This window comes from Harpia harpyja, chromosome 3, assembly GCF_026419915.1.
Source record: "Harpia harpyja isolate bHarHar1 chromosome 3, bHarHar1 primary haplotype, whole genome shotgun sequence".
Lineage (NCBI taxonomy): Eukaryota > Metazoa > Chordata > Aves > Accipitriformes > Accipitridae > Harpia > Harpia harpyja.
In genome coordinates this window covers 57,939,121-58,061,016 of record NC_068942.1, presented here as the reverse complement: position 1 = coordinate 58,061,016, position 121,896 = coordinate 57,939,121, and the positions used below count along the sequence as shown (strand labels likewise).

The window sequence follows — 121,896 nt, the reverse complement described above, 5'->3', positions numbered from 1 at the left end:
TCGCCGAGGCCCTCCACACCGAAGTTTCTCTCGGCGGGAGCTGTGCTGAACGGCGAGCGAAGACGGCCGGTCCCGGTGGTCCCCTCGCCAGCGCGTGCTGGTCCGTCGTGCTGCTACACGTGTAAAACGGGGCCGATCGGAAAATGTCAACCAGGAACGAGCTGAAACTTTCTACTCCGCCCTGCGGCCGCGAATCCTGCGGCGGGGTTAGCTGGGGAAATACCTAGTGAGCTCTCTCTTCCCCGTCAGGCGGTCGGGGAAGCGCCGGGTGGCGCAGAGGGGCCGGCAGGACAGGGGCGGAGCGCGGATGGGGCCCCCCCCCCCAGGTGAGCCCGGCATCGCCCGCCCGCCCCTCGCTCCGCCGGGGGGGCGCCGCCGCCGCCCGGCGGCGGCGCCCCCCCGGCGGAGCGAGGGGCGGGCAGCTGCCGCTCGGCGGCCCCCTCCGCCATGGAGAGCGGGATGCCGCTGTCTGGCAGGCAGCAAGCGCTGATCCGGGAGAGCTGGCAGCGGGTGAGCGGCAGCCCCGTACAGCACGGCCTCGTCCTTTTCGGCAGGTGAGCGGGGCGGTAGGGAGGGGGATACGGCCACCGGTAGCCCAGCCCCGCCGCCCGCCCGGACGGAGCCGGGGAAGGACGGGGTCCGCTTCTCGGAGGGAAGCGCTTCCCTTCGCTTGGCGGTTCCCCGCCCTCTCTCCTCTCCCCGGGGCTGGCGGTCGGCGGGAGCAGCGCGGGGCTGAAGCCCCTCCACCGCGAAGCCGCGGCTGCCGCGGGGCAGCGGCGGGGGGAAGGCCTTTCCCAGCCTCCGGGAGCGAGAACTTTGTTGCGGGGAGACGGAGGGTGAGGGAGAGGGGCAGCGGGCAGGTCTTGTGCGTTTCTGCCCGCCGATCCGCCGTCTCGTCACCGTTACTTCTGCTGTCTGAAGTCTCTGGGGAGCGTATCGAAGGGACCTCCTCATTGCCCCTGACACGGCACTCTGCAGCCCCAGGCGAAGGTCTAAGGGCAGAGGAAACGGTGTGCCGCGGGCAGCGGCTGAAACCCAACTCCTTGCCTCTCCTAGACAGATTAATGTCTCGATTATGTGAAGAGAAGAAGGGACAAATTTATGGAAAGTCATTTCAAAAGGACGGTTGGAGAGTTGACAATCGGCTTCGGGAGCAGGGCAGGAGCCAAACCTTGCAGAGCAGCAGCAATGTTTGGGAGTTTTAGCGGAGGGGAGAGGCATGCGGTAGTTTAATGTGCAGGATGAGGGGAAGAGAGACGGTCTTGCCTGAATTCCCTGTGGGCTCCATGGACAGCATCAGCCTGTTAGATCTGCCTGGGTGGCTGCATATGTGCCTGGCATACACTGGCAGGGAGGATGAGGGGGGAAAAAATGGGAGCTGGTAATGGTGTGGGAGAGTGGGGCATTACCTGAGTTTGTACGTGCCCCCCTTGCTCAAGTAGGAAAGCCAGCTGCTGGAGCTTGCAGGCTTTCCCTGGATTTGGGAGCTTTGGGGCTCAAGGGGATTGTGAAGCGGGAATGGGAAGAGTTGAGACAACAACCAAGACTTTGGGAAGAAGGGCCAAGCCAGGAGGAACTCTGGTGAGCTGGGACTGGTCCTCAGGTGCCATAAACACATGTCTGAGAGCTGGGGCTGTGGGCTAGGGAAACAGAGACTTTTTCGACTATAGGTAACCTGGATTGCCCCAAAATAAGACTTTTCAGAACCTCTGGGTCCTTTACAGGTGGGGAGGGATCAGTAGGTAGGAAGGGAGGCAGAGGGAGGCCTGCGGGTGTGCTACTGATGGGGTTGTTCCTGGGGTGAGCAGGACCCTAAATAAAGCTGAGTTAGTGAGAAGATGGGGGTTTCTCTCTTGCTGTTGCAGGTTGTTTGACTTGGACCCTGACCTGTTGCCCCTTTTCCAGTACAACTGCAAGCAGTTTGCCAGCCCTCAGGAGTGCCTCTCCACCCCCGAGTTCCTGGATCACATCAGGAAGGTGAGAGAGGGGCTGTGGCATGGCCGGAGCGCAGCCCCCCCCCCCAGTGGAGGTGGAAGCCCTTAGGCAATGGCTTGGGACTGTGGGGTGCCTGACTGGGGAATGCATGGGAAGTCCCCTCCTGCGATGGTAACTGCAGGGGGTTTACTCGTGCTAGCAGAAGGTGCTATTGCCAGGGCAAAGTGCCTTACAACAGTGGGGAAGGGATGAGGATGCGGGTTGCGGTGGGTAAGAAGCACCATCCTGATTTCCGTGCCCTCATCTGAGAGCGGATTGCCTCTTGTAAAGGTTGGAAGCCCCCTTCTTCTACTGCGGAAGTGCTTCAGTGAGCTCGCTTCTGTCCAGACAAGGACTGAAGCCCTTTGCTTGGCCACATGCTGACTGAGAGGTGGCACAGAGCTGGGCAGTGGGCCAGGCTCCATGGACTCGCTGCTGTGGAGAGGCTTTTGGTGCGGTTGTAGAGCCCAAAGGCCCACCGCATCTCTTGGATAACCTCTGGGGGAGTGCTGTGATACCCATTTGCCTCCCCCCGAAACAGGGAGAGGAGCAATGCTGATGTCACCTGGAGGAGCTCATGCATGGACAGAACTATACCCAGTGCAGCAAAGATGCTTTGCTGAGCCCTAAATAGCGGCCACACTGGGGCAGAGCACAGCCTCGGCTTGCAGATGCCTTCATAAACTGTCTGGCTCCATCTTTAAACCAGTTTGGTGCCTCACTTGCCTGTCTTTATTCCTCATAAGAGGCTGTTTCAGGACTGTGCTCCTCTGATAGCTGCAAGCTTTTTTCTTATTTTCCAGCCTCTGTTTATTGGCAAAGTTAAGTCCATTTTTACTTCTGCTATTATTGCCCTGAGCTGAAATAGCTCTTTGCTCTTGTTGGAGATAATTTTCCTGTTGAAATTATAGAGCGCAATTCTATCACCTCTTGGCTTTGCCAAGCTAACCATGCCCTGGTTTTAATCTCTTCTAATTTGGTGTGTCTGTTCCCTTCATCCCTCTTTAACCCTTCTCTCTCCTGTTTCCATTTGACTCTTCGTGCTGCTGGGAGACCACGGTGGTATGTGCTTTACCAAACCAGGTCTCTTGGCTGTACTATCCACCCCATCTCCTCCTCGGCTGATCTTAGAATTGGAGTTGCCTTATTCACAATTGCACCTTCTTGGCAACTTCTAGTTGGAATCTCTAGTCCTGGCAACTTCCAGGGCTCCCCTGCAGTTGTCCTGGGGTCCTAAGAGCTGTAATGACTGCATCAGTGTTAGAGCTTACCGCATCACTGCTCTGCTATAAGGCTGAGCAGTTTACTGCCTCTGGGACAGGGAGGTCAGCAGTGCTGCTTGCTCTGGCACTTCTGGCAGTGTCCCATAGAAAGATGTGGTGTATGCTGCTGCCAGCATACCTCACTGATGTGACACACGGATCACAGCAGAGTGAAGGAAAGCTCAGAGGGCATCTGCTGGGCTGGGAGGTGGTCAGGCTAAGAAGGGTGAAGTACAGGGGTCAGACTCTTTGTTCCTCTGGGAGGGCAGCAGAGCCTTGCTGCTAATGCCATTCTGCCTCTGTGCTCCTGCAGGTGATGCTGGTGATCGATGCTGCTGTGAGCCACCTGGAGAACTTGTCCTGCCTGGAAGAGTATCTCTGCAACCTCGGCAAGAAGCACCAGGCAGTTGGGGTGAAGGTGGAGTCTTTCTCGGTGAGGCGTCCTCTCTTGTCCCACTGTGGCTGTGTTTGTGCAGCTGTGCCTGCAGCCCTCGGCTGACCCCATCCCTCTGCGCCCACCTGCTGGGTTCAGCTGGCTGGAGAGAAAGCTGGTGGCTCAGGGCAGCCCCCGAGCTGCAGATACCTGCATAGTGACGTTGGCTCAATCAGGGAAACCCTTGAGCTCTCCTCATTTTCTGCCCTCCCCCAGTAAGCCCAGGGAGAAAGGACAGAGGGGAGCAAGGCATTTCCCCCTTTTGAGGAGCACCATGGTTTGGGGCACTGCAGTCTCTCCTGCGACACAGGGCTGCAGGCTCAGACTTTGCCCTGGGCCCTGGTTCTCTGCATCAAATTATCTGGCCAAATCTCACTGCACCTGGGAAAGGGAGCATTCACTCTCTCTGTGTCTGCACTGGGTTGGGGTTGCTGCACCTCAGCCTCTGCTTCCTCCATGGCAGTAGGACAGGAGCATCCTCCATATTAAATCCTTGCTTACTCCTCTCCTGCCATCAAGCATGGAGAGAAATGCTGGATTACGCAGCAGGGAAAGGCAGGTTGAAGGAAAGATTTCTAACCAACGCATGGCTCCCTCCTGGTACTGCTAGCTTTGGTCCTCTTCAGAGGGAGGAGGGTCCCCTTTGCTTGGGGTAGTGATCCCCACCAGCCCTGTGCTCAGTGTGTGGGTGCTCCTGGATGGGGTTGCTTGCAGCTCCATGAGCAGCAGTGCCCTGTGGAGAGACCTGAGAGGTGGTGAGGCGTGCCCTCAGCATCCAGTCTGGGGTCTGGCCCACTCTCCTGGCATCAGGGCATTGCTCAGCTCTGCTGATCTGCTGCTATGCCAGGGGATGGGACCGGCTACCCGAATCTGGGAGCCACAGAAGATGGACGTGTACCTTTCTCCTGGCGTTACATGCGTGGTGTCAGCCCTTGCTCCCTGCCTGCGCTCCCTACTCACCCAGGGTGTGGGGTAAGGGCCAGCAGAGGGCAGGGAAAAGCATGGGCTGGTTCTGGGCCCCCTCTGAGCAGCCAGGGATGGGGTGGCCTGGTCCTGTTGGTGGATGAGGAGCAGCTGCCCTGCAATAGGAGAAGTCCAAAAAGGCAGTGAAGCAAGAGATGGGGCTGTGTGTCATCACCCGGTGCTGAGCTTGACACCTCCCTGTTTGGTTTGCAGACTGTCGGCGAGTCCTTGCTGTACATGCTGGAGAAATGCCTTGGCGCTGCCTTCACCCCAGATGTGCAGGAGGCTTGGAGCAAACTCTACGGTGCTGTGGTGAAGGCCATGCAACGCGGCTGGGAGACCCTCCCAGAAGGGGACTAGATCCTGCCAGCCATCCCCGTCCCTGACCACGCAGCAGTCCTGGGCAGAAGGAGCACTCATGCCACGCTCTCTGCCTCTCTCCACCTCTGTCTTTCTCTGTGCGCCAGCCCATCGCTGTTTCCTTCAGTCACGTGTGCTTCGGGGCTCTCCCAGTGATTCTGCCTTGCTTTGGCATGACCATGTCTCTGCCTTTGCTAAGGGCTGGCAGGGTACATCTCTGCAGCGAAGCCTAGGAGTGCCACAGCACAGGAACACCGCCCTGCCCCAAGTTCCATCGGGCTACCTGGAGCACCAACACCCATGTACCTACTCTGGTTTTTAGCTGGCTCGTCTTCCCTCCTCTTGCTACCCACCCTAGTTAGATCACAGCTAGCGTAGGCCTCTTGGGCTTATTTGCCCAAGATCCTATTTGCCATGCTCAAGACCCGCCAGGTCTGGCACTGCTCACTCCTGCACTGCTGTGCCTGGTTCAGCTGTGGCAATGGCAGGTTTGGCTCCCTCCAGGGGCAGGGGCAGCAGAGGTGGGAGCTGGCCGTGCTGTGTGGCCGTCCTCCCCAAACCTTGCAGGGAGATTTTCCCCCTCTCCCTTTACCAACACGTCACAACCGGATGGTTAATCCTGGTGCTCTCTTCTGCCTTGCCTCTCCCCTGGATAGGATCCATGGCTTTTCCTCGTGTCAGGTGGGCCACAACTCAGTGTGTTTCCTAGGGATGCTTCAGGCAGCGGGGTCACGTTAATCCCAAGGTGAGGCTGCTTTTAGCAGGTGTGGGCTGCCAGCTGAAAGTCTCGTGTTGGTTGGGCTGGTTGGTTTAACCTCAGAGCCAGCTGAAATGCAGCAGCAGTGGTGGCTCTTTACTGCTTTGTGTTAAGGAGAATAAAGTAAATACAAGGAAAAGAAGTCTTAAAATAAAAATGAAGGTTGCAATCATGTCATGGCAACAGTTTCCAGAAATCATTCTGGCTCTTGGCCAGAGGAAGCAGAGCTGGAATTTCTCTGCTGATGCTGTCAGGACCTGGAGCGCTTTCTAGCTGCACACAGTGCCCATCTGCAGAGCTCCTCACCCTTTAGTAATCCCTCCCAGCCATACTTGAGACACAGCCGCTTTGGAGCAGAGTGAGGCACCCACTTAGGTACGTGCAGCAGTGCTGTGTCAGGACAGGAGTGAGAAGACAGCTTCTGCTGGAAGAAATCCCAGGAAATGGCTGAGAGGCAGCACCTGAGGGCTCTGGGGGGAGCTGAACATGAGCACTTTGAAGAAGAGTTCATCTTTGTGGGGAAGTTGCTGTGGGACAGGCAGAACCGTGTTTCCAGCCATCACTAGCCCCAGGGTAAGGACATGGAGCAAGTATTCAGTTACAGGCAGCGCCCTTTTTTGCTGCTCCTTCAGGGCAGGAGGAGCCCAGCGTTGAGGGCTGAGATGGTCCTGTTCTAGAGACACATTCCTCCTATACTCAGACGTCCTCCACTCTGGGGCAGGAGAGGGCTGCCCGCTCCTCGCAGCTGCAGCTGAGGTCTCTCAGTCCCATGCCACGGAGGGGATGATGGGGTGCCCTGTGAGCTGGGGGTCTGCTTCCCTGCCACCAGGCCTGGTGGTGGCCATGGGCTTCCAGCAAGCAAGGAACCCTCCAGCGGTGTTTGGGAGGGGAGCTGAGAGGTATTGTCAACAGGCAGTGAACATCCGCATTTAGGATGCTCCCATTTAGGTCCTTCCTGTGGCACCAGGCTCTGCTCCTGCAGCCCTGCCGCATGGTGTTGTGCATTCTGGCCCATGGGTCTCTCCATCAGCTGTCAAGTGAGGTCCTCCCCATTCTCGTGCCAAGCAGTGAGGGATGGAGGAGCCGGGGCTGGGGGGAGGGGCTAGCTGTTACGGCACAGGATGGGGTAGGAGGGTTTGGGAATGGGGACGTCCTCTTTGCAACCCTGTTCTGGGGCATCAGCCTTCAGCATCACAGGGGGGACCTTCTGGCAGTGTGTGACAAGTAGACAGCTATGTGATGGGTGTGGTGTGGGTGTTACTGCCCCAAACCATTCCTGCTCCCTCTAGCTTTCCCAGCTCCTTGACTTCTCCTCTTCTGTACCACGTTTTGTGTAACTCCCAAGAGAACTGAACTAGTCTGTGTGCCTCTTATACCCAGCTGTACTGTTTAATAAAGAGCAACAGTGAGTCTTGGCCCTTTTTGTTGCCTTATGTTTATTTTAATATAAAAGGCCCAAGCAAGCCAAAAAAAAACCACCGTTGACAGAGGGAGCATTACTGGTTTCTTATTGGCTCCAGGTGTGGAGATATTGGTCACTGGGAGTGCTTGTGTAGTCCAGCTCGACTGACGTGAGAGGGCATGCAGCACCAATGTCTGTTGGGAGCTTTTGTGCACTGTAATTGAATGGGCGAGCAGCAGAGGGGCTGGCAAAGGTGTCCTGCTGCTGATTGCTCGTTACCTTCCAAATTTAACGACCTCTAATGGAATTAGCGTTTTAAGCAATCAGCCTAAAAATCCCTTTTCTGTTGTTCAGTTGTTGCTTTTGTTCTTTGAGATAGCATAGGCTCAGCGGCTGCTGGTCACCCGCTGCTGGTTGCCTGCAGCAGCAGGGCATGGCCTCGCAGCAAAGTCCTGCCCGGCTCCATGCAGCATCCATCCTGCCAGCAGCCCTGCCCCAGGGAGCAGCTGGTGGGGATGCAGGAGGTCCTGTCTCCCCCTTCCTGGGGCAGGTTCTAGCTGTGACACAGTGAGTTTCCAGCCCTGGGAGCGTTGGGCACTTGGCACTGAAGAAGGATGGTCCCTAGAGCGGGGAAGCCAGCTCAGGGTCTGTAATAGCATCTCCTGAGGGCTGGAAATCCAGCCCTGCCACAGAAGAGCATGGTGAGCATCCCGGGAAAACCGCGCTGCTCTGCCTTGGGCAATGTTTAGGATGGGGCATGTTCTGTAGGGTAATGTGCAACGGGCTGCGAAGGGTGAGGAGAGCAGCAGACGTCTGACGCAAATAAATGCTCCCTGTGGTTCATTGCTGAAATAAATTTTCCAGCTCTTCCTGGCCTGGAGCACAGCTGCCAGCCTCAGGGCTGGCAGTGGGAGCCCAACCGCAGCACTGCAGGGAAGGGTCAGCGTGGCACCCCCCAGCAGCACCTCCATCTTCGACCCCCTGCGCCGAGCTTTGCCACGGCTCCCACAAACCGCCCCTTTGCCTTGGCTGCTGCCCGGCAGGGATGCTCCCAGCACTGCCCGCCACCAGCTGATGCAGTAGGAGACGCCATGCAATTGCTTGGCCCCGACTGTGAGGGACTTTTGTATGCGCAGGCTGTAATCAGGCGGGCGGGTTTCTGATGGCTGGAGTGGTGGAGGCACAGCGTGATGAGGCTTACACAAGCTTGTTAGGCTGTAATGAGCTTCCCCTGCAAGGACCAGGAGAGCCGCCAGCTGGGGAGGGCAATTACAGCCCTTGCTCACAGCCAGGGCTCCTGCCTCAGCTCCCTGGCACCAGCAAGGCCCTGCATTTAGCCTGTTTCCCACTAATTACAAACCGTGGGGGGGGGTCTGTGGGGGTGTGTGATGAGGGGAGTGGGTTTTTAAATTTTCCAGTTTTTCACCCAAAGGGAGGTCCTCCTTGTGCCATAAGCCAGGCTGGCCAGGCAGGGTTTGCCCCCTGGGAGCCGTGGAGGGGCTGGCCAGAGGGACCTGCTGAAACCAGACACAGCTCAGTCAAGTAGGAATTTGGGTATAAAGACTGTGTTTTGGGAGGGAGGAGGGGAGCAAAAGAGCACTGTCTGCTAAAAACCTAGAGTAAGGTTCCCAAAATGGTGTTCACCCCCTTCCCTGGGACTTGCTGGTGGGCAGTTCAGCTTTGGGAACATCTGCTCCATCCCCAGATGGGATGGGTCCCTCCGCTCCTTGCTGTGGTCCCGGAGGAGCTCCAGGCCACCATCCTGCTCCTGCCAGGCAGTGTGTGCCCCTTTTTGGTGGTGTCCTGAGCCAGCGGGGCGAGCACTGGCAGAGGATGGGCAGGGGAGGCACATGCCTGTCCCAGGGCTGCACCCCTTCCCCAATGCTGGGGACAGTGCCAAAGGCTGTGCCAGCCTTTCCAAAGGGACACAACAGAGCGCTCCCCTGCTCTCGCACCTTTGCTGCATCTGCCCACTCACTTAGGCTTGCTTTTGTGGGGACCATGGTGGGTGGCAAGGTGCCTGGAGGTGGGGAGGTAGCCAAATGGTCTCCTTGCCACTGAAGTTTCTGCAGGATATCCCCAAGAAGGGTCAAAAGCAGCCCGCAGGTGGGGAAAGGGGCTGGAGTATTTTCACAGGCTCCAGTGGCAAGGGTCCCCCCACTCCTGGCACCGGGCAGAATGCATGAGGGTGACAACACCAGGCAGCGGCTGGGTGAAGTAATTTTATTCAAGGCACGGTCATAGCAATAAATCACGAGAAGGTACAGACCTCTGGCACATTCCTACAGCGGGGCAGCCAAGGGCAATTGGACCAGCAGCCCGAGCTCCCGAGGACGTGGTGCTGCTCGCAGGCACTTGCTTCCACCTGGAGAGAGGCCACCAGCATCCCCCGGCTCCAGCCGGGGCTGCCCCTGGAGCAGACAGTGAGGGCAGCGGCTGAACTGTGGGCAGCCCTGTGGGTACCTGGGCAGGGAGCCGTGAGCCCCCCAGGGTGCTTTTTGGGGTTGGGAGGAAGCGGCTGAGCTCAAAGGCCCCCCGAGGCAACCACTTGGCAGCTAGCATGCCGCAGCCATCACCCCAGCATGCAGGAACATGGGTGGGATGGGGACCACAGCGCTGCCAGGCAGCTGAGCCGAGACCCACCAAGCCCCACAGGGATGTCCCAGGGCCCACTTGAGTCCAACAGAGACCCACAGCTCGCTGCTGGGCTGCCTTTTAACCCCCCCCCAGGACTGGAACAACCATGCAGCACCAGTAATGCTGAGCGGTGCCATGGCCGAGCGTCTGCCTTCACACAGCAGCACTCCCCATGCTGGCAGCCTTAGTGCCAGCAGAGCTGCGTTGTCGTCCCTTCCCTCCCTGGATGGCCCCGGGATGGCGGCTAGAATTGCTCTGAAGCCAGCAGGAAAATCAGGAGCAGGAAAATTAGAGGAAAATCAGCCCCGAGGCCAAAGCAGGGCCAAGCGAGGAATCAGCATACCCAGGCGGGCTAGCCTGGTGGGAGAGGGGCCGAGTAGGGCGAGGATCTGCACTCATCTCCAGGGGCCTCCACGGCTGCTGCGGATGAGCTGGAAAACCCCGGATGCTGCCCAGGCAGGAGCCGGCGCATTTATACTGATCACAGCAGGACTCACACTTGGGAGGTGGTGCGGCTGCTGGGGGAGCATCCCATGGCTGCGACTTGTGGGTGAGGGCAGGATGCTGTGGACCAGTACCCGGAGGCCGGGGTCCTGCCAGCACTGCCCTCCCCGTTTCTGTTGCAAAAGGATGGAGCCATGCAGGGTCCCACGGCCAGCCCCATGGAGAGCATGAGGGGGGATACTGCTGGGTGAGGCGGGATGACGCAGAGCTGCCTTCACAGCCATTAAACACACTCATCCCTTGATCTCCCGCTCCTGCCCGTGGACTCAAGGGTGCAGGCATGGTGCAGTGGCAGCGGAGGGATGGAGTGGGAGGGTGGGGAAGGGCTGGGCTTGCGTTTTGATGACTGCCTCAGGGCAGGGCTGCTGGTGCTCAGGCAGACATGGGAGCAGCCCTGAGCACTCACCTCCCACCAAAGCACACAGGTCTCAGCAGTCCCTGCTTTAACCGGCAAAGCCTTGGGGGAGGCAGCGGGGACGGGCAGAACCTGCACAGCCGGCACCAGGGGAGGCAGCGGGACGGCTGCCGCGAGCAGGGGTGGGAAGCGAGGGTTAGGGGTGGCCGTCCCCTGCCACTGAGGACCCATGGGACAGCGTGGTGGCAGGCACATTCATCTGAGCTGTCTGGGCTGCTTCCCCCTCACGGAGGGGCCAGGGCCTCCCTCCTGCCCCCAAAAGCATGGCCTCTCAGAGAGACCCTCTCCCCACACCACTGCATCCCTTCTTCCCCATGATGGGCTGGAAGAGGCAGGTGGGGATGCGGGAACAGGGGGGGAGGCTGAGCCGGTCCAGGCAGCAGGAGGGACCAGCAGAGCCTCCCGCCACCTCCCATGCAATGGGGTCTCCCCCTCACATCAGTCCTGTCGTCCCCCCGCCCCATCAGCGAGGTGGCCCCCACCAGTGCTGGGAAGGCTCCCTCCTGCCCCCCGGCACGTCCTCTGCTCTCGGCACAGCTGGTCCTTGCCCCAGCGACAGGGGTGCTCACTGGTAGCGGGCCTGGCTCTCCATCACAGGGCCGCTCCTGTACTCGCCCTCCACTGTCTCCAGCTCTGTCTCGAAACTCTGCAGCCCCCCGTCCTCCCCGTCCTCCGCTGGCTCCAGGTGGTTGCCCATGGTGCCGTAGGACTGGTGCGCCGGGGAGGCCGCTGGCGTCAGGCTCAGCTCGGGCTCCTGCAGGACGGTGGCCACGAAGAGCTGCCCCGGGGGGCGGTGGGGGGTCAGGACCCAGGGGAGCAAGGAGGGGTGGCCACGGCAAGGCTGGGGAGGGGTACTCACGTTGGAGTTGGGGGTGGAGGAAACACTGCTCCGCTCCACATCATTGAAGGTGCCCTCAGACTGGTCAGACATCTGGGGAGAGGGGGGCCGGGAGGAAACGACGGTTTGGGAGTCCCCAGCCGATGCCGGGGGCCAGCCAGGCACCACCTGACTCATCACAGCAAACGCACCCCAGAGAGGGAAGGAGGGGATGCAGCGGGGCAAGGGAACAGGACAGGCGGCTGCCTGCACTCACCTGGTAGCTGGAGGGTTTCCGCGGCTGCAGCTTCTTCAGGCAGAGGCCAAAGAAGGAGAAGACAATGCAGGAGAGGAGGACCACAAAGGTGAAGAGGGTGACAGGGCGGGTGGGACCTAGAGCACAGAGACACTGGGGCAGCACATGAGCCTCCAAGGACCTGCTGCATGTCCAGCTGAGCCCCAGGCTGGTGCCTGCTTTGGGTCTTACAAGCTCTCAACCCCCTTCCCAAAACACTAGCCGACAGCCTCCTCATCTGCCAGGTCTCCAACACACCTTCCCCCTTCCCCCCCTCTGTGCCATGCCTAATTCAGGGGTTGACACCGGTGGCTTATCCCCCCAAGCATTAGATGTGACCCTCAGCAGTGGCAGGGGAAGTCCCAAGCTCTCCCTACCGAGGCGCAGGACGGAGAAGAAGAGCAGCCAGAACATGCAGAGGATGGGGGCCACCACAACCTGGCTGATGGCGGCGACGTGGAGGCGCTGGTTCAGCTTGGTAGGGATGTACACATAGTAAATGTTGTACCGGTCAACCATGTGCTTGAGCAGCATGTAGAGCAACCCTGGTGGGAGGAGAGGGGCCATTTGTGGTGGGAGGACAACAGGGACAGCCAGGTCGAAGGGACAGCAGGGCAGGCCCAGGGGATGATGCCCAAGGGTGCCCTCCCGTACCATGCGGGAAGCTTGTGCTCCCACGCCGCTGCTGGTGGCTGGGATAGGCTGTTCTTGGCATGGCCGGGGGCAGTGGGACCATGGGCATGGGATCATACTCACCGAAGGGGACGATGATGGGGCAGGTGATGCTGTATGTCATGACAACGGAGAAGATGCAGCAGGTCCAGGCATACTCCAGTCCAAACTGGAACTGGTAGGCTTGGCTCTGGGGCACAACCAAAGTGTCATTACTGCCTCTGCCACTGCAAAGGCTGCACTTGCCTTTGCACCCTGGCCGACACGACTGCCTCGCCCCATTAGCCCCCACAAGGCCTGAAGAAGTCTCCACAAGCCTCCCCATAGGACTGGGACGGCCTGAGTTTCCAGCGAGCACGTCCCTGCTGTGCTGGGGGTCGTATAGGCTCAGAGGTGACCAGGGCCACATACCCGCTTGACGTGGAGCCGCTCGGGCTCGGACTTGGCAAAGCAGAGGCGGGCGGTGTAGACAAGGAGGCCCGGGATGCGCAGCAGCTCCATGGCCGTCCCAATCAAGCTGGAGGTGACCACATAGTTGACGAAGAAAGCGCCGTTGTCTGGGAGGAAAACACACCTGCCCCACGGACGCAGAAGGTGAGAGGATGCTTGGGCAGGCAGCTAGGAGAGCTGGCAGGGGCTGGCGTTGGGTGCTCCTGCTTGCCCGGGAGGTTTGGGAGCTCCCTGTTACTCACTGGAACTTGATATCGGCCTCGTCCAGAAAGTGGGTGTCAAAGAGCCAGCGGAAAAAAAGGTCCAGGCTGGAAGGGGGAGAAGAGGAGCAGCTCAGAAAGAGGGGCAGCTGCAGAGCAACATGGGGGCACCCAGTGGGTGGGTGCTTCCCCCTGCCCTGAGTGGGCAAGACCCTCTGGACCCTACACCACCAGAGCAGACCCTTCTGCCACATGGGACCACTGTGGCATGGGTGCTCCCCTCCCAGATGGTCAGGATTGCCATAACTGGAGCTACACAGATACCTGACCTGCTCCTTTCAGGGTCTGCTGAACGGATGACCCCAAGCAGGGCATCACCAGCACCCTCAGGTCAGCCGAGGCAGCCTGGCAAGCTGATCCACTCCCCCCGTCTGCTGCAGGGAAGCTTTCTGTCCATGACCATCTGGGAGCAGCTCAGCATGGCTAAAGAGCGAGTGTTTTCCTCCCCACAGACAGCCATGGTTCAGTGGCAGTGGGCCTTTAGCCCTTTGGCTTGTGGGAGGCAAGGGGCCCGGGTGCAACTGCAGCTGCCGGGGAGCAGGGAGGGCAGCACGGCAGCATGGTCCGTACCTGCTCAGCCCCAGCGAGGGCAGAATGATGACCATGAACACTAGGAAGAAGAAGCACTTGTGCATGGTGAGCTGATTTTCACTCGACCTGCGGAGAGGGAAGGCAAGAGGAGAACGTTGCACTTTTCCAAGGCAGAGCAGCCAGTGGGGAAAGGCTGGGCTGGGTCTCGCTCTTCACCAAGGAGCTACTCCCAGCCCCAGGAAGTCACGTGCATTTGATCTATGCATCTCCTAGGGCCTTGCAAAGCCTCTCCCAGGCTAGGGGTAGTGACCATGAGGAATCTGTTGTAGTGAAAGCTCTTGTCCTCCCAGCCTCTCACCTCCTTCATCCCTACACTCTCCTACCATCCCTTCTGGTGTAGGTGCCCAACAAGAGGCAGCTGGGTATCTACAAGAGGTTCAGGAGCCCCTGTTTCCCCAGGAGAAGGAAGGGAGGTGGTGACAAAGCTCCTGCAAGGACTCAGCAGACCAGGCACAGGGGTTGAAGCCAGTGGAGGGTCAAGACAGAGAGCACATTGTAGGAGCTAGGCAGAGCTTACTCTGCTAGGAGACTTCAAGCATCCTGAACCCATGCCTCCACCTTGGAGGGCTGGGAGCACAGCTGGGATGTGCTGCCCGAGTCAGGGCCACGGCCCTGTTGCTGCCAGTCCACCATCACACCATCCCTTTCACAAACTTCTTCAGACCCATCTTAAAACCAGCTCTACGTGCCTTTGTCAGCAGCCTGGAAGCGTTCAGGGCTATGGCAAGGAAATGGCTCCTTTGGGCACGGACTTGGGGCTCTTTCCATGGAGGGCAACACCCATGGGGCTCTGTGGGGGTCTGCCGCTGCACTGCCTGCCTCCCTGCAGGTTGGGTCCCATGACTCCTACTGAGGTTCCTCCCAACTACCACAGCCCTGGGGTAGCTCGGGGGCCAGCCCCATTACCTCGTCCAGTGCGACTCAAAGAATGCCGAGTAGTAGACAAGGAAAGGCAGGAAGACGGAGAAGGCCCAGAGCAGCAGTGTGGGGAAGAACTGGGTGATGATGGGGTTCTGCAGGAGGAGAGATGCCAGACACCCCCTCAGGAGCCTGCTGGAGCTCAGCCATGCTGGAGGCAGCTCCCCGGGCCTCCTGGCACAGGATGGTGTCTGCAACAGGTGGGCTGGGGCACCCCTTTCCTGAGAAGGGGCATTTGTTTCAGGAGATAAGAGCTTGAGGCCAGCCAAAGGCACCACGGGCATGCTCTGAGCCCCAGTGTCTGCCCAACAGCTCGCAGGTCAATAAGCAGGAAGGAGACGCACTGCTAGCAGCTCCTAAAAGCTCCTGGAGCTCTTCCCACCCCTCTCCTCTTGCATGGACACCAACCTGCCCTCCCCCATGGACACCAGCACCAAAGCTCAGGTTTGCACAGGTGCCCCAGGGCTCTGCCACTGGAAACAACAAGAAGGGGATGGATGGCAAGCAGGGGCATGACCAATCCTTGTCTTTCATCAACACCCATCCCAGTGATGGCTTGTCTTCTTGGCCTAGTGTAGAGCCAGTGCCCTCCCCCTGTCATGGACAAACCTGGAAATGGAGACCCTTTGGGAAAGCTGGCACAGGGCCCCAGTGACTACCTTGAGGCTCTCCACAGGGTGTGTCACGTTGAACATGTCCATAGTGTTGACAATGATGGCTGGTGTGGTGAGGAAGAAGAGAAGGACGAAGAGGCAGATATTAAGGAGGATGAATCGCACCCACCAGGATGTGCCACGGACCGATAAATTCTCCCTGTGAGAGGAAAGCACGACTCGGACATGGTGTGGAGGAAAAGCCATGTGTCCGGGGCCTCCCAGCCTGGCTCCCCGAAGCTCTGCCTCCCATACCCGCACCAACCATCCTGGCAGCCATTGCTCTGAGCCCACCCTCGCCCCCTCCCCGCACTGCTGCGCTGACACCTGCAGAGCCCCCAGGACCAGAGAATGGCCACACGGGGGTCTGTACCACCAGGAGGCTTTGGAGTCAGGCTGGAGAAACAGGAGCCTGGCCATCACCCCAAACCTCACCTGGCCGAGCCCGGCCACCCGTGAGGTGATCAGCCCAGTCACCCCTGCTGACTTCTGCTACAGCCACAGGAGGGATTGTCAGCCCTTGCCACCCTGGGAAAACACCCTATAGATACGGCCACAGGTTCCCTACAGATACATGGGCTCCCTATAGCAATGGGCATGGGCTCCCTATAGGTAGGGGCACAGGTTCCCCCCGGCTGCTCGCCCCGCTTCCTCCCTCCCTCCCTCCCACCACGGGTTTCACCAGATGATATCGCTGGGTGCAGGGGCATAGCGAACGCCCCAGTGGTGTGACTTGACCACGGTGGTGACAGAGGACTGCTGGGGGTGCTTGCGGCAGTGGATGTGGCTGTAGTCCTTCAAAATCCTGTGGGAGGAGGGAGCCAGGGGTCAGGTCTAGACCAAGGGCTCAGGACCACCCCCACACTTCTTGTGAGACCCCTCCCACAGCCCAACAGAACAGCCATCTCTGCAGATGGCAGAGGCACAGAGACGACAGACCCATCGCCTGGCTGGAGGACATCCCCGTGCCCGTTGCATGAAGGGCACTCACACAGCCGTCATCCGCTCGTCCTGGAAGGTGACAAAGGCCATGTCAAGCCGCTTGAGTGTGATGCGGTTGCGCTCAGCATTGAACTCATCCGTGAGCTTCTCCTCCAGCTCCCCGTAGTACTGCTCGGCGTCCACCTGCAGGAGCAGCCGGGGCTCTGCTGCGCTCGGCGGGCTGAGGCACAGGCAAGCTGCCATGCTCTGCCTTGCCCGCGGTGGGGATGTGCTGCCTGCAGCCCTGCCTGCACCCTCCTACCTGCTCAAAGCCACAGAAGCGGCAGCAGAAGATACGGGCACAGGGGTGGGTTTTGATCATGATCTTCCCCTCTTTCTGCGCCTTGGTGGTGAAGTAAAGCCGCCCCTTCATTGCCTTGCGCCTGCCGGGAAGCCAATAGGTGCGAGGGTCATTCGGGCAGCGGCAGACAGACAGACTGGGTCCCTCGACACAGTGGGCAGGAGCAGTACACCCACCCACAGAGGCAACGGGGACCTGCACACACTCACCTCTCCGCATCCAGCTTCATCAGCTTGCGCACATCAAAGCAGAACTGGACATTGGTGACGGTGCAGCTGGGATAAGCCTCGCTGTGGGCACAGGGACACGGTGGCACCAGGAGCTGGGGGACGGGGACAGCCCCTGCCACCTGCCTGCCAGCTGCCCAGCGAGGCTGCGGCGCACCACTACTCACTGGAAATGCTTGATGATAAGGGAAGGGTCTGTGATCTCTTTGGGGATGTGGGTAACCATCAGTGTCCGGGCGACCTGGGGGAGGAGAAGGGGCAGAGTGGGGTGGGTGGGCAGGGGATCTGTGGGACGTCTTGCTGCCACCCTGCTCGCCCAGCCGCTGGGAAGGCAGAAGCAAGTCAGGGCACTGACTGCCACCCCGGAGGCTGGTCAGCACAGACCTCCTCAATGCCCACTCCCAGACCCCAGGGGCATAGCCGGACACTGCCACCTCCCAGACAGATGGACACAACAGAGCTTCAGTCTCAAGAGACAAGGCAGCAGGAGAGAGAGGTATGCCTCCAGGCTGCCAGGTTTTCTCCAGAAGCTGAAGAAAGCCAGCCATATCTTTCCCTGCCTGCCCTGTCCCAGGCTGTTTCTAAAGCTCTCCCTACCTACTGGGACCATCCTTTCCACAAAGCACAAAGTTGTCCATTAGCACTGAACAAGGCAGGCTTGGAGGAGGAGTGGTTGCTCACCTTCTCATTCTCTCGGTATTCCAGGTGGACGGAGTGGTGAGCCATGCAGAGGATGGTGAGGATGAAATAGATGAGGGCGAAGATGCTGTGCAGCCACAGCAGACGGTCCCTGGAGGAGGGGAAGAGGGGATGAGTGAGCGCTGCTGTGGGTGCGTGGCATGCAGACCAGCCTGGTGCTCAGTATCTCATCCGTGGCCACCCCCACCGCCCAGCGGGACCTCCCTGAGCCAGCTGCCAGACCCCCACCCCAGGGACAAGAGGGGCAGCATCCAGGGTGGTGGCTGAAATGATACTACAGAAATGAGGCCGCCCAGCCCCCCGAGAGCACTTCTGCCAGCAGTGGGGTGCAGCGAGCAGTGCCAGGCACCACCACTGTGCTCGCGTGTGGTGCAGACAGACACGGGAGCTACCACCAGCAGCGTGCTCCTCACATGCACCTGTCCCTGGCATGGGGCTGTGTTAGGCACCATGTCTGGGTGCTCCCAGCAGTGCCCACCACAGCAGCAGCACCCACAGCCCCCCAGGATGCGGGAGCCACGTACTGCGTCGGGATGTTGGCGATGGTTGTCCGGCCGAAGTGGGTGGGATTGTGTCCTGCAGGGGAAGAGGAGAAGCAGGAGGTTAAGGGCACCTCGGGCACGTCCATGTTTGCAGCATTAGTGGCTCCGGTCTTTGCTCCCTCCTTTTCCATCTCCCAGGTGCCCACCAAGCCCCCGCTGCCCTGAAGCTCCCCGCCTCTTTTGTTCCTCTGTCCCACAGCTGATGGTGGGTTCCTGTTCACGTGGGGCGTCCTGACAGAGGGCTGCTTCTGCCCTCTGTCCCAGTGGCAGGGTACTCACCCCGAGGCTGGGGAAGCATGCACCACACTCCTGAGCCATCCCATGACTGAGGAAGCACCTACCCAGGAGGTCCCCTGAGAAGTTGACAGGCAGGATGACAGCCACGGAGAGCACGCAGACCAGCATCAGCAGGACCAGGAGGTGCCGCTGGAAGGAGAGGTAGGTGGTGGCATCGATCCCACACTTGCTCTGAATCTCCTCGTCCCTGGGGGAGAGACGGGAGGAGGTGAGCGCTGGTGGTGCCGTCCCACCACCTCCCACCCTGGGGACACTGGCTGCTCCGGCCTCACACAACCCACACCAACTCATGGCATCCTGCCTGTGGCACGTGGGATTTGGGCACAGAGGGAATGAGGGACACAAGCAGCTCTCAGGCTGCCATCCCATTACAGGGCCGGCTCCTACCAGAAGAGGTTGAAACCCTTTTCTCTGGGACAAGATCCAGGGGCCAGGAGGAAACGCAGAGGTGAGCTCTCTGCTCTCTCTCTGAGGGGGGATGTTTTAAGAGGGCTCTCCTCTGCTGCTGGTCCCAGCAGCTCTGGGTGATGGGCCACCACCTGTGGCCACCGGCTCCCCAGGGGTGGGCAGTGGTGGGGCATGGCCATGATGCCGAGGACACACACTTACTTCATCTGGTAGATGGAAATGAGCCAGGAGCAGAATCCCTGGAAGGGAAGAGAGTCAGGATGAGCCAGGGGCAACCACCCCCACCTCCCTGGTGAGGAGCCGGGGCACGACATGCGCTGGGGACACATGTGGAGGCGGTGCGGTGCCTGGGGCCGGGGGGCTGAGCAAATGGAGGCAGTGCCCAAGGCAGCCCGGCGATGCTCAGCCCAGTGGCTTGTCCACAGCGGTGGCAAAGGCAGCTGCCTCGGGAGGAGTGGGAAACACGGGGCTTCTCTGTAACACAGGCTCCTGGCTTCCAGCAGCTCCCCACTCTGCCCCTTCCCTGACAGTCCCTAACATGCAATGTGCTTTTTTGACCACTAACGAGCGCTGAGCTGGCACTGCTGTAGGGTAAGCGCTTGTGTAATAGCTCGTTCCCTGTCACTGCATATGCAGTATTAGGGTTTTTCTGCCCTACGCATTATTTTTCATTTTACCGACACCAGAGTTCATGCAAGTTGAAGGTCCCTCTGCAGTCCTCCCGGCCATGGTTGCACCGAATAACACTCAGCTATCCGGCCCCTCCTCTTCACCCCTTTCCGGAGGGTTTATGCTGACCTAGGATGGGAGGGACCCCAGGCAGCCCCCTGTGGTACTCCCTTACCCTCCTCCGTGAGAGCTGGCAGCTTCCTCCTCCTCTACATCACCCGGCTTTACCCATGCTAGGACCTTCCCTCCTATGCCACAGCTCAGCTTCATCTGACTACCGCAGCAGGCGGCTTTGGAGGCGCAGACATCCCTGCACCCCTGCAACAGCTCCATGGAGGCTGGACACCCCCTTAGCACAGCTGGGCTGATTCCTCTCCTATGCCCCGTGGTGGGGCTCTGCTCTGGAGAACCATGTCTAGAAGGTTGTCCATGCAGACCCCAAGCTCCCTGGGCTGTAATTTCTTGGGTTTTCCAGAAACCCTTTGGAAAAAACAGCATTTATCAGCTGATTTCCAACTCTCTAGGATCCCCATGTGCAGGAGAGAGGTTGCACACTGCAGTCAATAGCTTGGCTATTCGTCTCAGGGTGTGAGAAATCCTGTGCCTGCTCCTGGGAATTTGTGATAATAATGGGAATTTGTCAGGCTGCTTTTATTGCAAACTCATCCTCCAACCCCGCTGCTGGAGGGATGCTCTGGTGCTTCCCCACAGAGAAGGGCTCCTGGGCAGGAATTTGGTCAAGCTCCTCCTCACTGGATACAGGCACCAAAACTTTATTTAGCTCTCCTGCCACATTCTCGCCTTCTCCAGCAAGTGTTCTCTATCTTCAACATCTATCAGTCCTACAAACCCTCTGGCAGGTTTCCCGCTCCTGATGTGTGAAGAAAAATCCAGTACTTGCTTTTATGCTCACTACAAATTTCTCCTTAAAAGCACTCTTCTCCCCACCTAGTGTATTTTACATCTAACCTGGCAGAGTTTAGATTTTCCTGATTTGGGAACAGCTTGACTTTTAAAAGGATGTCTTCTTACTTCTAATAATCTCCCTTAATCTGCTCTTTAGCCATGCTGGCTTTCCCTGCGGTCTTTCTCACTTATTTTTTGATGAGCAATATACGTTTGCCCAGAGCATCCGCTATTGAGCCTTTAAACAGGCCTCCTGCCACCCGCAAGGATTTTGATTCTTTACCTTTCCTGCCTAGTTTTTTTTTAATAAGTCATGTCATTTTTTCATAGTCACACCAGGGACTGATTTTTGAGCTTTTGCTGCCAAAACCCAGAAAGAGATAGCAAAACATGTCCATCTGTGTTTGTTTCCAGCAAAGCCTACTTTGTGCCTGGTGTGGTAGAGAGAAACAAAAGATGACTTTAAAACCCCCGCAACCCACCATGCCAGCAGAGGTGGAGGTGCAATCCAGGGGACTCTGTCCTGACAGGACCAGAAAGGTCCCTGCAGGTGTGCAGCGAGGCTCTGGCCATGTATCCGACTAGGTCCCCGCAGCTGGCAGGGAAGGCCATGCAGCTGGGAGGTGCTCACCCTGGCAGAAGCATCCCCTCCAAGCTGCTGCTCAAGGTAGATGCCTCAGAACAAGCCAGGACAAAGAAATCCTCCAGCTTTCCCAGGAACATCCAGCTGCTAAAGGGTGTTAAGCAGGAAACGCTGCACTGGGGGGGGGTTAATTTCTCCCATTTAACTTCTGACCTGGGCTTCTGGTGAAGAGCAGGGCGGGCTGGGCCAGGACAAGCCCAGCCTGAGCTCCCGCTGCCACAGCCACCAGCACTCACCACGTCCTTGTTGTCGGCATCCAGGGGGCTGCTCTCCGATGGGGACTTCTCCTTCTCGCTCTGCTCTCCATAGAAAAGCGACGTCAAACTTTGCAGTGAGGGGTGGAGCGGAGGGGTGAGGCAGGAAAGAAGCAGCAGATGGGAGAGTATGAGCATCCTCGGAGAAGCTTCTCCTAGGAGAGCAGTCTGGAAAATACCTCCCCTCTCCCCGCACCCTGCACTGGGGCTGGACCAGTGACTACTGCTGGGCTCAGGGCAGGGGCTGCATCTTGCTGCCTCCACACCAACAAGTCCCCGCAGCTTCTCTGTGGCCCTGGCCCACATTGCGGTGGCTCATGGCGAATTGGCCTTAGCTCCAGGACAAGGGACTGCTGAAACAGATTTTTTTCTATTCCACTGGTGTCAGCCCTCTCAAATGGTATTGCAGTAAAAAGGAATGTAATCAGAGCTTGCATTTTAAGTCTTGATTGCCTCTTTGATCTCCCTGGTGAAGGGAAACATCGCCTGTCCATTGCCAGACTCAGCTCCAGAGCCCGAGGCCAAGATGAGCTGGAGACGGGAGAAGGCAGGAGAGAGCCTTTTACAGAGTTTGCTCCTGCGGGCTGCCTAGCCTTGCAGAGACCCCTCCTGTGTGCACCCACTTGCACAAAGAGAGATGCTTTGCTGTCCTGGGCACGCCATGCTCTGGCAGGCAGGCAGCTGTGGGCAGCACAGCCCGCCTGGAAATCTGGTCTGGGCTCTACTTTCACCAGGACACTGGTATTTTTTGTGGGATTCTGCACCTAGCCCAAAAGATGGGCCAGGCAAGCCACCTTGGTGACATGAGGAACAGTTATTGCTGTGTGCCTCCCTCCTCCTACTCATTCCGAGAGAGTGGCAGGGGGAGGGGCAGAGGCTCAGTCCCCACTTGAAAGCAGCTCTTGGGCCTCTGTCCTTCCCAGGACAGTGCTCTCCCTGGCACCGAGAGCACCATCACCAGATGGTGCCTGCAAGAGGAAATCAAAGCTGGCCTGGCCTTTCCCTCTCCCTGCAGCAGATGGTGCCTGTGCCTCCATGGGCAAGGGCAGCCAGGCCATTCCCAGCGGGAAGGAGGGACAAGAAAACCTGCTGAGCTTCTCCGTGGGGCACTCTGCAGTGCCGGCCCTCCTGCCAGCCCTCTTGGAGAGGCTAGAGTCATCATCCGCGGTGGCCTCGCATCCTCCTCACCTATCATTGTCCATCAGCAGTGCCAGGCGCCCATAGTCCCAAGCTGCTTTCCGAAGGCAGGAGAAGACCAAGAGGAGAAGCTGGAAGAAGAGGGAAGAGGAGAGGTGAAGGGTTTGCCACAGGGTCTTGCCCTGTGGGGTCTCCTCACATGCCTCCTTTCTGTTTTCTCACTCGTGAGCCCAAGCTCGTGCAAAACTCTTGCCTCAAGCCAAACTGCTCCCACTCTGTGATCTCGCCACTGCTGCCCAAGTGCCACCTGCTGCCCACCATCGTGTGGGCAAAGCTCGTGGTCCCCTGCACTCACCCTCGTTCCTCCAAATTAGCCAGGTGCACCAGCGCGCAAGCTGCACTCATGTGTGGCTGTCAGCACACCCGTAACACACGCACCCACCCCCCGTCCCGCCACACTCACAGCCGGTCTCTGACAGCACAGCCGGGGGCTGCGGTGCCCGTAGGCATGGCACCCTCCTGGCCCGCTCACCAGCCAGAGGATGAAGTTGATGGCGAGCACGGTGGGCACGCCACCGAACGGCAGCCCTTCCAGGACGGTGCTGCGGGAGCGGGCGCTGAAGCATTGCTCCTCTGTGCTGTTCACCAGGGCGTCCAGGAAGCTGAGCATGTCCAGAGAGGTGGGGCCGGCACCGTCAGGTGCTGGCTCCACCGAGTACACGCTCTCCATTGGTGCCGTCGTGGGGCCTCAGCCTGCGACACAAGGGCAGGGGTAAGGATGGAGAAGCCTTTGCCTGAAAAGGGGCCGTGGCTCTTTCAGGTCCTCCAGCGAGGTCCAAGGAGCTCACTAAGCACACGGAGGGGAGAGGACTGACTGGTGACTTTGGAGTTTCCCCAGTCCCAGTCTCTCCCAGGCAGGGGCTGTGGGACACAGGGTGGGGGGTGTTGCTGAAGAGATCTCGTAGCTACCTCATACCCCTTCCCCACCCCATTAAACCCCATGCTATTTGGTTGGCTCCATCATACCTGAGACAGGTCTCTCACCAGCTCTGCCCCTCAGTCCTGGAAGCTGGGTTGAGTCATGGCCACCCTGGTGTGGTCAGCAGACAGGAACAAGAGGCCAAAGCATTTGCTTGAATTTCTGAGAGTAAGAGCAATGATGACGTTAACAACTGGGCTGCTGGGGCTACGCTGGCTTCGCTCCCCACAGCCAGATATCTACTGCATGTGGAACATCTCTAAGCCCTCCCTTCCCCAGCATCGTGACCTGTGTGACTCAGGAGTCATGGGACCTCCCTTCTATCTTTCCACCAGAGCAGAATTGCTCCTTACAAGGTATCTTGATGTCTTCAGAAGAATCGGCTTCTCAAAACCCTAAATGCCAGGCTTCCCTCCGCTTCCCCAGGAGCTGATACCGCAGGCTACAGTCCTCACTGGTAGGAAATACTTAAAGGCCATTAATGGCCAAGACTATGGCTTGTTTCCAAAACCTTTCCTACTGCCATGTTTTAGGTAGGAGAGGATCCTCTCCAAACCTGCAGTGCCTGGGACCCCTGGGAACAAGCACCCTACAGCAGCCAGCACGGCTGTTATTCATGGGGATGCCACAGATTTGCGTGCCAAGACAGTGCTGAACGGCTGCCGCGCTCACCAGAAGGACAGGAGGAGAGGGAACCAGCACAGCAAACACTAACAAACACAGGGTGGGGACAACAGGGCCAGAGTCTCTTCTCCTCATGTACCTGCCATGCCTCCGTGCCTTGGAGCTCCCCCAGCACCTTTAGTCAGCTGTTCCTGGTGCCTGGAGAGCTGTGTGGCCTTCAAAGGAGGACAACTATGACCATAGTGAGACCAACCACATCGCCAGGGTGACAGGCACCCTGGGACAGTGGGGTTCTTCAGGGTGCTCTCATGATGGTCCATTAATAGGTTGTTGAGGGGTTTTCAAAATGGCAACCAGGTTGGGTCCCTAACATCTCTTCCGAAAGGCCCCGACTTAGGATGTCTAGTACTTTCTAGGTAGATAAACCTAGAGGGCTGAAGACCCTGCTTAGGGGAAGATTGAGGTTGCCGGTGTGTGTGTGAACAGATAGACAAAGAAGCATTGTCTCTGGACGCCTTGAGCAACGAAATATAAAGTTGGCCGGGTCCAGAGCAAGGGCTTTTATCAGATGACCTCCAAGTGGGCCCTTCCAACTGCAGTTATTCTACGTCCCTGTTCTTGGGGACTTGTGCTCCTGACAAGAACACCTTCTGGCCTGCCTGAAGTTTATAAGGAATTATACGAGTGCCTTGCCTTGCAAACATGCTGAGCACAGTACATCGTAACCAGTATATTGTGGCCAGTGCAAAGGCCATGTGAAACCTCAGCATGCTTATTAACACGCACTCCTGTGAGCTTTGTATTCAAGCCACTGGGCATTCACTCCTCTTCCTCCTTTTTATGTATATTCCAGCCACAACTGGGACCCTCCTGCAGTGCCTGCAGTCACCCAGCGACAGCTGATCGCTGCTGCAGAATGTTCACAGCCTGCATGGGCAGGACAGAGGAAGAGGAGCAGGAGCCATGGTCCAATTAAGTAATGGAGGAAGGTGCAAACAAAGACAGCCAGCACCTCCAGGAACCTGGAGATGCAAAGTGTTTATGGCAGTTTTTCCCATCAAGACCAAACAGGATCAACTCTTCTTCAACACCAAAGGCAACCTGATTGAGAGGTCCTTGGGGAGCACAGAGAGAGCATGGACAAAATACCTTGGCTTAGAAAGGGGATCTTCCTGAGCTCTACATGGATTTGCTTTTGTTGGGAAACATTTACTTCTGCTCTGTCAGTGTGACAGATGGGAGACTACAGTAGCATGTGGTTTTATGTGCACTGCTGTAGCCTCAGCCTCTCTCAGACCGTGCAGCTTCCTGCTTGAGATTAGTCCTGTCCTAAAGCTTCTGAGGAGCCCAGACACCCCCTACCCTGTGGCTGAGCAGACCGGGTAGGATGGGAGTACTGGGACAGGAACTGACAGAGGTTACACATCTGAGACACTGACTCTCTTTGACCTCCTCTTTCAGGGAAAGGAAAGACTGAAGAAGAGGGAGGTTTTCAAACACAAAAGTTGATTAAAAAAAAAAAAGGCTCTGACAGCCTGACAAATGCAATCAGGTGGACACCAGGGATTCCCAAGGGATTTTCAACCCAAGCTCTCAAGAGGGTTGAAGAACTTAAGAACTCTTCTTGGTGCCTGCAGTTTCCAAATTAAACAGAGAGAGATGGTGACTTGCTGTTTTATTTCTGAAGCATAAATTCCAGCCTAAAGAGAAATCTCCACTGGAAGCCAAAGAGTGGCTGGGATGCATGGACCAAGGCTATGAGCCCAGCAGAGCCTGAGGCTCACCCCACTCCAGGGTTAGGCTGGCATCTGGTTACCTGCATAGATGCCTTGAAGGGATGTCAGAAGCCACTGAACTACAGGCATCAAGATCCCCATGACACACAGACCCATGGCAGTCCCCGTGCATATGGTGCAGTGTCACCTGGGGCATGGGCTTCAGTGTCTGCTACAGATCTGTCCATGCTGCCTACAGCATCTTCAGTTCTCCTCAGGTGTCCCTAGCCATATATATATTGATCTAGCCAGCCCGTGGTGTCCGGAGACATCATAGCTCAAGCTGGGACAGCTGACCCTTAGTGTGGCTCCCAAAAGAACTGCCAGGTCACCTAAGATATGCTGATACTGCTCCAAAGGGCATCCCAGTAGACTTCGGGCTGAAGTACCATCCCTGCAGCCAGGTATGAAGTGAGGGATGGGCTGGCAAAGCCTCCCTGTAGTGTCCTCAGTCATGGTCTGCCTCCCAGCCAGGGTTGGGAGTCCTGTACTTTGAGGCCCAGCATGGTCCCATTGGGATAACAACCCCTGAAGAGGAAACTCCAACAAGGGGAGACCCGTAGGAAATGAGTGGGCCACTCTGGCAAGCAGCAGCTGTTTGCCCTGGACCGCCTGCCTCCTGCTTGCCGCCAGGCGGCTGGGGAACCACCTGGGCCACTGGGACCTCTGGTCGGGGTCAGCCCTTTCCTATGGAGATGCTCTCAATCTGTTCTCCCTATGTGCATGTCTCCCTCCCTCCCCTCCTCCTGTAAGCAGCAGAGCCATCGCCATCTGGCATTGTCAGCTGCTAAATAATTCATTGCCTTTTTGTTAACAAGGAGAGTGTGTCTCTGACCGAGGGAGCTGTTGGACCTTCAGCAAACAAACAAGGAGACTCTTAGCAACCTCCAAGTCCCTTCTCCGCCACCACCACTCCAATACCCAGCAGTAAGATCCTGCAGCTTGTTTCTAGGCACCGTCTTCACGCTCGTAGGAGGAACATCCTGCCAGAGGATGGCAGCGTGAGGGGGATTTTCACAGGGATTGGTACGGATTGTCTTTCCCTACCAACTCCTTGTTGCTGTCCCCTTCCCCCAGTAGCAGATATTTTGCTCCTGGTGGCCAAAAGCAATGGGTTTCTCCTGGAGATGGTGCTAGTACCTCCTGCTCCAAGCTCTCCTGCCCACAAGCCTCCCAAATGCAAGCCTTCACCCACCCAGCATTGCTGTTTCAATGCCAGACTCATACTGCACAGAGCAATTTCAGGAGCAGAGGCCACCTGAAGCCACCTGTGCAGCTCTGTCCCCTCTCTCAGGCACCTCCAACTCCGTTGCCCAAAGGGGCCATCACGTCATGCTCAGGTCTGTAACGCAGCCCTTGTGGCATACCACAGCTCCTCTGAAGCTGATCTCAAGCTCATTCTCCTGCCTTTTCTCTGGTCCTTTCACCCTCAGATACCCATGGAAACCCACCTCCAAATACCCAAACCAGTACTTTTCTAGACCGTTTGTTCCAGCTGATCTCACCTTTTATGGTGCTGCTCTTAGAAAAGCTTATGCAAATTATATAGCTGCAGCGTTACCATTAAAATAACCATTGGGAACAACCAGCTAAAAGTAAATCATGTAAATGTTCTAGGAACAGCACATGCAGCAGAAACTGTAAGAGGAGATTTCTGCTCATGTGCACCAGGAACAGCTTGAACTCAGACCTGTAGGACATGTTCAACCTCCCTCCAACTGGAGGAGAAACCTTACTTGGTATACAGAGTGAGAGATCACACAGACACTGTAGGTCAGACTTAAAGTCACTGTTAAAACACCTAAGCTAAATTTTCACACCAGACTATGAGATAATTCAGCATTTTGCAATACTCTGGTGACAGCACTGTGATCGTATCTTAAAGGTCCAAACAAACCCCACAGCATCACCAGACCAGTTCCTGTTCCCCGCTACACCACTGCCATTGTGCTTTTCCCAATCTTTAAGGGCCAGAGGAGGAAGTATTGTTGTGAATAACAGAGCTAGGTGGGTACCTTCACCTCCAGAAGGTGTTGGGAGAGCTTCCCGTTAGCTGTGTATGAGGCAGTGCCTCCAGATGCCAACGACGGACAGGCGTCCCTCGGCGCAGCTGCTGTCCTGGAGAAGTGACAGCAAGTGGCAAGTCAAGAAACACAGGAGTGGATAGGGTTGCGGCTTGGAAAAATGAAGCCATAACATAGAGACAGAAACTGCAATACTTGGTCTACCCAATCTAGGTCTTACTTAGAGGAAAGATGCTAAAATAGGGTCAGAAAACAAGTAGAGCAGTAGAGAAAGGCAATCCTTCTTTCTCCTCTTTGTGACAGCTGTGAATGGACAGTGAACCTATGAGCATTGCCATTGAAAGTGATTTGCTAGATAATTTCTACGAAGCATTTCCAGTGTGTAAGGTTTGCCTTGAATATTCAGTGCCCTGTTTGTTTTGTTGATACACCAGCATATGCTTCTCCTCTCCAGTTGGGTGGGCACTAATCCAGAGAATCAGATTTCCAATTAAAAATAAGGCATGTCTTTTATGCGAATGCAATTTTTCAAAATTTATCTTTCCCTTGAAGCACCCTGCCAGCAAACTCATTTACTAGGGGATTCACAGACAGCTGGAGTAGCAAAACACCAAAACAAAGTCTTGGGAGTGCTCAGATGACTAAGCGGGCCTTCTCAGTATGCCTGCGCTCACCCAGCCTCAGCGTCCTGCTCTGGCAGGGAAGGGATTACTCATTTCGGCTGGCAGGTGGGCAGCTAGGGCACAGGGCTGCTGATGGAGCTGCCTGTGGCCATGCGAAGCCAGCAGAAAAGCCAGGCTGAGCAGCCAGACCGTGTCTCCTAGAAAGCAAGCATCCCAGCTACCTGACTGCCTCCGCATCCTTCTTCCTTCACAAGATGTGGCCAGGCTGCGTGAGGGGAAAACGACGACCACTGTAATGGGAAGATCAGGTTCGTGCTCTGGTGTGTCCAGGACTGGGCAGGGAGGAGAACCTTCAGTGTCCCACCTCGTGGGACTGCAGTGACTGACCTTGTGGGACTGCAGTGACGGGGAGGCCAGGAAACCCAAGTCACTGCCACTGACTCAGCACGACTAACAAATGACCTTGGGCTGGGAAAAGGCTCATCAACACCCTGTGCTGAGCTCAGCACACACACCGTCAGAGGCAGTTTTGGCACCAAAGGCCATGGTGACCTCTCTGTCCCTGTAGCTCGGTGCACGGAAGAACAGGCACACCACAGGCCATATCCATTCCTGAGGGGGACCAGCACAGAGGGGATGGGACCACAGACACGGCCCTCCAAAACCCTGTGGGGGTCTAAGGCATTTCTCCCTGGCTCTCCCTTCACCCTTCCCTCTTAGAGTCATGGCCTGCAGGTCCAAAAAGCAAAGAGAGAGTCAGGATGCTGGTGGCCTGTGGGGCAAGCGGGTGTGGGGCAGCAGCATCCCTGGACAAGGCTCTTTGCACCACCTTCAGCATCTTCAGGGCAGGAGCCTGCACAGAAGACCAACCCCACCGTGACACTGCCTACCTCCCCGGGGCTGTGACCCACAGAGAGTGGAGCCAGATCCCGCTGGGGAGCCAAGGCGCTGGATGAGATTGGTAGCACCAAGACTGACACTGGTGTGAATGCTGTGCCCACACCCTGCTAAGGCCACAGCACAGACAACCCACCAGCAGAAGACCCCGTCCCATCACAAGTAGGACAGCAGCTCCCTCACATGGGAAATACACCAGCCTGTCCCGTTAGCCTGCCAGAAACCAGATGCATCTTCCAAACAAGGAGAACCACATAACGGGTGGCAACCTGGCCGGTGGGCTATGGAGGCTGAGATCAGTAAGGTTTGGAGGCAAAGGATCACTCTGCAGCAACTGATGACTCCTAAAAGGTATAAAACACCTGCTCAAAGACTAGCTTTGTCATTGCCAATGAAGATATGATTAGCCAGGGAGGTCAGGAGGACTTGGCAGCTGGTGTCCCTTGTCCTCATATCACCCACAAATGACCACAGGTGCTGGGGTGGTCATGAGGATGGTGGGTATGCATGTGGGAGTGAGTGGGATCAATGAGAAAATGACTGTGAGCGCATGGCTGAGTAAAATAAACCTGCTTAAAGATGGTGGAAATAAACATAACCTTCTCCACCCATAAGCTCTAGCACTGCTCTCCCATGGAGGGGCATGAATGCCCTCCAGGCTCACTGCCAGCCAGGGCAGGATGATGGGGGGGACCGGTTGGCCCATGAGCCCACCCAGGCCCTGGGGATGCAAACCCCCACAGCCAGCCCCTTCCCCTCAGCGGTCAGCCTGCCTTCGGCACCGCTGCTCCCGTCCCCAATGTTTCATGTGTCCTCCCAGCCCTCTGGGAACTTCCCACAGAAAGGGATGGTGGGGACGCACAGGAACCCACTGTGAGGGACCACATGGGCAGCAGGATGAGGGAAGAGGCGTCTGTTCCTGGGACAGAAAATGTGTGTCCTCCTCCCCACTCTCCTCTCCTCACCCAGCACTCCCAACCTGCCCTGCCAACACTGACCATCTAAACAACATAACCCACCAGGAAGGTGAGACTGTGACCCCATTTTGAGGAGCCAAGCAAGTTTTTCTGCTCTCAGGAGTGGCAGGTTGCCACCACCTTTGGGAAACCTTGTGCAGGGTCATGCTGCCCCAGGGACTCAACTGAAACCAATACTGCATTTGAGAGCAAAACCCTCCCCTGCCACGTCCCCCTGCAGTGGCTGCCACATCGCTCCCAGCTCCTTGCCCTCCCCTCCTTCCCCAGCACTGCCGTGCAGACCCGGGGTGGCCACATTTTGGCATTGGGACAGACTAAGATCCATGTATGAGGTTTTTGAATGAGAAGGCGTACCAGCCCCCAGCCTCCAGCGGGGCTCTCTGCAGGACGACGTTTGTGGCCTTCCTCTGCAGTAGAGCAGCCACCTGCACAAGGCCCTTCTCCTGGAGGGATGCTGTGGAACAAGCAGGGCAGCACTGATTCACTGCAAAGCTCCTCAGCATGAGAATAAAGCCAAACCTCGGGCAACCGAGAGCAAACGGTGCTTACAGCGAGCTCTACAGCCAGGGAGGTTTGTTTGGGTCGGCGCGTGGGAGACACTGTGCACAGAGCAGCTCTTCTCCAGCGCATCCGCCACTCATGTGCGAGCCAGCGGCTGCTAGAGCCAGCGCACAGCAATTGGGAAGGAAGAACCGGAGCAGAGTTTATTCGTTCCACCTCCAGCCCTTTTTGCCACATTTGACTAAGCTGCCACTGCAGGCTGGCTCTAACCTATGTTTGGTTTGTATTTCAATAACCCCCTGTGCACACAGCGTGCTTAGCTCCTCACACCGCACTTTGTGTGTGCAAAGCACCGAGCAAATGTGAGCTAATTGGGCTGCAAGCTCCCAATGGCAGGGGTCCATCGCTCATTCTGCATCATGCACCCTTGCTTTCTGATAACGCTTAAATCAATGCTCCTCAGCACAAAGGATTACCCGGGCCAGGCCCAGCCCAAGCACAGGGCAGGGAGCTGCCTGGCTGCTAGTGGGCAATGACAGAGAGCAGAGAGCCAGGAAAGGTGGCTTATAATAAAGGTGGGGACAGACTTTTTAACAGGGCCTGTAGTGACAGGATAAGGGGTAATGGTTTTAAACTAAAAGAGGGTAGATTCAGACTAGATACAAGGAAGAAGTTTTTTTATGATGAAGGTGGTGAAACATGGGAACAAGTGGCCCAGAGAGGTGGTAGATGCCCCATCCCTGGAAACATTCAAGGTCAGGTTGGATGGGGCTCTGAGCAGCCTGATCTAATTGAAGATGTCCCTGCTTATTGCAGGGGGGTTGGATCAGGTGACCTTTAAAGGTCCCCTCCTTCAGCATCTTCAGGGCAGGAGCCTGCACAGAAGACCCAAACTTTTCTATGATTCTGTGAAAAAGCCAGGCTGACTGCAGGGGACAAAGACCTAGGTGGCTCACAAGTGGGAAAGAGGCAGGGAGTCACCCCAGGGTTCTCAGTTAACATATATGCCTGGACACACACGCCTGGACACACACATGCATTCAGGAAAACAGTATTTCAGGAAAACAGTAAAGAGACCCCCTCCTCTAAAGAGGAGGTCCCTGCTAGGAGCTGGGATGCTGAATGCTGTTCACAGTCCCCAGAGCAACCCCCACGCTTGCAATTAATTAACAAAGATACGTGCAGATGGGGACAACTCCTAGCCCCTGCTGCCTGCGTGACTGAGGGCCACCACAGCAGCTGGCCCTAAGGAAGGGCTTGGGCTTCCCCGCAAAGGGTACCCCTGGGTTGCTTATCGCCTGCCAGCTCCAGGACCACAGCATGCTGTGCCCACGCACAGCCAGCCCGGCAGCAGCAGCTCCCATTTGGCATCGAAGGCCAAGGCAGGCACCTCTCAGCAAGGCTGCGACAGCAGTGGGACGTCAGACATTTACAGGCAGATTGCTTCTTCCTCAACTCAGGTAACCATGCTCAAACTGAGGAGGATTTTAAGGCCTCTGTGAAGGAAAGTGCCACCTCTGCTGGGAAAAACACTCTCTTGTGGAAACCTATATGGAAACCAGGAACAGCTGTGCCACGGTCGGGAGCCAGCCCAAAGCTGTCCCTGCGGGTCACGGGCATCTTTCACAGTGCCACAAGGTGCCAGGAGCATTGTGGTCCCTGGAGGTAGGGGAAAAGGCAGTTCTTTCCTCCCCAAGTCCCTTCCGCTGTTTGGGGAGCAGGGAGCTGTGGGAGGTGGAGATGAGAGTGAGAGATTTATCTGCTGCCTTTTATAAAGCCACCTGCTGCAGAGAGACTCAGCCATGGGAGCAGCCAGCACAGCTACACCATCACCAGTGAATGGAGGGAACCTCACCCCAGGGCAGACGGAGAAGAAGACTGGCAAGGAGAGGACTTGGGCTGTGCATGAGGGGGACGCAGACTGGGAAGCCCAATACCACACTGCTTGGACCGGGCAGCTCCGGTGGCTTTGCACCCCAGTGTCCTCCCCAGCCAGGATGGCATGGTGCGCTTGGGAATGGCAGGGACCTCACCGCTGAGCTGGTGGAGAAAGCAGACGCATTTCAAGTCCCCTGCGTGGTTGCTCTCAGCTGCTGAGCTCCAGCCAGCCCTCCTCGCAGCTGATGCCCGCAAGCCTGCTGTGCAATGGGGGATGAGTGCGGGCACATGGTAGGCTAGCAGGGGTCTGGCACCCATGCTGCTGGGCCCAGCTCTGCTCTACTCCAGCCTGCTGCTGCCTGATACGGACCCGGGGGCACCCTGCCACTGAGCACCCTCATTCCACAGCCTCCCAGGGGCCAGTATAAGTTGGGCAGCATCATGCTTATCCCATTGATCCCCTTCTCCTTGGGCCACCTGTGCAGCTCCCTCCACACTGCTCTGGGGGAGGCCTTGGCACCGGGCTGCTGCCAGCCTCCCCCTCTTCGCTCCTCCCCAGCTTCGAGCAGCCACGTCCCCCACAGCTGATTCTGCAGCAAGAGCAAAGAAACACTCCTGCCCTGCCCAGCTCCCCTCTCTGCAAGCACAAAAGCTTCTTCTTGAGAGCAGTGGGTTACAACACTAGATATATATACACACGCACACACGTAAAATACAATTTTAGAGCATCAGCAGAGCTAGAACATTTCTATCGCCTGTGCTCAGTGCCAGGAGCAGAGCGAGGTTTGGGCTACAGCAGGAGCCCACAAGCACACCATTTGCCAATCCTGGCCTCGACAAGGCTTTCCTCCCACCTCTGCCCAGCTTCCGAGCAGATTTGGGTAACACCAGACAACCGTCATGAATCACACCGCCCTGGGAGCATGGGAGCTGGCAGCTCAGCAAAGGCTCCTGCACCAGCGGGTTGCACAAGCGAGGATGGCCCTGACAGCCGCTGTGCTAGCCACGTCCAGCCATGCCGGAGGGATTAGCTCTCAGCATACCAGTTTGAGTCAATAGCGCATCAAAGGGAAGGGGAAGCCTTTGATGGTGAACACAGGGGCCTGCAACAGGAGGACAAAGAGAGAAGGTGCTCCCAAAGGCGTGACTCGGCCACCTCCATCCCCTGGAGACGTATCCATAGGGGACCCTCCAAATCGCCACCTATCCCCCAGCGTGCAAGCAAATTTGGTCCTTGAAAAGGAGGAGGGAAGAGACTGAACCCTTCTCACGGTCTCAACACCAGATTGCACTGCCTTTGCCTGGGCCGTGGGCCAACCGCCTGCCCTCCCACCAAATCCTGCCCCCGTGCAGGGCCAGCCCACTCTGCTTTTCGCTGGGGCAGCGGAGGGAGCACACAGTCGGTCTCCATCGCTTGCTGGGGCACATATCCAGCCGCCTCTGCAGCCCACGCAGCCTTTGGGGGAGATCAGAGGAAAGCTGCTGCTGCTGCGGCCAGGAAGGGAGACAGCTCTCCCAGGTGCACGTGGAGCTGCAGACACGCGGCTCTGCAAAGCACCGACTGTTCCAGCCTCCTCCCGGCACAACGGGCGCTCACGCACGCTGACAAGACAGCTCATCCCCATCGCTCCCATTGCCTCCAGGGAATTCCCCTTGCCCAGGAGACCTGAGCACAGCCTCAGCCATGTACCTGCTGCAGGGCAGAGCAGAGCCAAGCAGAGCAGAGCAGACAGCCCATCACACCCACCAGCCTGCTCTTGTCTCCTCCCTGGAGGGGACCTGGGGAGTCAAATGGCCCTGAAGCATCAGAGATAAGAGAGAAATCACGGGGCTGTTGGGACGAGCACATCAGTGCATCCAAGCCAGCAGGAGCGGGGACAAGATGCATGACAAGGACTGGGGTTCAGGATCCCCCCCTGACACACACCTACCGCAGGTGGGTGGCCCAGCACACGGGGGTGAGCAGGGCACAGACAGCACTCAGCCTCTGCTGTGCCAGTGCCGCAGGCTGGCACTGCCCGCACCCACCGCGCTGCCTTCCTACCCAGCTCTGGCTGTGCCCACAGGTCAGCACCTGCCCACAGCCAGCGCAAAGGGCATCGGGAGTGATGGATGTGATGGAAGAAAACACAAGAAATGGTTTCTTTCCCTTCAGGCAGACAAGGAAGTGTCACATCTGGACATGTACAGCAGCCAGGCTGGGAAAGGGACAAGGCATGGGGATCAGAGAAGCCGTGGGACGGTAGGCGCAGCATCGCCCAGAGGACGTGGTGAGACAGATGGCAGATTTGGCAGCAGGGTGGTCATGGAGTGACCCACAAGCTCCTCCTGCTGCAAGAGCAGGCAACACAACACTGCGTAGGGGCTGTCGGCCCTGCCTGGTAGGTTTGCGGGGGGTCACATCCTTTCAAACACACCACATCCAATAGCCAGCATCAGAGATGCTCCGTGGGCAAGTCAGCCTTGGAAAAAGGCTATCTGGGATCAGGGGGAAAAATGGGAAAAAAGACCAGGATGGCAAGTTTTAGGGGCAGGGAGGCAGAGATATTGTCCCTGGTTTCTCTGCACAAGCCTGCCTTTCCTGCACACAGGGCCACACAGCCAGGCTGGAGCTCGGGGAAGGGCTGGCAGCCCCTGCACCCCTCTGCCCACCCTGCCAGCCATGCAGGGTGCCCAGGCAGCCACCCCCTGCCCTCCACAGCATCACCGCTCTCGTGGAAGAGAAAAGGAAAGGAAATTAAACATGAGATGCTGCAGCAGATGGCTGCAAAAGGAGCCTCCCCAGGCCTGTGCCCCCTTGTCGTTCCATGGTGCTTTGGGCACAGCAGCATCAGCACCAGGAATAGAGCCAGCGTAAGAGATCTGGGGGCCCAGGCAGGGAGCAGTGTCCCAGCAACAGCCACTGCAAGCCTCTCCACAGCCCAGTAACTATTGAGGCCCTGCCACAATTAGCAGGAATCAGACAAGCTCTGTGTCCGTTTTGGGAGAGATGCTCGGGGATGCAGCATTGATATGGAGTGGTTTTCACAGTGGCTGGCTGTCCTGGCCCAGCCCCAGCCCAGGTCCCTGCCTTCCGCCTGGTTTTGGATATGCTGTTCTCCCTGCCTGCATCCCCACCCAGCACATCCCAAACCTGCCACCGTGAACGCTGCTCTTGCCTGGCTGGGCTGGCCCTGCAGCGAGCGCCCTGAGATCCAGTACTCGGCCTCTGCAGCACCAGCAAGGCATTTACTAAATAAGCCAGGGTCTCCACCACCTCACCCGCTACATGTTGATGTAAGGGGCAGTTTGGTGCACACTGTGCTGCATAGCTGCCATCCCTGCTCTGGGAAGCATCTCCTCACCTGGAAACACAAAGAGTCTCCAGCCAATTTGAGAAACCCAAGGTGAGAGTGCATGAGACCTCAGCACCGCCACCACCTCCCAGCCTGGCTCCCTGTGGCAACCAGCGCTTCCAGTAAAGCATGGGCACGTCCCACCCTGAAACACCCCTCTGCTTCACCAGTGCCAGCACCGCACCTGCACTTCATAAGAGACAAAAAGCCATGCAACCGCAGATGCTGCAGAAGCTCTGGCTCATCCCGACATCCCTGTGCTGACCACAGCCCCAGCAGGGTGAGCAGAGCTCTGCACCCACAGCCAAACCTTCCTCCAGAGCAGCAGGGATCAGTATGTACGTGATGCTGAATCCCACACTGTTGCCCCTTCCCTAGGGATAGGACCACCTGCAGGACACACCGGTCTCCAAATCCTGCCCGGCTGCTTTCTATGCTCCTCCTGGGAGCACAGCTCTGTCGCAGGGCACATGGGTGTCATGCTGGAGGGAGGGGACCAAAAAAGGACCAAAAGCCAGCTGTGAAGAGCCACAGGAGGGCACTGGGAAGGCTCCTCCTAATGCTCACCATGGCATGGAGAGACCCTGTGCTAAATGAGCTGCAGGACCAGCCCAAACCCCAAGAGCAGGCTTCAGCGATGCCACTGGCACTGTGCAGAGCACCAGGCTGGCCACGCACACAGGCATGGCCGCAAAACCCAGCTACCCGGATTAGCTCTGTTCAATGAGGGAGCGAGATACCGTCCTGCTGACACAAATGCCCTCCCCGATTCCCACCTCTCAACCAAGATGAGCTCCAGGGAACGGAGAACTTTCCCCAGCATGTTCAGGGAGCAGGCAGCCAGCCTGCAGCACCAAGAGCAGGATCAGACCCGAAGCTCAGCAGGTCCCATCACACACCTGTGCACACCTTCTCCTGCCCCAGGTGATGGGGATGGGGAGGACACAGTGCTGGCCAAGGCAGGCTCCCACGGGCAGCCGGGGAGGTGGAGGGACACACCCGAGCATTGCTCCCAGCTGGGACTTTTAAGGCTACAGATGTACAGAAACTTATTCTGCCCCCAGGATATTTTCCACAAAAAATCCCAAGCCCAAAGAAAATGTAGAACAAAATCCCTTCTGTGCTGAAACCAACTGCAACATGCCTTTCACAAGGGCCAGAAATTCACCTCCTCGTTATGGAGGGAAAGAAACCCTTGAAGTTTGACTCTGTGCAGGGACTGTCCAAATAAACAGTCGGTCCCTCAGACACAGCTACTGGGGTGAAAGAATCCTGAAACCTAATGATTACCCCGGAACACACACAAAGCTGTAGTTGTGATAGTGTACGTACATACCCAAGACAAGGCTTAGGGCATGGTCATAGTTTCTGTAAGTCCAGTTACTAAAGATTTGCATAGCTAGGTTTATCCAGCCCAGTGTGTAGGATATCAGAGGACTGTATGTGCAGAAACATCCATCCCCTGACTTTCCTGCAATGACTGAACTAACCTGAAAGTCTTTAAAATGCACCATTCTCAGGAGGTGGCCCAGCCACTGCAGCTGTTATTAGCAGTATTCACTTTGCTGGGGTTTTTTTTGTTTCTGAACAAGGAAGAATTTGATGAAATTTCATGGAAGAAAACACAAGAAATTAAAAACTCAGATGAAAGAAAATTAAACTTGATGAAAACCTCCCAACAGAAAAATCCAATGAAACTGCCTGATGAGAAGATTAGCAGCAGTGTAGTATGAAAGGAAAAAGCAATAAAGAGGACTTGGAACCAGAACAAATAAAAGAATTATGACTTTTGGAAACATATACCTGACTTAAAAGTAATCAGATTTTGTCTGAACTAAAAACTTTTTAATTTAAAAGACAGCCAATTTAAAACTGGAAGTTCTAACAACATACATGCTAAGACCTCAAATCACTCTCATCAGTAAAAAACAAGTCAGTAGAAATTCATGCAGTATGTCCTTGCTGCCAGATCCGCTCAGTGGCTGAGCACCTGGAGCTAAAGCCTGATGAACTGCAAAAGTGGCTCTGACAGCAGCAACCTCTTTGAAAGCAGAGGGAAAAAAGATGTTTCAATTAATTTAGTACACTGATTAGTTTAGTCAAAGTTCAGAAAATTACTGCAGGTTAACGCAGGAAAGCCTGGTTCCTTTTCCAAGCTCAGCGAAGATTAAGTGTGAGAGGATACTCTCCACTAGTTCTGAATTCTTAAAAGACAGAAATATTCAGGTTATATCACTGGTTATATTTTACATCTCCTATAATAAAATTCTGTTGCTATAATCCAGAAGTACCTTGACAGGCTTGAGAGGTGGGCCCGTGTGAACCTCCTGAAGTTCAACAAGGCCAAGTGCAAGGTCCTGCACATGGGTTGGGGCAATCCCAAGCACAAACACAAGCTGGGCAATGAGTGGATTGAGAGCAGCCCTGTGGAGAAGGACTTGAGGGTGTTGGTTGACGAGAAGCTCAACATGACCCAGCAATGTGTGTTTGCAGCCCAGAAAGCCAACCATATCCTGGGCTGCATCAAAAGAAATATGACCAACAGGCCAAGGGAGGTGGTTCTCCCCCTCTACTCTGCTCTCGTGAGACCCCACCTGGAGTACTGTGTTCAACTCTGGGGCCCCCAACATAAGAAGGACATGGACCTGTTGGAGCAGGTCCAGAGGAAGGCCACGAAGATTATCACAGGGCTGGAACACCTCTCCTATGAGGGCAGGCTGAGAGAGTTGGGGTTGTTCAGCCTGGAGAAGAGAAGGCTCTGGGAAGACCTTATAGCAGCCTTCCAGTACCTAAAGGGGGCCTACAAGAAAGCTGGAGAGGGACTTTTTACAAGGGCATGTAGTGATAGGAGAAGGGCTAATGGCTTTAAACTGAAAGAGGGTAGAGTTAGATTAGATATAAGGAAGAAATTCTTTACTGTGGGGGTGGTGAGGCACTGGAACAGGTTGCCCAGAGAGGTTGTGGATGCCCCATCCCTGGAAGTGTTCAAGGCCAGGATGGATGGGGCTTTGAGCAACCTGGTCTAGTGGAAGGTGTCCCTGCCCATGGCAGGGGCGTTGGAACTAGATGATCTTTAAGGTCCCTTCCAGCCCACACCATTCTACAATTCTGTGATTCTATAACATAGTATTACAGTAATACAATATAGTATAGTAATATAGTATTGTTAAATTCATTACATATACAAATAATGCTTTCATAAAATTATTCTTTTTTCTTTTGTGGACTCATACATTTTAAGCAGTTTTACTTAACCAACTAGAAACCAGTTTTTAAATGCTTGCTTTCTGCATTTTGAATTGGATTTCATTTTCCACAGAAATACAGCTGGACCAAGTTTATAATAAATAATGAAGTGATATCTAATAAAGAAATGTGTCACTCACCATTTTCTAATGCAAGAAATATAGACATTAAGAATCTAAATAACATTACACTGTAAACCCACTCACTTAAGCATGGTGCAGCCTCCTGCTCAGTCCTAAGCATCACAACATACTCATCACTGAGAATCAACTTGTCCTTAGGAAAAGAGCAAAAGTGTACAAACACCAAACAAAGTGCAGATCAAACTTATTCTGAAGTCTACGAAGTTTGGTTTGGCTTTCTGCCATTTTTGCCATTATACTTCCCTTCCACATAGTTCTGCCATCCATGACCTCTCCCTGAGAAAAGCAGCCCAAACCCACAAGGAATGGTGCAAGCCCCCAGCCTGGAGCCTGCAAGCCCTGGGAGCCTCTTACTGGTGTAGAGACCTCCAGACTGCTGCTTGCAGGTTCAGGGGAGCTAGGCAAACCTCCAAACTTCTGGTCATTTCGCTAATGCTGCCATGGTGACCAAATTTGTCAGAAGATAGGACAAATAATCACAGAAGCGTTGAGGCTGAAGGGAGATCATCTAGTGCAGCCTTCCTTCTCAAAGCAGGGTCAGCTACAGGAGGTTGCTCAGGGCCATGTCCAGGCAGGTTTTGAATATCTCCAAGGATGGAGACTCTGCTCCAAGCCAGAGCCATGCTGAGAAGACCATCCCAACCTGCTGTTGCAGCCAGGTCCTCCAGCCAGGTATGTCCCAAGTCCCAGGCTACTGGGGGCTGTCCCAGCGCCAGCTGGGATCCTAGCTGCTCTGGTGCCCTGTGGCCCATAGTCAGCCACTTCCAAGCCTCACAAGTCACCCCTCAGCTTGCCCGCCCTCACGCAACATCTCAGCACCTCAGCCTGTGCCACCTCCCTGGTGTGTCATCCTAGCGTGGGTCATCTTTCTGCATGGGCAGCGCAGCAAGGGGACTGCTCCAGCAGGGTCACCTTGGCCTGGCCAACGCAGGGTCCCCAGGCCTCGTCTCAGGGTACCATGGGCTCACATTGGGCCACAGCTGGGAGCTGCTCCTGAGCTATCCTTCCAAACCTGAGGTTTGCCCTAACTCCCCCATCTCTACCTTCTCTTCTTCTCCCCTAACCCATCCAACGCAGCACATCAAGGGGCTCATTGTCTCAATCTCCATCAACTCCTGCCCCAGCTGCCTCCTACCACCAACTCCCAGCTAACAATAAAATGCTCCCCAGTGAAGCAGGGTCAGAGCCCCTTTCTCTCTCTGTTAGGAGCAACTCAAAATTACATGATGACATATTTTTCCACCTCTCACAACCTGCCTTTTAGCACTTGGGGGTGCAGTGGAGCTTGGCTCACTCAGATCCTGCCTTCCACTCAGCTCATCCACAATCTGCAGATGACAAGACACAAGACATCGGTACTCAGGGTAGGGGAATCGGGTCACCCAAAGCTTTCACATACTCCCACTGAACAGGAGCACTGAGCCTCTCTGCTCTGGCACTCCATTTTAAACACATCTTTATTTGAGATCAAACTATGACAGCCCCTCCTTGGTCAATATGGTACCCACAGCTTCTCATGGGGACTCTGCTAGGAACTACACAACAGATCTCGGTGTTGAAATGCTTCCGTACTGTGGCATTCATGCTCCCCAGAGGCTGGGCAACATTACAGTAATTTCAATTAGGAAAGCGATTTCTCAGCCAAAGAGGTTTTCTCTGCAGCCCTTAGCATGGCTGCAGCTCTTATGCCAACACAGTCATCCACTAAGAGAGGGCTGTACCGGGGGACAGGCAAGGCAGGGCAGTGCTGGGGCTTAGGTAACCACCAAGATGAGTCATAAAAAGCAAACCTGGTGAGGAGGTGTGAGATCGAGCGATGGCTGAACCACCAGAGAGGTGAGGGTGACACAGGGACCAGGGCAGTGGGCTGGGAGAGGGGAGCCCATGCCCCCTGTCTGGCTACTCCACCCCACCTCCCCCTGCCTCTGCAGAGAGGTCCTGCGGGACCCACCGTGCCCAGTCTCACACATTAACCAGCAACAATAGTGGCCTGGGCGATGGGAAGGGCTGTGCACAGCTACCTGGCAGGGGCTGTCCCATTGTTGCTGTAATGGAGTGAGCAAACTGCTGCCATTGTCCCCACCTAATAACAAGGTGTGATCACAGCCTAATTACCAGTCCCAGCAACATTTGAAGCAATAACTTCAAGCCAGCTTTTAAAAGATGTTTAGGCATCTTTAAGTGCAGGTAGATGCCAAGTGGGACCCTCAAAAACTCTAAGACCTCTCGTAGTTGAGGGATCCAATAGCTGGTTAAGGACTGAATGTCTTTAAGCCATAGCTGAAGGAAATTGGGACTGGAGCTGCTTCTCCCGAAATCAGCTCAAAGCCAACCTGGTTTTGCTCTGAGCACAGTGCATCAGCAATGCAATGTTTTCTTCAAACTTAGGGCTAAATACACAAAACATATTTACAGCAATTAAAGTAAGCAAGAAGAGCTGTTTCACCAAATGCAGAACTGACAATGGTAGAAGGCTTTGTTGTTTATAAGACTCACGGAGGAGTCAGCATTTGCGCAGCACACTGATGTTTCCCTAAGAGTTTAGGTGACTGATTAGTTTAATATCAATTCAATTCACTTGTGGGTGTTAGAAACATTTCTCCCTTTCCTTCCTGCTTTAGGAAAGCTCTCGCAGTCTGTTAGGACAGGAGTATTTCCTGCAAAGAATATTTTAAAGCAGTGACACTCCTCCTTTTACAACTCTGCAGATGTAGGCTCTGAAGCTGTGCTGAAATCTGCCTTACTTTCCCTTGGGCCAGAAGTCTCTGAGTGGAAGGAGGAGAGTATTTACCTGCAAGAGCCTAGGCACACCCCTGACCAGCATGCCCAGCAAGCACTGCTATTTCTGTCCCCATTTGCAGGACCACCCTATGCCTACCATTGTCAGCAGCCACCAAACCAGGGATGAACTAGTTAACCTCAGGGTAAGCTTTGGAGAAGAGCAGCTACAGAGCGATTCAAGGGTTATAATGAAAAAAAATAAAAGAGCTGAAAGGCATTCAGATGGAGTGGCAGGAGACAGGATGCTGCCATGGGAAGAAGGCAAAGGTTTAAGCTTACAAGGAAGCCGGAAAAGCCCGTATGTGCTATGGAGTCAGAGGCTGCAGGGGTGCCAGCAGCCTCCCTGCTTTTATTTATTACTTATTTGTTTGCCAATGGCTGTTTGCCAGGCTACTTAAGACAAATCCTTCCTGAAAGAGCTGCTTCTGCTTCCCTCTCCATCTGCTGCCCAGCCCTGACCACCACTTTGCAGGGTAGCAGGGAAGGCAGCGAGGCCAAGGTTCAGGTCTGGTCTCAGGGCCAGTCCTTCTGTCTTCTGCTTTTTCCACAATTTCTCCCCTCTCCCTTCTGAACAAATACTGCAGACCACTTCAACAGCACCTTTTATCCCAAATGGCACATTTTTCCCTCTCTCTGCTGCTCAGACAGGCAGCCTGACCTGTCACACAGCATTGCAAAACCCCAACATGGGGCAAGGTGCTTTCTCATGCCTTGTTTGCCCACCCAGTTTTGCCCTCACCTCCTGCTCCCCCTGAACTCTCTGAAAGGGGAGAAGGCAGGCATGTACATCAGTCCTGGAGATGGTGGCTAAACAGTTAAGAGGAAAAAGATGTTCATGCAGAAATAACATCCGCCAGCCAGACAAAGGTCTCTGCCTCTTTCTGCTGGATAACACCCATTCTGTTCAGGAGGTTTCTGAATTGCAAACCCACCGTGCAGCACTGCTGCTGCTAGAGAGGATGGGGAAGCAAGCGACGGAGAAGGCAGGGCCTTGATCCGTGGACAAATCTGGACAAAGTCATAAATTGGGGGAGAGCGGCTTGGCCAGAGCATTAGATCATCCTGACCCGACAGCCCTTTCAGAGTCATCAGTCTCTCAGAGCTGGAGGGAGAAACGGGGAGAGCTCCCCTCCCCTCTCCCCTGCTAGCACGAAGCGTTTCTAACACCGTCAGGTGTGCCTCCCGGAAGGAGGATTCTGTGGCCAGGATGACGTGGGGACCGAGCACAAGCCATGGCATGACACAGCGGTGGGATGACATTTTATCTCGCATCAGAGGACAGCAGCGCAGGCCAGCACAGATCTACTGGGAAAGAACACCGAGGGGCTGGGGCTTGCTCCCTGCTTCTGCCGCTTACTCAGGCACCTCGCTGGGCCTCAGCCACCCATCAGACAGGTGGAGACAAGCATTAGTTAAAGCCACTTTGGTACGTGGTCCAGAACGAGGGCAGGAAAAGAGCTCTGACCAGAGCTAGGTACCCAGAAATCTCCCACGACAACAAACCAAACCCGTCCCTGCATCCCGGACCTGCAGAGTCGCCCTCGCGAGCTATATATACCCGGGTGCTGCCCAAGGCGGTGCTGGCACACCCGCCCGGGGGGTCGCGCAAGTTGCCGTGAGCATCCCCCCGCGCCGTCCCAACGCCGGGCCCACCCGGGAGGCGCAGCTCAGCACGGAGGGGCCGGCATTAGCCCCACGCGCGGCGCGGCTTCCTCCCCACCCCAAACACCCGCCACGGCAGGACGCCCCCCCGCCCCGTCCTGCACCCCGGGCGCCCCCCCGGTCACCCCTCGCTTGAGCCCCCCCGCCCGCTGCCGCGGCAGGCGCCGGCCGACCCCTGCAGCCCGGACCGCGGCTGCCGCCCCGCCGCCGCCTCCCGTGCCGGACTGACCTGCTGGCGGGGGGGGTCCCGGTGCCGGTCCCGCTCCCGGTCCCGCTCCGCTCCGGGCCCCGCGCCCGCCGCCTCCCGCCTCCCCTCCCCGCGCCCCCCCCGCGCCGCCCGGCCGCGGGCTGCCCGGCCCCGGCAGGGGAAGGGGAAAGGGAAGGGGAAGGGGCAAGGGAAGGGGAACGGGCCGGGGCCGCCGCCGCTCCGCCCCCCCGCCCGCCCCGCTGCGGCGGAGAGGCCGCGGTCCCCGGGCTGCTCCCCCCGCCTCACCGATGCTCGGGCGCCGAGGCCTGCGCCGCCGGCCGCGGGGCCGAAAAGCGGCCGGAGCTCCGGGCTCCACGGGGGGAGCCGCCTCCCGGCCCGAAGAGGGGGCGGGCAGCACCCCCCTCCCCTCCCCTGCGCCGCGCTGCCTACCGTTCGCCCTGCGGCATCCGTGAGGGGAGGAGGCGGGCGGGGGGGCAGTGGCCGGCGGCTCCGCGGCGGCCCCGGCGACTCCGGTTCTCGGTACGGGGAGCAGGCGGGGAGCTGCCGGCAGAGCGGCTGGCTGTGGGGTCTGCGCGTCTCCGGCTATTTCTGGGTCTGAGGCTGTGCCCGCCGCGTCAGCCTCCCCGAGCAGCTGCTGCGGCGCTCGGGCTCCTCGGGGCGGCTGCCCGGGCGTGTGCCACAGCGGGAGTGGGGAACGGGCCTCCGGGGCAGGCAGCCGGCGCGGTGGGGTCACACGGAGGGGTCAGCCCCCCAACACGGCAGCAGGCGCAGGTGGAGGGGTGCATTTGCGACCTCAGCAGCATTTGCAAAACCTCTCCTGTTGATGCGGCGTCGCTCAGTTGCTTGGCAGAGGTGGTACCTAAGAAACTTCCTGGGGGTCTTGTTTCTGCAGAGCAGCCATGCCTTCCTGCCATCAGGAGTGACCAGCAGGTGGGACAGGGACCTGAGCCGCCAAGGTGCAAAGGGGCTTTGAGAGCCTGGTTTTCCTTAAGCATCCCACTGTGCTCCCCATATGTCCAACCCATGAGGATGCAGGCAGCGCACGCCGTGCTGGAGAAACGGCCAGCAGCACACCCAGGGGTGCAGTACTGGGTGTCTTGCCCGGCCACCGCCACTCCCAACCGATGATCAGGGACACACCTGCAACCAGGGAACAGCCACCAGAATGTGACTGCAGGAGTCCCACTGACATCCCGAGTGCTTCATTGCTACCGCCTCATATGGAGGGCCTGGGGGTCCCACATCTGTGGCTTCTCCAGATGCTGAGTAAACAGTGTTGCTCTGCAGCATCCTCTGAAGGCTCATTTGGGCTCAATTCATCTCTTTCGGGCTGAAGAAGCACAATCCAGTGGCTGGCTAAGCCCCTGCCATTTAAAGGACCTTCCAGTCTGACAAGCACAGCTGTGAAAGTCACCAGGAGAAGCATCTGGGAACCAAACCATGTAATGAGCTGCCAGCCAAGAACTTCACCTCATACTGCAAGTGGAAATAGGCTGGCACAGCTCAGTCCATGAGGAACCAGGGGGTGAAAACCAGGTGTCTCCCATACTGTCTTTCCTTCTTTTTCAGGCTCCCCAAGGCTGAGATAGCACTCAGCTGATTTCTGCTCTGCTGGAGCATGATGCAGAGCACAGGTGGGCTACAACACGACGCCTTTTGATAAAACTTTACTATAAATGAGACCTTTATGCCCAGCTGGTGACTTCTAGGAGCTACCATAGCCCAAACAACACATGCCTAAAACTTTAGGGAACAGCGGAACAAAAAAAGATTTCCAAATCTCTTTCACTGCCACTTCCTTCAGCCCCAGTAATATGTATGACGTGGAGAAGTCATGCAGCTTGGCCCCTCACTCCAGACAAGCCAGCGCCAGTCCTACACCATCACTGAGGCTTGGAGACCTTGACTGCTGCCTTGCAGCAGGTGACGCTGCCTGCCTCAGGAGAGAGCAGAAAGGATTGTGCCAGCTTAGTACAACATATGCTCTGCAAACGCTGAGCAATGGGGGCTTGTGGGAGAAACAAATCTGTGAGGATTTTCTAAAATGCCTTGTGATTGTGATCTGCCACTGGGTCCCCAATATTCGATACCCTACTTCTCAGCAAGTGCAGACTCTGTTTTTCATAAGCCATGGCTTCTCTGATCTGAACTGGAAACCAATATGCTCCATCACTTAAACTGGCAAATGCTGCTGGGAAATCTTGACTTCTGAGCAGAGCTGGCAACCTTGCTCCTGGTGAGCTGCTCCAGTCCCAAGGGAGTAAACACCCGCTCCTCCTCCCTTGGTCCACCAAGACATCAGGGATCACACAAAGCTGGGCAAACCGACCCCGTGCGTAAGCCATTCTCTGGAGATACTTGTTTCTTCTGACTCTGGCCGAGACTGTGCCTAGCTGAAATAGAGACTAGACTAATAAACCAAAAGGGAAACACAGAGGAGTCCAAACAAGGAGAAAAACTCCTTCATTTTCTGTTATGTATTGGGCCTCAGTGGCCATGACGTTGGCTCAAGAGCCTTACAGGTACAGTCTTACAAGGGCTCAGGCATCCCATGGTTTTTAAGTCCCTCCCCGTGCCTGGGAAGCACAAGCAGCATGTGGCTCAGCCTTCAGCTCTGCATGCAGAGGAGCCTGTTATCTCCTTCCCGTGCTGCTTATAACCCTGCAGCAGTGTGAGAGAGATGTGGAGCCGCAGCCAGAGGCAGCAGGAGGATGAGGCACAGGGAGCTGCTTCGCAGTTGGAGCTGTAGCACTGCATCCTGCTGGCTCTATGATGCTCCCAATTGTAATTCCTCTTTTCTGTCACTTACAGCTTTAATATTTAAGCTGAATTTCTCCAGGCAGGCTCAGGGACTCGAGCTCAGTTTGGCTAGACATATTTCAGGCAAGATGGTGCAACTGTTCCTGAGAACGATGTCTGAAGAAAAAGACTATTTTGCCCATGTTTAAAAAAAAGGCTGGTGGTTTTTCCTTGGGCAGTTCCAGTGTTTCTGAGCTTCGGAGCCAAACACTGGCAAAGTGTGGCCTTTAGCTGGGGGTGTGCCTTTGAATACCCCTGTGGAGGTGGTGTATGTCCCTGGAAAACTGCAGTTTGCCCAGGCCGGGGGCAGACTTGAAGGTTGCAGGAATGAAAATACCCTTTAGTCCCCGCTCCCTGCTCCTGGAGCCGACGAGACTGTGTCTGTGCCCCTGGCTGGCAGCCCAGCCTGGCACGGCATGGCGCTTCCAGGATGTCCCCATGCCAGCTGCTCCCCACCAGGATGGGCCAGCTGGGGTGCAGCAAGCACAGCCTGCGAGCTCTCAGCCAGGGCTTGCCTGTAGGCAACCATCGAAGAGAGCCCTCACCTCCCTAGTGCAGGAGTGGGAGCCAGCGTGGGGCTTCACGGGGCTGTGTGGTGCGGGCAGACCTGGACATGGCACCTGGGAAGCGGGGCTGCAAAAGGGCAAAGGCACAAAATGGCTGGTGCGGGCATAGCACAGCCCTGGATGCGGCCCCAGACTTTCTTATCTGCAAACTGCTTCCAGGACAGAATTACTTGGTTCCTTGGAGGATTTTTTCCTCATCACTACATTATGCTCCTGCTTCAAAAGCAGGAATGAATTTCTTCTCATCCCTGGGACAAGTGGGGGATTATCCCCCGGGTAGAGATGGAAACTCACACCCGAGGAGGTTAAAGTTGTGCTCCCCCAGCGATGCTGGGCGGTTTCCCCTGCGGTTGGCAGGGCACAGCACTGCAGTCCTTCTCTGCTAACTTCAGCTCCAGGCGTGGGCCCTCACCATTTCTTCCAGCTGGACTCCAGGGCACCGAGGTAAACGAAATCCGGGCAATTTAGTGACAGCGTAAGGGACGTGGCAGTGAAGCACCCCGCCTCGCACAGCCGCGGGGACGGCGGCCGCAGAGAGGCTGCTCCCCAGGCCAGCGTTAGCCACCTTCTCCCGAGACCTGCCTGCCTCCTTCCCGAAATACCTCCTGCCTGCCGTAACTAAGGAAACGGGGCTCCTGCAGGCAGCAGCTTCTCGCAGCGTGCACCGCTGCTGGCTCCCCGGAGCGCAGGGGAGCCGCGGGCACCAGCCCCATCCACAGCCCGGCCAGGGGCCTCCGGGCTGCCCCACAGCCCGCTCCCAGAGCCCAAAGGCAGGGCAGCACCTTCCCCAGACACCCCCTGAAATCCGGGGCGGAGCCGGCCGCGACAGACCCGCACCCCCCTGCGCGGGGGAGGGCTCCGCGCCCTTCACTGGGGTCTGCCCGGGGGGGACCCCCGACCCCAAGCAAGATGCTTCTCCCCACAGGAGACCATGGGACTCGCGCTTTGCAAAAGTAGAGGCTGGAAGAGCTGCAGCAGAAGCTGAGCTGCCATCACACCAGCCACCTCAATTCCGTTAATTAAAAAAGTTAATTTTTTAATTTTCAAGTGCTCACCCTGGACCTTTGCAGGGGTCCTCGAAGGCAGCTTGCCACTGGGAATAGCAGAGAAACTGGGGCCGCAGCTGCTAAGCTGGGAAATCGTCTCTCCCCCATGCCGGCTCCCTTGTAGTTTGGTGTCTGCATGCTTGTAATTTAAAATCTGCTTCAAACATCACCCACCACCCAGGCTGCATGACCTGGCGCTAATCAGTTACATTAAAATATGCCAGTTGGCTCTTCCCAATTGCCAGTCAGGTGGGATAGTGTGGCTCAGCACTCGCAGGAACGGGATTTCTCTGTGGCTCCAGATCTCAGGTTTTTGGCTGGTGTGGGGAAGCAAGTTGTTCCCACGGTGCTGCGCAGCCACTGCCAGCCCTGCTCCAAAAGGCACGGTGGCTGGGCCCTCAGCACAGGCAGCTCAAGCTGTCCAAGCCAGCAATGCAGCTTAAACCCAACTGCTCATCTCAACAAATACCACCCCCAGCCCTCCTGGCTGTCAGGCACTGCTGCCTCCAGCAGTGCCTCTGTGCATGCTCCCACCCGCTCCTGCACCGCTGCAAGCGACTGGTGCAGTTTCTTGCTCAGGGCTTTCCTCTCTTCACCCCAGCATCCTGCTGCTAACCAAATGTTCTTCCACTTCTCCCTCCCCAGATTCTGCCTTTTGCAACATGGAGCACTTTGCTTACCCCCTTGAAGAAGGACCCATTGGAGATCTTCTAGACCTGCAGACTTGCACCTGATAATGCCAAGCCAGCTTTTGTGCATCAAACATCTTTGCATTACTTTGCAAACAGCTAGTCTGCATTTCCCCAGAGGTCAGTCTCACCGCCCGCCTACCCTGTCAAGGACAGACACTCTGACCTGGCCCCGTGTCTGCTCGGAAAGCCCAGGGTGTGCTGGGCTGCTTCCCTGTGGTTTGGAAATGCACGCAGATAGGAGCACAGGTCTATTCACTCTGCGGAAAATACATTTCCCTCTCTTATGCACACCCGTGTGAGACAGAAACAAAAGAAATACGTGGTTACATGGAACTTGAAGTGGAGGTCATGGATCACAGTCAAATCTTTCCTGCAAATCCCATGGAAATGACCCTTCTGCATCAGAAGGTGCAACTGCTAATTCCTGACAGACGAGAAGATGATCCAGGCTGAGCACTTGACCTTCTGAAGCAGGAAATGGCATTTGCAATGATGCTTTGAGCAATGAAAGATTGATTGGAGAGATACCGGAGAAAAGTGATGGTAGTTTTAATGAGAATGTCAGTGGATTATGGGGGAAGGATGTAAGCTGACAGGCTGAGTCAGGAGAGCCAGCGAGGAAGATGCACATCATGTAATGAACCATATTACCATTCTGGCCCAATGCAGGGCTCTGCGTGCAGGCTGTGCCTCTGCCCACATGCTTGGCCTTCCTGGGAGCAAACGCTCAATGCACTGATGTTCTCCCCGGCTAAAATAGTTGCCAGCAGTGCAGCTAGCTAATGCATGGTGGTGCAATCCTTTATGAAAGTCATTAACTCTAAATAGGCTGTCTCATATACAAAACATTCAACAAAAACATCTTTGCTCGTTGGCCTTTCCTCCATGTACAGAATAGCATCAGAATGAAAAAAAGACCAGAAGGAAAGAAAAAGAAAGGGCTCTCCTAGATCAGAAGAGGGATCTGTGTAGACTAGCATTCTGTTTCTGGAAGCGGCTGGTAGCAAACACCTTAAGAAGAGCATAAGAACAGAGCGGGAGGACAATGCTCCTGCAGTGTCCTCTCCCACTCACCAGCACGAGGCTTCCTGCACCAGCAAATACATCATTCTCGAAAGAGATGCAGCAGCCATATAAAATGTGGGCATTCACAACACCTTGCAGCAAGGTGTTCGCCAGATAAGCCATATGTTGTGTGAAGAGCACGACATCTCCTCGTGGCTCTTCTGACCCACTTACCAGCTACTTTCACCCACTTCTCAGCCTGGAACATGCAGTGAACGTTTGAGCCTAGTCATCAGCAAATAATTATTTATTAATTTCCCTGCTCATGCTGCTGGCTTTACCTATAGGTTTACTGCATGTATAATTTAGCATCTTCAACTTCATTCATCATGATCTTTGCACCTCCTTTCTCCTCCCCTCCTTTCCACATGCACTGAAATGAAGCTACCACTCAGGTGAGGCAATATGGGGTTTATCAGGCTGGAGTTACACCAGGGAGGAGCTGGGAACACTCAACTGAACTGAAACTAGAAGGGAAATGTGAGTGAATGACATGCTATTAATGGCTAATAATGCTACCCCATGACAAAAGCAGAGTCCTGAAACACTGGTGGTCACTGATGATCATGGCCCTGCTTCTGGTCCCTCATCCAGCCTCCCAGGTAGCTCAGCAACTGGCAGCTCTGCCACTGCTTCAGGACACCTCCAAGAGCCCCAGAGAGAGGTCTAGCACCCTGAGACGAGGCAGATGCAGCGGCTCATTTGCTCCCTGTTGGTGACCAATGTAATATGTGGTGTAACAAACAAGGAGAAAGCACTGGAGCTCCTGAGCAAAAGCTTGGAGAACTCCTGGAGCACATTTAGCCATGTTGCAACAGAGCATGAATCACTGCAGCAGGTGAGATTCACACCTGATGCAGCTTTTATCCTCCTGCAGTGAGGACTGCAGACCTCATCAGTGGCAATTTGGGGAGCTGTGGGTGGGGGATGCTGCTCTGCAGGTGGATCTTGCTGTTGGTGAAAGCGCTGCCCTCCCAAGGGAGAACACAGTCGTGGGGCTGGGGGCTCCCCAGCAGAGCTGGAGAGGGAAGCAGGGCAGAGGTCTCTCTTGGGTCGTGACAGCAGGCTCCCATCTCACATCCACAAATGTCCTCAACCTGCTTGACTCCTGAACCATGATGGTGGCAGCTCCATGCTGTGGGTGACCCAGGGAAGAGATGTGTAAACTGGCCGCTTGTGGCCCCCAGCCCCCCCCCCCCCCGCAGCACTGCTGCACCCTGCACTGCCCCCATCTCAAAGCAGGGCTCCCACTCTCCTACCCCTTCCGTATCTTCAGCCTCCACTGAAAACTCTCTCCACCCCACACCATTTGCCCCACTATTGCCTTTTGTGTGCCATGAGGGACGGAGAGTTGGGCCCAGAAGAGCTGACTGTTGCAGGATGTATGCTCCGTGCGCGTCACTGGCTGGTGCCTCCCGACTGTCCCAGACAGGGCAGCGTCTCAGCGGTCTGCTTAGGTGAGCAGGGGGCTGTGGGCCAAGCAAGCTCCCTGAGCTCTGCAACCCAGTGGGCTGACAATACAGCACCATGGCATCACATACAATGTGTGGTACAGGCCTGGTTATACCCACTGACCTACACCTCTTGCTCAGCTGATTCATTCCCCACGGTGCAGTTCCTAGCACTTTGCCCAGTTTGTGTTAGCCTCTGACAAGATGGCATTTTTGATAAGAAGCGGGTTGGAGCCAGCCGAACCTTCAGGTTGTTTGTCTTGGCCGTGCAAGCAGGTACGGTAGGAAAAGTCAGTTGCGCTGGAGTGAGTTTAGTGGCCTTGTGCCGATTTCCTCCCTGTGCAGCCCCTTCATTTGCTACTCCTTCCCCAGGGGCCAGGTGATGAAGGCTTTGGGGAGGTGACTCCGTCCCACCCCGGCAGGGAGGGTGGGATCGCTGCTTCCCTTTACCTTGGTCACTGCTCCACTGCCTTCAGGCGCTTCTCTGGTAAGGGAGAGCATAGGAAGGGGTCATCACGCTTGCCTGAAGACGACCCTCTTTGCCTGTGCCTGCGTCTTCCCGCGGGAGTTGCCCAATGACGGCTGACGGCCGGGCCTCTCTCCCCGACCCGCAGGGCCCTTCAGCCGCCCAGGGGAGGATCTGCCTGGGGCGGGGGGGGGAGCACCATGGCTACCCGGGTAGGAGCGGTTATTGCAAGGGGCTCGGCCGGGCTTTCCGGGGTGGGACTGCGGGCAGGGCTGCGCCCCCCGCCCGCCGCCGCTCCCGGCGGGCTCCCAGCGCCACCTGCCGCCTCGGCCGGGCATCCCCGGCGCCGGTGCCGGGGGGGGTGCTCTCCTGTCCTCGTGTGCCAGCCCATCCCCAGCACCCCCGGGGGCCGTTCCGCAGGAGGTGACAGGCTCACCCGTCATAGGCGGACCTGCGGCTCTTCCTCGACTGCGAAGGTGCCGGAGAGGGGCCAGCGGCGGCCCTGGAAAACCGGGGCGGGGGCGGTAGCTGGGTGCCCGGGGAGGTCCGACGAGAAGTGCCGGGGTTGGGAGGGTGCTTGGGAAGCCGGTGCCTCCTGCACAAAGGCCCTCTCATCCCGGCGATCACGCCAGCCCCTCTGCTGGCTCTTTCTGACCCCGACCACCCTTGTTCTTTCCAGGTTTTGCATCACACCGAAGGCCCCTCCATCCCCACAGCGTCATCTCTTCCGCTCCCGTTTCCCAGTTCCTTTCAGTCCTGCCCTCGGCACTGTGCCAAGGCCCCTCCTGCCCGAGCCCTCCCCAGGGCTTCCCCTGGCCCCGGTCCCCTCAGAGCCCCCAAAGTGGCCATGCCCCTGCTCCCCACTGCACGGCAGCTGCTCCGCTCCCTGGGCACAGCCTGCCCGCTGCCCCCTCCAGCTCTGTGGGGCAGCCCCCTTTCCCCAGCTGTGAGTGAAGCAGATCCTGGCTTCTGCTTCTGGTTTAATCCAGTTTTTGGAAACCCGGGTACTAGCTGTGCTTACCCCAAATCCACCAGACGGGAATCTGAGGGAAGCGAGTGAAGACAAGTCTGGAGAAAGTCCAAGGCTCACTGCTGTGGGACTCCTCCTTTATATTTATTCCTCATTTTTCTGTTTCCTCCCATAACTCTTCACTGGGTCTTCAGAGGTGAATAATTCACCTCCCTCCTTCCTGTTTACACTGCGGTCCTCTGTAGTCATCTTCTGCAGTTCTCCACTGCGGAGGGCCACTGCTTCTCCACTGCAGTACTCTGCTGGGTTTTCCTCATTCAGTCACTGCCCCTGCGAGGAGGAGGGAGAGTAAGGCCGAAGGTGCCATCCCCACAGCAGACGCCACACCGGCTCTGTAGGCCCTGGACCACCATTGGCCTTTGGAGATGCCCAGAAGCTTGGCGATAAGGGAAATCACCATCTGACAGGAGCATGACCTTTCTTCAGGCAAACTGATGTGTGGTTGCCCTTGATACGGTGCCATCAGGCCAACCTTGGGCTTAATCAAAGCAGTGATGAGGGCTTCATTTGTTTGATACCAAATCCATCAGGTAGTTCCTGGAAACTGGCAAACAGCTACCTATGATCAAATCGCGGCTTTCTTTTCCATCAGTCAAGAAACGGAAGTAGCATCTCAATTATTTTTCCTTGGCTCATTTAGGGAGATGATATTACTGAATGAAGGTTTACCCTTCAGCCCTGCCCAGGCCAGAAGGGGTATTGGCCTCAGGGGCCTGGTGTTTGCTCCCAACATCTGTAGGGATATCTCAGCCCCCTGCCCCGGCACAAAGAAAGAGTTGCCTCCCCTGGGAGTCCAGGCCACATGGGGGCTGGAAACAGGTAAACATGGGGCTGCCTCCAGCCTCCTCAGGGGAGGGCCTGATTCTGCCTCTCATCCTCTTCCTGAACAGGGCTTTGAATTTCTTTTTTTAGAGCAAATTCCACCCCAGGAAAAGATGCTGTTCATCACCAGCAGGGACAGAGAGCTGCCCAGAGGACGTCCTGGCTGGTGATGGGGCTGAACAGATGTCTAGCTTGGGGCTGCACAGAAAGAACCTTGACCTGCTCAGGGATCAGTGTGGGAATCCACTCCACGTGAGCACCCAACTGGCAGGGATAACGGCCCTTCTTCTGCACCAAGTCCAGGGCTTAAACTTGTGCTCAGAAAGTTAAGTGCCTGGGCTCTAGCTCCTCCTAAACCTGCCAGAGTTTGAGCCCAGCATCTTTCATACCAAACTACCTGATGGGATGGGATGGGACTGGCTCCTTCAATGGAGCTGGGCAACCATGTGTAAGGCATGTGGGGACAGAGAAGAGCAAGAAGCAAGATGGTGTTTGACTTGGCATTGGGTGGCTGGAGGCCTGGTCTCTGCTCCAAGTGCTGCTGGTGCATTTTATGTAATGAATCATAAATGGAAACTGCACCCACTGGGGTGGGTGGAAATGAAGCAGGCGGAATCTGGCCTCTGTGCAGCAAACAACTAGTCAGTTAAAATCATTGCCACCTGCAGTGTGGCTGGGGTAGTGGTTGTGTGCAGTGCATCTAGTGCACTAGTGGATAGCTAGCGTTTTTGCAGAGCCAAAGTAATTTAAGAACTGCTCTTACAGACCCACTGGAGGAACACCTTGATGGCAGGGGCAGCAGCCGTGTGATGGCGGGGAGAGAGATTGCTTCTCCCAGTGCACTGCTGCGGCAGGGAGGAGGATTAATCCAAGTCTATTTTCTGGAATTGATTTAACACTGTGTTCATTTATCTGCAGCTCCTGCTGAAACATTTCATATTTCAGATCTGATTTCACTGTTTCCAAGGCTGAAAGGCTTCTCTAGGGAGCAGCAGTTCTGCAAGAGAACAACAAGTAGGAGCCCTAGGGAAGCAGCAAAAGGGAAGGAATATTTTATCTTTAGTAACTGGTCATTTCCATTTCGGAGGCAGTGAAAGAAGAACCATCTGGTGGGTGCTGAATATTCACTATGTAAACAGTAACTCGGTTATGAATATGTGCATGTGTTATTGTTATTTATTATTTATAGGATTCCCTAGGTGTGCATGACACTTCAGAAGCAGAAAGGAAGACCAGGGCTCTTGCACCTTGATGTGCCCAATATAAATTTGACACAGAGCTCAACGGCAACAAAGCATGGCAGATGAGGGCTGGGGGTGGGGAGGAAGATGCCACCCCTGTGACAAAGGGCAGTGTACAACTTCTGGAGCAGTAGCTGCTCCTGCTGACAGCAGATTGCTTCAGATGACCACCCTCACATATTCATGCCCATCACTCTGGGTTTTAATCCTCCCCTGCAATAAACAACATTTACATTTATCATTTTAATTCTCTGCTTCTTAAGAGCTCTGCTCCAGCAGTGTCCTGCCTGGAAATGATGCAGAACAAAAGGAACCTCGGTCCAATACCTTTCCTCACTGTGGTATTCACCTGGGGGTGATGGGACTGCTCAGTTGGCTTGAGCTTTATGGCTCAGGAGCTTCAAATCAGTCAGCTGAAACAAAAAGAGACATTTTATTGTGCACTTCTCCTGCTAGCCAAAGTATCTTGAAAGCAAGGAGAAGAGTCCCATCAAATCCCAGGATGATACCTTGTTGTCAGAGTATAATGTCTGATACTGAAGCCTGCCGGGGATGATGGGAATTTGAGAGCACACAGACACCCGCATAGGATGCTCAGAGCTCTGCAGGAAGAAATGCCTGTAGTACTTCTCCCTTCTCTTGTCCTTCCTTTTCTTTTCACTGCTTGAGCTTTTTTCCTATGGAGGTATTTGCCACAGCATTCAGCCATTCCTCTGGTGCCGAGCCAGTATTGTGGGCAGGGTTTGATGAGGGGGACAGCCATAGGCACTGAAAGGGAAGGATCTTGGGTCCCTTAGGGAGAGACTCCCCACACTGTTATGGGGACAGGGCTCAGGGGCACCTGCAGGGCCAGGGGGATGGCGGAGTGGGTGCACCACAGTCAGGGACAACAGCCCTGGCCTGAGCTCAGGCCCATATGTGCCTTCCCTCCTGCAACATTCCCTTCCCACTTATAATTAACATTTTCTCTTCCTGCTGTTACTCTCTGACACACTGAACTTTACTTGACGGCACAAGTTTGTTTCCTCACACCACCAGCAAGCAGCAAATGAGTCAAATGTCGATTTTTGCGACAGCTTTCCTAACACAGCAGGGCATGCCATAAATTGTGACTTAGTGCTCATTTCAAACAGGCCTGGTGCTTTGTTGCATGGGCCAGCTAGAAGAGCCCAGGGCATCATCAACGACGCGATATCCCAACTCCTTGGAAACACGTTGCCCGTTGGTCTTTCTCCTCTGCTCCCAAAAAGATATTTAGTTGTTTATATGACTCCAAGAATGAGGGAGATGATAGGCTAGGAAGGTCAGGGAGACACGTAAGGACTTTCACACAGGATGAGGCAATGTTAGTGACTGCTCTGATTTTTTGTGGCAAGAGCTCTATATTCCTTGTAGAGCACCTGTAAACAGCTGGTATCCTGCAGTCGCAGGACTCCCCCTGTTAGTCATCACCAACATCAGAGGAATGTATCCATCGTGGCAACTCCTTGGTTGCAGGAGGAGCAGTCCCAGGTAGCCAGCACCAACTCAGGCAAAGCACAGAAAAGCAAATCAGCTAATGTTTTGCAGGATGGCCTTCCTTGCACCCTAGGCATCAAGCCCTGTTTTTAAAAAATACGGTGAGTTGGAAGACCCCTAAGACACATTTTAGAAAGCAACCAGTTTTTTCCTTGTCTAAATATACCCTTGGTGCTCACACTACTGGGGCTGCACCTCAGTCTTGGACTTTCTGGCAGAAATGACAACAGCCTGGACTGTGCAGTGGGTTGCTATTCGGATGTTCAGAAGGTGGGTTTTGTTCAATAGACATAAAACATCTTTTACAGCCTACTCAATAACTCATTTTTCATTTGGAGGCAACTGACCCTTTGTCAAGAAACCTTTCATTCTGTCTTCTGAAGTGCTGGAAATCCATTTGCTAAAGAACATTGTCACAGGGAAAGGTGGAGAACAAGCCCTTTTGAGGAGTGGGGTTCTAGGTGCATTTTTTTTTCCCCTCAGTTCCATTTCTTCTCTTCATTCACATGGCTTATTGACCTGAAAATGTCTCTCAAGTACAAAGATACAGCAAGCCATGGATATGTCGTTAGGTGGCAGATTATTTACTCATTTACTTTAGAACTGTCTGGATTAGTTTTCAATGTATGCCACTATCTGAATCGTAACATGTCCCTGCATAAATACATTGTACACCAAGCATTACCTCCTAGCTTAGTTTTACGCTGAATGATAAGCTGGGAGATTTGTAATGAGAAAACAGCAGCTGTATCAGCCTGGGGAAGGCTTGGCACACTGAGGCAGGAGGTTTGGCTGTATAAAATCCCTCTCTTTCCCAACACTGTCCTTGAAGGAAGGAGAAGGGGAGGGCAGGTGAAGATTGGCCAGATGGGAGCTGAAAAAAAGGTTCAGTAGCTTAAGTCATAAATTCAAATACAGCACACGCTTGACAGTGTGCTAAAGTCATGGCCATCTGTCAACCATTTAGTTACCATCTCTTCCCTTGTTAATAAGTGTCCTCCTCACTGAAACCCCCAGCACAACTGATACAGCACAACCGGCAATCTACATCAAAATGATTAAAAGCCGGCTACATGAAACGACGCTGTCAGTCTGTCTGACCTCAGTGCTGGGTGCCCCTCAGCTCTCAGGTACTTGAACAACAGAAACAATACCCCAGATCCTTCAGTCTTCCTTTCAGAGGTTTCCAAAACACAACCCAAGAGGAAAGACTGAAGGAATAGGGTGGCTTCTTCTAGAGAATACGTGGTAGCTACTTTCAAGTGTGTAAAAGACTGCAGAGAGGAAAGGATTCATCTTTCTCTGTATCCGCTGGGCATGAGATAAGGGCTAAGGCCTTAGACTGCTGCAAGGGAGTGTCAAGTTAGGCATGAGGAAATACTCTGAAAGGATAACAATGAACTGAATGGATTGCCTGGGGGTGGTGGAGAATCTCCATCACCAGAGATCTTCAGGACATGATCAGACTCTTGTCTGCAAGGGATAGGTATACTTGGGGCAAGGATACAGAGGAACTGGGAAAGATGGTTGAGTTGGCCTCTGAAGGTCATTTCTCACTATAAGAGCTTAGCATTAGATTTCTGTTTCGGGAAGATCAGGTCCATCCCAGCAACCTCAGTAGTATAACCCAGAGCTGAATAAGGAAAGGACTGATCTCCTTTTCCCCCTCGGTGTTCATGTCTCCACCTAGGCAGATTTGAATCTGGTCAGCATAAAGGCACACAGCTCTGCTGCCATCCATGCTGTATTTGTTTCATTGCTAAACTGAAGACACCAGGCCTCGCCTGCTACTTTTTGTGGCCATGCAACTTTACCTAACCAAACAGGAAACCTCTCCAGACATTGTGGACATTCAAATTTTGAAAACTGGAAAAAGGAAAAAAAAAAACCACAAAAACTTCATAAGGCTTGTATTTAAGTGATAACTTAAGGCAAGCAGCACTGGGTTTACCACAGAGAGCATTCATTTCTTCCAAACTATCACAGCAAATAACAGAGATTAACTCACTCATTTCAGAGAAAAATCACCATCAGACTGTGTCTTGGATGCTAAACTAATGGGGCTGTCTGAGGCAATGCACATTTTGAGTTGGAAGAAATTATACATAATCTGGGATGCAATTTAAAGCGAGACCTTGAAAGGTGTTGAACAGGCTGTATCAGAGCATGGCATCGACTGGAACTGTATTTTATTCTGCTTAAAACATCTGAACACATGGAACTAGGAGATCCGGGGGCCAAGCTGTCATCTGCCAGTCATCATCAAGTGTAGCCCAGGTTATTGAAGTAGGAGATGAAAACACCAGCTGGCTGACAACTGTATAGATTATGCCAGTGGCTTCCCACCCCACTTGCTAAAGGGACATATTGGGAAAGGGTCCATACCAGAGAAAGCCCTTCTACACAACTGGCCAGCATGGGAGAGTGGAGTGGCGACACTCAGCGACATCAAGGCTGGAGTGAGAGAGAGGGACTGGCTGCGGTATGCTGTGCTAATTTCTGGAGAACATCTGCACAGTAGGTAATAACAACAATAGATTGCTCTTACAGTTGTTCCTCATGCCCATCTGTCAAGGTCTTCCAGAGAAAGGCACATAGCATAATCCCTACCCTATTCAAAAGACAGGAAAACCTTGACACATGGGTGATTTACCTATGGTTGAAAAGCAGGATGGGAAATACTCCATCTCCTGGGTCACTACCAGACTCTGTTCAGGGAAACTCTATCTCTCCAGAGAAGGAAAAGGGACATAATATTTCTGAATGCCACACATCCAAGTTCTCTTGTGATGATGATTTTACAGCAGGAGAAAATAAAATTTCTGCAGTAAATATTGTTTCTTTTTAATGCTTGCTCATTATTCACTTACTCCCTGTGCTAATCTCCCTATTTATCCATCTCTCTCTTATATACACATGCACGTGCATAGGCAAATTCATCCCCAGACAACTTCTCCCCCATCCTGCCAACAGCTCATCATATCAACACAGCAACACTGAAAGAGGAATTTTTTCTACTATATTCTAAAATATGAAGCCAGTATTTTGACAGTGACAAATCATAAGCATCAATTTGCAGGAGCATTTTAATGAGAATTGGGGGGATAATCTGCTTCACCATTCTTCCCTTCCCTTCCCTTCCCTTCCCTTCCCTTCCCTTCCCTTCCCTTCCCTTCCCTTCCCTTCCCTTCCCTTCCCTTCCCTTCCCTTCCCTTCCTTCCCTTCCCTTCCCTCTCCTTCCCTCTCCTTCCCTCTCCTTCCCTCTCCTTCCCTCTCCTTCCCTCTCCTTCCCTCTCCTTCCCTCTCCTCTCCTCTCCTCTCCTCTCCTCTCCTCTCCTCTCCTCTCCTCTCCTCTCCTCTCCTCTCCTCTCCTCTCCTCTCCTCTCCTCTCCTCTCCTCTCCTCTCCTTTCCTCTCCTTTCCTCTCCTTTCCTTTCCTTTCCTTTCCTTTCCTTTCCTTTCCTTTCCTTTCCTTTCCTTTCCTTTCCTTTCCTTTCCTTTCCTTTCCTTTCCTTTCCTTTCCTTTCCTTTCCTTTCCTTTCCTTTCCTTTCCTTTCCTTTCCTTTCCTTTCCTTTCCTTTCCTTTCCTTTCCTTTCCTTTCCTTTCCTTTCCTTTCCTTTTCCTTTCCTTTCCTTTCCTTTCCTTTCCTTTCCTTCCCTTCCCTTCCCTTCCCTTCCCTTCCCTTCCCTTCCCTTCCCTTCCCTTCCCTTCCCTTCCCTTCCCTTCCCTTCCTCTTTCCCTTCCTCTTCCCCTTCCCCTTCTCTTCCCCTTCCCTTTCTCTTCCCCTTCCCTTTCTCTTCCCCTTCCCCTTCTCTTCCTCTTCCCCTTCTCTTCCTCTTCCCCTTCCCTTTCCTTTACTATTCCTTCCTTCCTTCCTTTCTTCCCCTTTGGCTACAGCTTGTGCTGCTCCCTACGCAGGCAGGATTAATGTCTTTCATGAGATGCAGTCCCTTCAGTCAGGAGTCTTTCATGACATGAAAAGGTTTCTCTGTAATTTTTTTTATTATTATTATTTTGATGTAAGCTGTTAAAACATGGAGAAAACACTGTCTTATTATTTAAAGATAAAATCCAGGCTGGGTCACGTATCTCTATTGCAAGGCTCAGTCTACTTCAAATTGATGAGTTGAGGGAATATTGGAGGATTTTTATTCTCAGTAGTCGTGACAGGAGAATGAGGGAGGTGGGAGTGAAAGCTAGATGGGTTCTGAGCAGCTTTCCCTCCAGTTCTGCCAAAGGTGTCTCTTAGTTGTTCGTCACTGCAGATCCAGTGCCTACAGGCTTGGTTTACACTTGCTTTTATTATTGCCACTGTTTTTCTCAGAAATGTTGAATCATGAACGTTATCTGGGAGAAAAAAGTTATTTCTGATAAAGAACCCTTGCACACTCGCTTGCTGTCACCACCCTCCGTGCTAGTGCACGTGCAGGAGACAAATGCAGCCACTCTCCCCTCCAGGCCGCTCTCCCAAGAAACTGAGACATGAAGCACACTTTAATTTTGCTCTGAACCTTCAGGCAAAGGGAGAGTTTCTTTTGGAGAAGCAAAGTCTGTGCTGAGGGGCTGGCCAGTAAGCCTAAGACCTAAGATTAGGTTAAACCCGTCTTTCTTTGACTTTTGATCAGCGCAGAGTTTGACTGTCTCCAGGGGCAAAGCTGCAGCCCAGCAGCCGCCTTCTCTCCCCTTCTCCTGTCATGAGTGGTGGGAGAGAGGGATGCTTTTCCTCAGAGCTGGGAGGGTGCAGCACGTAGGTGTGTAGCAGAGTGAGAGGCTGTGCACAGCGCCTGTGTAGACAGTACAAGGACTGCGTGGGTGGGCAGGGGGGGTGGGGTGAGGGTGTGCAGCTCTCAGAGGGCAAACACACGTCTGCAAAGCTTCTGCCAGCATGTCATACTGCCCAGGCACCACCTGCCCAGCTCAAAGCCTTTCCTAGCTACCTGCTGTTGTGCAAAGGTGCCCTGCAAACCCGGGGAGGCTTTGAACCTGCAGAGACTCTCCCCCAGATTTTCCCTTGCCTCAGATGCTGGTTCCAACAGGGGCAGCTTTGGGGCGGCAGGGAGACACGCTGAAGCCTCACCTTGCCCCCCTCACCCACATAGTGGGAAGGAAGGATGCTCTGCGGGCTGGAGAGGGCAGGACGTCCCTTCCCGCCGCCTGCTCTCCCCGTGGGACTTGTCAGGACCTCGGAGCCCCAAGCACACCCTTCTCCTCCCCGGGGCCCCGGGTGATGCTCGGGGGGAGGCGGAGGGACCCGTCGGCCGTGCGGGTGGTGCTGAAGGGACAGCTCCGGGGCTGACGGGCCGGGCGGGGCCGGGGCCGGGGCCGGGGCAGGGACACGGGCGGGGACTCGGGCAGTGGGAGCCGACAGAGTGGACAGAGTCGGGGGAGGGAGAGGACCGGGCAAGAACAGGACTGGGGAGGGAGATAGAGACAGGTGGGGAGAGGGACAAGAGAGGACAAGGGCTGAAAAGCGCAGGGACAGAGAGAGAGAGACAGGGGAGGAGACGGACAGAGACATACGGGGCAGGCACGGGGCGGGGGGGACGGGACAGAGACAAGGCCGAACCGAGCGGGACAGCAAAAGGGCAGGAGGGGAGAGGGAGGGCGGGCGCTGGGCTGTGCTCCGGCTCGGCTGCCGGGGGGCTCTCGGCATGGCCGGGGGCGGCCGCCGCGCAGGCTGGTAGCGGCGGCTCCGCCGGCGCCAGACACGCCGGTAACCGGGCGGCACCCCTCCGCGCCCGGGGACAAGGGGACTGCAAGGTGGCGGCGTGCAGCCCCCCAGCGCCGCGGGGCCGAGGCGGGCCCGACCCCCCGGGCCGCCGGGGCTTCGCAGACACCGCGGCGCTGGGGAGCCCCTGGGGCTGCCGGCGAGGGGGTGCTCGGGGTGCCGGGGCACCCACACCGCCACCCGGCTAGCTCTCCGCTGCGGTCGGTCCCCCGGGCTTTCCCGTGCCCTGGAGATGCAGGCTGAGCCCCGGGGCCGGGGGTGCCGGGGCCGGGGGTGCCCGCCCGGTCGGCGGGGATACGCCGTGCCCGGCCGGAGCCGCGGCTGCGGCTGCGGGGCCGCCCCGGCTCGTTAGCCCAGCGCCGCAGGTTGCATCCGGACAGCACTTGACCAGCTGTTTTGTGCATTTTCTAATTTCGTGCCGAGCAGGGCAGCGGTCATAGAGGTAATCTGTAGATCCGTGGCTTTAAAGGATAAATTAGAGCATTGGATTTGATCCGTATTGCAGTGGATTAGAGCAACCTCTCCCCCCTCCCCTTCTCCTCCCCCCCCCCCTTCAATTCACTCCCCCCTCCTCCAGCACCACCTTTTTTCCTCTCATGCAATACCAAAACTGACCCTGCCTGGCAGAGGGACTCTGCTAGGCGAGCAGAGGGGTGCCCACATCGCTGGAACACCGCGGGAGCCGGCTCTCCCCTCCAGCTCCGCAGCCCCTCCGGGGCATAGCTGCTGCAAGTTCCCCGGAGGCAGACGCCGGGGCCGGGGTGCCTCCTCCGGGCGGCGAGGAGCGGTTGCTGCCCACGGGCTCTCCCTTTGCCCCGGCCCGACAGGGGCCGTGGGGCGGCGGCGAGGGAGAGCGGCCCCCGGAGGGCTTTTCCCGGAGGCAGCGGGGCCGGGACCCGGCAGGAAATGGAAGGATGAAGTGTGCAGCCGAAGCGGTGATGTTCCTTCTCTCCTTGCTTTCCCCTGCAGGAACGTAATCCGCAATGCTAGTTCTCAGGTTGCTCAATGTTATCGCTCCAGCCTACTTCTTGTGCATCTCCCTAGTGACCTTCGTCCTCCAGATCTTTCTCTTCATCCCCAGCATGTTCAGAGACCATTCCACCACCCCACTCTTCTCTCCTGCTCTGCTGCATGGGGCCCTCTTCCTCTTCCTCTCAGCTAATGCCCTGGGCAACTACGTTCTTGTGATCCAGAGCTCCCCTGAGGACTTGGGCAAGGGCTTAAACTTGGGTGAAGGAGCCGAAGTGGTGGCAGACTGGCTGGATGGAAGCAGGTCCCCTGGCTCAGCCTTGCCCAGCACTCACTTCTGTAGACTGTGTGCCAGAGTCACCCAGAGGCATGACCACCACTGTTTCTTCACAGGGAACTGCATCGGGAGCAGGAACATGCGAAACTTCATTATGTTCTGCCTCTACACCTCCTTGGCTTGCCTCGACTCCCTGGTGGCAGGCATGGCTTACATTTCTGCTGCACTCTCCATGTCCTTTGCGAATCCGCTGGCCTTCCTCACTCTTCTGCCTCACTCCATCAGCCAGTTCTTCTCAGGTAAGGACTCCTTCCTCGGAGATGAGGACTGTCTTCCTCCTCCAGGGTTCTCGCCGTTGGGGGGACATGATCTTCCTCAGATAGCTGTGTGTGTGGAGCGGTGGTGGGGAAATGGGCAAGAGGGAGAATTGGCTGTGTTCAACAAAGTCCTCTTTAGAGGCTAGAGACAGGCTTTGCAAAGGACTTTGCTTCACCTGAAATAGAGGCTGGGACCCACTCCAGGTTACAGCCACAGCCCTATTCCTAGTACATTAGGCTCTGGAAGACGCCCCATGAACAGCTTGACGGTGACAGAATAGGGCTATCTGTTGTGCAGGGAGCATGTGTAATTCGATGGAGGAGAGGGATTTCACTCATTGTACTGCAGGTGAGGGGAACCTGCTGCCTGTCCTACAGGATCTGTAGGTTTTCATATCCTACAAGTCTGCAGGCTCCCCATATCCCGGTGGAGATATTCTCATTCTCTTTATCCATGTCCACTCACCCCCTCCACTGTCACCCACCTCCTGTCTCCTGGCAGCACAAACTTACCGAGATCTTGCCATCCTTCCAGCACAGGAGAATTGGGGTTCAGGCAACAGAAACCAGGAGAGGACTTAATGTGACATGATTAGCCACCTCTCTCGTGACCGCAGTCTGGGACATAGGTCCACAGAGAACCAGGGGGAATTCTCTGTGCCTGCTCTTTGCAAGAGCTCCACGTCAAAAGCAAGTATCTCTTTCTCCTTGTCCCCATCCCTTACCCTTCCTTCTGCTTCTCCCCCTTTCCCCTCTCTCTCTGCCCTTCCATAAATCTCCACAACCCTTCCCCTTCCCCCACCTGATTCCACTCCCATAACTCTTCCTCTGCTCTTCCAGCCTTGCCTCTTCACCTTTCAACATGCCCTCAAATTCTCCAATGTCACCCTTTCTCTGTCCAAACCCAAGAGCTAGATAAAACCTGGTCTCAGAGAAGGGACTATGCAGACAGCCTAGACTGTTATTCCACCCTGAAAGTGACTGCAGAAAAATGCCATTTCCCCCCCCTATGCAGCTCATGCCTCACACACTTAGATCTGCTTTTGTTAGACTAAAATAGGTATCCCATATATTTCAGCTTTGCAGATTCAGCCGAGCTCAGTAAGAAGGGCCCGGAGTCTGTTTGTCTCGTGTACCATCACCAGAAGTGTTGATTATGATCTGAGTGTGGAGTCTCCACTGCTGGGGATACAAGAGCCAGAGAGGCCCCAGCTTGCTTTTTGGATTCCAGGCTGGGTTTGCAGGGTTGCCGTCTGAAAACAAACAAGTATCTCTCTACTTGGCAAATCAGCAGATTTGTCATGGTAATCACTGAGAGACAATAAGCATGAAATCCTGCCATGACATTTTTATGGAGTCATTTTTCCAAGTAGAAGAATTTTTGTAAATAATGTTGCACGATTTTCACTAGCATTAGAAACACTGGGAATCCTTTTCCCCTGTGCCTGCTCTGCTCAGCACAGCAGCCCAGGAGGGGGAGCAGGGATGTGGGAGGAGATTATTAAGGAATTAGTTCTCTCTCTCTGACTCTGAGGGCTCATCTGCACTGAGCTGGGTCCTGGCACATGTTTGAAGAGCCACTGAAGTGCCCCAGCTCTGGTGTCAGCAACTGCAGTGACAAAGACAGTGTGTGGGCAGTGCTTGAGTGGGACACAACGGGGCTGGGTGCAGGGCTGGGAACTGGGAGCCAGAACACCCTCGAGAGGCAGCAGCTCCCACCAAACCTCTAGCTCAGCTGGGGTGAGAACTGCTGCCTCACACAGCAATATATGGGTGCATGGTGTCTTGGTTGCTTGGGAGGAAGTGCCTATTGGCTTTCTACCAGCACATTTAACCTCCAGTTCAGGAAAGAAAAACACAGCCTGGAATAATTACCTGGAAGGGTTGTTGTAGGATCCAAACAGAGCATTGCTATAGCAGGGAAAAAACTTTACCCTTCTTCTTCTCCATCATGCTCTCTGCACTGGAGGAGGAGTAAAGGAGGATGAAGGGTGAATCTGCTGGTCTTATGTCAACTGCGTGTTCCCTGCTTTCATGCTGGGAAAATTTTCAGTTGGCTCGTTCTGCCCAGACTGTGCTCGGGCATGGATTTCAGAATCCAACCCAGAGTCTGTAATTTCAGCCTGTGATTCAGCTTTTCTGGCATAGATAATGTATGGCAATAAGCTTGAGATCATACCAGGTCACTCAGAGCAAAAGTGAATCCGAGACTAAAATGGGCTGTGGTGATGAGGGACAAATGGAGAGCACTTTTGTAAACACAGGTCAGATTGGATCCACAAAAGAAATTATAGAAAATGCTTTATGTAGGTAACCTGAAGAAAAGGTTGAAAAAATCATGTATCTGGAATGTACGGCTCAGAGATGCTTAATATTCGCAAATGGAAACAACGGTAATTACTTTCTTGATGTTTAATTTCAGCAGCTCATAGAAATAAAGCTTACAGCCACCTTGCAAAGGCTCTAAAGAAAATAGCTGTCTTTCTCCATACCCCATCTGAATATAAGCTGTAGGAAAGAACAAATGTCCGTCACACTCTGGTCCAGTAAAAGATGGGCAGAGAAGCCCATATTTGGCTCTGGGCTTCCTACCTGATAGATTAAGTTATTCCGACAGAATTGGTATGAGGATTTGTCATCATCCTAGGGGGTTTGTTCTTCCCTTGCTGTATTGCATATGAAGCCCACTGAACTGAATGGGATCTAATGAGAAGGGAAAGATGACATTGCATTTAGGAAGAAAACTGAATGACTCCTGTGCCTTTTTCAAGTGAGGGCAATCTCTGAAAGCTGGAGGCTGTAGTCAGTGTCCTAACAAATCATCCTCAGAGGGGCCTGCTGGCTGAGCCCAAAGCTTGACGTGATTGCCATGGGTCAGCCCCCATCTCTCACTTACAGCACTGCCAGGTGGAGAAGCCGGGATTCATAGATTGCAAAATCAGATGACACCACCTAATCCAGCCTTCTGTAGAAGAGAAGCAAGAGACGCTTATCCAGCCACCCTTGTATTGAACTTAAAACCTGAAGCAGCCACGTACCTGTTTTAGGCAGGACACCTGTACTGCCCACGCAATCCCTGCTCCAGCAGAATTGCTCTTGTAGGGCCTCAGAGCGACCAGAGCTTTCACTGGCCTGAGTCTGCCCCACGGTCTTCCAGAGAGATGGGAGCATGTGAGAGCTTTTTCATTTCTAAACCTCACAGGAACCAGTGAGAGGATATCACCTATTTGTACCAGTATTGACACACATTTAATTCTCTTTGTGTGCCTGCATGTAAATATGGGTGTTTAATAATATACCAATATACACAAAATATGTGTGTACACATTCATATGCACACACAGAGAATATTATTTTAATGGGTTTAGATCTGCCTACGCACTGAAAGGTCACTCAATGATACCTGCTATTATACTAATATTTTCCAGATGGAGTTCTAAAATCATTGTAGAGGAAAGGGCCCACAGAATATTTTTATTTAAATATATTCAGCATAAATATATACTACAAAAACTGTTGAATTAGAATCTTCAGACCTACAAGTATTTTGAGTATTCTAGCAGCAGCTTTAAAAAAGGAATTTGGTTTGTATTTTGGAAAGTTTTCTGTTTCTGTTTCTTGCATTCATATAAAAACTGCCTTTGCCCAATGGTAGGAATGTCATTACCAATTTATTTTTCTTTTTTACTATATTTTATATATATATATATATATTCTTTTATATATATATATATAGTGATGAGAGAGAGAGAAAGAGAATCCCAAATCTTTCTGCCTAGTATTAATGCACACAGTAAGGCTTCTGGAAGCATCTACATGCTGCTGTAGGACTCACATGTCTTTTCAAAAGGAACCTAGAAATCTTAGATGCACTGTGGTGTGCAGGTAGATCCTTAAATAAATTAACCATTCTTCAAAACAGTGCTGAAGTCTTACAGACATGTTTCACTCTGGCTGAATTTGCCCCTGTAATCTAGGTCCTCGCATTAACAGCAGAGGGAGAAGCGTACGTAGACCATTACCATTTTAGTAATTCCCCAGCGGGGTTCATTGCATCAGACGTTACAAAGGAAACAACTTTATATAGTTGGAGCAACCAGCCTGTCTTGCTCCTAACTCCCCGCTTGTGGCCAGAGAACATAGGCAGCTCGTCGGTTCTCAGCGTTGAGTGTTACACTGGCATGTGAGGTGTGTCTAAACTCTTTCTTTTATTGTCCTCCCTCCCCCAACTCTTGGTCTGCAGGAGCTCTCCTTAGCTCTGAGATGTTTGTCATCCTCATGCTCTACCTCTGGCTTGGGATCGGACTGGCCTGCGCTGGCTTCTGCTGCCACCAGATGCTGCTGATCCTGCGTGGGCAGACGCGGTACCAAGTGCGGAAAGGGATGGTGGTAAGAGCCCGGCCCTGGAGGGAGAACCTGCAAGAGGTCTTTGGCAAGAGGTGGCTGCTAGGACTTTTCATCCCTGTGCTGAACGTGGGAAGTGACTACTGTAGGCAGAAAGAGAAATAAAATCCCCAGGCGTGTGTGTGCATCCCATGCACACAACATGTCCCCTGTTCTCTCCCACTGTCTCCTGGATCACTAAAGAGCTGGGCTACTCCATCTCTCAGGCCTGCAGCCTCAGTGGGAGGAAAGGACTGGCTATCAAACAGAATAAATTTAGCATATTAACAAGGAGATCACAAACCATGTAGATGAAGAGATACTGCAGCTTAGTAGTCACATCACTGCACCTGTGTAGGTGGCAACAGTCTTTGAACTAGCAGAAAAATTAGTCAGACCCTCCTGTAGCTTCCTGCCTGAGTCCTCCAGCCCCCAGCCCCATTAGCCACCCTATATAGTCCCTAACGAACCGCAGCAGGACCTTTCAGAGAGCCTGGGCTGTTGTGGTAGACTGCAAAAACACGTGTCTGGTCCTTTGGAGGGTTTTGCAGGGTGCTTTTTTGGCTCTGACACACTTGAGGTAACTTCACAGTACTGAGAAGCCTTTAATGACAGAACTGCAATGCAATCAAGCTGCCCTAGGAGCAGGCTATGCACATGGCTAATGTGGCAGGTAAACCTTCTCTCCACAGGCTAGAAAATCGGGAAGAAAACAAAGAGAAATTCAGAATTTCTCATTTCTGTTCTTGATCTGCTCCCTATGCAATGATATGTCAGGACTCCAGCTCTACTACTTATTTTTAGCAGTCCTTTGCCCAATGACACAGTCCAAGCAAAGCTGCCCTTCTGACTGGAAGCAGCAAGCAGATAAATCATGGTCAGATGGAGGCACAAGGAGAGAAAACTGCAAAGGTGAATGAAAAGGCTGTGTTTGAGAAGCTGTGTGATGAGGCAGGCTACGTGTGCCTGTGAGAGAGAGAGGGAAGTGTGGACACACAGCGAGCTGTCAGGAGGGTGCCAAGAGCCCTGCTGATATGTCTGAGCCCTGATGCATCACCCTCTCGCAGGGGGCACCTGCACCATTAGTGCTGTGAAGAGTTCAAAATCCCAAAGACAGGGAGGTTTTCCAGCTGGTCAGGACACTTCACTTTGCACTAAAACAAACAAAAAAATGTTTACCTCGGACATCGCTGCCACACCGTAGTTACCGGGTCTCCAGGGCAATTCCCTCTCGTGTTGCTGCAGAGGGGTAAATTCATCCATGTTATAACTCCATTAAGGAGGTTAATGGAATTGCTACAGGGATTAATCAGCCTAATGTGTCAGTTGTTTTCTAGCTGCAGCAACAGCTCATGAGATCAGTGCTGAGATCCTATGCTAATAGGTGCCTTAAGAAAGGATACCATGACATCTCTACCAGGATCCCAGCACTGGATTCCCCAGCAGCTGCAACAAGGAGCCTCCATTTTGGCAAACTGCATCAGCTTATGCGGGCTGGATAGGAATTCATTGCTTCTCTTTAATAGGCTGGGGAGTATGCTGACAAGCCGTGAAAAACATTATTTCTTCCTCAGAAACGCTCTCAGTGCATCCCAGGTAGGGGAATGCACCTGCTTTCATCCTTGCGTTTCTCATGAGCCAGAACAGACGCACTCATTCCTACAGGCTTTGTAACTGTCCTTCACTGCTTCACACTTGTATACATGTTTGGATCAATAACAAACAAAGTTTATTGTGATGAGCAGAGTAACCATGAAAATATACTGGAAAAACCCTTAGCTGGATAATTAAAACACGTAGGATATACGTCCTTCCACACTGTGTGTGTTCTCATGAACGTACTGCTGTTCCCATGTGTAATACGCTGTATTTTCACTAACAGTGAACAATAAAAAGTGTTCTGTTTTTTTACATGACCCGTATTGTGCTTTCTGACAGTTCATTAGCTGTCTCTGTACATTTGTTACAGCATACACACGGACATGTTGAAGGAAAAAGTTAGGATTTGTTTATTGGCTTTACCAATAATTCATCATATGATTTTGGACAAGTCCTTTCACCCTTCCTGCTTTAATGTAATGACCAATCTAAAAATGCACCTAATAACCAACTTGCAGACCCATTCTTATTTCTATTTATAAGTTACACTATCAATCTCAACTGAAAGCTACAGGAAAATTAAGCTATTATCATCGCCCACAAACAGCATCTCAACGTAAATTATTCCTTACCGGCACAATGGCATCAAGGTGAGCAGACAGTCACCTTGTCGCTGGAACTGGAGCCAGTGGCTCGTGCCATACACCTCGCCTTGGAAGGATTCCCAGGATTATTCTTATTGCACAGACTGGTTGATCCAACTTCTTCTTTTTCATATATTTCTAAAGGCAACAGGCTCCCAGCATTTCAGCCAGCAGCTTTCTCACGTCAGCAGAGCTTATCGTTTGACACCCTCGCCCTCTGCTTTTGGTGTTGATTGACACTGCAGTCTTGGGCAGCTCACGGCACTAGGCACCTGCTGCCACATTGCCTCAGGCTGTAAGCTCTTCGGGGCCGCACACTGAGAAGGGCACAACCAACTCAGAGTTTTGGTGGGCTACTCTGAAAGGACAGTCCCCAGGCAGCACAATAGGATTAGTTCTCCATGAAGCCTGTTGCCGCTTCACACCAGGGTTGGATCACGCCTGGCCCCTGCGTCAGGGTCACAGCTGTCTGCCCTTGCTGCGAAGTCTCAGACCTTGCTGAAGCACAGAGAGAACCTAGTCTGAGTAACTGCAGCACAGTTCCGCACAATTATTCTTTCTGTCAGACACCTGTGTTCCTGGCTGTAAATCGCTGCATCACCATTTTATGCAGCTAAACGGTTCCTTTGCAGCAAACTACTGGATTTCAGCAGTAGTAGTGAGACTTTCAGATGGATACAGCCTTTACAGTTATGATCCTCTGGGATGAAAAGAGCTATAAAAACATAACGTTAGACTGACCCTGTATATTGGCTTATTTCTTGGCTCATTCCCAAGTGTGTGGACTGCCCTGTTTGGGGTAGAGTAGCAGTTCTGCAGGAACAGTTGAAAGTAGCTCTTTAATTATCCAGCTGCCCTGACATCCCTTGTCATACCTCTGCAACCACTTACAGAAATCCTTGGCGAGAAAATGTAACAGGGCTCAACAGCTGTGAACAGAACCTTTGCTCTTAGCTATGATTTAGTAAATGAAGGCTGAGCTCAATGGCAATGTCACAAATTCTAAATCTGTTCAATGACTCTAAAGTTTTATAAGGATAAATAATAAAAGCTTCTCATTTTCTGTGCTTAGAGAGCCATTACTTATTATTTGCATTTTATTACATAGCAGCTGCAATAGCAAATATATTTTGGAACATGATTTCTTGTGACAATGTCTAAATACTTACAGACATTTTAAAAATAAAACACTTAGGGCTTCTCTGGCTTTGGAAAATCAGATGAACATAATTTCTTCTCTGATAATGCTAGTGCCTGAAGTAAAAGCTCCCTGTTGCTTAAGACCTTGCACAGGAACCATAGACACTTGCTTAGTGGTTTGTCTATTTTAAGTATGGCTACCTGAAAAATTGGTGCCACCTCTAAGGTCTCAGAAGTCTTCTCAATGACAGTATAGAGCAAATTAGGGGATGCAGCTGTGAAGTAAACCAGAAGTCTGTTCTTATGTTTAGTAAGAATCTCATACAAAATAAGAAGTAGATGGTTTTCCTCTTCATACTACACTATTGGGCAGCCCTCAAGGCCTGCATGCAAAAGGTCTTCATTGGATATCCTCAGAGGACATAGAGTTAAAACATGAAGAGTTCCAAGTAATAAGACACAGGGAGCATATGAGAAAAGATGATGTGAAATAGCATTTATCTTGTTTAAGAAATAGCCAACTCAAGAGAGATGATCATGGTTTAAAAATACTTGCAAGGAGACAGAATAAATTAATGAGGAGACTCATTAACTGTAAGGAGATAGTTGGAGGAGGACGGGCAGTACTGAACTGAGAGAAAGAAAAGCTGAGGTCAGAGCTTAGGGCATCTATCTTTAAAGCAGTCAGAAGAAAGCAATCAGAGAAAGTGGCCCCAGTGAGAGCAGGAGTGATTTGACTTTGGTAGGGATGATGCACTGAGAGCCATCAGGCGGTATGACAACAGAATTCAAGTTATCTTCATTGATTGTTGACTGAATGGACACAAAGAAAGCCCAGACTGAGAAAACATTGTTAATCACTTTCTGCACAAAAAACCCTCAAAGCCCCAGCAAAGCCAAAAGGGTTTTTCTCTCTTGAACTGCAAATGATGCTATGAGCAGGAGGAGCATGGGTAGAAGTTATAAGTAGCAACAGCAGAGTCTATATAGTTCTCTTCGAGTTATTTAAAGACTAGCCAGAACTATCATGGTTGGAGTAAAGCCATGACCTACTTTTTCAATATAAATAAATAAAGGGAGAAGAAAATTTAAAGCATATGTGGAGTCTCTGTGCCCTGGTAGATACTTAAATCAATAGAAACCCAATGTCAGACAACTTATATTAACAAACAGTAAGATGTTCTCTCATAACTACATGTCCACATGTGGGTCCTCTGCTTTTCCAGCTCTTTTTCCAGAAAGCCAGGGGAATAGAGTCCTTGGAGATTACACTAAAAGTCAGCAAACATGGACTAATTAGTGCTTCAGTCTTCTTACAGAGCCATCCAGTCAGCAGCCTTGTCTTCATTAGACCAAAGAGGTTTTAGCATTGGTTGTCCTACTGAATCTAACTGGCAAGTGATGTCAGAGCTCAGGCAGGCCAGTCCCATGTCCCTTAAGGCTTTTTGGAGCCAGCATTTTCTAGTCTCCCTAGATGTCTATCTTTACTACCCATCATTCCTAGATTCACGTGATTATTATGCCTGACTGGAAAATTTCTATTAGATGTCAGGTCAGTCTTTTAGCTGCTTGTGTTGGATAAGAAGAGATGAAGACACAAAGCTATGTATCATCAGACTGGTGGAAATAAAGATAGATTGGTTTGCCATCGCTATATGCTTAAGAATCTTATATATTCACCGGGCAATGGGGTTAACTCAGTGGACCCACATGAGAGTGCCCTAGGAGTTAACAAGCAACTGCTGAATGCAGCCTTGTCACAGAGGCTGTTATCAAAGAATGATGTTATCATCCAGAACTGCTTGAGACCACAGATAAGCTTATGGTCAGTGACAGAAAAACCAGGAGACAGATCCAGCATCACCAGCCAGGAGTCCTGATGTTTTATGATTGCTGGGAGGAAATTGTTGACCAGTACAACATAAGCAATGTTTGTAGGTCTAAACATGAACTGCCAAAGTCAAACAGGTCCACAAAGTCCAGATGCTATGAAAGCTGCTTTGAGAAAAAGTTCAAAATAGCATTAACTGAAGGAGTAAGTGTTTCACTAGATAAGAACTTCCAAGCACTCAAAGCTGAGATCAATGTTTTGAGCAAGGGAAGTTCCTTCAAGACTTGGAGAACCTGTCCCCATACTGATAACTTTCAAGTATCAAGTTCAAGTTCTTCATTAATCTCCACTGAGTTTGATATTCAAGGCTGTCACTAGATGTTCTCCCAAAACATTCAGTGCTAAATAAAATGAGAGTGGTTTATACAATACTGAAGCCCACCATAGGTCCTCCCAGTAGCATGTATTGATACTATGATTTTCTTCTCCAGGGAACATCTGTTAATGCTCAGTGAGATGGATTTGTCTGAGAAAACCTTGATTAATCAAGCAGTTTATTACACTAAATAAAACTTGATTGAGATTTTGGAAGTGTTATTATCAAGGCCAAGAAATTTTCCTTTTCTCTTCAAGTCACAGTACAGGGTATAAAAAAACTTTTGGACCCATCTATCCATGTCTCTAAACTAGTATGCACTAGACTGCAATTTTATGAGCACTCTAGATGTCTTCTCTTATACTTCCATGGTCACTAACCATCCAAGGAAATAATCCAATTTGTGAATATGACACCATGAAAGAAGGTACAAGGAAATAAAGAGACTGATTGCAGAAAGCAAAAGGTGGCAACAAAGTTCTGCTAAGCTACCACCTATATAGTTTATGGACATCCAAAAATCTCTTTTAAAGCCTCTGGAAACAAAGCTTAAAAAAAATCATAAAATTTTTCATGCCAGGAGGAAAGCTGAAATGTCAAATCAGACTATAAGACCCGGCGTCTGGCTCCCAGAACTGGAGTGTTTTCCAGGTGTATGAATTCAGCCCACCACCATCTCAGATCACTCCATTGCTTCAGGGTAGTCAGGTGTTTCAGAAATTTGTCTATATAATCAATGCAGCTGGCAAGCACAGTCAGCCTGGGCAGAGCCAATGTCCTGCAGCAAGAGATGCCATCAGCTCAGAAAGAAGTGTTACTATCCAGGCTGTCAACAGCACACTGAAAGCCCCTTAGCTCAGGCAAGGATCTTTCATGTAACACAGAAGCTTTCTATCAGATCCAGGTTTGGGGTAGGAGAAATTCTGTAGTCAGGCCGGAGGCAAACACTACATCTCTCCCCTTGACAATCTCTTTTTGGCTTTCTGTAGTGACTACTCCTTAGGAACTAATTTGGCCAAAACTTGTCCAGCGTCATCCAATCAGCTATTGGCATCTTCTGGGAAAGAATGAATTTCGTCAGGGGCTCATTAGGATATCTATTATGTTGATGGGAAAAAAGTAGGAAAGTGTGAAATATGCGAAGGAGCGTGCCAACCAGCCTACAAATTATAGCACGATGGACACACTCAACATGAGCCTGCAGAATAAGATGGCAGCATTTCAGACTGCATATGAAGATGAACTTGAAGCAAAAAAAAACCCCAATAAATCTTTTCCATGATGCTCTGATGCAATAAAGACACGGAATGTTATATTCAGCTTTGCCTTCATTAGTCAAACCAGATGGAGTTCACAGATAAGCCACAAATGATTAAGAAGCTGAGAAATGGATTTGTAAGATGAAAAAATGGTTATATTTGCCTAGCTTGGGTAACTACAGCCTAAGTGGATGTGAGGAAAATGTGGCAACCATCCATGTATTTTGGAGGGTGGGAGAAATAATTCTTGTTGGATAAACAAGCATCAACTAGAAATGGAGTTCAGTTTAAGAAAAGGAAATGACATGTTAACATTTCAGGAAATATTTCCAAACAGCAATTCTTCCACTGTCAGCCTTTCGAATAAGCTTAGATTGGAGAAGCTGAAATCTTCACATCTAGGGAGCTACAGAACTGAACAGGGCAAAGCACAGTGAATAGGGAACTGCCTGCTGTTGCTGGAAAACAGCGGGGAAAAATAAACCAGAGAAGCTTCCACTTTTTACCTAGACAGTTGCTCAAGCTTAAGCCTCCTTAAGGAGGAGCTAGATACTGATCATACTCACCTGGGATTTGTTTACATTATTATGACCATTTTCTATTCTGCACTGCACTTCTTGCCATCCCAGCTGGGTTCAAAATATTTATTAGTACCAGTGCTTTATTCAATAGAAGTAACATGAAATACAAATAGTTGTGCAAATAAAGTAATTATATATAGGTGATATGTGTTGAAAACACAAAACAGTGTTTTGGTCTTCTCTTCATAATCATGGCATTAGAGCATGCGATTCCCACATGGCTTCTCTTTGTAAATGCTACAGCAATGATTGACAGATGGCAGAGAACTTCACAATTTTATATCCCTAAAGTAGTTTTCTATTCAATGATGAGTTATGATGATATTTCTCAGCGTTTCAATAGGACTAAGAGATACCCAAACCGCTTATGCTTTTACCCTCTTTTATACTTTCAAGTACTGCCAGAACAACCACTCTGTGTGTATGTAAACTGAAGAAAACATATCTATATTTCTATTTGATGTTTTTTAACCTTGAAATGAACAATTAGGTATGTTAATTTCCCATAACACAACTCTCAGATAGTTTGGAGAAACATTGCCAATTAAGAACTTCTGGAAATGTTAGGACCCTTCAATAGAGCAGCTACATAAATACATGCAAACTGAGATGTCATAATAGATTTAAGATCACTTTTGAATTCTGACATAATTTTAAGATATTCTTTCTTTTCCTTCTTTACTCTTGCTCCACCTCCCTCTCCTTACAAATCTAATACAGGGAAACATTTTTGACAAAACATAGTACGTCATATAGAAAACATTCACATGGAAGAATTGGGAGACCTTCACAGTATCTGGGAAATACCAAAGAGGAGAAAGTAGACATTTCATTAGCTCAGCCATTATTATTTATGAATCAACTAGAATGACCTTTTATATTTGTTTGATAAAATTTACTTACTGAAACCCCAGTGGAAATGTAACCAATACATAATTTAAATTTCCAGCAAAAGCTGAAACTTAAGGTTTACATTTCAGTCAAAGCATTAAGAGGCTCTACAGATTTTCACTCCCCATAGGAAGTCCCTGAGGCATTAGAAGCATTACTCTGGTGGTCAGAAGTCTCCAGCACTACATCAGAGAAAGTAATCCTTTTGCAGTTAACTAGCCAAATGTCAAGTCTTTTAACAAATGTGAATTTTGGCAGGAATGCTGAATCACTTGGGTTATATAGGTGTGCAAATAGCAAGACTGTGCCTCTAAAGTTTCTTCAAGGCATACAAAAATTCCACTCATTAATGCACTACTACAGATTACAAGCCATCTGAGAGAATTATGAATCTTTATGCTGTCTCGAAAGTCAGTAGTTATAAATGCTATGTCCTGATCTTTTTCACCTTGGGCTGTGACAAATCCCAATGACTCTCCAATAAAATTGTGCAAACTGTGTAAACACACATAAGGAAGCAGGACAGAAGCTCCATGGATGAAGAGAGAATAATGAAAATACTCAGTCCTACTAGCTACAGAGCACTGTAGCTCAGTCTGGGAAAAAAGATTTGAGCATACTCTTAGCTTCAAGCATAGACATAGTCCCGTAACTACAGCTGCACTACTCACACCCTTCATTTTACTCATGTCTTTCCCAGTTCTTCTGGTTAGGCTGCACTACTCAATGTCTTCCAGCACTTCACTGAGGGTATTTTTCTGACTTCAAATATTGTAACTTTTTAGGTACGAAAATGTAACACCTGATAAGCCTCCAGGCTTTTGACCACAGTTTCATACGATGCATTACTACAGTTACATGAACAGGTTTACATGATGGGGAGGAAAATGGCATGCGTGGACATAAATTAATACATGAGTGTGGCAAGACAGATGTCTGCTTACACCATGAAAGGTTTTATTAGTGTCTGCAACACAGCCAGCTAACACTCTCTCCATTCCCCGAGCCTTATCAACCTTGAGATATTTATAAAAATTTCCCTGGACAGGCATAGAAGTAGAGACTTTAGTCCCCTATATTCCTTCCTTTCAGTATTCTAAACCATAAGGAACCAGTCCCTACACTCACCTGTGGAATTACATTAGGGGAAATTAACCCAGTGAGCATATAGTTTAATTTATTAACATGAAACAAAATGTAGGTTAGTATAACCACATAGATACTCAGCCTTTAGAAAATTCAGCACCGGAACCATGATAGCCCACAGCCATGACTTGTAATAAATACCAACATTTCAATTCTTATACAAGAAGCTTAAAGCACTTTATAATAGGGAACAATCATAGAATCATAGAATGGTTTGGGTTAGAAGGGGACCTTAAAGATCATCTAGTTCCAACGCCCCTGCCATGGGCAGGGACACCTTCCACTAGACCAGGTTGCTCAAAGCCCCATCCAACCGCGCCTTGAACACTTCCAGGAATGGGGCATCCACAGCCTCTCTGGGCAACCTGTTCCAGTGCCTCACCACCCTCACAGTGAAGAACTTCTTCCTTACATCTGATCTAAATCTATCCTCTTTCAGTTTAAAGCCATTAGCCCTTCTATCACCTTGTAAAAAGTCCCTCTCCAGCTTTCTTGTAGGCCCCCTTTAGGTACTGGAAGGCTGCTATAAGGTCTCCCCAGAGTCTTCTCTTCTCCAGGCTGAACAACCCCAACTCTCTCAGCCTGCCCTCATAGGAGAGGTGTTCCAGCCCTGTGATCATCTTTGTGGCCCTCCTCTGGACCTGCTCCAACAGGTCCATGTCCTTCTTATGTTGGGGGCCCCAGAGTTGAACACAGTACTCCAGGTGGGGTCTCATGAGAGCAGAGTAGAGGGGGAGAACCACCTCCCTCGACCTGCTGGTCACACTTCTTTAGATGCAGCCCAGGATACGGTTGGCTTTCTGGGCTGCACATGCACATTGCTGGGTCATGTTGAGCTTCTCGTCAGCCAACACCTCCAAGTCCTTCTCCACAAGGCTGCTCTCCATCCATTCTCCATCCAAGTATTGCTTTTCTGCAACAAGTATTGCTTTTCTTATTTTACAGCTGAGAAGATCAAAGTGCCTTCTCCAAGGTGAGACAAGGAACAGAGACTGGGGCCATCTCAATTCCAACCACATGTTATTGTTTGAATTATTTCATGCAGCAGTAGCAATGCCGGTGCCAAGTGCTTTTGAGCTGGGTGCGATTTACATGATTAAAGCCACAAACTTAAGCCTACAGCATACTTTTTGGCTGGAGGAAAGAGAAGGGGAGAAGAGCAAGCACTCAGTGAAAGTAGCAAGTGAGATCACCTCCACCATCAAGATACAGTTCAGCTTATACATCTAGATCCAATGGGAAAAAATAATCTTCGTCATTAAAAATACAGCGTTCAGATCTTTAAAAAGAAACCTGGAAAACAGGTTTAGGACACTGTGTGTGGATGCTTACCTTAAAATCTATTTTCACGCATCTGTGAAAAAAATCCTTGGTAACATTGCTGTTCAGTATTCTTCTTTCCTTTGCCTTTGTTCTCCTCCTTACTAACAGCTGCCACCTACTTATGGCATTAATTTTGTGGAATTTACTTCATCTTTTTCCACTTTCTTCCCCTCAAATTGCTAAGATTTTAGGCATCAGCCATATGGCAACCAGTTCCTCACTCAAAGTTCTCTTATCTTCTACCTGATGTGACTGTTTAGACTTTAGAAAATGAATGGAAAATTACAGTGAGTTGAGAACAGTGTATGATTTAAAACAAACATTTTGTCATGCCAAGGAAATACTGAACATCAATAGCAATCACTAAAACAAGATTGAGAGCTGATATTACACATCATAAACATCACATCTACATCAAGATTTTTTTTAGTAAATAAGAAAGAGACCAGGGCAAATCTCAAGAAAAGGAAAAAGTCCAAAAGCTTATGTTAGACATGTCAGTGCTAATGGCACTTGTTGTACATTAAGTGTGAACACAATTGCCAATATCAATTTCATGCCGTTATGTGTGCTCTGGTTAGAGCAGTTCTGACCTGGGTACCATGGAAATGTACGAGAAGAGTCCAAGAAGAATTGAGTGCTGCTATATTTGTTCCCATCCCAAACAGAAACAATTTTAAGCAAATAGAGACTTATTTTTAGTCACATTTATATTTTGAAGGGACTTAAAAGGGATGCAGTAGCCCATTTACTGAAAAATGATGTGCTAAGGACTGATTTTGCATCAGAACAGGGCGTGCTAAAGAAATTACAAAAGCACGCCCCAAATTAAGCTAAACTGTGGAGAACAATGGGGTGTTTTCCTCCCTTCTCCACACTAATGTGAGATGCAGGTAGTGGCCTGTTACTGTTATTGTCATTATTTTTTAAGAGGTAATAGTGAATCTTTGCAGGGCTACCAAGCGCTTGGTTGTTACTGAACCAACTGCCAGAACAATAAGGTGAAGCAACCACGCAGGTACTCCTCTAAGGTGTTCACCTGTGGATAAACAGATTTTATAATGACATGGAAGAGGAAAAGTGATATCGGGGAGTAATCTCACCCCACGAATTCAGGATTTTTATTTTATTGGCATTCATCCGCTTCCACTCACCCAACTAATCTCACTGATAAACTAACCCCTTTTATATCAGATGGCTGTAGTGTCTCAGTCTGGTAGGTGTTTAGGTGCTGGAGAAGCAGTGGAATTTGAAATAAAGCAAGCCTTAGAAACTGCAATAATGCTTCCCATAACTTTGCTGGCTTGACTGCATCATTCTGTTTCGCCTAACATCACTGTTTTAAGTTTGGCTGTGGAAAAAATGAACAGGGTAACAATTTTAATGTACAGGCAAGATTTATCTTTGCATCCCAGCCTTTCAAAGAAATAGACCCTTTGGCTTTGGCTCTGAGGCGCATGTCCAGACTGCCCAGCTTGATTTTGAACTGCTAGAAACTAGCCAGGGCCATTGGTGTATCTGTGGACCAACATCTTGCTCTGAATGGCATCACCTCTCTAACTACAACAGTCTCTATCCAAATGCTGCCACTGCAGACCACAAGCACTACAGCAATAGTCCCTCAGTGCAGTTCACCGCTCTGCACTGTTCCAGTTTGCACTGGTTGTAGCTCCCATGGTACATCTGGAGGTGTTTCAGTATGCAGATGATTATCTTCAAGCTCAGACTTGCCTTCCTTGCACAATTAGTTTGGAAACAAATGTTTCAGAATTCTTTCTGGCCATTTCTCACACAATTGATGTCAGCAACCCACTTTCAGAGTGTTCTCAGAAAGCATTATCATGTAAGCACGCTGCAAGCACTGTCAGCAATAGGATGTCGAACGGTGAGAGCCAATTTCACTTTGATGAAGACTATCCTGTTCTGACTTCCGAGCATGCCTGGACATCTTGTATAGCATGCCCATGTGCATGGGAAACAATACTTAGCAAGAATACAAAACAGTAGGCATTGTTAACATTCACTATGGGTAAAACAGCTTTCCTACTGTCTACTCATATTTCACACTTTCCACACTAAGCACTGCTCATCTCACAAAATAGCCATAGCGTTGAACTCTGCCTCTAGCAAATGTAGAACAAGGCTTATCTGGCACAGTGATATTTTGTACCAAACAGAACCCTTAATTTTTTTTTTTTAATTAGAATTTTTAGGGATATGGTGAAAAAATTGTATTTGTACTCACTGAGCTAGCAATTTTCTCAGGTGATGCTGTTTCATCCTCACTTACTCAGAAGCGCTCTCTTTTAGTCTCCTCCTCCATCACAGATGATTGAGCACTTTTGGCTGTCTATGCGGGCTCCTGCTTCTTCAGCACAAGGTGATGGAACTACTCATCAAAGCTGGGGTCTTGTTTCCAGTACAGGCAACCCAAAACAATCCAGGAGAAGGGGATGAGGGTAAAGGGAAGTAACATCTTCCCCCACCCCCACAGTCCAGACTATTTCCATAGCGCTTGAGATTCACTGCAAAATGAATGCTATGACTAATGCCACAATACACTAAGCTTCCAGCCAAAATAATTTTCATTTCCAATAAAAACATGGGAGTTTTCCATTGAAAACACATAGATTTTTCAAGCAGTCCTGTCTATTAAAAAGCAATAAGGATTGGTTTTCTGTCTGTTACTGGATTTCTTAGTTCTGGTAAATTAAGTGGCCTAAAAAACCCCCTTACTACTGCTATGGAAAAAAGGTAAGATTGCCTAAGTGGGCATGGTAAGAGGCATTCGAGTTCCATTAAACTAACTCAATTAATTTAATCACAATCAGAACAAGAAGAAAACAATGAAGAAGTTGATGAAACTCCCCTTTTGGCCCTGAAAAGCCCACTTCCTCCATTTCTTAAAATGTACAAGATACAGAAATTTTTACGCTGGCAGCGCTCCATTTCAGGATGGAAATTATATTGCTGCAGTGCAGAATGGCAAAAGCATTTCACAAAAATTTCTGTTGAGCAATTAGAAAAAAGCCAGATGTATTCTTCTCATATCATGACAGCAGCTTGATTTCCACTTCAAAAAGTAATTCAGGACACTTTAAACAACGGTTATTAAACATTTTAAAGTCAGCAAGTCTGAATAAGTTGTGATTGAAAATTTAACAGGAGCTAACCAAGAAGCTCTCTGGACCATCAATACTATTTCAATGAATTTCAGACCACTAGGAAAGATTTCAGAGGACTGAGGGGATGGAAGAACTAATACAGCATTAGCATTTCAGTGGGTAGGTAGACTGATCTGAATGAACATAGGCTGGACAACTGAGAGAAAATAATGGAATAACCCGTAATCTTTGATTAATCAAGGACACAGAAAGCAAAAATAATTGAAATTAATGAAGCTTATAAGAAATAGATCTTATCAAATAAAATTGACTCCTTATTTTGATGAGCTAGAATTAAAAATTGGTTGAGGACAAAGCCAATGCAGATATAATATTTATACTTCTGATGGTCAGTTAACAGTGTGCCACATGACACAGACTGAAGCCAGAATTATACAAAATTAACTGGATGGTGTGAAATGCATTACAACTATGGTTTCTGAATTGTATAAAGAGATCTATTAAACACTATCTTCTACTTATTTTGAAAACAGTATAAAATTGGTTCTTGACTGTAACATTATTTACTATTATTACAACATAAAATTACCATTAAAATCTAAAGGTGAAAAAGTTTCGAGGGATAGAAGCAGAGGTAACTAATAGATGCAATTGGTCACTTATTAAAAACAGTTTGTTTTGCTTTCTGGCTGCCAACTGCATTCAAGGGAGTGTGGAAACATACTTAAAGGACAGGGGTTCACCAACCGCAGAAGCAACAGGTCCAAGGATTATTTAGACTTCCAATCCGATGCCATGGCCCAGGCTGCTATAAAAATGAGGCAGAGTAGCAGTAGGGAGGGTTGATATTGTACAACTCTCTTAGCAATCCTGTTTTGCTATTAATGTTAGCATTCCAATTAAAAATGCATTTAAATAATTTTAAAGGATCCAAAGAAGAGTGCCACAGATGAATAAAGAATTCAAAAGATTTGAGAGCTTAATCAATTACTTTAAAAAAGAAAGCTGAAGAATGACTTGTTCAGTTTGTGAATGCCTACAGTGAAAACAGCAATGTCACAGCATGCCCTTCAGTTTAGCAAACAAAAGGGAAAAGATCTGACAGCTGGATACTGAAAGATGACAAATTCAGGCTCAATCTAAGAGACACATTTTTAACAGTAAGTAATTACATTTTGAACAATTCGGGTGGATTCTTCATTGCTAGGAGCTTTCAAATCAAAGCAGGATGCTTCCTCTAAAAACACACTTTAGTTCAAACAAGAATTTGAGGAAGTCTTGGAAACTGTGCTTTACAAGAGAGCAGAGTCAACATGCGGTGTTTCCTTCTGCCTTCTGAATCAGATTACACCGGAACAGTTAAGTTTGTCTCATGGACATACCTCAAAGGAGGTACTGATTTAAGAAGGGGAGAGAAGTCTTGTGCATTTTGCACGCTCTGGACCATGCAATACAGTTGGGGCTATAGGGCTGCATTACACAGCGGCCTGAAAGGAAGCATCACCTAGATACAGCAAGAGTGTAAAATTGCGTAGGCAGGGACCCCACATTTCTGTCTCAGGAATTGTGAGAATGGAAGCAGTAACAGCACGCTATAGTCAACCTAGCGGGTGCCAGAAATTTTGCATGCCAGGAGATTTCTCAGCCCAAGGCTGCAGGGAGTACTGCTGCTTTCAGACTGTTTGTGTTTCATGAGAAAGAAAAACAAGACAGATGCAGCACACCTGAAAGAAGCAATTCACCTCTTTGGCCTCAATGAAATAAAGGTGACCAGGCCTGACATCCTGCAGATAGACTTCACCATGTAAAGAAAAAGCTAGCCAGAAGAGAGATACCTGAAAACTTCTTGCTTAAATTGTACCCAGAACTTTTACAAATACAAAATTTGTAAACACTGAGTTTCCAGTCTCAGGGAATAAAATTACTTCAATTGATGGCACTCCTTTTTGGATGTAAAGTAACGAGATTCAAATTATTGCCTTGTCCGGTCCCAAGTAAGAACTTTAACCAGAATCCCTTGTACCTTAGGTCAGAATCTCATGCCACAAGGCTGGTGGATGTTCTGAGCATGACTGCCTAGTTCTCACTGTAAGAGTCATCTTTGAACAAAGAAAAGACCGTGTGAAGATGGCTACATTTTGAAAAATGTGTTTCAGTGAAAAGCTGGTATACATATTTAGTTGAAGAATGTTCTTCAAGAGAAAGAATAAAATTTTTCACTCAAGTAATTCTTTCAGTAGCCAAGATACTTAGTTCACAATTTAGAACTTCTGCATACCCGGCTGACAGGATTAAGATGCAGTGTAGGAGTTCACCCTGCACAGACGGTGAGCATAACGTACAGTCATCACATAGAGATAACAGTACAGAGATGGAAAAATCCTTCCAGGTTGCTCATGACAGATCTATGGCAATGGTCACCCACGACAATATATTTTTAGAGTTCTGCACAGCCCACTTTTACTCATGCTCCTCCCGGAGACCCTTCAATTCATACATTCTGTTAAAGCTCACATGACACTCTTCAGAGAGATACTTCATAGTATCACTTTTGGATCTGCACTTTCCCACACAGGGAACACACTGTTGTGGAGCTGTATGTCATGCATGCTTTGGAACCAAAGACTTTGCAGTTTAACAGCATTAAAATAACCCACAAACTTTTTAAGTATATACTTTATTTCATTCATATTTCACAGTCTGTTTCTGTAAAGTTTTAGCAAAAAGTTCATGTTGTATAACAGAGTTCTTAGGCTACTGTATTCAGAGCTGGCAACTGACTTCGAAAGTACAGAAAATGTTTACATTCCAACTAGAGCAGTAGAATTTCAAAAATACATAGTGAAAGTAATCAAAAATACCAACATTTATTAAAACTTAATAGAAAAACAGCAGTCTGTCCAACACATCAAGCCACCCCACCTGCTAGTTGTCAGCAGCAACTGAAGCCCCAGCAGGCCATCTGATTTGATTTTTTAGATTGGGACAGCTGTCTTCAGCTAACTTGTTAATACAAAGTCTTGCTGCTTCGAAGGTGAAAAAAATCTGGAAGTTCATTGCTTACAGGTTTCCAACCAGAGAGGCTAATGTTTCTGCTCAAATCTACTGGACCACTTCCAGATTCTGCCCAGAATCAGGACCTATTCTGGTCCTGACATAGTCAATTAATTTTCTCAACACAGTTCCAAGCTAACCTATTTTATTAAATTGCAGCCAAGAAAGGAAAGCCCTTATTGTTTAAAGGTTTATCTGGGCTTCCAGGAATAAAGGCAGCTAAGAGAAACTGAACAGAATGGTACTTGATGACATGTCTATCACTAGGGGCCTTCAACATCTTTTTTTTACAGATGTTGCATCAAGATTTGCAGTTATCTAGGGATATGGTTCCTAAGGGGCCCCAGATTTACATATAATAGTTCCAGAGTGGATTTTTCTAGTTACACTATTTAAGTCTGGACTGATGCCCAGTAGGAGATTTCTAACCAGCTGCTGGACTTTTATTCACAGATTTATTGAATATGTATTTATACAAATTATACCAGCTGAAAGGCCCATCAGCTATAAGCACACCCACTTCAGCCCACCCTCAGTGCTGTCAGGGGAAAAAAATACATGTGGTACTGCGTGGAGTATGAGAGATTTCTATCAGCTAGAGTCTCCCTAAGTCAGAGGGTATTACCCTGCAAGGCCAATTTTTCCTTCCTTTTACTCTATCAGAGCAGTGGAAATAGGATGGAGAAGAGGTCACTGGTAGACTTAACTCTTTCTTGTCTCAAATGGCTAGGATGGGACTTTGTTCTTTCTGACTTCCTTGAATCTCTATGTAGCCTGAGTCCATCATCTTGTTTTCTAGGACAATTAACTTCCTAAAAATATATATATTCTGAACTTCAAATTCTCCTCTCTATTTGATGGGTAGAAAAAGAATTTTAGGAAAAGTAGGAAAGATGTCCTGTGCATTTTCTCACTCCTCACCCCTAGGCCTATTACAGGTCAATGGATCAATGGAACTGCCTCCTACTGCCTCCTCTCCTTCCTGTAAGGAGCTCAGAAGAAACAAGCTTATCTTTTGGGATTCTTTCACAAATGGCCTAAGGTACCATCACATCTATCCTGCCAAATGTCATTCGGTGCAGATATTACAACTGATTTCAAAAGAGCTAGATCAGACATGTCCTACGTTATTACACTGTACTAAGCTGCCTTCCTGCCTTCTGGGTTTGCTGGCTGAGTTTCCATACTGCTGTGCTGCGAGTTATGAGACATCCTAGTATGCACAAGTATAGCAGGCATATTTAAAAAAATACATGACAGAACTCAGACTATGAACACTTTTCTTTTAATCAATTCCCATGTACTGCACTAGTCTTCAGCAGGTGGGCAGGATACCATGAAAGGCATGGCTACTAGTTTGCCACAGCTTCACTAGGGCGAATCCTGCCACGAAATTTCTCTCTAAGCCTATGGCTAGTACAAATATGACTCACATTTCTCCTCTTTGTGAAGCTTGTACAGCATTTCTTTTCATCAGTGTAAAAAGGGGGAAACCCCTTACAAGAAAGAAGCCCCTTACAATTTCTCTAGTGCACATATTTGAGGAAGACTACAAAAGCACTCTCTACAGCATTCTGCAATATTCATTCCCAAAGGCATCAGAAAATTAAAAGGTCTAGTCACAAATTAGCAAGACATACACTCTACTTTCAAGTTTCTTTTTTTTAAGAATCTGAAACAGATGACAGAATTGATAAAAGCACCAAAATACCCAGTCTGCACAATTTTGTGAAAACACTGTCACTCAGAAAGGAGCGTACCATAAACAATCCAGATTCCTTAACGTTCTTAGACAAAGCCATTCTTAGTTCTCCACACAGACCGCCTCTGAAAAAAACCCTTCAGATTTGGAGGGAATGACATGGTTAAGTGTCTAAAAAAAACTGAAATGAAATAAGCGTCTGTAGAACAGCTTTTGTAACACGACTACTGTGGTTCTCTACTAGTAAGGCCTAATATCTTATGCACACAGTGGTGTTAGTTATATCTCAAGGCAAGCAGGCTAGGAATGATATAAATTTAATGTGGAGGAAAAAAATTTGTTTGTTGGTTTTGGGTTTTTTTTAAGTTCAAACTCAGGTAGATAAATTTTTTAGGGAGATTATCCAAGATGACATCTCTCTCTCCTCCCTCCCACCCCCATTTGATTTCTCCAAATAAAAAAAAAAAGAGAGGGAAGAGCAATAGGAGGACTTGTTTCACCACAGGCCATTATGCTCCTTTTCCTTTCACCTCTTTTTTTTTTTTTTTATACTTAGCAATCTGATTTCACAGGAAAAAAAGGAGTTTAGGCTTGTAAACTAAAGATACACATAAATAATATGCAGCTAGTCTTGCCAAATTAATCCTGGCGAATGAGTATCTTCCTTGTACTGTTTTTAAAAAAGTCACTGCAGCCTTTAACAACGTTTAATCTGTTAGCTACCAAGAAAATCCAAAGCCACTTGCCTTGTACACTTGTTAGCCATTAATAAATATGGCTTTGGAACAAACACTTCCAATGCAAGCCTTGTGATTTTGATCTGTACAGTTGAGTGAGTGAAAATCAAAAGTATACTCATCAAAACACTTAATTTCACTTGGGTCCTAAGACACTCATCACTTTGACCAAAGACTGCAATGAATATAGAATGCTGCTTCAGCACAAGCAGATCTCCACTAATTCAAATGCATTAAAACCCCAAAGCAAGACTGCTGTAACAATGGACAGCGACAACCTAAAGATAGCATCCCACCAACCTAAGTTTCCTCTCCTCACACCAACTCCCTTCATCTACTTGCAGCTGATGGTGGCCCAATAGCGGGGCCTGTTCTACTGTCCGATTCTCAGGACTATCTGAAGATGGGACTAGGAAGATGCTTGCTTGCAGAATACTGCAAATGACTGTCTTTCACTGCAAAATGGGAACATGCCAGCAGAGAACATCCAAGCTTCTTGAGTCCAAGGAAACACACTGAGTTAGCATGGAGTTCAAGGTCACACTGAAGTAGTAAGTACCCATTCTGTCAAGACCCCACCATGCTATTCTAGTCCCACAACTGGCTCTGAAGACAAGTTATTAATGGCACGCCACTTTGCAAGTCTTGGACTCAGAAAATGCTCAAGTAAAAGCTTGAGACGGGAAATAGGAGGCACAGAAATAACTTGACCAACAGCTGTGTACCTTTTTACTACATGTTGGGATAAGTGGGGTCTTCAAGGTTGCTATCAGCTTTTTCAGATCCTGTTAGAGATGCTTCTAGCTCTGCCCACGACTGTGGAGCATTGTTCTTTATTGCCTCTATGAAAAGCTGTGTTTGGTGCTTCAGCCGGTCCAGCTCGGCCTGAGTCACCTGGTTCTGATGAATGAGCTCCTTGGTTTTTAAAGTGATCTCCAGCAATCCTGACCTGCGTAGCACAACAAGTGTATTCTGAAAGCGTCTGCACTTGCTTTGCTGTTGCAAGAGCAGCTCAGGGGTAGTGCAAATCTCTTCTGGTATCAGTGGGGGACTCCACGCTGCAGACTGCATTGTACTCTGTGCTGCACTCTCACTCTCATGAGGGGTGCACTTTGTTGCCTGCAGAGTTCCAAAAGGCAAAAGGGGAGTCAAACCCGGCACTTTCTGAGTGTCACTGGAAACACGATGAAAACCAGGAAGAGCTGACAGTTTTCCACTTGTCACTAGAGTTGAAGAATTTTGCTGGCTAGAATCCTGAGGGGTCTTAAAGCTAACTGGTATGTGGGCAAAAGGACTAGTAGGCAACCCTGTGCTCCTCAATACAGGAGAAGTCTCCATCTTGGGTGCTTCTGTGCAGAGTCGTTTATGGCAGTTGGTTTCCTGACGTTCTTCTAGATCAAAGGAGTGATCTCTTTTGCAGGGCTGTGGTGCTATTTTGGGATAAGAATTCAGGATGGGCAGGTAATTAGCGGAGTCACTTCTCTTTTTCCCAACAGGGTGAGGGTTAATGGGAGGTGGGATTGATGGACGAAGAAACACTAGCTGTGGCTGAGCTGGAATCACTTCGAAGGATGGCTGCACAGTCCAAGACTGGAGCTGTGATGAACTCCCCTGAGAAGCACAAATGGGGAAAAAACAGAAGTCTTACAACAACATTGTAGAAGAGGATCAAAAAACCTTATGTGAAAACAGGTGGACTGCACCATTTCTCCATATTTGATACACACTGTCCAATTAATACATTCTGAAGAGCTGGCCATCAAACTCATCCTTCCCTTTATCTGACAACAGAGCATAGCACTAGAATCAAAGCTGTAATCCATTATCCTTTTACTATGGGACAGTAGATAGATTTAAAAACAATTCAATCTGAACTTATACATGCTTTCCTAAATGAGGATTACAGCGCATGCTTATATTGTACAATGCTTATGTAAAAGTTCAACCGAGACTTGGGGTCGAACAACAAGTGTACAGAAAAGTTGAAAAATAATTAAGCATTGCGGTTATGAAGTATTTTAAAAGAGTCAAAGAAAGACTGCATAGACATTTTAGGAACAATTCAGACTCCCTCTTTGTTTAAAGGCAGCAACTCTAATCTTGTCAATTCTATTCTTATAGCAACCTTTTGAAATGGTTATTTAAAATAGACAACAGCTGTTCAGTAAGTCTTGCAATCTTAAGTACAATACACAGTTTCAATAAGTTTAAATCCATGAAGTAGAAAAAAAAATGCTGAATATCAACCAAGGCAGGGAAAAAAGCCTGTTGTAAGCTCAGAGCAGTTTAACTCCATACCTCTGGTAAAATAGCGCGCACTGATAAACCATAAAAGCATTATATTTCAAGAAAAATGCCCAAGTTTCTACTCCCTCCCACAAGCCATATTCTGAAATATAGGGGAATACATAAATTTTTACAAGACACTCTCTCTTCCTCCTCCAATACATTACTACAGATCTTCATGAGATCTCCTGGCCAAAAAGCACGCCTGCTTTTCTCCAAACGTATCAAATGGCCTAGTAAGAGATACTATTTCTTTCTGAAGCAAAACCTCACTTCTTAGTACATTTAAGTCATCACCACTACAATTATACTAATATACTGTCAGCTGCCTTTCCAGTTCCTCATGACTTGGAATGCTACTGGCAAGCCTGCTGAAGGCACAGTTTTTAGCTAGCAAAAACACATTTTATTATTTTTGGTACTATACCGAGTCATCTGAAATCCATCTCCTTTCCCCCAGTTTCATAAGATTTAAACTGGCAATTGCCAACATGCTTTGCTGAAGTCCATTCCTCCAGTAAAGGACTTGAACTTGTCAAAAGTGGTTATTACCCACTGATTAGGACACTGAGACTTGGAGATGAGATTCAATTACATACTCTTGACACAGAATTTCTTTGGTTCAGTGGGCAAGATGCTTATGGAATAGGGGTACAGAACAACTACCTGTAAAAAATAAATATTACTACCTTATCACGGAAGAAAGGACAAACACATTCAAAAGAAAAGTATCTGGAGATGTTAGGAGCGAGCAAGTAAATAAATACCACGGCTATACATACACAGAACAGAACATGCAGCCTTAAGGAGCAAGGTTTTGGGGTCAGTAGTTGTCATTTACTGCACAATTGTACAGTATCTAGCACAGCAGTACCCCAAAATCATGGAGGCCAAAAGAACTGTGGTAACTGTTTATCTTGTTCTTGTTTTTTCCCCATCTGTAACCTACTTTCTTCTCCTTTCCACTCACGTTGCATTCTGCTCTTGTTCTCCTACCCAAAATCTCATTTTTAGTAGAGAAGGACATGTCTATTTTACTAATTCTGCAAAGTGTTGGTTTTTGGTTGGTTTGGTTTTTTTTTAATGAAAGCTAACATCCTGCATGTATCAGCATCACTTGTCTAAAAAGCCTTCCTACTTATTAAGGACTTTTACAAGACTTACAGAAACCTTGCCGCAAGCAGCACTGTGTTTCAGAGAATTAACCCCTGCTTGATTTTTTTTTTTTTTAGTAACATTATTGTTAGCTGTTTACACTCTGAAATTGGGACAGCAGGTAACCATCACTGCGCAGGATCACAGTGGTTCTAAGACAGAAGGATGATGCTGATTGAAATTGAAACTGGAACAAATAAACAGCAGTAACTGGATGCTGCTTTTTTTCTTTTTTTTTGGTCCAGCAAGCCCAACTGAGTACTGCGTTGAAAAGACCATTTTAAAAAGATGACCAGCATGACTGAGGCATAACAGTAAGAGGCAGAGAGACACTTCATTATTATTCTGACCTAGACTTGTTGCTTTTGTTTATTGCAGTAAAAATTTTTCAATTTAACATTATTCTCTTTAACCATACATAATTGGACTTAGATGTTATGACGCACTGCTCAAGAGAACTGAGTTTGCTAATTTTATCTACCTCCAACTCTTCCTCACCAAATTACCTTTTTGCTACACTACCAGGTTTTTTATAGATATTTTATATATATATAATTTTTTTTTAATATATATATACTAGCTTCTTCTCCCAACTGTTTGTAACACAACCTGGAGTTTAACATTAGACTAATTTTTGAGCTCTGGGCCAAACGCTGTCAACCTTTGGTGAAGCTTGCCTACTCACTACTATATAAATACTTCAGCATTTGTTTAGACAGAATTTCGTCCACAAAACTAAAAACATTACTATAAAATAAAATTGTTTGTCAAGATAAAGCACAATGCTCAGACATCAGAACAATCTCCCTCACAAATGCATAATCTGCCAAATACAGAAACCCGTATCTGTGTTAGCATTGATACACAGTATTTGAATTTAGTAGGTTTTGCTTGTTGTCATAACAGATTGAGTAGAAAAAGAATCAGAATCTATATTCTTTTTTTGCCCTTCTCACTGTATTCTCAGAAGTATTCTAACAAAAAACGCTGAAGAACTTTTGCTCTGCTCAGAAAACATGAGCGAGTGGCAATACTTTGAACTTGGAGCTCTCAAATCTTCTGTTACAACGTGAAAGTTAGGAGTCTCACAGATGTGCTGGAGGAACAACACATAAGATACTGGAGGACATAAATAGGGAATGTAATTGTTGCAATGTGAGCCATCACATGCAGTTAAGAGAAACAACTGTTAAACTTCACAGCTAACTTCAGATACAGATTTAATTTTTCCATTTATAACATTCTGGATTAGTGTTTCCCATTGCACATAAAGCACTTCTAGGACCTAGGAACTAGGAAACAAAACCTATCATTCTACTTTACTGTCATTATTGAATGAAACAGAGAACATCAGCTTTCAAAAGGAAAAACAACCACTTTTTTTGGTTTGATCTTTCGTGCTATCTATTTTGGGGGGGGTCCTTTGAGACAAAGAGGTTTAGTAGATGTAGCAGAGCTTCTCCTTTTCACACTTTTTTTGATCTTAGTGATTCTAGCTGCTCCTCAAAAGAACAGGCTGTCACAATAGGACTTTTTGAGTTACCAGTTACTTTCTGTACTGCAACGACTTTGTAAAATCTTTTTGAAAGGAAAAATATTAAAAAAAAAAACAACAAAAACAACTGAAGAACATGAAACATTTTTCAATATATTATTTCTTCCCTACCTGCTTAACTAACACATTTTTCATTACAACCATAGGAGAAAGTGCAGGAAAGGAGCTGCTTGTGGTCATTGGGCATTGCCAAGGCCCATCTTCTGTGTTCCAACACAATGCATTCAGCACATCCTCCGAGTCAGTCTGCTCCATAGCACTCAGGCACTCTGAACTTCCATCTGCCAGATGTAGAATTCAGCTGTTAGCTGTTTCACATGCAGCATGCTTGTTACTATTCTGTTTTCTTTCAACCAAGCCACAAAGAACAATAAAGTTTAGTTCTGGAATATCAATAAAATTAGACCTGCTGTGACAGCTGTCAAATAGCCTTTAATAAAAGGCTTTATATTTCAGGCCAGTTCTCATGCAGCTATCATCTCCCAAAAAATCTATTACTTTTTGTTCTTTTGTATTTAGTCTCCAAGGGACTGCACACTATCACGAAGACTGCTCTAAAACCTGGTGCAGGAAAGAACTATGTGCTCCAGCATTGCCACAGCTGTAGTCTGTAATGCAGTCTTTGTGCCTTGAAATCTTCCATCTACAAACCCAGTAAGACAGGTATCTCTCACAAAAGCATTTTTTTTTCTTTTCAAGGCCATCTTTGCACAGTTTTGTTGATTATTAAAATGGCACACTGTGTCTACATTTTACTGATGTTACAACAATTACTCTCTGGTTTATCAGGCTCTACTGACAATCTGGTCAAATCGTAAGAGACATTAGACTGCATAATCCAACAGTTCATTCATCACTGCAAAGAACAAAAAGTAATTTTGTCTTCCCTACTTCTAGACTCTGAAATCTGAGATTCTTCCATTTATTTCTTTATTAGGCACATTTTAAATTCCCATGCCATTCAAATTCATAGGATGAACTTTATAGCTACATAAAGCTCCATTCCAAAAAAAGTTTGATGATCGGATGATTGCAGATGCAACCTGTCTTGCATACAAAGGTCCTCCCAGACACAAACTGTAAAGGGCTAGAGTCAGATTTGTCAAACATCACCAATAAAAGCAAAGTCTGAGCAAGGTAACACAAAAAAAAAAAAAAAAAAAGGTAATGCAGTGGTTTTCTAAACCTGAATATCCGGAGTCCTTGTCAGATTCAGTTGCCGCCATGCTGAAGTGATGGTGCAAGCTCTTCATTTCCGTCACTTTGCCCAATAGTTCCCTGAGGGTCTCAATAGATGACTATTTTGTCCCCATGCTTCCATAGTGCTGCAGGCAGCCATTAACACCTTTTCCATTGAGGAACTACAAAAATAGTTAAGAACAAAAAGGGACTTTCTCTGAATCTAAAGGAAGTTTCATCAGTATAAGGCAACAAAGAAGGCCACGTTTATCCTTACGGAAATCTGGTTATCAAAGGTTTGCTGTATCTGTTAAGCAATCTGTAGAATTCTATTAAATTCCCAGCTTCATATTTGCTATGTTTATCACACATTCACGTTAGCAAAGGCTTGCCAATAAAACCACTGTTTATTGCCTGCAAAACTCTCTAACTATGCATGTTTAATAACACATTACAGAGTAGAAAAGATAGGCAACAATTCTTTGCATAACGGACACACTACTTTGTAGAATCTTCTGGACTAAAGTTTTCTCTCTGCCTTAGGCTGATTTCTTAAGTTTCAGGAAAGTTTCCATGATCCAATCTTTCAGTCCCCTGCACCAAGTACAAGAGAACAGTATCATACTAGGCATGGCTGTTGCATCCTTTAGGGTAGGTTAAAAGATGCCAAAAAACCTAAGGCACAGGAAGGAAGAAATTAATTGAAGCAGAAATATAGTACAGATATTTTACTTTTTTAAAAAATTCTTTAGTTTTTACTACTGCTGTGAATGCCATCAATGAATCAAAGGTATTTCAGAAGTCCTGAAGACATGGATGCAGTTGAAGGGGCAGAATTCACCCGTCTCAGCTCCTTTCTTCAGTGTCTGAGCAAGTGAGAGTACAGAGTACAGGTCAGCCAATCTTACTGAATTACCTGAGGTAGAATCATTTCATACTTAAGATTACCAAGTAAAGTACACAGTAGATTCATCTGGAGAGCACAACGCGTAACTAATTTCTAACTCTCTTATGAATTCTGTCAGACAAGGTAGTAATTCCTTACTGTACACACAAATCTTTGGAAATAGCAACGTGATTTCTTGATCTGCTAAAAACGTAATGCCCAATTCTACGAAGCTCAGCAATGTGAGCAACCAAGATAAAATAGCAGATACAAAAGTGTGTGGTTGTTTTCTGTAATTAAATTAATTCCCCTCTGAGTCAAGTAGGATAGTTGCGTATCTCTTTTTACGCTGCCAGTGAGCCAATTGGAGACTTTCAGAAAAGAAATAGCTCAAATCATTCAAAGAATGAAATTTAGATAGAAACTAATGTATTAGACATGTTTCTCCACCCAAAAAGAGCAAAACAAACTAAAATCTAAACACTATTCATAAACAACATTTTTTTCAAGATCTAGAAGTTACTCAGGCCATATTTATCTTATGAAAACTTAGCTATCCCAACACAGGTCAGCTGTGCTGGGTGAAGCCCATACAACACATACAGCTGAACCTGCAAAGCTGTGATTTTGTTAACACAGTCTGTTTCGCTCTCGAGTAAAGTAAGTCGTCAGGGAAAAGAAAGTAAAGTAAGCAATCAAAGAACATGCTGGGGCTAAAGAAATCCATACTGCTAAAAGCGCAACACATACTATACCTGCAATGCACTCCTAGGGGAGACATGGCCTTAGAAATGCCCTCTTCTTCCCACACCCAGAATGAGAACACTGGAAGGCTGAAACTAAAAGCTATGAAAATCAGAAAAATGTATAGTTACATTATGGCCTCCCATAGTGCATACTTGCCACAACCTTCAGCTGCTTCCTGAGGGTAGGCAGACTCTAGTAAGACAGAGCAAAGTTTCTGCTTCTCTTAAAGAAGGTAGCTGAGAGTTTGGCTAACAGAAAAATGACTGGATGAAGCGCAGAAATTATGTCTAATGTTATTTGTAGAAATTACTTTCCTATAAAGCAACCCTTTGAAGTTGCGTCTCATGTTAGAGTTGTATATTTAAATTACAAATACAGGAACTCAGGAGTCCGCATCATAGTCAGGCCAGCAGTCCATTAATGGCAGTACCCAGTGCAAGCTACTTCAAATGACATTGCAGCACATTCTGGAACAATCTACCCCGAAGGGCAAGTTTCTTCTTAAGGTCCTGACAACTGGTTGTTAGAATTCTGCTCCAAGATCTCGAGCCTTGGTACCTCCAGTAATGAATTCTGTACGTTAGATAACAGTGTTGAGATGGTAGGGTGACTGTCTACATAACTACAAGAAAAACAGAATAACGGTCAGCAGAAGAGAACTTCCTCAGTAGCTATTTGCATCATTTTTACTTTCCATCTTCAGTCACACCTGCTGTCCTGCTAACAGGTATGGAGCAAACATAACTACATAAGAGCTACCGAAATACTGCCCCTTGAATGGAAGATGAGGTTTAAGTCCCGATCCATGCTTTCATTATTTAGACCTTTCCAAAACAAATGTATTTTTTATGAAAGCAATACGTATTGATGCTAATCTCCAAAAAAGCAGAACTAGAAACAGAAGGAGGGCTAGAAATAAGTAAAACAAGAACACGCCACCTGCTAGCCTTGCATCAAGGGAAGCTTTGGGAAGGGCTGGCACACCTTCCTCTCTTCCCTTATGGAAAAAGCCAAAGGGGTAACAACAACAACAAAGCCGCAACGGAAAACAAACAAACCAGAAGCACCGCTCTCTCCAGACGCAGGCGTGGGATCCCTCCTGCCCACCCGCGGGCCAGACACCCCCCCCGCCCGGCAGGCAGGTGCTCCGCCGCGCACCGGCGGGAAGCACCGGGCGCCAACCCCGACGCCCCGGGCCCTCCCTCCCGCCGCAGCGGCGAGAGCTGACCCCACCCGACCGCCTTCCTGGCGCTTCGCCCAGACGCCGGGCCCGGGCGGCGGGGAGCGCCGGAGCTCTGCCCGCCCGGGCGGGGTGCCCTCGCTGCGGGCCCGGCGTCAGGAGAGGCTCCCGCGCAGGCGGGCCGAGCCACCCGGCTTTCGGGCCCGAGCCGCCGCCCCAGCACCCGGCGAGGCGAAGCGAAGCGAAGCGAAGCGAAGCAAGCCCCGGCGATGGCCGGCCGGGAGTCCCCAGGCCCCGCAGCTGCCACCGCTCCCTCACGGCCGCCTCCCCCCGCGCCGGGCCCCTCACCTGGCCGCGGGCCGCCACAGCTCCAACCCCGCCGAGCCGCGCACGCGCGACACCCTACCATGGAGCACGAACCTCCCTCACCGCCTAGACCGGCCCAGCCCGGAAGAGGAAAGTTGCCCGCCAGGCTCCCTTCGGCGCACATGCGCACAGCGAAGCTGCCTGCGCCGACCGGCCGAGCTCCGCGCTTGCTGGGGGCGGGGTGTTTGCAGCGCGCGCGGCCGTTTGCGACCGGCGCGTCTTCTCGGTGCGCGGGGCGGAGGCTCGACATGGCGTCGTGGTGCCCGGGGCCAGCGCACCTCATGGGGAGCCCAGGCGGGAGGGCAGGGGCCTCTGGGGGACCGCAGGGGCAGGCTCAGTACAGGAGTCCTGACCACAGCGCCCGAGTGCGGTGGGAGTTAGCGTGAGGTGGGAGCGGGCAGCTCGAGATGCGCAAGCGGCCGTGGATGCGCACAGGGCCTGTCAGGGGGAAGGGCCCGCCAGCATGTTGGTTTTAAAAGGCTTCTGGAGACCCATCCCACGACAACTGTCAGGGACATGGCTGAAAGGAGCATCCTCACCGAAAAACAGTGTGGGTATCTCCTGGTGGCCTTGCGCCACGTGGCCGGGCAAGTGTGCGAGGGCTTGAAGTCATTTTATTGCCTGGCCTGGACTTCTGAGGGAGTCAGATAGGAGTTTGGAATGCTGCTGGACTCCCAGATATTGTGCAAAAGAGTACGATTCATCTCTACACAGGAGTTGAGACGCTTGTAGAGCCTCTCTCACTCCCAAGAATGAGAGGTGACAGCAAAAACATAAACACCGATAGCCACTTACAAAATGAGGAAAGCAGCACCAAAGAGGTCCAAAAGCTTTCAACTTGTCTCAAAAGAGGGAAAACATGTCAAAAGGAGGAGCTGGCATGAGTAAAGGATACCCTTACTCTTCTACGTGTTGGTAAATAAAAGATGGTGAAAGAAATAACGTGGATTTGCTTTCCGTGAACTGCATATAAACCAAGGGCAAAATAGGAGGAAGTGAATCCTCTGGTTCAATGAATACAACTAGAATAGCTATTCTTCTAAGAACTGCATAAACACTACCAGCACCCAGGAGTCTGTCAGAATATTTTGCATTTGGGCATGAAAGCCATTCCATTAGAGAAAACTGAAAAGGCTGTGTGGAAGGGCTGAGCAAAGACACAGTGAATTCCCTGAATAGAAATGGATGAAAGAAATACTTCTGTTGTTATCATGGTCTTGTTAAAGAGCCTGAAACACGCTGATTTAAAAGATCAACATGATCTAATAAATTCCTGAAAAAGAGAAGGACCTTTAATTTCAGCATAGTCCCATAAATAACCTGTCAAATGCAGAACAAAAATGTCTTGGATTATGTGAAATGACACTGTCATTTTGAAAACGTGACACACAATGGATTCCAGTCCTACTAATCCGAAGTGCTCTGAGAGAACGCTAATGACATATTCCTAGGATGTATTTTTGCGTATTTACCAGAGTTGGCTCCAAGTTACATGTAAACAGTACCGTGAGATGTGTGATCTCTAGACTATGAATTTGGATCCCTTACTGTGCAGGAGGTTTGGGTTCTGAGGAAAAGCATGCTAAGAATGCTGTTGCATCATTATATTTGCTCAGGCATGGTCCTGGTTGCCTTATCCCCAGAAACAATCCTTACTGATTTCCACAGAGACCAGATTTCTCAGGATATGGAGTGTGTGTGGATGCTCACTGAAAACAGCTCATCAGAGAGCGAGCAATCTGTATTTGGGACAGACAACCTGCCGTTCAGTTGAGGTGATTCAGAACAGATTTGCAATGTGTGATACCAGGCTTTCATCCAGGGGGCGGCAGGTAGGAGAACTGAAATACTGTACTGTTTAATAGAGAAGTTTTCTTGGATAGTCAAGGTAAACCTCTGGTTTAAATAAATGAAATCTTATCACTTGAATTCTCCCTGAATTCAGTTGAATTAAACCTTAGGTTTATATTGAGCATTATCACCTGAATTCTCCCTGCTCCAAAATATGCCTTTTTTGTGGTTTTAATAATATTTCTGTCATTGTCCTTTCTCTTCCTTTCATTTGATTCTTCATTGATACGAGGTCTCCTTTACTGCATGCTTTCAGTGATTACTGTCAGTGCCAACAGGATGTTTTCCTTTTTTCATATGTTGTACTGTGGTTTGTTTGTTTATCCTAAAGGTGAGCGTTTTGGCATGTAAATATTAGCTTTTTGTTCATTTCCCTGTTTATTCTGATCATACAACTGGAGAAGAGTGGAAAGAATATGGGTGAAGTATGACTGCATGTTTACTCAGTTTAGGTGTTCCAACACTTCTGTTTAAAAAAAAAGTGTTGAATCTGTTCTTCCAGGAAAAAATGCAGAAATCATCTTTCACGGCTTAAGAGGGACAAAAGCAAGTATTTATCCAATGAGGCGGTTAAATAATAGGTCTTGTGTGGTTACTGAACAATTAATAAAGGTGTTGATGCACGGACTTCATAAATACTTACGGAACAAAGAATCTTTTCTCCTAACACAGCAGTAGAAAGAAATGTTTGGCAAACTTTGGAAGTAAAGCATAGCCAGGTCAGAAGAAGAACATGGTTTCATAATACATTGTCTGAACTGGAGAGGTTAGGTGTTTGTCTGAAAACACCACGTACTCAATCTTTTTTCTTCATATACTTGCCAATTTATTTTGCTATCACAGACAAAATACAATTTAGTAGGTACTGTATTGCATTAAGTTAGTCTGCAAATAAATAGCTTTGTTCATCTCACTTTATTGAACCAAAGTCTAACTTTTATGATATTTTGATACAGATACCTTTGTTCCTTCTACTATTCATTTCTGTCATTTTAATACAGTAATAGAAGAATATTTTTCAAATGATGCCTCTGAGTTTTCGTTGGTCTCAGCCAAAGAATGAATTCATGTGGATAAAGTATTTGCTTTACCTTTCAGTAGAGGGGCACTAAATCTCAAAGATGTTTCCTTTCATATTTGTGTTAGCTGTGTTGTTGGCATTAAAACAGCATTAAACCTCCAAATCTGTTTGAAAAGACATTCCACATGTGGATTTTGTTTTTAATTAATATCTTATTTAATAAATACCAAAGCACGAAAGAGATATTGTGTGATCACCTGCTCTGACCTCAAGTCTATCACAGGCCATAGAATTTCACCCAGCAGTTGAGTTAACAAGATTTTTCTCTAATAAAGATATTTTAGCAATGGGTTTTTTTTCTTCTACATTTCAACTTTATCTAGCTATGCTTCCTTTTCAAAGTACACCTTTCAGATTCTTGTATCCACTTGCAACTTCATCTTTACCATAAATGCCTCCGAATTAAGGGAGGGCAGAATGACGATAATTTAACAATAACAAAAGATTAGCAGAGATGGCATATCAAGAATAAAGCACCTCCGGTGCTCTTTACACTCTTCTGTACTGTATTATGTTGGAGGAGAACAAAGGTGGGTTTAATACTCCCTTTGCAGCCACTAGGCTCTTGGGCCAACTGAGGATTTGGGGAAACTATGCAAAAGGGCAGCCTCAGTGACTGCTTTTAATCTGTGCAGCATCAGACCATTTCAGCAGTCCAGAGTACTTTGGAGGGCAGCATGCCCTTTCGTACTCCCTCACTTCCCCAGTGCAGTCATTTTCTCTGTCTTCAGTATAGCCTCCAGTGTGTGGAAAGCTACAGGGCGTAGAAGGATGGCTTTAATTAATCAGTGCAATGCCATCAGGGAAATCTCCTCATGGTATTGTTATATTCTGATGGAGATATCTACAGGATTTACACTGTTGTCATGAAACAGCTACTGCTTACTCCAGAGTAGGATAGATGTTGTGTTTTCCTGGAGCTCAAAAATTATTTGGGTTTGTATTTCAGATGTTGGTGGTTGCTTTGGGAGATTTTTTTTGTTCGTGATGAGTCTGTTAAGGCCATCCCTACTGACTCTTTAATATGGATTGTAACTTGTCCAGTGTTGTCATTTTTCTAGTTGCATCTTAATTTTGTCAACCTGAGAATGGTGGTAAGTATCTTCACATTCTACGTGGCTTCTGCATTCCTGCGTTATTTCTAACAACCGCTGGGTGTCGTGTGTCTCTTTGAATTACAGATATAGGGAAGGTCAAACTTGGTCCAATCAAGGGTTGCTTGTGGACTTTTTTCAGGATGAAAAGGACTTTATCTAATTTACATAAAATTACAATAAGTAGTCCAAATCTTACTTTAAAACAATTTTATTTACATACTAAGGGCAACAAATATGAGACAGGGATACTACGAACAACAGACTAGTTCTCTACATGATTTATTCCCAATACCATTTACCCAGTCGACTGAATGACACATTGTTTGGTGGAAAAAACCTAAGATGTCAGTAGGTAATTAAAGATAGCCTGATAACATAAATGCATAATGTAGCAGAATTAAGGCTGCGATGGTGATCTCAAATCTGTATTTTCCTAATTGATGGGAACTATATTTGACATGACTATATTTGAGAATATTATTTTGATAAGGATTTTGGCCTGTTATTTCCTGTCATTTTTACAAGCAAATGAAAAAGCAAGAATTTATTACTTTATGTGCAAGGATAACAAATGTACCTCGTACAGAAGAGAATTTGAACCTCGAACCTTCAGTACAGACCTCTGCTACAGAGGATTAAAGACTAGCCATATTAGTTGCACATAGAAGGATTCATTTTCTACCGACTAGTCATTAGAGAGATCATATGATGCGGTAACATTGATATAGCCATGTGCTGTGCCTCATAGTACAGATAGATGAGCCAAGGATATAGACTGGACGTAGGCTTTCCGAGAAGCTCAGATGCCACTGTGACTCAGTTGCTTTCCCTGTAGGCTTGTTCTGTTAGATGGCTGAATTCATCTATTGCATGTGGGTTCTCTTAGTAGCAGTTGAGGCTTTGCTTAATAATATGATTGTGAAACACTCAGAATTACTAGAGCCATTTAAAAGACAAATATAGAACTGGCTCTTGGTTCACAGGGCAAAGTATGTTCCCCTGTGCTAGGGGACAGTAGCGGGATCCATTTTACCTTTAACTTAGAAATCTACACTGCACAGACTATCACAGCAGAACACTGAACAGTTTGTGTCCAAGGCTACGGGAATTGTGAGCACTTCTAGGAGCAAATCACGAAAAAGCTGCTGAGTGCTGATTTTTCCAGTAGCCTGTGTATTTTGTAGCCAAGTCTGAACAGATTTTTATGGGACTGAAAGAAGGCAGTGCCTTGATGACAGTACTTCACAGATCTTCAGACCAACTTTCTAAACTACCAAGTATAGCAGCTCTTCTGAAGAGGTCTTGTTGTACAAGAGGATGTCGGTATCAATTAGAACATGCTTTTGTGGTGGAGTCATTTATGGACCTTGCTGAGGTCCATAATTACTATGTTTGCAAGCATCTGGTCAGGAAGAAACTAAAAACCAGTTATGATTTCAAGTGACATAGCAGAATGGACAGATACCATGTGGATTCCTAATCCACATGCAAGGCTGACTTCCGTTGTGCTGAATTCAGGAGGAGCTACTGGGGGCTCACCACTCTTGAAAATGGGGCCACTTGTTTGCCTGTCTTTGGGAAAATAAACAGAGCTTCTTGGAAGCGTTCTGACAGTTATTGTCTTCCAGATTGTGTTGATTTAACAAAAGTAAAACCTTTAAGGAAAATCTGTCAATATTGCTGAAAAGTTCACTGAAAAATTACCTATTTTATTTTGACTTTTACAGTAGTAGATACAATGTTAATCAGTACAATACAAAACTAAAAAGAAATAAAATAGACATCAAATTTGGTGATGTTCCATTTTGCTTTTTTTAAATTGAAATATAGTTATTGGTTTTGGTCAAAACTTTTGAAATCTTGGAATTTCCTGGCAGGTAGAATACTCTCCTTTTATTAAAATTAATATAGCCCTCTAAATTTCCAACTTTCTGGATCAGTTTTAATATTTTTATCAAATTCCTCAAGTGTTATTGTTAATGGTGGTCAGATAAAATGGAGGATTGCATAGTGGAAACAGTAATGCCTTGAAAATGTGTATTTCTGATCCTAAGATAATTTATATAACTGGATTTGTGGTACCCTGCTGTAACATTGTTTTCCTTTGTATCATTGCTGCATGGAAAGAAACAGCATTGGTATTAAGTGTTTGTACGTTCCTGCAGACCAGAGAAAGAAACCTGTAATAGAATATCAGAAATGACAAGCATACCCAGGCTGTCATACTCTTGACCAGCTCTGCTATGCCAACAAATACACTGCTTCAGTAGGGCAAAAGCAACGTATACTAAGGTTGGTAGAATATTTAGCAGATGTTTATGGCATTTGTGGCTCCAGGACTAGCCCTTTGTAGATATAAGACTAAATGCGATTTTTTTAGTTTTGCCAAAGGCAGGAAAAATATCCAGTCAGGGAAGACGGGTTTTCATTTTTTTAGGAAATTCTCCACATGATGGCAGTAAAAAACCTCTGGAATTCAGAGGTGGTTTATGCTTCACCTTCAAAAGCCAAAGGGAAAAAACAACCCAAGATGAAGAACTGAGTATGTGACTGAGCTTTTAGATTTCCCATTTTTCTCCTGATAGTCCTTAAATTCCCCAGATAGTTTTCCAGACAGCAAGGCTACATGCAGCCTGGCACAAGGAGAATAGGTCACCCGTCACATTATACTAGGGCACAATGTCACTCACAGGCAGGACTTGAAAAGATATTTTTGGTTTCTTATGCTGTGTATTAATGTGCAGAGGGAGGAGATAAGGAAAAAAGAGGTTGTTCTTAATCCCTATCCGAAATCTTGTCCCCACACAAAGAACTTGGAGACTACCTCATCACTTCAAGCCACATAACAGAGGGCACTTGGATAAGTACCCAGTTTGCCCCAACTGGGCATTTGACCAGCTTGGTTTGATTGCTGTAACAATGCCAGGCAGAGATTAGTTGTGGAATGAGTTTGCAGTTGAGACTCAGCCTGTCTAGAGCACTTGGATAGCTTGGTGTATGGAAGCACTTAGAGGGGAGTGTATTTAAAGAACCCAGAGGCAGCTGTGTGGCTAAAATTAAAATGCGTTTTTCTTGTATTGTTTTTGCTCGGTTTCCTGTTGCACACTCTGGACCTGTCTTACAAGAGCAAATGGGCAAAGGAAGGGGATGAGTCAAAGAGGTGAAATCGATCCTAGAAATTCCTGCTTTGCTTTTTACAGCTTGGATGCACCAGATATTTGACATGAAAAGGCCTGTGGCTAAAACAGTCTTTGAAATTCTCCTCTTCATATTTATATGTCTTTCATTCCATTCTTCATTCATTCAGCCCATAGATTTTCTTTTTGTGTGTGTGCGAGTATTGCTGCTCCATACCTTTCTCCCCATCTTTCCTCCCCAGAACATAGGAGGTCTAATTCTGTAGTGCCTAGCACCAAAAGTAGTTACCTATAGCTGATCAAAACTTGTGTAAAAATATCAAAAATAAGTGGCAGAAAAATACTGGTGTGTAAATGAATACATAAGGTACAACTTAGAGATGAATCAGACCAAGATTTCTGATAAACCAAAGTTAAAAATATACACAAAGTTAGTTTATAATCAATAGGGCAATTGCTCCTTTAGCAGAAAGATAATTTTCTTTGAGAGAGTATATTACTTAGAAGTCTTAGCATAAAAGACATTTAGCAATAAATTTATACTCAGAAGCTTCTGACATGGGGAATTATTACCCCAGAATAGCACATGGGGAATTAGGAAATAGATTTAAAAACTTGGTCAAGGTCATATAGGAAGTCTGTGGCAGAGTCAAAAAAACATGAGAATGGAAAGGGCAGTTCCTGTTCACCATTTTCCTCTCTGATCATGTGCCTTATAGAGGTTGTAGAGCCTTCCTGTCAGACTAAGAACTCGCTTAGTCTGATGCCCTAAAGGCTGCTTTGGAGATAAATACAAAACTCTAAGTTATGGGCAGCTTGGGATATGATTCTGTATGATCTTTTAGCAAAGGAAAAAGACATGTTTACCTGTCACAGCGAATGTAAAGGGGCTATTCAAAAAACCATAACCCCCCTCCAAACCAACAAATGTACTCATTCCATCTGCTTAAAAGGCCCTGTAAATTTTTTTCTAATAGATATAAATTTTTTTCAAAAATTACAAATATACATTAAGCCATGCAGATTTCCTAAAGAGTAGGAATACTATTAAGGAGTGAGATAAAATGACCAGCCTACCTTGCCACTGATAAATGGGAAAGTAGAAGTCAGGAGCATAACTCCCCAGTTTTTTAAACCAAAGGTTGATCGGAAGTAATAAACAGAATTTCATGTAGCTCATCCTTCGCTGGTATAGCAAAACTTTATTTTCAAAAGGGATTAGTTTCTTTGTGTACATGCAGCATTCCTGTTCATGACAAGGAGAGTTACACACTATAGCCTGAACCCTCAAGTCAGCAGCACTGAAAGGGTCACATTAGCAGTTTGAACTCTGGCCATGTCAAGGGTACTCTAGAAACAATGAAACCAAAAAACAGGGGGTAGTCAACAGAATCTGAGTAAAACAACAAAACTGAAACTGTTACTAGTGTAAATCAGCCTTCTGCATCAGCAGTCATTTTGGCCAGTGTTTTGGGCATTCTGCTGAAATCTCTCAGGGGTGAAAGACTGAGGAACAGTAGCCCCATTAAAAGCTGCTAAAGACCGGGCTTTCACAAGTACCAACTTACCAACTTTTTTTTTTTTTTTTTTTTTGTCATACAGATAATGCAGCTCTGGTATCCCTGTACATTTTCTGCAAGAAAAAAGGATGGTGATTACATTTTCTGGTTTGTTTTTCCTCGTCAGAAATAGCTCAGTTGTGAATGACCCTGTGTGATGAGTAAGAGAAGTTCAGTATGTAGTTTTGGTGCTACAAAAGGGCCTGTTGGTAATTTCGATGCATGTTTCCCAAGTCCTCGGAAAGGTCATTGGGGGTCTCCATTACGTGCAGTCTAGAGCCTGCTACAATTTTCTCATACAATTTAATCTGCTGCCTGGACGGCCTCCAGTGTACAAGCAACTGACAATCTACAGTCTTTGGAATTGATTTCCTGGAATCGTGGAAGGCCTGCTTGGCCTCCAGATGACAGATGTGTGCTGGAGCTCTCAGTGCAGCAAGATGCTTTACAGAGATGAGAGAAAATTTTCCTCATTTCAGCGTTTTCTGTAAGCTTTTAAATCTTCTTCTAGTGATTTTAGGGATAAAGTTATTGCTAAGATACAAGCATCATTCTGAGTGGGCATCATTAATAATAATCCTTTGCTTTCTGTAGCACTTATCATCTGGGGATCTTTATGGGTTTATAAATACTCTTTAAGACAAACACCCCACTTATGAATTTTATAACTATTGTCATAGTCATTTTACAGCTGGGGAACCAAAAATTAAAGGACAGATAAATGAGTTGCCAAAGTTCACACACCAGGGTAGTGCCACCACCAGAAAAAAAGGTTTTAATCTTAGAGTTTACTTCAAGCAGCTAATGTGGATTCATGCTATAACTCTCTTGTCTTCACTAGGATTATACCTGTACTTTATTTAAAACTTGTGAAAAGAACATGTTCTTCTTAGTAAACACAATACCTGCATAGGTAGCAGAGTGAGAAAATTACTTGAGATTTCTGTCTTATTTTCCAGTTTTAAGGCCAAATATTCCTCCCATTTATCTTCTGTATATAGCAAATGCTACTAAATCTGGGCTATAGGTGCCATTCCTTCCTCTCATAGTATATAGCAGCAAAAACCACACCTCAGACTGAGCGTCACCAGAAAAAAACCCCTAGTGGTGAATGCACATCAGGAAAAGTTTTGGTTTTTTTCATTGAAAAATATGAATATAAACAGTTCCATGAGAATAGGTGTTAATTTTCTCCTTTGATGACAGGCTAAGCAGGCAGTCTGAAGCCCAAATGGTCTGCTGTCCTTTCAGATCTAGAAATGTCTCTTCAAACATAGAAATCAGGAACAGGAAATAGGAACAGAAAAGCTGGAATTCTTAATACAAAACTCCAACTCAACTGGCATAGTAATGGCTTGTTAGAATGGCTCATATGACTAAAGTATGAGTATAACGGCATACATGGTGGCTTGTCCAGAAAGCAGGTACATACACCTGTTATGAGATCGGGGAGATTTCTGCTGAAATCCTAAGCCAGAAATATCTATTGCATAAGGCTTGAGTTCAGTTTTGGCTCTTTTGTGGGGGTGGTGCTGGTTTTGGGTGGTTTTGTTTTCTTTGAGAAACTAGCCAAATCCTCTAAGGCATGGAACTTCATAAAAACAGGCAAAAAAGTTTACATAGACTTTAGCTGGAAAGGAATATAACAGCTTACAGAGAGAGAGCAAAATATATATATATTTTTTGTGACAGCCTTGGTACAGAAGGTAGAGGAAGCAACTAGAGAGGTTAGAATACAGTGTACAGCAGCCTTGTGCTAAATAGGATGTGGATGGGAACATGAGAGTGGAAGAGAACTTGTATGAACATGAAACAAAAGTATCCATGATCCTTTTGAAGGAAAGGAGGGCGAACAGCAAAGTAGAAAAAGAGGATTTCAAGAAAGCGGACTTCAACAAACTCAGGATACTGGAAGATCACATGTCATGAAAGAGAAGTTTAAAGCAATAAAGGAATTAAGCACTTCCTTATGAAAAACATGCTATTAAGAATTTAATGATCCCAATGCAAGGAAAGAATAGCAAGTATATAGCAAGAAATCATCTGGTTAAATCATATAGATTGACCTCAAACACGTGAAAGAGTCATACAGGAAATGAAAATTATGTGAGATTACTAGGATTAGTATAAAGGAATGCATAAGTATGTGGGGACAGAAATCAAAAAGAACAAGGCACAGAAGAAGTTATAATTGAGAGGAACAAGAAACCTTTTATAAGTGACCGGCTTAAAAAATATGTTTTTATAAAGAACATTACAGTTTATGACCATTGAGTTTCTACTTGAATTCTGTAAGGAATAAGAGAAAGACTGAGAAACTATTCAGTATTCAGTTGAGAGGGAAAACTAGTAATGTAAGATGTCTTAGGCCAAAACATTTAATGCCTTTTTTGTTTCAGTATTCACTGAAGAAGTCTGCTGTAATCATGTGGCTAATACAATTATTATGAAAAACAAAGGAGCATGGTCTTACAGCCTAATAAAATAGACTCTAGCTTATTTAGAGCACTGGCCAAAACTATTTAAACTCTCATCAGGCATCTCTGATAACCTGGAGATGCTTGCTAAGGCTCTAAGAGATTGAAAAAGGACAAATGTGGTGCTTGAAGGGTAAAAAGGAAGAAGCCAGGGAATTTTACATCAGTCAATTTATCTTCAATTCCTAAAAAAATACTAGAGCAAATAATGAACAAATAATCAAATGAGTTATATGTAAACATGTGGAAGACAGCAAAGAAATGGTCAACAGAATGGATCTGTTGAGAGCAGCCCATGTCAAACCAATCTGTTTTCCTTCTGCTTTCGTCTAATAGGGCCACAAACAGAAGAGCAATAATTGATGTTGTGTATCTTCACTTCAGCAAGGTTTCTGACCATATTTACATGTCATACATATATACCAAATTTTTATAAGCAAAGTGGGAAAATTTGATACGAACACCATGACAGTAAGGTTAGTGCAGAATTGTTCAGAAAGCATACTCAGACAGTAGTTAGCAATAGTAGTAGTAGCAAAATAGCAAAAGTAATCAGCACTGTAAAGTTGGAAGGATGTATCAACTGGGTTGAACAAGCATCTCTCCTGTGTCTCATACTATTTGGTATTTTCACTAGTGGCTTGGGGATGGAATACAGAGTATGTTTATTCTATTTACAGATGGCAGTAGGCTGGCCACAGCAAGTTGGAGGACAGAATTCAAATTCAGAATGGTCTTGGCCAGTTGGGGAAGCAATCTGGAAAATTGGATGCAGTTCAATATGGAGAAATGAGAAGTTTCATATTTAGGTGGGATTAAGCAGCTTTAACAGCTTGGAATAGGAAATAACTGGCTAGTCCTTTAGAAAAGGATCTGGAGGATAGAGTAGGTCTCCCTTGGATGCAAAAACGGAAATGTAGCCTGTAAGATACAGGAAATTATGGTACTCGGCATCAGTAAGGTCTCACCTAGATTATTATAGTTAACATTTAGCATTACGCTTCACAAAGGAGGTGGGTTAACTGGAGTGAGTCCAAAGGAGAACAATGAGACTGATCATGATTTATGAGGAACATTTGAAGAACTGGTGGTGTTTAGTCTATAGGGAAAAAAGTCTGAGGCGAAACATGTCTTCAGATACGTCTTCTGGCCTACCCCGGAAAGAAAGGGAATAATTTTTCTCCATGTTCAGCATGGATAGGACAAGAGATAAGAGGTTTAAAATGCAGCTAGAGACATTCAGATTAGATATTGGGAGGAATAAGTAGGAATAATGAAGCACTGGCATATGTTGTGAAGAGATGATGTCAAATTTCTATTACTAGAGTTCTTTATGTTCAGACTACCTGTGCTCAGAAATGTTACTGATTGCAAATGTTTCTGTCCTGCATTAGGACAGTAGATAGATGAGATGAGCTTTCAAGGTCCTTTCCAGTGGCATCTTACGTCAGAAGTTTGCTGTTCTCCGACCTTGGCTGCCCCAATCTTGTGTATATGTCAAACACTTCAGACAACAGTGATGGCAACCAAGCACTTTTCACCAATATTCACTTCAATAAAATTTTTTAAAAAGGAAACAGGTATTCTGATTTGTATAATACAAACTTTGGGAGGATTTTCTCTTTATCTGTTAAGTACCATGTAGAGTTGGGAGCAGAAACTGTTAGACTTATATGCAGTAGATATTTAACCAAAAGTAACTTCCATGTTTCCACTGTAAAAGTCACCATTAGCTGTAATCCATCTTAATTTTCCCTTTTCCCATGTTTTTCCTCCACAAGCTTTTTAAAATACTGCATTGGGAGGTTCAAATTGACTTCTAATTTAGTAATAAATTTTTGGCTCCACCTAACAAACTTCTGAAAGTCATATCTGTAATTTAGCTAGAAATTGCAATTTCTGTGTAAAGCATCTTCTCACCAAAGGAGATCACAAGGCCTTAGCACTGCTCTACTTGGACCATTATTCTTATAGCCTAGTAACATGGTGGTAAGTCACAACACAGTGTATGTTGAACTGTTTAATAGAAAACTAGTTCCAGACCTCCAGTGACTTGAAAAAATCAGGATTCTTTTATAGAAAAGAAACTCCCAAATAATACACTTTTCCAGAAGTTAGGTCTCGCTTCACTTTTATTCCTGTCTCCCTTTTTGTACATGAAATCTTTGTCAAAAACATGTTATAAAACTATAAAATACTTCTTCTTTGTACTAAGCATTAGCATAGTTACAGAACTGGAAGTCTTACAGGGAATGCATGGTATTCTTAGTCACAGGAGAACAGGGATGGAGCTAAATGTTAGATATTGTAAAGGAGAAAATATGTAAGACTATGTAATCAAGGATGGATTTGATCTGCTAGAAATTAATGGAAGATAAATCATTGGAGAACATGATTAGCACATCTCATTTTCATTCTTTACAGTGTTAAATTCAAGAAGTGGTTATTTTTATGGTAATTTTAGTAAATGGGAAAGCTTTTTATTAATACAACAAATAGGTAAATTAGAAATAGTTATTATTAAACTTCCATGTATATTAACCTGGGTTGAGAAAGGGAATACTAAAAGACTTAGTGGGAAAAAATGATTGGAAAGACTGAAGTTATGAAAACAGCTAATTTTTCTGAAGTGAATTGTAAGCATTGTCAGGAGTTGTTAAATCACAAGATAAAAAGAATTCACACTTATTTCAAAAAGAAAATTAGTTTCTTCAGAGTCTCCACATCAAATGAATGAAGCTTTGTCTGTTGAAGTGGAAGAGAAAACATGGATTTGATGATCTTCCAAGTGAGACATCTTCAGTGTCATTGAAAGTTAGCCACAATGAAAATGTAATTCCCTACTCTAGGTCTTCCAGCAGCTCTTCAACAGCAACCTCCTTTCAGAGCATTCTCAGTTCATCTTTGAAAACCACAATATGACAGATCAATTGGCGAGTGCACCTTAAAAAAAAAAAAAAGGAAGAAAAGAAAGAAATTAAGGCAAAGGCTTGAACTTGATAGAAAGTTGCAACCTTCTTTTCTTCTAAAAGCATCACCTTCAGTGTAGCACAAAATGAGCAATTTAAAAGTGATTGAAGCACTTTGCCCTGAATACTCTCATTCAGCCAGATTTAAATTTGTGGTTTCATATTAGATACTGCAGGTGAAGAGACAGAAGAAAAAAATTAAAGGAACAACTAAAAGAATCAACTTTGACGTTAAAGCAGACGGTTCATTGCACATGAGAAACGATCCAATAATGGATACAAGTATCCATAGAGAAAAATGAGTTCCTACTTAATGCTATCGATTTTGTGTCTGAAAAGAAAAGCAAAGAATATTGTGTCCAGGTTGGTATAGATGTTGCCTACTAGTTCAAAAGAAAAGCATAAAAGGGATCTTTTCAGTTGTTCTAATGATGGAAATAAAGAGAATAAAGCTATTTACATTAAAAATCACTTTAAACATTCATATGGTAGGTGTTCAACATACATCAAAAATATAATTTTGAAATAATGTAGCATCTGACACCATCATATGGCATATTTGGGGAGTTCAGATACTCTCCTGCAACCATCAGTCTCATGTTTGCTTGATTAAAAAAGGAGCATTGATGCTGCACCTTCCTAACAGCATTTGGAGGAACTCCATGGAAAATTGTTGACCTCATTTTCATTTACAGTAAGATGATGGCTTTCATTGCATAAGGGACCTAAACACACCTGTAAGTCCATTTTACACCATCCAAGCAGTATTATGTCACCTTTTTGTCAAAGGAAATCAGATCGAAAAGGTCTCTATACTTTCATCAGGAATAACACAGGCATTCAAATTTGTGTTGAGTCCAAAGCGAGCTGTGGTCAAAACACAACAGACTTTACTGGTTTTGTTTTACAGAGATGCTGCATTTACAAAAGCTATTACATTGTGGTTTTGAGGGATAGAAAGTTTATAGACATACAAGTCTACTGTCATGGTCACAGTGAAAAAATGGCATGTCTAATTAACAGCTAGAACTACACAGGGATAAAAGATGTTCTTTGATTGTTATTGGTCTTTTATAATTAGAAATGTTATTTAGCCAGCATCACTGATTATTAATACAATTGCCAGATTTTGGTCTAAATTAGGAAAAAGTAGCAGAAATGTGGTAGGTAGACTCTAAGCCTACTTTTCTTCCTTCTTTTAACACTTACAGGCTTGGTACATGACATATATGGGAAGAAGTTATGTCACAGTTTATGTCAGAGTAGTAAAATTTGGGAGTCAAATCACAAATTCGAATTTCAAATTCTGAAAGATGTCAAGTTTTGCAAAATATATACAGTTCTGTTCAGCAAGCTCAGTATGCCTCTATGGCGATTCAGATTAATTTGGCTGAACGGTTAATCTCCAAAAATCACTGTGTTTAAATATTCTGGAATGGCTTGTCAGAATCTGGCAGCCAAATCCACTGAGCATTCTCTGTCTCTACTGATCTTCCTTTGCCCTGATGGGTGTCCTTTCTAAAGGGAGTAAAAATGGTCCACTTCCAAAAACTCTCTGAACAGACTAGCATGGACCATGACTTTTCCAGACATCAATCTTCTGGAGTGCCAAGGCACCATGGAAGAAACTGGTAAGACCTTTTTCCTTGTATCTTAAAGCTGCTGCTTCTTGCTAAGAGGTGGAATGGAGGAGAGAGAAAGCCTGCTACCTGACATACAAAGGAATGAGTAGGAAAGGATAGTTGTGGGTCAGATAGGGGTACAGTATTTGTCAAGACATGAGAAGAACAGCACAAGCTAGGATTGGTAAACAAAAAGGGAGGAAAAGAAATTCTTTAATTAACAGAACATGTAGTTAAACCTGAGTCCCAGTGTTCTTTTGCTATCATAAAATATATCTGAAATCTACTAGCAAAGTGCATCTTACTTCCCTCTACCCTCTGACCTATATTGCAGTTTACCATTTATACTGGTGATTTTGTTAGTGCAGTCTGACTCTGACAGCAGCATGTACTATGAATTTAAAGATTAGAACCCTATTATTATAGAGATTAACATAGGTCCATATGATGGAATTTGCATTCACCCCTAATTAATTATTTATTCCATGAAACTGGAAGAGTAATAAGGTTGTGCTAACATTCTAGAAGGTAAGCAGACTGACCCAAGTAATTATAGATCTGTTAGCCTGGCATCAATCCATGCCAATATAATGGAAAGTTATTAAGGATTTATTAAAAAAAAGAATTAAAGAATGGAAATATGATGAATGCCAGTCAAAGTAGATTTACAGAAAATCAGTCTAGTCAAAGAAGTCTGATGGACATTTATATGTTTACTAATTTATAGAAGCAATATATACAGATTCTTATAAGGCAGTTGAATTGGTACTAAAAAACCCCATTCTAATTCAAGAACGAACCCTATACAATGTCAACAAGGCACATGCTGCTCTGGCTGAAGAACTTGGAACACAAAAAAGTAGTTGTCAATAGGGAGTCATCATGAATGGAGTTTACCTTGCACAGGGATTGATACTAATACTATCAGTAGGCTAGTGGAAGTCTAATGCTATTCAATATTTTCCCAATTATTTTAATAAATAAATGGTACTAAATGTATCTGGTAAAATTGGTGGATAATATAAAAATGGGAGAAATAGTAAGTACTGAATGAAGCCAGGGTAGTCTTACAAGGACTGTTTGATTAAGTTATGCCCATTCAAAGAAAGTTATATTTTAACACTGCCAAAAGCAAGATCATATATTTAGGGACAAAACCCATATTGTCTGTTGGTCTATAGGAAGAGGAGTTGTTTCCTGGAAAGCAGTGATTCTGAAAAGATTTTAAGGTCACAGTGGACAAATGACTCCACATGGCTTCCCACTGTAATGATTTGGCAAAAATAGGTCATTTGAATAGGAAATGGACCACTTGAGAGGTCATTTTAATTTTGGATATGGAATTGGCACTGGAATCCTGAATAAGTTTCTGGGGCTTACATTTTAAAAATAACAGCGAGCACTTTGAATGGATAACAAGCCACAGAAATAATTCTGGAGAATTGCTTTGTAGTTTGAAAACTGAAGAGCCCAGTGTGCTTAGTTCATTAAAAAAAAAAAAAGAGAGAGAGAGAGAGAGAAATTATTCAGAAGTTATTTGATTACAATGTAAAAATACTTTCCTGTGGAGAAAATCATACATTCTAAGGGGCTCTTCATTTTAGGGGAGATAGGCATAGTACAATAGCATCCTTTTATGCTGGAACCTGTATCCAGATAAATTCACGTTAGAAACAAAACTCAAATTTTTAACAGTGGTGGAATAAGCTACAGAGGAAAATGGAGATTCTTCATCTCCTAAGATGAAGATTTGAAAGTTTCCCTAAAGAAATATGAATAACCTTCAAATCAAAACAGGATTGGGTTTTTTTATATGCATTAGTGAAAAATAAGTTAGTAGCCTTAGTATAGAGTGAAATTTAATAGACTGTGATATGCCAGAGATCCAACTAAAGGGTTTTAAAGTTCTTTCTGACCTATGAATTTATAGAAAAAATTGCATTTTACTTATGAAAATATCTCAAAAGACTTTTGAAGTTCTAAGTAAGTCATGCATTCAGAAAAGGGAAAAACAGAATGTAGGCTTCCTGGGCAGACTTGACTCCAAACTGTTTTATCTGTGCATTATGAAATAGTCCAATTACATGTTCTTAAATGTTGGAAGACATGTAGAAAATGGATAAGGTACAAAAGAGGGTAAAAGGCACTGTCTGGGTAGAGCAATGGAATGGTACCATGGAAATATTATGTGCTCATGCAATTATAAACTTATTCTAATGAATATGCATGAACAAAACTACTGCTGGCATTTACCAGCTTGTGAATGCTTGTCTCTGCAACATCTGTGACCCTTTAATGGGAGCAGTGAGATTGAAGAGGAATGAGAAAGAGACCAAGGCAGTCAAATAGGAAAATAGTATCCTAAAGGCAGATCTCTCTGAGAAGGCTATGGAGTGCTTTAAAAATATTGTGGAAATACCTCTTGTAGGGATTGTTTCTGCTTTCAAAAGAATTATTTAGACCCAATTCTTCATTTACTTTGTCCTGTCATAGATTAACTTGGGACAAATCTTAAAGGCTATTATGTTTAACTAATTGCCAGACTGATCAGTTACCTTGTTTGTCCAAGCATACTAGGCTGGCTGAGCAGAGCTTGATGGGAGTCTGGAGATGCTGGAATGAAAGGAAAGAGATGTCATTTCTGTAAATTTTGTACATGGCTCTCCAGTCTCAGGGATGATTGAAAACTATGATTGAAGAACTGTGAGAACTCTACCTTTTATTTCACATTTCTGTGGGCTGAAAAGGCAGGTAGAGGAAATGTCATAACTCTCTGAATAAAAAGAGAATAAGAACTTAATTTTAGTGACTGCTCCTTGTTCTCAGCTGCGTATTATGGCATAGGGATGGCTTTTTCTGCTGTATGCTACCTCAGGAAAAACTTAAATGGGCTTCTCTCATGGAACAGTAATAGTGAAAAGAAAGCAATACAGAATAATAAGAAGCAAATATAGCAAGACAGTGAATCTGTATGTTCTGTTTACAGACTATAAACTTGCATTTTACAAAGTATACACTTTTTTGATTGATAAAATTTCATTGCATAAAACTTAGCTGTTCTTTATTTCCCTTTGCAAAACCTTTCTTCTCATCCTCCTTTCATGAAATAAGGAATGCAATCAATGTAATAGCTTTTTCTTCACACTAAAGGGAAAAATTGCAACAACCTTGGTGCCTCTAGTAGGAGTACCGGTGGGAATTATACCTTGTTGTGAATGTTTTCTTGATTTCAGTGATATTCTTCAAATATCACTGAGCCAACTAATGTTAATGAAGTTTCCTTCATACTGTTTTATACTGTGTAGTCCATTTCTTATATCACATTAACCACAGCGCTAATATAAGACATGTACTTCCATTAGTTTGGTGACCTACTGTATTTAAATATGAAAAGAGGTTTTATAAGGAAGAAATGTGGTCTTCATGATTTGGGAATTAGATGGAGAATAAAGATAATGACATTCAAAAGACAAGGATAATATACCCAATGGGAATAATTATAGGGTAATAGAAATGACTGCCACCAGTGTGGAATAATATAGAAAATATAGACTTCTTACCCTGAGAAAACAGGAAATCTACATTATGTGCCAGAAGGAACTGGCACATGAAATTGCAACTCCACTAGCAAGGATTTTCAATTAATCTTTCAATTCTGGGGTGGTACCATGTGATTGGCAAGTATCAAAAATTGTTTGTTTTTAAAAAGAGAGGGAAAAGCTAGAGAATTGTTGGTTTGACCTTGATATTGTGCAAGGTGTTAGAAAAACTTTGAACAGAAGGACTAATCAAGATCATGTAAATGGAGTTAAATGGAAAATGGGATAAAATGTGAGATGGTTTTATCAAAAGTAGATCATGTCAGACAAACCTCATCTTTCTGTGATAAGATAAGGGATTTCTTTAAAAAGGGCAATGCAGTAGACGTGATACATCTGGATTTAAGCAAAACATTTGAAACAGTGTTCGTGGAAATCATTATTTAAGGAGGAGACAATGGGAATTGGAATTAAAAACTAGCTAAAGACTTAGAGTGGGGTATTTTGTAAAGGAGGTTGTAAAAAAGTGGGGAGTTTATTTATGATATTTTTCAAAGATTCATCTTGGGACTGGTTCAGTTTAATATTTCACATTAGTGACCTTAGTGCAAAACCCAGTTTGTGCTCATGAATTTGCAGATAACAGAGAGTTGGGAGGTATTACTAATATTAAGGAGAATCTGCCTATATGACATAGGAAGAATGAGATGACTGTCAACAGGAATCATCACAATGAGAAAAAATTTAATACTGCAAAGTCATGCATTAGGGACCTTCTGCTGTGAGCTGGAGGCTCATTGGTCAGCAGGGATGCAGGAAGTTAGACCTCTGTTTATTAGGATAAACACACTAATAGTATTTTTCAGCCATGAAGAAGGCCACTGTAAATGTCAAAAACACATTTTTCTGTGGGTATTGGAAAATATTGATACGATTAGGACAAAATACTGTTAAGATCTCATCTGGATTACTGGTATCAGTCTGACCATCTCTACTGGAAAAAAGGTGAATTTCAACTGGAACAAACCCAGGAAACATCTCCAAGGACCATTAGTGGAATGGTAAAAAAGTCTTTTGAGAAGAGGTTAAAAGAACATGGCTTGGTTTGGCTGACCAAGATGAAGATTCAAAGAGGATATGATTACTTTCTAGAAACACATTTGGGTGTAAATAGCAAGTAGGGAGAAGAAGAATTAAAGTTAAAAGATAAGATCAAATGGATATGAATTAATCAATAATACATTTAGACAGGAAGTTAAAAGAAATTCTCTAGCCATCAAAGAAATGAACTTTGGGAACTGTCTTCCAGACAGAGTAATGGGTGCAAGGAATCTGAATGGCTTACAAGGTGAAGGTTGATAAGTTAAGGGCAGGCTAGGGATGGTCATGAAGTTGGAAAGTAAAGCTTGTGAAATGAGGCTTTGTGCATTTGGTTTGCTGCCATTCTTACAAGAGCGCTAAAGGAAGATTTGCTTTCCATGTACAGCTGTGTCAGGAAGTGTTTGGTGCCATGTGTTTTGTTTGCTGTAAACTAGCAAGTGGAAGAGAGTGAAGCCAGAAAATCTGGAATTAGATACAATGGCACAGATAAAAGGAAAGGTTAAGTACTGGCTTGGTTTCTGTCCTGTAGATACTAGGCATGTCCATGAAGGCAAACTGACTCTCTGTTCAAAGACATGTTTCAGTATGGGGTCCAAGGGTTTCTGTGGCTGGTATGTGCAAGGACAGAAGATTGGGCCAATCTAGACCCACTCATTAGATGAGGTTCTTCATCTCTTGCTGGATTATGAGCTCTCAGTAGTAACTGTTGTATTTAATTGTTGCATTTATTTAATGTATCACATGCTTCAGAGTTTCCATGCATTGCCTGAAGAGGAGAAGAAAAAATTTCTTGTTTTCTTCTCCCCTTTTTGGTAGTGTAATTTCCCTTTTGTAATGTTTTTCACTCTACCATCTTTCTCTGATGAGATTGGCCACAGCTTTGGTAGGTTTCAGATTTGGTGCACTGATTTCAGGTCAGAAAGAAAGCTTTTTAATGGTAAGTTGGCAAGGATCTTCTTGGGGCTGCAGGGTGGGGGTAGAGGGTGCCTTTCCCTGTAGTTTGCAAAGTGGTTCACTTAAGGATCATTTGAGTTGATTTCACCTAACGAATTCCCTGTCATTATAGGGGCCTTGGGAGTGACTTCCGGAAGACAGAAAGGAAAGTGTGCATGTTTTTATGCCTGTAGTGTCCTCAGTTCTGTGTTCCAGGATTGAATTGATGCATGATATTGATGCTAGAGTTATGCTTCAGAAAGTGCTGTTTTACTGATGAAGTATAAACCCGAGTTCTTTGTTGTTTGATTTTATTAAAGATCGGTAGCATCTTTCTCAAGAATTGAGGTGCTAACTACAGCTTTGTGATTAGTTACCAGCTGACTGACTACATTCCCTCTGAAGTTTGAACTAGGCATGATATACTTCATCACTTCCTGAACTGCTATGTAGTACTGTTACGTGCTTTTCTGCATTTGAGAGTTTTGATGCATTTAAATTATGGGACAGATAAATTAATAATTATCATCATGCTGTCTTGCAGAGAGCAGTTTCTAAGACACATTGTGCTGAGACATTAACATTTATCATCTTATGTTGTTATTAAATTATTATGACTTGTATTTATACTTCTTTACTATTAAATATGAGATAAAGTATAAAAGCATTCCCTACCTTAAAAGGGATTGTAATGATAAAACCCCAAACCAGACAAATAGTAAAGGAAAGCATTAAGTGAAGTAGTTCATATGGTAATTCAAGACAAATGAGTATTTTTACCTCCAGAAAAGAAAAATGCAGCCCAAATGCAAGGTGTAAGGAAGAATTTAACAGACATATGACAGATTCTAATGGAAAAACAAAATATTACCGTCTATCCATTTTTAAGCTTTTACAGAGTTCTTGAAGTAGCTGAGCTGCTAATAAAATATTCGGTCTACTTCTAAAAATCTGAAATAAGTTACCATGATATTTCAAATATTTGCATAGAGGTAAATGTACCTATTTATAAATGCTGCTGGGAAGGATACTGAATTACCTGATTACTGAATTGCTGAATATAACACAACATCCTTGTCTCTAAATTGGAGGACATGGATCTGACAGATGGACCACTCGGTAGATAAGGAATTGGCTGGATGGTTGCACTCAAAGAGTTGCGGTCAACGGCTCGATGTCTGAGTGGAGACCAGTGACGAATGGTGTTCCTCAGGGGTCAGTATTGGGACCGGCGCTGTTTAATGTCTTTGTCAGCGACATGGACAGTGGGATTGAGCGCACCCTCAGCAAGTTTGCCGATGACACCAAGCTGTGTGGTGCAGTTGACACACTGGAGGGAAGGGATGCCATTCAGAGGTACCTCAACAGGCTTGAGAGGTGGGCCCATGCAAACCTCATGAAGTTCAACAAGGCCAAGTGCAAGGTCCTGTACATGGGTCGGGGCAATCCCAAGCACAAATACAGGCTGGGCAATGAGTGGATTGAGAGCAGCCCTGTGGAGAAAGACTTGGGGGTGTTGGTAGATGAAAAACTGAACATGAGCCAGCAATGTGCGTTTGCAGCCCAGAAAGCCAACCGTATCCTGGGCTGCATCAAAAGAAGCATGACCAGCAGGTAGAGGGAGGTGATTCTCTCCCTCTACTCTGCTCTTGTGAGACCTCACCTGGAGTACTGTATTCAGCTCTGGGGCCCCGAACATAAGAAAGACATGGACCTGCTCAAGCAGGTCCAGAGGAGGGCCACGAAGATTATCAGAGGGCTGGAACACCTCTCCTATGAGGATAGGCTGAGAGAGTTGAGGTTGTTTAGCCTGGAGAAGAGAAAGCTCCAGGGAGACCTTATAGCAGCCTTCCAGTACCTAAAGGGAGCCTACAGGAAAGATGAGGAGAGACTCTTTATCAGGGAGTGTAATGATAGGACGAGGGGTAACAGTTTTAAACTGAAAGAGGGTAGATTTAGATTAGATGTAAAGAAGGAGTTCTTTACTGTGACGGTAGTGAGGCACTGGAACAGGTTGCCCCAAGAGGCTGTGGATGCCCCCGCCCTGGAAGTGTTCAAGACCAGGTTGGATGGAGCTTTGAGCAACCTGGTCTAGTGGAAGGTGTTCCTGCCTTCAGGCAGAGGGGTTGGAACTAGATGATCTTTAAGGTCCCTTCCAACCCAAACCATTTCTATGAATTTACAAACTAAACACAATGAAACCAATGAATTTGTCAGAGACTTTATTTTCAAATATCTGCACTAGAGATTGGTATTCAGAACAAACCTCTTTCTTATGGAAGAAAGAAATTTGTAAAATTGTAAATTATTTTAAAAAATCTTAAAGGTAGGTTCACAAAATTTGTTTTAAAGAGATTAATTTTTGACAGGTTATCAAATTCGGGACATTTTTAGGCTCCTTGGACCTTGCCCAATATGGCAGATCCATTTCCAGTGTTCGTCATTCCAGGGCACAGAAATTACATTTATGCCATAAAGAAACATGCTGTTATGGGGATGGTGTTGAAAACCTTTCCCTAAGGGGTCCAGAAGGGACACAGTTCTTAGCTTGAGAACATGAGTCTTTCAAGCCTTTCCACTAAAACCTAAAAAACTAGACATTCTCCTAAAAGATCATGTAGGTGTGGCCAGTACAGCTTCTTTTCCTTTAATCTTTCAAAGGAGGAATTCTCTTCTAAAACGAGACTAGAAAAAGCTGTAGGGAAACCATGGTAGCCTCCTTGGCTTATAGGTTTTTTTTAGTTTCCTCCTCCCTTCCATGGGAGGAATGTACCTCCTTCTCCCCTCTACCCCTGCTTTCTTATTTTATGGCCTCCCCTACTAAGAAGAGAGTTTTCATCTCTTCTTTCTAGCAGTCTAACAAGTCACAGCTGTTAGTTCAAGCAGCATGTAGGAGCTACTTTCCTGTTTTCACACAGTGGGAGAATTTAAATGCAGAGTGAACCAGGAAGGGGTTTATGTGTGTTATCCCTGACACAGAACTGTTAAGTGGGTTCCAGTGGGTAAAGGTTTAGTGTTTGTCAGATGAAGTGAAGGAGAGCAACTCCTGTAATATGAGCAAAGAAAGGAAGAGATGGTGCTCCAATAGCAAATGGATCTGTTTAGTCAACAACCTTGGATCCTATCTCAAGGATAAAAGCTTCTTGTATCTAGACTGACTGGATCATTCATCTATAGCAATGTGCCGCTTAAGTTTGCCTGGCCAAGATACCATCAGTTGTCATCTTTGGAGGTGTTTATGAAAGAAATGTCAAATAATCGAACAGTTACTGATGCCTCAACATCTTTAGGAAGCATTTTCTCTGGACTAAATGAGAG

General features: G+C 48.3%; 4 protein-coding genes and 1 long non-coding RNA gene across 14 annotated transcripts; 2 read left to right on the top strand and 3 right to left on the bottom strand.

The window, feature by feature from the left end:
- The first annotated feature begins 398 nt into the window (after window positions 1-398).
- Window positions 399-7,167, top strand: NGB (neuroglobin). The gene is made up of 4 exons (XM_052782818.1): window positions 399-554; window positions 1,866-1,977; window positions 3,550-3,669; window positions 4,846-7,167. The coding sequence occupies exons 1-4, from the start codon at window positions 448-450 to the stop codon at window positions 4,990-4,992; spliced, it is 486 nt and encodes a 161-aa protein (XP_052638778.1). The 5' UTR covers window positions 399-447; the 3' UTR covers window positions 4,993-7,167.
- Window positions 7,168-9,360: 2,193 nt separating this feature from the next.
- TMEM63C (transmembrane protein 63C) lies at window positions 9,361-44,781 on the bottom strand. 3 transcript variants are annotated; one of them, XM_052782815.1, is made up of 24 exons: window positions 44,510-44,781; window positions 23,454-23,568; window positions 22,960-23,180; window positions 22,479-22,558; window positions 21,273-21,360; window positions 19,020-19,057; window positions 18,455-18,597; window positions 18,096-18,147; window positions 17,554-17,662; window positions 17,040-17,113; window positions 16,855-16,935; window positions 16,607-16,727; window positions 16,355-16,488; window positions 16,046-16,168; window positions 15,370-15,523; window positions 14,699-14,805; window positions 13,772-13,858; window positions 13,184-13,249; window positions 12,903-13,065; window positions 12,576-12,681; window positions 12,197-12,364; window positions 11,802-11,917; window positions 11,567-11,638; window positions 9,361-11,485 (listed from the first exon to the last, which is right to left on the bottom strand). In XM_052782815.1, exons 3-24 carry the CDS (start codon window positions 23,155-23,157, stop codon window positions 11,273-11,275), a joined length of 2,493 nt encoding a protein of 830 aa, XP_052638775.1. In that variant the 5' UTR covers window positions 23,158-23,180; window positions 23,454-23,568; window positions 44,510-44,781; the 3' UTR covers window positions 9,361-11,272. The 3 variants fall into 3 exon arrangements, with proteins under 3 accessions (XP_052638775.1, XP_052638774.1, XP_052638776.1); XM_052782814.1 differs by lacking the exon at window positions 44,510-44,781 and adding an exon at window positions 44,366-44,470; XM_052782816.1 differs by lacking the exon at window positions 44,510-44,781 and adding an exon at window positions 27,821-27,844.
- Window positions 44,782-63,082: 18,301 nt separating this feature from the next.
- ZDHHC22 (zinc finger DHHC-type palmitoyltransferase 22) lies at window positions 63,083-70,361 on the top strand. The gene is made up of 2 exons (XM_052782813.1): window positions 63,083-64,049; window positions 68,311-70,361. Exons 1-2 carry the CDS (start codon window positions 63,488-63,490, stop codon window positions 68,574-68,576), a joined length of 828 nt encoding a protein of 275 aa, XP_052638773.1. The 5' UTR covers window positions 63,083-63,487; the 3' UTR covers window positions 68,577-70,361.
- Window positions 70,362-85,025: 14,664 nt separating this feature from the next.
- Window positions 85,026-97,322, bottom strand: CIPC (CLOCK interacting pacemaker). 8 transcript variants are annotated; one of them, XM_052782810.1, is made up of 6 exons: window positions 97,195-97,283; window positions 95,675-95,765; window positions 94,536-94,708; window positions 94,041-94,215; window positions 92,966-93,135; window positions 85,026-89,469 (listed from the first exon to the last, which is right to left on the bottom strand). In XM_052782810.1, the coding sequence occupies exons 4-6, from the start codon at window positions 94,105-94,107 to the stop codon at window positions 88,591-88,593; spliced, it is 1,116 nt and encodes a 371-aa protein (XP_052638770.1). In that variant the 5' UTR covers window positions 94,108-94,215; window positions 94,536-94,708; window positions 95,675-95,765; window positions 97,195-97,283; the 3' UTR covers window positions 85,026-88,590. The 8 variants fall into 8 exon arrangements, with proteins under 8 accessions (XP_052638770.1, XP_052638766.1, XP_052638767.1 ...); XM_052782806.1 differs by lacking the exon at window positions 94,536-94,708 and having other exon boundaries at window positions 97,195-97,315; XM_052782807.1 differs by lacking the exon at window positions 94,536-94,708 and having other exon boundaries at window positions 95,675-96,288; window positions 97,195-97,286.
- Window positions 97,323-110,528: 13,206 nt separating this feature from the next.
- On the bottom strand, window positions 110,529-115,614 carry LOC128140231 (uncharacterized). The gene is made up of 2 exons (XR_008234657.1): window positions 115,561-115,614; window positions 110,529-111,357 (listed from the first exon to the last, which is right to left on the bottom strand). It is a non-coding gene; the product is annotated as an uncharacterized LOC128140231 (long non-coding RNA).
- Window positions 115,615-121,896: the final 6,282 nt, after the last annotated feature.

Coding starts and splice junctions, on each gene's coding strand:
- ZDHHC22 (XM_052782813.1), top strand. CDS start 63,488: ATGCTAGTTCTCAGGTTGCTCAATGTTATCGCTCCAGCCTACTTCTTG. Junction 64,050..68,310: donor CATCAGCCAGTTCTTCTCAG/GTAAGGACTCCT, acceptor CTTGGTCTGCAG/GAGCTCTCCTTAGCTCTGAG.
- TMEM63C (XM_052782815.1), bottom strand. CDS start 23,157: ATGGAGAGCGTGTACTCGGTGGAGCCAGCACCTGACGGTGCCGGCCCC. Junction 18,148..18,454: donor CTTCTCAGGGGACCTCCTGG/GTAGGTGCTTCC, acceptor CTTCCCCTGCAG/GACACAATCCCACCCACTTC. Junction 12,365..12,575: donor CCCCATCATCGTCCCCTTCG/GTGAGTATGATC, acceptor TCCTCCCACCAG/GGTTGCTCTACATGCTGCTC.
- NGB (XM_052782818.1), top strand. CDS start 448: ATGGAGAGCGGGATGCCGCTGTCTGGCAGGCAGCAAGCGCTGATCCGG. Junction 555..1,865: donor GGCCTCGTCCTTTTCGGCAG/GTGAGCGGGGCG, acceptor TTGCTGTTGCAG/GTTGTTTGACTTGGACCCTG. Junction 1,978..3,549: donor TCCTGGATCACATCAGGAAG/GTGAGAGAGGGG, acceptor GTGCTCCTGCAG/GTGATGCTGGTGATCGATGC.
- CIPC (XM_052782805.1), bottom strand. CDS start 94,107: ATGAAGAGCTTGCACCATCACTTCAGCATGGCGGCAACTGAATCTGAC. Junction 93,136..94,040: donor CAAGGACTCCGGATATTCAG/GTTTAGAAAACC, acceptor TACATCTGGCAG/ATGGAAGTTCAGAGTGCCTG. Junction 89,470..92,965: donor AAAATGTGTTAGTTAAGCAG/GTAGGGAAGAAA, acceptor TGTGCTTCTCAG/GGGAGTTCATCACAGCTCCA.